We start from the raw sequence: 143,827 nt of genomic DNA, 5'->3' as shown, positions 1-143,827 counted from the left end.
CTTTCCAAGGTAGGTCACTGTAGCCTTACCAAACTCGCATTTAGCCAAGTTGAGGGTCAAGGAAGCATCAGCTAAACGCTTGAACACCGTGACTAAAGTGTCAACATGCTCTGACCAGTTGGAAGAATAGATGACCACATCATCCAGATAAACATTACAGTTTGCCACACCAGAAAATACAGTTGACATTAACCTCTGAAAGGTAGCAGGAGCATTTTTCATTCCAAATGCCATGACTGTATATTGTAAAAAGTGATCAGGTGTTACGAAAGCTGAGATTTCTGATGCTATTTCTGTCAGAGGTACTTGCCAATAACCTTTAAGAAGGTCAAGCTTACTCACATAAGCAGCAGATCCGACACTGTCAATACAGTCCTCAATACGGGGCAGTGGGAAGGAATCAGGTACTGTTACTGCATTTACCTTGTGGAAATCTGTGCAAAAGCGAGGTGTTCCATCTGATTTTGGCGTAACCAGGCACGGAGAACTCCATGGACTATAGCTTGGGATAGCCAATCCATGCTTCAGAAGGTAGTCTACTTCTTTGTTCATCATTTCCCTTTTTGCCATATTCACACGGTAAGCATGCTGCTTAATAGGCACTGCATTCCCAACATCAATGTCGTGCTCTATTACAGTAGTACGGGAAGGCATGTCCCCAAAGAGTTTTAAATGAGATGAGATTTGCTCTGACGGAGATGCCACAGACTTATCTGCAGGGCCACAGAAAGAGTCAGCTCTAGAATGAAAAGATTTGAGCATATTGAGATGGCACAAGCGTGTTTTACGCTTCCTGTCTGGTGTTTTAATCACATAGTCAGTGTCATTTACTTTCTTATCCACCTGGTATGGTCCACAGAAGCGGGCAGACAATGCAGAGCTAGCAGTTGGTAGAAGAACCAAAACCTTGTCACCTGGATTGAAAGATCGAGGAACGGCTTTCTTATCATACCAACGCTTCATCTTCCCCTGAGCAGAGGAGAGGGCTTCTGCAGCTGCCAACCTGGCCTTATGGAGGCGCTCTCTGAACTGTGAAACATAATCCAGAACATTAGTTTTCACAACATGGTCTGTTGACAAGAACTGATCTTTCAACAACTTCAAAGGTCCCCGAACAGAATGACCAAACACTAGTTCATTTGGGCTAAACACAAGGGATTCTTGCTTAGCTTCGCACATGGCAAACACCATCAGGGGTACTCCCTCATCCCACTCTTTTGCAGTATCCAAGCAGTATTTCTGCAACGTTGCCTTGAGTGTCTGATGCCAGCGCTCTAATGCTCCTTGAGACTCAGGATGGTATGCACTTGACACAACATGCTTAATCCCCAGAGTCTGCATGACCTGCTTGAAAAGTTTAGACAGAAAGTTAGTTCCTTGGTCTGTCTGGACTACTTTTGGTAGACCAAAAGTAGTGAAGAACTTTGTCAAAACTTTAATCACCAAAGGTGCAGTTATTCTTCTGAGTGGGACAGCTTCTGGAAAACAAGTCGAAGTACACATTGCAGTCACTAAAAACTGATTACCATTCTTTGTCTTGGGCAATGGACCAACACAGTCCACAATGACACGTTCAAAAGGTTCACCAAGTACTGGTATAGGATGAAGAGGAGCTATGGGAACTGTGTGGTTTGGCTTTCCTGCAATCTGACATGTTTTACAAGTGCGGCAAAACTCAACTACAGCAGCCTTCAATCCTGGCCAAAAGAAATGGTTGAGTATCTTATTGTATGTTTTTGTAACTCCTAAATGACCAGACAGGGGGTGCTCATGTGCAAGGGAGACTACGTAGTGACGATACTCAAGAGGCACAACAATCTGATAAGTAGTGCTGCAGTCACAGTCATCAGAACAGCTTCCCTCTACGTCTGCTGTTAAACTTGGGTGTGCAGTCCACTTGCGCATCAGGACCCCATCTTCCAAGAAATAAGAAGCCTTTTTATTTCCTGTTTCAGCAAGATAAGTAAAGCATTTAGTCAATGAGGGATCAGACTTCTGAGCGGCAATAAGGCTTTCACATGTGGCTGGCAAGTCTAACTGTGAGAGATGGAGATCCTTCCACTTCTCAGTAGTATCCTTTGAGCCACTTTTAAGATCAATCAGGGTTTGCAAATCATCTGTAGCCAGAGCCTGAGCTAACGAAGAGTCTGACAAATCAATTTCTGCAGCTTTACGTCTTGTTTGAGCCCTGGTGAGAACACAAGCAGGAAAAACAGATGGGAAACATGTTACTAGGTCGTTGCTCTTCAAATTTGATTCTGGATCATTTGTTACTTCGGGAACAGGTTGCACTTTTCCAGCAGCAATATCATTTCCCAAAATGAACTGCACCCCTTTTATGGGAAGTGAGGGGCGTACTGCCACAGAGAAAATGCCATTAACCAACTTTGACTCGATGTGTACATAATGCAAAGGAGCTTCAACATAGCCCATTTCAACTCCTTGAATCAGAATGCTACCATGACAAGAGGAACGGTCACTCAAGGGTAATACATCAGATAAAATCACAGATCGTGACCCTCCCGTATCTCTGAGAATTCGAATGGGTTTTTCATCCTCAGGCTTCCCAGTCAATGACACAGTACCATCTAAGAGGAAGGGTTTGAAGCAGGGATCAACTCCTTCACTTTGGACCCCTCTCTCAGCATGAATGGTTTTAATTAAACCTACTCCTTTTGGTGACTGGTTCTTGCGCTTCAAAGCAGGACATTCAACAACAACATGGCCAAGTTTATGACAATAGAAACATTCCCTTTCAGTCCTTGAAGCAAAAGTCTGTCGTGGGCTTGAAGGATCCTTTCGTGGGGGAGGTTCTCTGGTGGTAACTTCACGTTTCTGCACAAAAACAGTTTTATGAGTCAGCACAAATTCATCAGCTATCACAGCTGCTTCTTTCAAAGTGGAAACCTTCTGTTCATTAAGGTGTACAACAATGCGTTCTGGCAGGCCATTTTTGAACTCTTCCAGCAGTATCAGTTCACGTAAGGAGTTGTAGTCAGGAACTTTACTTGCCGTTATCCATCTATCAAGAAGAGTAGCTTTTTCACGAGCAAACTCTACAAAAGTCTGATTTGCTGTTCTTTTGTGATTGCGAAAGCGTTGCCTATACGCTTCGGGAACAAGTTCATAAGCAGCAAGGATAGCAGACTTCACTACATCATATTTCAAACTTTCTTCCAAAGACAAAGCAGAACAGACTTCTTGTGCTTTGCCTACCAATTTGCACTGAAGAAGCAATGGCCAAACTTCTCTCGGACAGTGCAATGAGGCAGCAACACGTTCAAACACATTAAAATATGTATCAACTTCTCATTCACGAAATGGAGGTACCAACACAATGTTTTTACTCACATTAAAACCACCTGGGTTTACATGGGAGGAGGTTGTTTCACCAACAGATGAATTTGCAGAACTTGGTTGAGTAGTAGTGCTTCTTGAAGTCTGTGCCTGTAATTCCAACTGACGCAGTCTGACCTCCCTTTCAGTCTGCAACTCCAGCTCCAACCTTTTCAGCTTTAAAACTCTTTCTGTCTCTGCTTCCAACTCCAACCTGCGAAGTTCCAACTCTGCCTGACGAGCTTGGGCTTTATCCTGAGCCTCCAATTGTAATTTAGCCAAACGTACCTTGAGTAATACTTCTTGTCTTGAACGAGGAGAAGATGGAGTAGCAAAAGAAGGTGAGCCATTAGTGCTTAAATTTTCCACCGTTTGTTGCTCCACAGCAGCAGGGTTTTGCCCTTCTTCCTTTAACACAGCAGGCTTCACTCCTTCATTAGGGGTCCTGTTAAGAGGAACTGGCAAACGAGGTGATTTAGAAACAGAAAGCAGGCCCTCTTCCACAAGTTTGTTTGAAACAGCAGTTTTCAAGTCCTCTTTCACCATTTGTCTTGTTACATTCAAATCAAAGTGTGCTGCTATAGAAAACAAATCTTGTTTTCTACACAAAGCTAACTCCTCCCAAGAAGGACTACCCAAAAATGCACTCAAATTGAAAACACCAGTTGCCATACTAACTACCTCTGCCAAATACACCAGCAGAAACAAACAACTCCAAACCTTCACCATGGAGTAAACAGGATAATATCCTGGACGAGCCCCCAATTTATGTTACGTCCCCTGGTTAGTCTAGGCGATTGAAGGGACGAACATAAAGGTGGATGGAGAAGGAGGAGCCAAGATGGTAATTTTAGAAGGTTTATTTAATACTGGTGATGGGATTTGGGTTCAGACTGAGGTATAACGTCAGGGAGAGCCAAGGCCAACATAACAAACAAAACATCCCTGATGTAGAAATAAAAGAAACTTACCTAACTCCAAAGAAACAAAATATACAACCTATAACTAGTGATGGGTCCAGCAACACTGACGCACCGGCGCATGTATCAAGCTCACAGAGCGAAGCCTGTATCGGTGCGTGCGTCGCTTTAAGAAAAAGTCACGTGATCGATACAGCTACTGTATCGCTCATTGCCAACGCACCAAACTGTCTTTAAAAGGTACCGTGTCCGCATCTGTCAACGGAACGAGTCGCCACCAAAAAAACACAAAATTACTCTCGCAAAGACAAAAAAACAAACAAAACACACATCTCTCTATAACAAAATGGAGCCCGAAAGAAAAAGAAATGTTTCTGCTGTGTGGGATAATTTTGATCTTTTAACTGCAAATAAGGTCACTGTTTGTCTGTCTTTGTTTCAGTGTAATCTATCAGAATAGGAAAAACAGCAATGTGACTTGCAGTGTAAATTATTTACTTCATTTAATGCAGGTTAAATGTCGCATCTGTTCTGCAGAGCTTTCTTACACAAACAAAAGCACCTTGTGAAGAATAGAAATATTTTACTGCTATTATTTGCTGCTATTTTTATAATCATCATTACCATTTCATGATTAATAGTGATGTTGCATTTCGGATGCATTCAGATGTTCAAATATATGGGTATTATATTAGTCTTTATTACAAGTCCAAGAAGAACCACTTTAAACTGTTGAGTTGAATCTATAATTTTAAATGTTTTTAATGCTTCTATAATCTCAGTTTTTCTGTGTAGACTGCAGGGACAGGAAATACACTCTGTGCCAAAATGAGACAGGAAACACTTCTGCAGGGACAGGAAGTTACAGGTGTTTGAAGTTGCATGCTTTTGCAGAAGGGAAACTGAAAGCAGAGTGAGTGCAAGTTAAGAGCAGGGTGTTTTGATGCATTTATGGCGGATTAAGCTTTAAGTAGTTGTGTTAGATTGAAACAGTTGTTTTATATATTTTACATATAAGTCAAGATCAGTACACACAGGATGGCCTTAGCCTGGTTGCCTAAGTTGAGGTCAACTAAGGTTCAGAGAGCACATGCAAACTCTGCACGCACAGACAGACGAGACATACACATACAGACACATATAGTGAGAAAGGTCACGACACGTACACAGTACACAGCATGCACGCGCCCTCGCACGTGCACGCACACACATATTAGATCGACTCATTTAGGTAAGAGTTTATAACTGCAAAGTTTGGGTGCGTACGTGGTAGTCTGTTCCAGGAAGTACACCAGATGTCCCAGAAGATAAGCGACAGCGAAGGCGGGCTGAGAGGAAGCACCGACCCGAAGACAATGTTCTTTTAAACTATGTTAAAAGTTATTGTGGTTTTGGAGTGACGTATGCTTTGTTTGAGTCTGCCTGGTAACAGGAAGACTGCCAACCCTATAAAACCTTTGTTTGACGATTGTAAGTTTAGTTCGACGCTGAAATCTGCACAGCGGTCGGACTCACACATGTGTATTCATTAAAATGCCGTCAAATTGCACACGCCCGGATCAGTGCTTATTTATGGATTCCTCCTCAACATTTTTGAACCTTGACAACCTCCTCAGTGTTTAGGCATTACAGAGCCAAACATGAAAATGAGGAGACAAACACACCAAGAATGAACACAGGTAGGCCTATATTGACACTGAACAGCTTTATCATCATTTTTTTTTTTTATTAATTTGTGTTTTATTATTTTGAAATCAAGCATCTAGGAAGACTGTTCTGGACCAGGCAGTCCTGAATTTTATTATAAAGGACTGCCAACCCCTTAGTATTGTGGAGAGTGTGGGAGAGAAACATTCCAAGATCAGAGGATCCTTTAACGTACTGGGGGAATAGGAAGACATCTTATCGGAACCTTTTCCACCTGGCTTTACAGTTTGTGTGTACCCCAGCTTCATCTGTGCCTGTGAGCGTGTTTTCCAAAGCTGGGGAAATGGTGTCAAAAAAACGCAACAGACTGAATGCAAAAACATTGGATAAACTTATTTTTCTGAATAGAAATTTTTAATAAACTCTGAGTCAATTACATTTAAATGGGTAATAATACATTCACAATACTTTCATTTTAATTTTCACTTAATGTCATTCACAATGTATTTTAAAGATGTCCACAATATTGTGGCGAGCTCAGACACAGAGGAGACAGAGGTTCCTTTGGGAGCACCCGTTTATTTAACTCCGCTGAGAGCTCTGCTGCTAGCCCACTGCTCACCGCGGCAAACACCCGAACAACAACAAAAAAAAACACAAAAATGGCGCTCTCTCACCGGAAACACAACAGTCGCAGAGGGAGCGTCACCCGTAACCATGACAACATAAACATAACTGTAATAACAAAACATAAATGTCCATAACAAATCCCCTAACAGCCCAGCCCGCTACATAGCCCCCACCTAAGGGGTCAGTCGTCCCCGACAGCCCCGTTACCCCACACAAAGTCCTGTAAGTGTCCGGGTGCCTTCTTCTGGCGCACCGGCCGGTCTCGACTGGCGGGGGAAAAGTCACTTGGATCAGAACCTGGGGTGTCACCAGCATCCCGGAGCGAGCGGCCGGTACGGTGCAAGCCTGTCCCGGTGCAACACCACCAGGCGCCCTGGGCCCGGCATGCGGATACGGTACACCACTTCCGTTAGCCGCTCCACGACCTCCGCCGGCCCTTGCCAGTGACTGCACAGTTTGGGGGACACTCCTCTCTTGCGAACCGGGCAGTACACCCAAACCTTGTCGCCAGGCACAAAAGCCTCCCCCCGGCACTTGGTGTCGTAGGCCCTTTTCTGTCGTACTCCGGCGCTGGCCTGGGCCTGGCGGGTGTAGTTGTGAACCACCTGCAGCCGCTCCCTCAGCCTCCTGTAGTAGTCCATCTCTGGCCCACCGTCAATCTCTGGCTCGGGGGGGGCCCAAACATCAGATCCACAGGCGTCCGGAGCTCCCGCCCAAACATCAAAACGGCAGGCGTGCACTGGCTTGACTCCTGAACCGCAGTCCGATATGACCAAAGGACCAGGGGCAGATGTCGGTCCCAATCCCGCTGGTGGCGGCTGGTGAGAATGGCGAGCTGGGTAGCCAGTGTGCGGTTAAAACGCTCAACCAAGCCATCGCTTTGTGGGTGGAGTGGTGTGGTTCTTGTCTTTTCCACCCCCAGCCGCTGGCAAATCTCCCCGAAGACCTTCGATTCGAAGTTGCGCCCCTGGTCCCTGTGGAGCTCAGCCGGGACCCCAAAACGGGCGAACATCTCCTCCACCAGCCTCTCTGCCGTCGTCGTCGCACTCTGGTCCGGCACCGCGTAGGCCTCCGGCCACTTTGTGAAATAGTCCATCGCCACCAGCACGTACCAGTTCCCTGACTCCGTAATGGGGAACGGCGCTAGGACGTCCACTCCCACTCGCTCCATCGGGGCCCCCACCAAGTACTGCTGAAGGGGGGCAGTGGAGCGTTGAGTGGGGCCCTTCTGCGCCGTGCAGGTGTCACAGCAGTGCACGTGAAGTTCCACATCCCATCGACAGCCAGGCCAGTAGAACTGTCCCCTGAGGCGGCGGAGAGTTTTGGCGGTCCCATAGTGAACTGCCCCCACCGAGCCGTGGACAAGCTCAAGCACCTGCGACCACAGCGACCGAGGCACCAACAGCTGCAGGAGATCTCTGCCCTGATCAGAGGCCCGCCATCTCCGGTACAGGAGACCGTTGTGGGTCTCCAGGTTGTTGTGCTGGGAGTAGTAGGCCTTCACCTCGGGCTCCTGACCCGACACCCCCGTCCAGTCTGGGCGTTGCGTAGCCTCCAGCCAGGCCCCCACCTGACCCAACGTCGTGTCGGCCTCCTGCTCCCGCTTCAGCTGCTGCGTTGTCAGTGGGAGCCACCCCCCTCCGCTGGCTGTGGCCTGAGCAGTAGCCATCCCCAGCGCCTCCTGAGCCCGCTCCTCCTGTCGCAGACAGTAGCGGCACTCGACGGCCATGCAGGGCCGTCTGGAGAGGGCATCAGCGTTGCCATGCTGCCGACCTGCCCGATGCTGGATCTCAAAGTCGTAGCCCTGAAGGACCTCAAGCCAGCGGGCCACCTGACCTTCTGGGTGTTTGAAGTTCAGGAGCCAAGTCAGAGATGCATGGTCAGTGCGCAGGAGGAACCGGCAACCGTGCAGGTATGGCTGGAAGTGCCGCACCGCTAGCACTACGGCCAGCAGCTCCCGTCGGGTCACGCAGTAGTTCCTCTCGGCTCGCCTCAGAGCACGACTGAAGTATGCCACCACTCGTTCTCCAGCCTCGCCCTACTGGGAAAGGACCGCTTGCTTTCCAAGTTCCTTAGACTGACAAGTCCCAGTGTTTATTTTCTATGGTTCTCACTGTGAGTTTTAACCACAGGTTAACGTGCTGCGCCACAAAGCTCAGATCATTTCAAACTGGTTCCTTGATCGTGATAATGAAGTTTTTGCACTCAAATAGCCTCCACAGTCACCAGATCTTACTACAATAAAGTACCTTTTGGATATGGTGGAATGGGATATTTGCATCATGGACGTGCAGCTAACAAATCTGCAGCAACTGTGTGATGAAGTTATGTCAGTTCAGATCAACATGTGTGAATATTTCCGCAATGTGTTGAATCTAGAAAGAGATGTGAAGAATTAAGGTAGGTCTACACTAGCAAGGTGTACCTTATGAACTGGCCAGTGAATTTATATTACAGTATCTGAATTAAGCAAATAATTCAGATAAAATGGGTGTATTTTAAATATGGTAATAGTTCACTTTTTTTAAAAAAAATTCCTTTTTCCATCAGTGATTTTTCTTCTAGTTTGTTCATAAAGAGCAAAATATCGAGAGTGCATTTCATCATTTGCTCAGTAGTTTGTGCTATTGCTTTTTGGTTGCTCTAATGTTGCCTGGATTCAGGGGGAACATCATGAAAAGCAACAAAAAATCATGTTATTCCACACACATACTGTTGGACAAAATTTCTAAGTAGTTTAGAATAGATCAGGATAAATATAGTAAGAGTATTAAAAACTGAATGAATGAGCAAAAGTATGAAAGTAAGAACATTCAACAATCTAAAAGTAGAGACTCAAATGCTTGGAAGCTTTGACATCTAAAACCTCTAAAACATATGTGTGCCCTATACAAAGACAAACCTTTTTGAACATTTATCCCACACTTAGAAAGGTTACAGTAGATATTATCAGCATGTCCTTTTGTTAATCTATGAGGGGCCCTACAAGCCAAAATTCATTCTTTCACTCTCACATACATACATTCTTCTTTCACACACATATACTTTCACTCACACATACATATATTTTCACTCTCACATAGTTTTATTTTAATTTTTATATTTAGATATTTTTATTCTCATGTTTACACATATTTAACACACACATTGCAATACTGTGCTTTCATATACAGTTGTGGTCAGAAGTTTACATACACTTGTAAAGAATATAATATAATGGCTTTAGCAGATGTGATCACTTTTTTCTGTTAACCCATAATAAAGTCATAAAAGAACCAAACTTCATGAATGTTTTTTGTGACAAAGAAGTATCTGTTCTAATCACTCTATCAGAGAAAGATCAGAGTTTTAGAAATAATGGGACACTCAGTAGAGCCATTATATTATATTCTTTACAAGTGTATGTAAACTTCTGACCACAACTGTACATGTATTTTAATGTACATATTTACAAATTTTCACTCTAACATTAATGCATTTTCATTTATGCATTACTACATTTTGCTCTCATTTACATGCATTCAATATGCATTTAATCTCACAAATAATATATGTATGTAAGAAGAGAATATATGTATGCAAGAGAATAATGTATGTGAATGAAAAAGTATAGTGGAAATGGAAGGCTGGGTGTCTGAGCTGTGATTGGCTAAGAAGCACGCGCGGGTATGTGATGTGATGTCTTGATAAATCGAGCAGGTATTTGAAGTTTCCACAGCACCATTCTCGCATGAAAATATCTTAAAAGTTTATTTTGTGACCCAGAAAGAATAATATTTCAAACTCTGCCACTCTGTGCTCCTCCGCCACTGCCTCGTTTGAGTTTTGGACGAAATGGATTCTGGGATTTTGCATTTCGTCATTTCGAGCTGATTGGAGACCAGAACAGCCAATCAGATATTTTTGCATCCAAGTCTGTGATTGGCTGGTTTTGTGGCACAAATATAACGGCGTACACAGGGTTGAGCGCGCACGGGCAGAAATGTTGAGAGCGCGAGCAACACATTGCGAGCGAGCGCAAATGCAAAAACTGAGCGAGAGGGGCTGCTATTGTATGTGTGTGTGGATAATAGCAAACACTGAAATACATTTTTCAGAGCAGCAATGAATTTTGTTCACTCAAATTCAGCTTTTCTTCGCTCAAAATAAATTTATCCTCAAAATGCAACACTTGCACCTGCAAACTTTTTTTACGTGCACTCAAATTTATTTTACGTGCGCTCAGAATAGTGGCACAAAAATAACGCCATAAAAAACTGCCCCACTCCAGTCGAACTCCATGTAGCTACTTGGCTCGTTGAAGCTACCCGGGTGTTAGCTGGTCTAAAAAGTTCCCTCATCTCACTTTCCACCGTGCTGTGGGTAACATTGGGTGCAGTTGAGCCGTCCCATCTCGATCAAGTGACGAGGCATTTGAAGCGTACTTCAAATGCATACTCCAAATGCGCCGTCGATTTCCCCAAATATCAAGCGTGGTCCGGTGCATGCTTCGTGGCCCCATATATCCCACAATCCATAGCGCGGCGGTGGGTGTGGATAATTTTGCCGCAAAATACGGCAGAAGGGAGCGGCCGAAGAGTGAACTGTCAAAAGTAAGTACTGAATATTATGTCACTTATTTATGTGCGAATGTTTAAGAACATTAAAACATTACTGTTGGCCACATGTCGGCAAAGTTATGTGACATTAGTGATGTTTGTACTTTCAGCGGTAACTTGGTTTTAAAGCCTCTACTTCCAAATATATATATAGTTGACCTTAATCTTACAGAGATGTGATGATTTTGTGGATAATTAAAGTCAGTCATATATCCACAAACACAACAAGCTGAAAGTCAGTGATGCTGCTCGGTTTGCAGTCCTGAATATGACGGCACAAGCAGGATTCACTGCACTGTTAATGTTAGCTATGTTATATTGCTGCCTCTGTTCGGTGGTGTCGAGCCAAACGGACTTTAACGTGTGTTTGAACGAGCTGACGGTTCACTCGTTAAGCTGAAAGAAAGATGCTTTAATGACAGGAGTCACACATGTGTCCACTGGACCATCTGGAACTCTTCTTGTTTAGCACTCGTAATAACACAAACACTAAATCCTCCTTCTCTTGTGCTGTTTTGTAGCAGTGTGTACACCTGAGACTGTCACCTGTCTGTCTGTCCTGCACTCTCTCTCTGTTTCTTTCTCTCTGACTGTGGAATAAAAGTATGAACATGTATTTATAAGTTACACTTGTGTTTGAATCCTGCAGCTTATCACACATTTGATTTCCATGTGTGACAACTGCAAGTGTCCAGAGTGAGGACAGACTGAGGGACCCACTGCTGCACATCATCTGTGAGGCTTTGCACCCCTGATGATCCACCAGGACAAACTCAGCAGTGTGTGAGGAAGAGGAGGAGGAAGAGCCAGCAGCAGCTGACAGATGGAGAGAATAGACAGACTGTTCCCTGTTTGTGAAGGACTGCTAGGAAAGTTTAACATAACTAATTGTCTGTCCTGAATCAGTCTTATTAGGTAATGTTCAAATAATGTTATCATCCCAGTGTTTTCAGTGTGGGAGAAAGTACTCAGGGCCTTCAAGTTACACACTATGAAAGGCAGCAACAAGTTTAATATTCAGAAACCTAAAGTATGTATCAGCAGCAGAATGGAGCTAAAAATAAATGTTTGTTTCAGTTCTATGAAGCTTTGAGTATTTTGGATTAGTAGCACTGCTGTGTTTGTTGCATCATATTGCTGTAATTGTTTATATGCTTTATATATTCTGAGGTAAGTTGATCTATAGTGTTACATCATATTCTATAAGGATGTTATGTGTTTGTTTACTTTCTGCCCAGTTTGACCCATTTAGCAGAAGTCAGCCTGTTTAAGGCTCTGATATCTATTCTGTATGACTTAAAGCAGTTATGACATGGTCTGATTTTCTCACCCAATAAAGGAATATTTCATATATCAGTCTACTCTTCATTCTATCAGAAACAGTTATCACAGCTCGTACATTTGCTTTTTACACATATAAGATAAGATAAGATAAGATGGCCTTTATTAGTCCCACAGGTGGGAAATTTGTTTTGTTACAGCAAAAGTGCAAAGTTATGTAGCAGAAATTAGAAAACACTGGAATGCAATAAAATACAATAAAATAAAATAAAATACTATATACAATAGAATAAAATAGAATAGAATAATATATACAATAGAATAAAATAGAAATACAAATACTATATACATGTATATATGTAAGCATTGAGCCAAATTTAGTAATGTCAACATATTGAAAGAACAACATTTGTCTCTTATATATAATACATCTGTATATACACTGTCAGAGATACTCGTCTTTGAGTGAAGATTTAAGGTGATAGGAAATATAATTAACTGCTACTTGCATCTTTGACCCAGAGTTCAAGCTCATATATATATATATATATATATATATATACTGACAATACATATAATATTGTCCATATTATATTAACATTACCACAGTGAGATGACTTTAGTCTCATGAATAACATTAGCTAATTATTATTTACTAACGAATCTTGAAATGACTGTTCAGTACAGAAATGAAGTCCAACTATCATGTTTTACAGTCCTGTGGTCTCAACTAATCAAAGTGATGTCATGACAAAAATGAATGACCAACAAAACATTTTTTCTCCTTCATTTCTGTCACACAAAGCTGTATGAAACATTTCTCGCGGTTAGTATCATGGTTGCTAGGCAACCTGAACAGCGCGACGAAGGCTAGACCGTCCCATTTCACAAGAATCTCACTTCCGCACTTCCCGTACTTGTAGTACGCACCGTACGTAGTACGCGTAGTGTGCGTACTTCAAGCGTGCATACCCTGAATTGGGACACAGCCACAGACACTAAATACAAGAGGTGAACGGAGCGAAGAGGAAACAGCTGGGAGACACGGCTGACGCTGATTACACTGACGAGACAGGGAGAGCACAAAGCTGAACGCACTGACATAGGACACAGACCTACAAAATAAAACAGGAAGCACACGACAGACAGAGACACAGACGCAGACTCATAAGCAGACATCATGGACAGACAGAGGGACAGGCAGAGAAGACTAAGCACAGGCAGCCTAAACTAAACATGAGGGCACGGTAACGGAACCTAAACCAGAAATCATCATCATATAGCTAAAGAAACAGAATATATTTATAATCAAAACAGTATCACCAGAGAAGAACTAATGCAAAACTAAACCAAAACATAAGAAACACAAAATGCTGGGTCGAACCGACCCAGGACCGTGACAAGTAACCCAGAGCTACTTGTACTCTTTGAAGCCCGCTTAATTGGTTCTTAATCATGATCTCAAAGCAATAAATGAGTTAAATCCACTTTATTAACCTACATTTTTTTAAGATGAAGTGCAGCTGCGAGGAACTCTATGGCAGGAAATGAGGTGTGTTTAATGTGTTTGTGTTAATTTTAGGTTTCCATGAAACTGCAATAAACAGATTATAATGTTTCTACACTTTTATTTGCTGGGTTTATTTTGATAACAGTGTTATTAAAAACCATATCAGATGATGGTTGAAGTTATTTAATTTCACTGAATATGTGAGAAAGCTAAAGTAAGATTATATTTTTATATGGTGATGTTTCTAAATGTGATGGCCTTTATGTTAATGAGTTCTCACGATGACGTTGTTGAGTGATCCTGTTGATGATTGTTACGTCCCCTGATTAGTCTAGGCGATTGAAGGGACGAACATAAAGGTGGATAGAGAAGAAGGAGCCAAGATGGTAATTTTAGAAGGTTTATTTAATGCTGGTGATGAGATTTGGGTTCAGACTGAGGTATAACGTCAGGGAGAGCCAAGGCCAACATAACAAACAAAACATCCCTGATGTAGAAATAAAAGAAACTTACCAAACTCCAAAGAAACAAAATATACAACCTACAACCATAACCTACCTAACAACACATAAACAGGAGAAAACGGTGTGAAAAACAAAAGGCAGCTCTCCCCTACAAGCAGTCCGAACATGAAACAACAATGCTCATACATGCTACAAAGGCATGCAAGCCTGCACAAGTATGGCAACCAAAATGGCCAGAGGGCCCAGAAGCACAGCTCCACAGGCCTTAAATAGTGCTCTGCTGATTACCAATTAGCCGGACTCTGCGCAGCATCCAATCAGGACAGAGGAGGTGGAGCCTGGACAAAACAAAGGGTTAGTAGGGAGAAGAGACATCCTCCTGGGGGATGTAACACCCCCACCCAGAAAAACAAACATATAAGTTTGTTAACCTTACACCATCACATTCTTGAGAGGGCATCTGCCACAATATTTTCACATCCTCTCTTATGCTTTATTTCAATATTGTAGTTTTGTGAAATTAAAGCCCACCTCATCAATCGCTGATTGTTGTTATACATACGAGAGAGAAACACGAGAGGATTGTGATCACTGAAGACCTCTACAGGTTGGGAAGTAGATCCCACATACACATCAAAACGTTGAAGAGCCAGAAGCACGGCTAGAGTCTCCTTCTCAATTGTCGAGTACCGTCTTTGATGAGTATCGAACTTCTTGCCAAAGAAGCAGACAGGATGACTCACTCCTTGTCCATCATCCTGAAGAAGAACAGCTCCAGCCCCCACCTCACTGGCATCCACTTCAAGCTTGAAAGGTTTAGAAAAGTCTGGAGCAACAAGAACAGGTGAACTCGACAGAAGACCTTTTGCACATTCAAAAGCATGTTGACACTCAGGACTCTAAATGAATGGTACCTTCGGGCTGCACAGGTTTGTCAGTGGTGTTACGACTTCAGAAAAATTCCTACAGAAACACCTGTAGTAACCAACCATCCCCAGAAATCAGCGCAGCTCACGGCGTGTTGTTGACACAGGAAAGTTGAGAATGACATTAACCTTTGCACTGATAGGGCGAACCTTGCCCTGCCCAACTTCCTTTCCAAGGTAGGTCACTGTAGCCTTACCAAACTCGCATTTAGCCAAGTTGAGGGTCAAGGAAGCATCAGCTAAACGCTTGAACACCGTGACTAAAGTGTCAACATGCTCTGACCAGTTGGAAGAATAGATGACCACATCATCCAGATAAACATTACAGTTTGCCACACCAGAAAATACAGTTGACATTAACCTCTGAAAGGTAGCAGGAGCATTTTTCATTCCAAATGCCATGACTGTATATTGTAAAAAGTGATCAGGTGTTACGAAAGCTGAGATTTCTGATGCTATTTCTGTCAGAGGTACTTGCCAATAACCTTTAAGAAGGTCAAGCTTACTCACATAAGCAGCAGATCCGACACTGTCAATACAGTCCTCAATACGGGGCAGTGGGAAGGAATCAGGTACTGTTACTGCATTTACCTTGTGGAAATCTGTGCAAAAGCGAGGTGTTCCATCTGATTTTGGCGTAACCAGGCACGGAGAACTCCATGGACTATAGCTTGGGATAGCCAATCCATGCTTCAGAAGGTAGTCTACTTCTTTGTTCATCATTTCCCTTTTTGCCATATTCACACGGTAAGCATGCTGCTTAATAGGCACTGCATTCCCAACATCAATGTCGTGCTCTATTACAGTAGTACGGGAAGGCATGTCCCCAAAGAGTTTTAAATGAGATGAGATTTGCTCTGACGGAGATGCCACAGACTTATCTGCAGGGCCACAGAAAGAGTCAGCTCTAGAATGAAAAGATTTGAGCATATTGAGATGGCACAAGCGTGTTTTACGCTTCCTGTCTGGTGTTTTAATCACATAGTCAGTGTCATTTACTTTCTTATCCACCTGGTATGGTCCACAGAAGCGGGCAGACAATGCAGAGCTAGCAGTTGGTAGAAGAACCAAAACCTTGTCACCTGGATTGAAAGATCGAGGAACGGCTTTCTTATCATACCAACGCTTCATCTTCCCCTGAGCAGAGGAGAGGGCTTCTGCAGCTGCCAACCTGGCCTTATGGAGGCGCTCTCTGAACTGTGAAACATAATCCAGAACATTAGTTTTCACAACATGGTCTGTTGACAAGAACTGATCTTTCAACAACTTCAAAGGTCCCCGAACAGAATGACCAAACACTAGTTCATTTGGGCTAAACACAAGGGATTCTTGCTTAGCTTCGCACATGGCAAACACCATCAGGGGTACTCCCTCATCCCACTCTTTTGCAGTATCCAAGCAGTATTTCTGCAACGTTGCCTTGAGTGTCTGATGCCAGCGCTCTAATGCTCCTTGAGACTCAGGATGGTATGCACTTGACACAACATGCTTAATCCCCAGAGTCTGCATGACCTGCTTGAAAAGTTTAGACAGAAAGTTAGTTCCTTGGTCTGTCTGGACTACTTTTGGTAGACCAAAAGTAGTGAAGAACTTTGTCAAAACTTTAATCACCAAAGGTGCAGTTATTCTTCTGAGTGGGACAGCTTCTGGAAAACAAGTCGAAGTACACATTGCAGTCACTAAAAACTGATTACCATTCTTTGTCTTGGGCAATGGACCAACACAGTCCACAATGACACGTTCAAAAGGTTCACCAAGTACTGGTATAGGATGAAGAGGAGCTATGGGAACTGTGTGGTTTGGCTTTCCTGCAATCTGACATGTTTTACAAGTGCGGCAAAACTCAACTACAGCAGCCTTCAATCCTGGCCAAAAGAAATGGTTGAGTATCTTATTGTATGTTTTTGTAACTCCTAAATGACCAGACAGGGGTGCTCATGTGCAAGGGAGACTACGTAGTGACGATACTCAAGAGGCACAACAATCTGATAAGTAGTGCTGCAGTCACAGTCATCAGAACAGCTTCCCTCTACGTCTGCTGTTAAACTTGGGTGTGCAGTCCACTTGCGCATCAGGACCCCATCTTCCAAGAAATAAGAAGCCTTTTTATTTCCTGTTTCAGCAAGATAAGTAAAGCATTTAGTCAATGAGGGATCAGACTTCTGAGCGGCAATAAGGCTTTCACATGTGGCTGGCAAGTCTAACTGTGAGAGATGGAGATCCTTCCACTTCTCAGTAGTATCCTTTGAGCCACTTTTAAGATCAATCAGGGTTTGCAAATCATCTGTAGCCAGAGCCTGAGCTAACGAAGAGTCTGACAAATCAATTTCTGCAGCTTTACGTCTTGTTTGAGCCCTGGTGAGAACACAAGCAGGAAAAACAGATGGGAAACATGTTACTAGGTCGTTGCTCTTCAAATTTGATTCTGGATCATTTGTTACTTCGGGAACAGGTTGCACTTTTCCAGCAGCAATATCATTTCCCAAAATGAACTGCACCCCTTTTATGGAAGTGAGGGGCGTACTGCCACAGAGAAAATGCCATTAACCAACTTTGACTCGATGTGTACATAATGCAAAGGAGCTTCAACATAGCCCATTTCAACTCCTTGAATCAGAATGCTACCATGACAAGAGGAATGGTCACTCAAGGGTAATACATCAGATAAAATCACAGATCGTGACCCTCCCGTATCTCTGAGAATTCGAATGGGTTTTCATCCTCAGGCTTCCCAGTCAATGACACAGTACCATCTAAGAGGAAGGGTTTGAAGCAGGGATCAACTCCTTCACTTTGGACCCTCTCTCAGCATGAATGGTTTTAATTAAACCTACTCCTTTTGGTGACTGGTTCTTGCGCTTCAAAGCAGGACATTCAACAACAACATGGCCAAGTTTATGACAATAGAAACATTCCCTTTCAGTCCTTGAAGCAAAAGTCTGTCGTGGGCTTGAAGGATCCTTTCGTGGGGGAGGTTCTCTGGTGGTAACTTCACGTTTCTGCACAAAAACAGTTTTATGAGTCAGCACAAATTCATCAGCTATCACAGCTGCTTCTTTCAAAGTGGAAACCTTCTGTTCATTAAGGTGTACAACAATGCGTTCTGGCAGGCCATTTTTGAACTCTTCCAGCAGTATCAGTTCACGTAAGGAGTTGTAGTCAGGAACTTTACTTGCCGTTATCCATCTATCAAGAAGAGTAGCTTTTTCACGAGCAAACTCTACAAAAGTCTGATTTGCTGTTCTTTTGTGATTGCGAAAGCGTTGCCTATACGCTTCGGGAACAAGTTCATAAGCAGCAAGGATAGCAGACTTCACTACATCATATTTCAAACTTTCTTCCAAAGACAAAGCAGAACAGACTTCTTGTGCTTTGCCTACCAATTTGCACTGAAGAAGCAATGGCCAAACTTCTCTCGGACAGTGCAATGAGGCAGCAACACGTTCAAACACATTAAAATATGTATCAACTTCTCATTCACGAAATGGAGGTACCAACACAATGTTTTTACTCACATTAAAACCACCTGGGTTTACATGGGAGGAGGTTGTTTCACCAACAGATGAATTTGCAGAACTTGGTTGAGTAGTAGTGCTTCTTGAAGTCTGTGCCTGTAATTCCAACTGACGCAGTCTGACCTCCCTTTCAGTCTGCAACTCCAGCTCCAACCTTTTCAGCTTTAAAACTCTTTCTGTCTCTGCTTCCAACTCCAACCTGCGAAGTTCCAACTCTGCCTGACGAGCTTGGGCTTTATCCTGAGCCTCCAATTGTAATTTAGCCAAACGTACCTTGAGTAATACTTCTTGTCTTGAACGAGGAGAAGATGGAGTAGCAAAAGAAGGTGAGCCATTAGTGCTTAAATTTTCCACCGTTTGTTGCTCCACAGCAGCAGGGTTTTGCCCTTCTTCCTTTAACACAGCAGGCTTCACTCCTTCATTAGGGGTCCTGTTAAGAGGAACTGGCAAACGAGGTGATTTAGAAACAGAAAGCAGGCCCTCTTCCACAAGTTTGTTTGAAACAGCAGTTTCAAGTCCTCTTTCACCATTTGTCTTGTTACATTCAAATCAAAGTGTGCTGCTATAGAAAACAAATCTTGTTTTCTACACAAAGCTAACTCCTCCCAAGAAGGACTACCCAAAAATGCACTCAAATTGAAAACACCAGTTGCCATACTAACTACCTCTGCCAAATACACCAGCAGAAACAAACAACTCCAAACCTTCACCATGGAGTAAACAGGATAATATCCTGGACGAGCCCCCAATTTATGTTACGTCCCCTGGTTAGTCTAGGCGATTGAAGGGACGAACATAAAGGTGGATGGAGAAGGAGGAGCCAAGATGGTAATTTTAGAAGGTTTATTTAATACTGGTGATGGGATTTGGGTTCAGACTGAGGTATAACGTCAGGGAGAGCCAAGGCCAACATAACAAACAAAACATCCCTGATGTAGAAATAAAAGAAACTTACCTAACTCCAAAGAAACAAAATATACAACCTATAACTAGTGATGGGTCCAGCAACACTGACGCACCGGCGCATGTATCAAGCTCACAGAGCGAAGCCTGTATCGGTGCGTGCGTCGCTTTAAGAAAAAGTCACGTGATCGATACAGCTACTGTATCGCTCATTGCCAACGCACCAAACTGTCTTTAAAAGGTACCGTGTCCGCATCTGTCAACGGAACGAGTCGCCACCAAAAAAACACAAAATTACTCTCGCAAAGACAAAAAACAAACAAAACACACATCTCTCTATAACAAAATGGAGCCCGAAAGAAAAAGAAATGTTTCTGCTGTGTGGGATAATTTTGATCTTTTAACTGCAAATAAGGTCACTGTTTGTCTGTCTTTGTTTCAGTGTAATCTATCAGAATAGGAAAAACAGCAATGTGACTTGCAGTGTAAATTATTTACTTCATTTAATGCAGGTTAAATGTCGCATCTGTTCTGCAGAGCTTTCTTACACAAACAAAAGCACCTTGTGAAGAATAGAAATATTTTACTGCTATTATTTGCTGCTATTTTTATAATCATCATTACCATTTCATGATTAATAGTGATGTTGCATTTCGGATGCATTCAGATGTTCAAATATATGGGTATTATATTAGTCTTTATTACAAGTCCAAGAAGAACCACTTTAAACTGTTGAGTTGAATCTATAATTTTAAATGTTTTAATGCTTCTATAATCTCAGTTTTTCTGTGTAGACTGCAGGACAGGAAATACACTCTGTGCCAAAATGAGACAGGAAACACTTCTGCAGGGACAGGAAGTTACAGGTGTTTGAAGTTGCATGCTTTTGCAGAAGGGAAACTGAAAGCAGAGTGAGTGCAAGTTAAGAGCAGGGTGTTTTGATGCATTTATGGCGGATTAAGCTTTAAGTAGTTGTGTTAGATTGAAACAGTTGTTTTATATATTTTACATATAAGTCAAGATCAGTACACACAGGATGGCCTTAGCCTGGTTGCCTAAGTTGAGGTCAACTAAGGTTCAGAGAGCACATGCAAACTCTGCACGCACAGACAGACGAGACATACACATACAGACACATATAGTGAGAAAGGTCACGACACGTACACAGTACACAGCATGCACGCGCCCTCGCACGTGCACGCACACACATATTAGATCGACTCATTTAGGTAAGAGTTTATAACTGCAAAGTTTGGGTGCGTACGTGGTAGTCTGTTCCAGGAAGTACACCAGATGTCCCAGAAGATAAGCGACAGCGAAGGCGGGCTGAGAGGAAGCACCGACCCGAAGACAATGTTCTTTTAAACTATGTTAAAAGTTATTGTGGTTTTGGAGTGACGTATGCTTTGTTTGAGTCTGCCTGGTAACAGGAAGACTGCCAACCCTATAAAACCTTTGTTTGACGATTGTAAGTTTAGTTCGACGCTGAAATCTGCACAGCGGTCGGACTCACACATGTGTATTCATTAAAATGCCGTCAAATTGCACACGCCCGGATCAGTGCTTATTTATGGATTCCTCCTCAACATTTTTGAACCTTGACAACCTCCTCAGTGTTTAGGCATTACAGAGCCAAACATGAAAATGAGGAGACAAACACACCAAGAATGAACACAGGTAGGCCTATATTGACACTGAACAGCTTTATCATCATTTTTTTTTTTTATTAATTTGTGTTTTATTATTTTGAAATCAAGCATCTAGGAAGACTGTTCTGGACCAGGCAGTCCTGAATTTTATTATAAAGGACTGCCAACCCTTAGTATTGTGGAGAGTGTGGGAGAGAAACATTCCAAGATCAGAGGATCCTTTAACGTACTGGGGGAATAGGAAGACATCTTATCGGAACCTTTTCCACCTGGCTTTACAGTTTGTGTGTACCCCAGCTTCATCTGTGCCTGTGAGCGTGTTTTCCAAAGCTGGGGAAATGGTGTCAAAAAAACGCAACAGACTGAATGCAAAAACATTGGATAAACTTATTTTTCTGAATAGAAATTTTTAATAAACTCTGAGTCAATTACATTTAAATGGGTAATAATACATTCACAATACTTTCATTTTAATTTTCACTTAATGTCATTCACAATGTATTTTAAAGATGTCCACAATATTGTGGCGAGCTCAGACACAGAGGAGACAGAGGTTCCTTTGGGAGCACCCGTTTATTTAACTCCGCTGAGAGCTCTGCTGCTAGCCCACTGCTCACCGCGGCAAACACCCGAACAACAACAAAAAAAACACAAAAATGGCGCTCTCTCACCGGAAACACAACAGTCGCAGAGGGAGCGTCACCCGTAACCATGACAACATAAACATAACTGTAATAACAAAACATAAATGTCCATAACAAATCCCCTAACAGCCCAGCCCGCTACATAGCCCCCACCTAAGGGGTCAGTCGTCCCGACAGCCCCGTTACCCCACACAAAGTCCTGTAAGTGTCCGGGTGCCTTCTTCTGGCGCACCGGCCGGTCTCGACTGGCGGGGGAAAAGTCACTTGGATCAGAACCTGGGGTGTCACCAGCATCCCGGAGCGAGCGGCCGGTACGGTGCAAGCCTGTCCCGGTGCAACACCACCAGGCGCCCTGGGCCCGGCATGCGGATACGGTACACCACTTCCGTTAGCCGCTCCACGACCTCCGCCGGCCCTTGCCAGTGACTGCACAGTTTGGGGACACTCCTCTCTTGCGAACCGGGCAGTACACCCAAACCTTGTCGCCAGGCACAAAAGCCTCCCCCGGCACTTGGTGTCGTAGGCCCTTTTCTGTCGTACTCCGGCGCTGGCCTGGGCCTGGCGGGTGTAGTTGTGAACCACCTGCAGCCGCTCCCTCAGCCTCCTGTAGTAGTCCATCTCTGGCCCACCGTCAATCTCTGGCTCGGGGGGGCCCAAACATCAGATCCACAGGCGTCCGGAGCTCCCGCCCAAACATCAAAACGGCAGGCGTGCACTGGCTTGACTCCTGAACCGCAGTCCGATATGACCAAAGGACCAGGGGCAGATGTCGGTCCCAATCCCGCTGGTGGCGGCTGGTGAGAATGGCGAGCTGGGTAGCCAGTGTGCGGTTAAAACGCTCAACCAAGCCATCGCTTTGTGGGTGGAGTGGTGTGGTTCTTGTCTTCTCCACCCCCAGCCGCTGGCAAATCTCCCCGAAGACCTTCGATTCGAAGTTGCGCCCCTGGTCCCTGTGGAGCTCAGCCGGGACCCCAAAACGGGCGAACATCTCCTCCACCAGCCTCTCTGCCGTCGTCGTCGCACTCTGGTCCGGCACCGCGTAGGCCTCCGGCCACTTTGTGAAATAGTCCATCGCCACCAGCACGTACCAGTTCCCTGACTCCGTAATGGGGAACGGCGCTAGGACGTCCACTCCCACTCGCTCCATCGGGGCCCCCACCAAGTACTGCTGAAGGGGGGCAGTGGAGCGTTGAGTGGGGCCCTTCTGCGCCGTGCAGGTGTCACAGCAGTGCACGTGAAGTTCCACATCCCATCGACAGCCAGGCCAGTAGAACTGTCCCCTGAGGCGGCGGAGAGTTTTGGCGGTCCCATAGTGAACTGCCCCCACCGAGCCGTGGACAAGCTCAAGCACCTGCGACCACAGCGACCGAGGCACCAACAGCTGCAGGAGATCTCTGCCCTGATCAGAGGCCGCCATCTCCGGTACAGGAGACCGTTGTGGGTCTCCAGGTTGTTGTGCTGGGAGTAGTAGGCCTTCACCTCGGGCTCCTGACCCGACACCCCCGTCCAGTCTGGGCGTTGCGTAGCCTCCAGCCAGGCCCCCACCTGACCCAACGTCGTGTCGGCCTCCTGCTCCCGCTTCAGCTGCTGCGTTGTCAGTGGGAGCCACCCCCTCCGCTGGCTGTGGCCTGAGCAGTAGCCACCCCCAGCGCCTCCTGAGCCCGCTCCTCCTGTCGCAGACAGTAGCGGCACTCGACGGCCATGCAGGGCCGTCTGGAGAGGGCATCAGCGTTGCCATGCTGCCGACCTGCCCGATGCTGGATCTCAAAGTCGTAGCCCTGAAGGACCTCAAGCCAGCGGGCCACCTGACCTTCTGGGTGTTTGAAGTTCAGGAGCCAAGTCAGAGATGCATGGTCAGTGCGCAGGAGGAACCGGCAACCGTGCAGGTATGGCTGGAAGTGCCGCACCGCTAGCACTACGGCCAGCAGCTCCCGTCGGGTCACGCAGTAGTTCCTCTCGGCTCGCCTCAGAGCACGACTGAAGTATGCCACCACTCGTTCTCCAGCCTCGCCCTACTGGGAAAGGACCGCCCCGACTCCTACATTGCTAGCGTCAGTGTCCACAATGAAAGGTTGCCGGGCGTTGGGGTAGGCCAGAACTGGGGCTCTGGTGAGGGCCTCCTTCAGCTGTGCAAAAGCTGCAGCGCAGGCATCACCCCAGCCAAACGGTTGGCCCTTGTCAGTCAGGCGGTGAAGGGGGCTGGCTATCGTCGCGAACCCCTTGATGAACCGACGGTAGTAGGAGGCTAGGCCCAGGAAGCTCCGCAGTTCTTTGACGTTCGAGGGAGTCGGCCAGTCCCGGACCGCAGCCACCTTTGCGGAATCGGTGGCGATACCTTGAGCGCTGATCACATGGCCCAAGAACGTAGTCTCTCTCGCCAACAGCCGGTACTTCGCAGGGTTGAGCCGCAGCCCAGCTTGACGGATGGTGCTGAAGACCTCGCTCAGGTGAGACAGCGCACTGTCGAAGTCGCCACCGTGCACCAACAGGTCATCCAGGTACACAACACAGCGGCTACGAGGGATGTTCACGAGCACCCTCTCCATCAGCCTCTCAAACGTCGCTGGCGCATTGCAGAGCCCAAATGGCATGACCCTGAACTGCCACAGCCCCTGTCCAATGGTGAATGCAGTCTTAGGCCTTGCTTCGGGGGCTAGCTCCACCTGCCAGTAGCCGCTGCGTAGGTTGAGGGAGCTGAACCAGCTGGAGCCGGTAACGTAATCCAGGGCCTCATTGATCCGTGGAAGCGGGTACGAGTCCTTCTTGGTGACTGCATTGAGACGGCGAAAATCCACGCAGAACCTCAGGCTGCCATCCTTCTTCCCCACCAGGACCACGGGTGCCACCCATGGGCTGTTGGACGGCTCGATCACCCCAGCCGCAGCCATCTCACGGATCTTTTCCTCTGCCACCTGCTGTTTGGAGAGGGGCAGCCGGTGTGGGTGCAGACGGATGGGTTGAGCAGAGCCGGTGTCGATGGTGTGCTGGACCAGCCCCGTCTGCCTGCAGTCTTTGTCACTGGCGGCAAAGATGTCCACATTCTCGTCCAGGAGGCACCTCAACCGCTGGCGCTGGTCAACATTGAGACCTACGCTGCTGCGCTGCCACAGGTCACCAACAGCCTCGGTTGTCTCAGTCGAGGGAGATTTATCGGGCTGAGAGGCCGGGGCTGAGGTGCGTAGAGATGACCCAGAGCCACCGGCACCCGAAATCTGCTGAGCAGCAGCCGCCCGACGCCTGTCTCGTCTGGCTCGGGTTCCCTCCGCTCCCTGCTTTTGACCGCACTGGAGGGCAAGAGTCTCTGTGCCAAGAGTGATAGCCCGCTTTGCGGTGTCGACGCAGGCCCCCCAGCGGGTCAGCAGATCAAGGCCGATGATGCACTGGTCTTGAATGTCAGCAAGCCAGAAGTCGTGCACCAGCTCCAGGTCCTTCACTTGGACCCGCAACGGTTTCTTCCCGCGCATATCAGCCCTCTCACCCGTCACCGTCATCAGCTGGGTGTCGGTGGGCGACCAACCCTTCACCAATGGCCCGGACGTTCCAGGGAGCACACCAGGTCACTACACCGCTCCCTCCCCGTTTCCCTGAGGCTGCGTAGTCCTGGTCTTCGGGGCAGGTGCTGGGCAGTCACGCGCCACGTGGCCAGGCTCCTCGCACTGGTAGCAGTGGTCGGTCGGTCGACGGGGACGCCTCCAGGGCACCGAGGGTTGCAGCTGGCAAATCTTGGCGACCTCCCCCTCCCCGTCGCAGTCTGCGACTCTGATTTGGGGGCAGTTTTGGGGGGGCACCTGCTGGTTAGGTTGCGAGATGAACACCAGCTCGGCCCTCTCAGCCTCAAGGAGCGCCTCACGGAGAGTTTGAGGCATGGCCAGGCAGATGTGTTGACGTAGTCGCTCTGGAAAAAGTCCTCGCAGAAAAGCATGCAGGCTAAGCTCCTCACGGGCTGCTGCTGGGAACTCTGGGTAGCCACGACGAGCATGCAGCAACACGTCCGCTGCAAAGGTGCCCAGGCTCTCCCCGGCCGACGGCTCCGGTTGGTCAGCTGCTCTCTGCTCTGATCAGTGGAGTGCCGCTGCCCGAATCGCCTCTCGAGTGCTATGGTGAGGGTCTGGAGCTCATGCTGCTCTGACGGGGCTAGGTCAAGGAGTACCTGCAGTGCATCTCCTTCCAATGCTAGCACTAAGTGTGTAGCAGCCTCTTCGTCGCTCCAGCCATTATGCCTTGCAGCTAGCCGTACTTGTGAGAGGTAGGGCTCTAGCGGGGTTAGCCCGTTGTATTTCGGTACCTTAGCTGGCGTTACAGGCGTCACCGCTCGCTGTCGGGGGCTCGGTGTGTCGGTCGACCGATGCAGCCCATGAAGCATTGCCCTAGCGTCTGTTGCGACGGGCCGCCGCCGCGGTGCGCTCGCGCCGTCGGGACCCGTCGGGGGACTTACATGGCCGCTCGCTTCCTCTCTCCTCGATCGCCAGCTTCCCAAGCAGCGGATGCTCTCCTCGACAGCTTGCTCCAGCCTCCGAATGTCTCTCTCCATTATGGCGAGGGTGAGCAATCCCACTTCTGACACCAATGTGGCGAGCTCAGACACAGAGGAGACAGAGGTTCCTTTGGGAGCATCCGTTTATTTAACTCCGCTGAGAGCTCTGCTGCTAGCCCACTGCTCAGCGCGGCAAACACCCGAACAACAACAAAAAAACACAAAAATGGCGCTCTCTCACCGGAAACACAACAGTCGCAGAGGGAGCGTCACCCGTAACCATGACAACATAAACATAATTGTAATAACAAAACATAAATGTCCATAACAAATCCCCTAACAGCCCAGCCCGCTACAATATTTTCAATGTAAAAGATATAAAATGATTCCATGGAAAGCACAATACCTCACAGTGTATACAAGTATGACTAGGTCATTGAATCAGTGTCTGTTGTAAGTTGCAAGTAAGTTGCCTGCAATGATATTCAAGGTCCAGCAGGTGTCAGTACAGAGCAAAACAGCAACACTGTGTCGACACAGTATCGATACAGTTTGGGGAATGTGCTGAAACGCTTCACGAGGCCTCATCTACCCATCACTACCTATAACCATAACCTACCTAACAACACATAAACAGGAGAAAACAGTGTCAAAAACAAAAGGCAGCTCTCCCCTACAAGCAGTCCGAACATGAAACAACAATGCTCATACACGCTACAAAGGCATGCAAGCCTGCACAGGTATGGCAACCAAAATGGCCAGAGGGCCCAGAAGCACAGCTCCACAGGCCTTAAATAGTGCTCTGCTGATTACCAATTAGCTGGACTCTGCGCAGCATCCAATCAGGAGAGAGGAGGTGGAGCCTGGACAAAACAAAGGGTTAGTAGGGAGAAGAGACATCCTCCTGGGGGATGTAACAGTGATCTTGGAATAAGTCGTCTGTAAACAAAGAACTTGTCCATGTGGTGGCTGACAGGAGTAACAGGGACCAGTGAGATAATTGACAACTAAATAAATACATCTTTATTTGTACAGTCAATAAAGGACTCGGCCATTGTTCTTCTCACAGTTTCAATCTGAAGTGTTTCTTTCTTGATCCCATAAGCACCACTGTGAGTCTGTCTGCTGCACAGAGCTGACAGGAGGACCTGTGTCATCTGTCAGACCCGGCACAAAACCACGCCCAGCTTTAAACTCTGTACTCAGCAGTTTCCTCATTTCATATATACTGATGTAGTCACAGCAATTCTGCTAAAGATTATTTACTTTTGTTACATTAAAGAAAGAGGTTTGTCGAGCTTGGCCGATGAGAAGCCCATATCAAAAAGACTTGGATATCGATGGATCTGTAAGAGTTTTTGGAAAGAGAAGCAGGAGACTGTTGTTGTAGAGAGCAGAGCTGTTCAGATGCAAACAGAGTTCAGTTCCTTGCAAAACAAAGAAGCTTAAACAAGAGAAAATGTTTTAGAATTTTAGGAAAAGACATGAATTGTTTTTTATTACTATACCAACTAGGGGTGCACCGATACCGATACTGGTATCGGGTATCGGGGCCGATACTGTAAAATGTGTGCGTACTCGTACTCGTAAAAGTTAACCGATACCATGAACCGATACTAATGTAGCCCGAATTTGGGAGTAGATACTCATAATTCCCATGGACTTGAACGCCACGGTAACATAAAGTGTTCACAGTTATGTGATGTAACTGTACCCTGAATTTAATTTGCCCTGTAATATGTCACAAGGTAAATACAGGTAATTAGAGCAATCAAACTGTTATGTTAATCATAAAGTATTATTTTATGGTATGTAACTCTGAAGGGAGTTAAAATATTGTTCAGAGTTCTAATTTTCTGGAGGCCCGTGAAGGTAGCATAAAACGGGACCTGTGTATCTGTTGCAATGGAGGAGGAGAAGAGAACGGCATGGAGAGATGCACGAGGTTAGCTGAACCAAAGTGAGAGACTCGGCTAGTTTTACTGAGGTTAACTAGCACAAAAGAGTGTGTGACTAGAAAGCTAACCGTGTGGGAGCTTCGCAACAGAGTGTGGGTGAAGTGACTTTTTGTTTCAACGGTTGCACCACCGTGGAAAACTGTGTTTCCAGCTACGATCGCCGAGGCTAAAGGCTAGCCCGGACTGCTTGGCTGCACCACGGAGGCAGCCGCTATGGACTGTCGGAGAGCTGGACAGTGACGGGCTAACGTGCTGTAGCAGAGACAGCATCGGGTCCGCAGGGAGTGGATTTAGTGTGGGATTGGTGAACGGCGACCTACCGAGCAACGGAACTGTAAGTCAGACTTTTGTGCTCTTACTGGGGAGAAGAGGATTTTTCTCCATCGTCCAGCGTGAGCAGCAAACAGGCCTGCAACAAGTGTGAATGTGAGTGTGTGTGGGGCCCATGTGTGAATATTGTATGTTTAGTGGATTTATATAACGTGTTTTGGAGTGTATATTAGTGAGTCACTTACCAAAAGGTGATAACATAAGTTGGGTTGTTTAATATAATTTGAAAGGGAATTATTTCATTTATACAGTGTATTTCATTTGGTTAAGGAATTGGAATATCAATATCATAAAAAAGGGATGTGTTGTACAGTATTTGTCTCTGCCCTTACGTTCAGTAAACGTTTCGTTTGTGTTAAAGAGTTGTCTGGGGTCGTTTCTTTACTACTGGTTAAGTTTAACTTGTGTGTGTGGTAGAAGTATCGGATTTTGTACTCGGTATCGGCAAGTACTTAGATCCAAGTATCGGTATCGGATCGGTTTGAAAAAATTGGTATCGTTGCATCCCTAATACCAACCCTGTTCAGTTTTGTTAATATTTCGGTTGTAAAGATCTGGATGGATATTTTATTTTATTCTTTATTTTATTTTTTTATTCTTTTTTTTAGTTTTATTTTTCAAGACTTGGTGAGAGAGTTACTCCATAATAGCTTGCGTCACTTAGTAATGTGAGTTTGATTGATGGCTTTGACCTCAGGACTTTCCACAAGTCATGTGACTGGGACTGTAACACTAACTGGAAGCGTGCAGGGATGCGTCCCAGGTGTGTGACCGGGACATGGCCTCTCTTCTCTTCTCTTCTCAGACTGATGAAGTAACATTCAAGACCTTGAATCTTGAATTCAGTTTGCTAAAACTCTGAAGTGCAGATGTTTGCTTTGATGCAGGTACGTCAGATCAAAGCACACCTGAAACATTGTTGCAGGAAGTGTAAAGTGCTGTGTAATACAGCAGATCAGTGATGCATTAGAATCTCCAGCCAAAGCACACATGGCTGTATAGAGACAGATCGATCACAGTAGTTAGTTTACCTGCTGCTTTGAATTCTGTTTAATATAAAAACACAGTTGTAAAAAAAACAAAGACTGGTCTTACAAACAATTGCTTTAGCCGAGTTAAATGAATCAGTAATTTAAGCTTCTTACTGCAGAGAGTAATGTGGTATAAGGCACACGTCTGTGCCTCTTACAATTACCGGCTTACAATTATATATCTGTTAACAGGGGGGTGAATGAAGAGAGCATGTTATCACATTAATTTATAACCTGGTGTAGCCGCTAAAAAAATAACTTGGTATGTTGTTTTGTCTCAACTATCTGTATTTTGACAGGTTGCAAGGCTCTGAGACAGAACCTGCCACTGTGTGCGTGAATGAATTTTGTTTTTTGTATTGATTCAAAGTCCATGCAAAGAACTTCTTTTCATACATGTGCAGTTGCTTTGGCTCTACATATAGCGGGCAGCAGGTTCTTCATGACTCTTTTTAAAACAGCAACGTCCATATTCAAAGAATACTCACTGTTGACCCCTGTACTCCTTTGTTTTTCTAAATTCAACATTTTCCAATATTTCCCTGTAACAACCCCCGGGATGCCATTTATTTAGGATGACATTGTTGTGGATTCTATTTTTTATGTTTTCTGCTTTTGGAGTGAGGGTATCTAATACACACGTTGTCACTGTGTTTTGTACTACCAGCTGTTAAAGGAGCACACAGAGGGCTCTGCTTTTACTTTGGCAAGTCTGTTTTTATTATGTCTCAGGGTTCAGACTGTTGAACACTTTAACGTACTGCTGATGTTTCACATCACAGTCTTTATGATGAAAAACATGTTCTCTCATTAACAGATGTCTGTGCGGTCACTTCTTATGAAAATGGACAGAATCTGGGTTCAAGCTTGCTCTTCTTTCTCTGCAATTAATTTTATTAGGGACCATGAAAGATTTGTAATATTGTCCCCATAAACAACATGTTTTTATAGAACTCATTGTGACACAGAGATTTATATTCTTTCACAATGAACATGAACTCAAAATCTTTTGAGTTTCATATTTATAAAATATGAAAAGAAGACTTTTATTACAATGTATGAGCTACACCTCTTGTTAAAAAAAAAGCTGATTGGATGCATTTAAAAAGGCTCCTGTCGAGACTTCTATGAGCACACACACACACACACACACAATTTTTTTCCTTTGCTTCCATTAAGATGTGTGTTTAAATCTAAGATACCGTTCTTATTTAAATAGTTTACTGATGTATTAAAGATGTAGCTCAGTAATTATGAACAGAATAAAGTGGATTTCATCATCTGCAGTTTGTGAAAAATGGTAACAAATTAAAAACAATTACAATTGCATATCCAGAGGAATGAGTCATGTTTTAAACACGGATTGAATAATCAGGACTGACAGACATTTATTGAGCTCTACAAACTCAACGATGGATGACAACCTGATGATGAGTGAAGCTTGAACAGGATTGACTGCTGTGGCAGTACATGCAAAAGTCTTTGACAGGTTTTTAAGATCATGTCAGCATCAGAGCGATCCAGCGATATTGATCAGTACAGGCAGCGTTATGTTTGTATTTTCAAAATCCAACAGACTCCTATTCATGTTTCTGTCACAGAGAGGTGACCTGTCCATGTGCACCTCTGCTGTCATATTTGGATATTAGAAACTTCCTCTTTCTGCTTGTTGGACAGTCCAGTGTTTCTTCTTTCCATAGCTTAATGTAAATGAGTCCCTTTGTAACTGATATCTACACTGCATCTTTGAGCCAGTGGGAAAAACTATTTGTTCATATTGAAATACTGAGTATAAAGAGAGTGTATGTTAGTCCAGATGGTTATTTACTGCAGAGCTGTCTGCATGAACACCAGAGAAGAACCAGATTCAAACCTGCAGGCTCATTTCATGTCTGTGTACAGAGGTGCTGTGTGGACCACATTTGAACTCTTGCTTTTGTCTTCATGGGTAATTTTAAACAGATGATCATTTATTAAGAATAATCATATATTTCTTACAGCAGTGTGTGATAAACTAGATATCTGTGTTTAATATAAAGTGCTGTGTGTCCATCAAACAGTGAAGAGCTGCTGGATTCATTGTTTCCTCCAAATGAAAGAAAAGTCATTTTCATGTGACAGAGCGACGATGCAGTGGAGTCTGTTTCTGCTTCTTCTGATGGGTGAGTGATCATTTTACCAGGGCTCCTGATGGTTTCCACCTAAAATCCTTCAGTTTGATCAGGAGTCATTAAACAAATGAACTCTTACTGATCAAATCAAGGATTCACCTGTAAACTGGACAGTTTGATGGGAACATGAGTTTCCTGCTTGTATCAGCAGATATTCAACAGTATTTCTTCTGTTTTAGGTCAGTGTGTCTTCATCACATGTCAGCTGTATGAGTACCACTTTATTAAAGAAGAGATGAGCTGGGATGAAGCACGAGCATACTGCAGAGAGAACTACACAGACCTGGCCAAAGTGTTTGACCTGACAGACATGAGAAGACTTCAAGACTCTGCACAGAGTCAAACAGAAGCCTGGATTGGACTGTACAACATCACAGGAGGAGCCAACAGGAGGTGGCACTGGTCTCTGCCGGGGGAGGAATACACTGAAAATGAGACCTGTTGGACAGCTGGAGACCCAAATGATTATAGTGCAAACCCTGAGAACTGTGTGATGACAGGAGACACGTGGGAAGATTATCCATGTACCCACACATTTCAGTTCATCTGCTATGGCGGTGAGAATATGTGGACAGTAATGTGGCGATATAATATTTAATAATGTTATAATCTAGTTCATAATCTGTGTTATATGTTCCTGAATGAGACATTTTGAAGAATGAGACAAATTAGTTGATAAAGATGTTTTTGTGTTTTTCTGTTGACTCGACAGAAATGATGAAAGACAATAAAACCTTTCATTTAAATGATAACTCTGTGACCTGGACTCAGGCTCAGAGCTACTGCAGACAGCATCACACCGACCTGGCCAGTGGACTCGATCAGATATACAGTGAAGAGTTTAAGAAGCTGCAGAACTCTACAGCTTTGTGGATCGGCCTGTTCAGAGACACCTGGAGGTGGTCAGATGGGAGTAACTTCTCTTTCAGATACTGGGACATGGACTCATTTAATGATGGACTAAACAACAGGACATGTGCTACGACTCTGTTAGAGAGATCAGGAAGATGGAGCTCTGCTGGATGTGACCAAAGAAAGCCTTTCTTCTGCTATGATGGTGAGTTTACACAGATTTATCTCAGCTGTTTGTCCAATAGATGAACTGCTGGAGTCACTGAGAGGCTTCCTTGATTTTTATGGCAGATAAACTGATTCTGATCAGGGAAAACAAAACCTGGGAGGAAGCCTTGAATTACTGCAGACAGAAACACCATGACCTGGTTTCAATCAGCAACCCTGAGGAGCAGCGATGGGTCCAGGAAAGAGCCAAAAACGTCTCGACTCCTTTCGTGTGGCTGGGACTGCGCTACTCCTGCTTTCTGGATTTGTGGTTCTGGGTCAGTGACGAGCTAGTGTGCTATGAGAGGTGGGCTTCCGGGGGAAGGACTGAAGACTGTGACATGTCTGCAGCCATGACCACAGGAGGGCAGCACGAGTGGGTCAGTCAGAGGGAAAATGAGACATTTAATTTTATTTGTATAAAACACTGAGGTTTAAACCTAAAGTCACTTCTTAGCTGCACATGTAGATTTTCTGGGGTGAACTCTGTGTTTCTGCTCAGTGTTTACAGTCTCTGGGTTTGAAATGGGAGAAAAATGACCAACAGATTATTACCTGCAGGTTAGATATGTGCAGAGAGCAGTCTGTGTTTCATTTCCTCTCCTTTACCAGAGTCAGGAACATCTTGGTTTCTTCCTTCATTGTTGCTGGATTGGTTCATTATTAAACTGTAGCAGGATATTTGTTTAGACTTAGTTCAGATATGTTGATGGTTTGAATATTTCTGCTTCATGTGCTGTAAATCTTTGTATCACATCATTGTATCCTCAGCTTGAATTACAAAGCCTGTCACTAAAAGCAGGTAAAACCATGTTTGTGTCATGATTCTATATGAGCTCTAAAGTAATCACGTGGCTCCATGGCATTTCCACAAACGTAGATATGCAGAAACTGGAAATAAGTCTTTCACATCACTGTGGAGGAGTTTTGGTCGTGTCTATTTTAAAGAATTGTTTGAATTCAGCCACAATGGATGTTTTTCAAGTTCATCCCAAAGCAACTTGATCTGATTCAGTCTGGTTTAGACTCGGACACTCCAAAACCTTCAATTTCTATTTCAGCCATTCATGTGTGGACTTGCTGGTTTGTTTAGGACCTGAGTGCTGAGTTTCAGGACATAAACTGATGTTTGGACATCCTCCTTCAGGATTTCAGAGAGCAGAATTCATGTTGGCCTGAAGCAGCAGAGCAGCCCAGACCATCACACCACTTTTTATGAAATGCTGTTAGTCTGATGTCTCATGTAACAGGACTCAAACCTTCCATAAAATTCAGCTTTTGTCTCATCAGTGGCATTTTGGCAGATGTGAGATGAGCCTTTGTGTTGTGTTTGCTGAGCACTGGTTTTCTCCTTTTCTCCACTCAAATATAAATCCTAATTTTTCAACTTCAAATAAATTGATTTGAATATTTTATGGATCTCAATGTTCACTTTCAGAGGGATGTTATGAGACAGTCCAACTGATAATAGCTTTAATTTCATGGTAAACTATAAATCCATGACTTTTCAATTTTTTTAATGTCTTTGATGGTTCTGGTTGTTGTTGTGTGACCCGGTCTCTTTGGAGCTGTGGCTGTACTGCAGACTACAGTTTATCTTAAAAATGCTTTTCCATAATAAAAACCAACATGACAGGACAGTGTGCACTCCTCAATTTTTACTTTGTCGACTCCTCAATGCACATGGCACAAAGAGCACCATACCATAAACACTTCCTCCGTAAACAGGAACCAAGTATACTTTGCAAAATGATATAAAAATAATTTTAATTTTAGACATAAAATTATATCAGATGAAATCGGGCGCGCACAGGGTGGTATGCCCATATATATTGCAGCAGGGTGGCACGGTGGTTAGCACTGTTCCCTGACAGCAAGAAGGTCCTGTTCAATTCCACTGTTAGGCTGTGGTCTTTCTGTGTGGAGTTTGCATGTTCTCCCAGTGTTTGCGTGGGTTCTCCCCACGTCCTCCGGCTTCCTCCCACAGTCCAAAGACATGGTTAATTCAAAACTCTAAAAATTGCCCATAGGTGAGAATGTGGAAATGAATGAGAGTGTGAATATTTGTCTGTTTCTCTGTGTTAGCCCTGCGACAGACTGGCGACCTGTCCAGGGTGTACCCCGCCTCTTGCCCTAAGACAGCTGGGATAGGCTCCAGCGCCCCCCAAGACCCTGAGAAAGGATAAGTGAGAGTGGTGGTCGCAAATTTGGAAGCCAACATGTTAGCCTTTTTCCACCAACGATGTGGAGATCCAGCTTTTTTAGATTCAATTAAAATCAAGGCACTCATAAGAATTCTTGAAACAGAGTTTCATCCACCGAATCATATGAGCAGCAAGAAAATACATACAATCAGTCTTGTCTTTGAACATGCTCTAAAATCTCCATCAGCAAATTAAAACCCATCCACCTGTCATGATGTCTTAGGTACCCCCGTGAGTGCACCTGTTTAACTTCAGAGCAAACATTAACCTGAGAATCTAAATACGGTTCTCGATGAAGCTGGGCTGAGCCTCTGCTGCTGTTCAGTGTCATAACCAAGATCTTATTGATTATTAATATTGTTTCCCACAAGCTCAGAGAACGTTTTATTTTGAAGGTCCTGTCAGGGTTCAGTAATTTGTAGTTTGGAGACAGAGCAGGACTAGAGCTGAATCCGCCTCTCAGAGCCTGTTGATGGTCCCCACTGAGCTTAGAGCAGAAGGATGAAGCCATCACAGCTACTCCACCTTCATCCCTTTGAATAATGAGGCAGGAGGAGACTATTCTTCCTCTCAGAGCATCAAAGAGGTTTGATGAGATCACCTCTGCAGTTCTCCACCAGGTGTCCTCAGTGTACCAGCACTCCCAGATCACCTGACCACCTTTTCCATGTTTCTTTATCAGATCTTCAATTTCCACACCTGTGATCGTCATCACGGTCTGATCAAAATGCGTTTTATTATAATGTAATTATTAATCTCAGCTCTGTGTTCATGTCCCTGGTTCCTCTGTCTGCCTGGAACGTGATGATATCATGTGGTCCCTGCTCTGTGATTGGCTGCTGCGTGTGTTCGCCCTCATTTAGAGAGTGTGAGAGTCACAGAGCTGCTGCTGCTAATGAAGATGAAGGTGTGGGTGCTGCTCCTTGTCCTCTCCTCGGTCCCCTGTGTCTCTGCTGATGGTGAGTCTCTGATTCACTCATGAACTCTTGTATTTTTACCCTTTCATGCATTAGTTACTAAAAAAAAAGAACTCGGCTTGCACATTTAATATATGACCGTAACTTCACCAGCTGATTACTTAAGACATATGTAACTGGGACACTGTATGTCTAAATATGAGCTTTTCCACAACAAAAACATATTTGCTCCGCAGAGTCTAACAAAAAAAAAAAAAAAAAAAAAAACCCTGAGAAAACACAAATATAAAATGTATATATTTAACAAAATATATGTTGTTTGACTAATAGGTTAAAAAAAGACTTTAATGAACTATATATTTAAGGATTAAAGCATCATGGTGATGGATGGTTCCTGAGAGACTCACATTTGCTTTGAGTCAGGACTGAATAACAGACACTGAATGAGCTCTCTGATCTCCTCAGGTCTCCACGAGACCAGCTCAGTCAGTGGCTGTTCAGATAGTGATGGAGAGGATGTGCTGATCCTGGATGATGAGGTGGTCTGGTACGCAGACTTCTACAACCAGAAAGGAGTCGATTCTCTGCCAGCCTTTGCAGATCATCCACACTGGAAGGACGGAATGTATGAACAAGCTGTGGTTAATCAACAGATCTGCAGATATAACCTGAAGATGGCTCGTACGGCTATGAAGGACTTCCCCAAACAACGCGGTAAACACAAATCATCAACCACACAGTCCACATGTAAAGAGCAAAAATACATTTCCAGCTTGGGAGTAAATACTGTGAACATTTCACTCTGTTAAAAAGATAAAGGAAAAAAAAAACCAAGAGCTTTATGGCAGATAAATCACAGGCTGACAGGTTAGATCAGTGAGGAGTAGTGACTTAAACATGCTTTAGTCAAACTACTGTGGGACATTCAATCCATGGAGGAACTGTTTGGTTTTCAGGATCCGACCGTGTTTGAGTGTTTAACGTTGGCTAATTCTTCCAAAGGCTGCTCTGGTATCTCAGTTTTTCATTTTCAAATGACTTTATCAGCTGATGTTACTGTCACGGTTCTGGGTCATTTTGACCCACTACTGCACTAATTACCTACGACCGACAAACTCTTTTAAATCTTCGACCTTTTTACCATCAAAAATTGGATTCATACCGGAATTTAGGATACTTTTCCCATACTCGAACGGACTCCTCCGCCTGTGCGTACTATTCGCCGTTCTTTCCATTACACAAAAAACGGCATAGAAAGCGGGGCAGACGGAGTGGTGTTCGCGTTCGAATCAAAGCCCATTTAAAAGCACTTGGAGTGGTTAATTGCCGCTCCATCTCAGAAGCTTTTTGGCTTTCTCAGTATACCCTCAGACAGAGTCGCTATCGATGGATTCACTATGCCGGTCAGCTAGCCCCAATGGTACAACCAGCAGAGTTTCCACTCGGTTGGAGTTTGAAGCGGGACACTGGAAGAGGAGTGGATTACACCAATCTCCGCCAGCTGGGACGTGCATCTAGGAGTGACACAATCGACGTTCTTCGGATGGCACTACTGAATACTAGGTCACTGGCGAACAAATCCTTTATTGTTAATGACTTTTTCCTAGCCTCAAAGCTGGATGTTTTGTTTTTAACGGAGACCTGGATCCGCCCCGGTGAGTCCTCTCCCTTTTCGGAACTTCTCCCACTAGACTGCGCCTTCTTTAACACTCCTAGGACTGTGGGCAGGGGTGGCGGAGTAGCCTCGGTTTTTCGAACTAAACTCAGAGTGCGACTATTGCCCTCTGCCTCATATTCCAGCTTCGAAGTACAACTTCTGGAGCTGCTTGGTTCCTCTCGGACTCTCTGTGTGGTAGTGTACCGCCCTCCAAAATGTATTAAGGATTTCATCAGTGAATTCGCTGGCCTTCTAGGATCTATCCTCACGCTTAATGATCGTGTTCTTATTTGTGGTGATTTTAATATTCATTTATGTTGTGAGGCTGACCACCTCGCCAAGGATTTTTTATCCCTCATTGACTCATTTAATATTACCCAGTGGGTTAGACAACCAACTCACACTAAAGGGCATATGCTGGATTTGGTTCTGTCGTATGGCCTGGATATTTCCATCACTGACATTAAAGATGCTGGGATTTCGGACCATTTCCCAGTTATGTTTAGCGTCCAGTCATGTAACCTGGACCTGAACTTTGAGGGCCCACAGTGCCTAACACGCCTGATTAATTCGGAGTCTGTTGCCCTCTTTTCCGAGGCTTTTGCTAACACTGTTTGCTATGATGACCTTAGTAATGCTTCCCTCTCGGTTGATGGTTTAGTAAACTTTATTTCCTCTACATGCTCCTCCATTTTGGACACTGTAGCCCCAGTTAAGACCAAACGCCGTAAAATCTCCCGTCAACCCTGGTTAAATGAATCTACCAGTGCCCTCAGACGTGATTGTCGCCGAGCCGAGAGGAAATGGAAGAAAGATCAACTCCAAGTGTCTTTAGACATCCTGCACATGAGCCGGTCCAAATATCAGAAGGCCGCTAAAATGGCTAAAACGTCTTTCTTGTCAAATATTATTGCAACTAACAGTCATAACCCTCGAGTTCTATTTAAAATTTTCAACTCAGTGGTTAATCCCTGCCCTGACGTCTTGATAGATGCCTCCCTGGCCCTTTATGAGAAATTTTTGAACTATTTTGTAGATAAAATCTCACTGCTAAGGGCTTCACACCCCCTGATTGTAAATCATGCCCCAATCCCAGTATGTTCAGCTGCCTTCCATCAGTTTGAACTGGCATCACTCACGACGTTAAAAGAATTAATTAATACCCAGAAAAACTCTAACTCTTTGCTTGACACCATCCCTTCGCGTATAATTAAGGAGGCGTTCGATACTATTGGGCCCTGTATCCTAGCTTTAATGAACTTATCACTGTCATCTGGCTGTGTTCCGACTGCCTTTAAACATGCAGTCGTGCAACCAGTTATAAAGAAAGCTAGCCTTGATCATAATACGCTAGCGAATTACAGACCGATTTCTAAACTTCCTTTCTTGTCAAAAATCCTAGAGAAAATAGTGCTTCAACAACTTCAGACTTATTTAGAGAGAAATGGTCTATATGAAAAATTCCAGTCTGGATTTAGACAGCGTCATAGTACTGAAACTGCTTTATTAAGGGTTTTTAATGACCTGCTCCTAATTACTGACACGGGGCATCCCGCAATCTTAGTCTTACTGGATTTGACGTCAGCATTTGATGCTGTTGACCATGATATTCTTTTGACAAGGCTTGAACAAGTAGTTGGCCTAAAAGGAACTGTCCTTACTTGGTTTAAATCGTATCTCTTTGATAGGTCATTCTCAGTCATGATAGGAAAATATTCTTCCACACCTGCTCCCCTTCGTTGTGGTGTCCCCCAGGGCTCGGTGTTGGGCCCTGTGTTGTTTTCCTTGTATTTGTTGCCATTGAGTTCAATATTTGCTAAACATAATGTCTCTTTTCATTGTTATGCGGACGACATTCAAATTTATCTTCATTTGACCGGACCTGCGTCCTCCCCATTACATCTTCTGCTTGACTGTTTAAGGGATGTTAAGGAATGGCTATCACAAAATTTTCTTACACTAAATGAGAAGAAGACAGAAATTATTGTCTTTGACAGAGATACATCTTCAGGACGGCTAAATGACATATTTGGTCCTGTTGCTAGTCATCTTACTGACGCCGTTAGGAACCTTGGAGTCATTATGGATAGCTCATTTAAATTAGACAAACAGGTATCTAGTGTGGTTAAATCCAGCTTTCATCAATTACGTCTAATTTCCAAGGCTAAATCTTATATTCCCTACAAGGATTTGGAGAAACTTATTCATGCCTTCATTACTACAAGGCTAGACTACTGTAACTCCTTGTATATGGGCCTACAACTCTCCCTCCTTCAACGACTGCAGCTAGTTCAAAACGCCGCAGCTCGCCTTTTGACTGGCTCAAGAAAGTATGACTCTATTACTCCTGTCCTGGCAAACTTACACTGGCTCCCCATTAAATTTAGAATTGATTTTAAAGTTTTACTGTTTACTTATAAAATTTTAAATAATATGGCACCTGATTACCTAGCTGATCTTCTCTGCCTATATAGCCCCACAAGAGCACTAAGATCATCAGACCAACTGCTCTTAGTGCAACCCAGGTCTCGCTTGAAAACCAGAGGTGATCGTGCCTTCGCCGTTGCAGCACCTAGATTATGGAATACACTTCCTTTCCATATACGCGCATCGGATTCTATTCAGTCTTTTAAATCTCGTTTAAAAACATACATGTTTGACATTGCATTTAAGGTCAATTAGGGCAAACTGCATCCGGATTGCATTGGATTATGTAACTATTTTATTGTATTTTCATATTTATAGTTTTATTATACTTGATTTTATCTGTACTATGATCTTATGGAAAGCACTTTGGTGTACTTCGGTCTTGAAATGTGCTATATAAATAAACTTTGATTTGATTTTGATTTGATTTTTCTGTTTCTCATGTTTTGGTGTTTTTCTAGATTATTATGTATGTTCTGATTAGTCAATGATACTGTTTTGATTATGATTATGATTATTATTTTAGTAGGTTTTGGTCAGTGTCAAGTCTGTCTCTCTCTGTCTAGTCCGTGTCTTAGTAAAGTGTGTTCTGTTTCCTGTTTTACTTTGAAGGATCATGGTCTTGTGTGATGTCAGTGTGTTCAGTTTTACTCCTTCCTTGTCTCGCCAGCCTAATTTCTCCCAGCTGTGTCTCCCTCCTGTTTCCCATTCCTTGATTGTCCTGTGAGTATTTAAGCCCTGTGTTTTCTCCTGCTGTTTGCTGGTCTGTCTGTGTTTTCTCCCCGAGTCTCTCTGTGCTCCTCTGTGCTTTATGTACCTCCGCTCTCTGTCTCCTTGCGTTCAGGTTTGTTGTTTAATTCTTAGTTTTTCCCGGTTTAGGTTTTCTCAGTTATGTTCTCGCCACCCTCACCTTTCATCGTTTGTTCTTCTCCACAATAAAACTCAATTGTTTCATTAAAGTCAGTGCCTGCCTTTGGGTCATTACCTCACCGCCACACGTCTGCCCTCGCAGCCGTGACAGTTACAGACTTTCCATCACCACTGCTGTCTCCATTACATCAGCTTTGCTGTCATTATCCTGACACTCAGGTGTATTTGGCTTATTATTGCCCCCCAACAAAGTCCAGGGAGGTAGCCAATCAGGTCAGCTGTTAGTACTGATTAGGGCTATTGCCCTGTTGTAAAAGCTGTCCTTGAGTCTGTTTGTCCGCAGCCTCAGCAACCTGAATCTCCTGCCGGATGGCAGCAGCTTAAACACCTGGTTTAAAATGCTGCCATCTGGCAGCAGCTTAACATGATCAACCTATCTCTAAAAATCGGCTATATACCACAGGCATTCCAGCTGACAGTAGTTAGACCGTACTTAAAAAGCCAACTCTAGACCCAGTGTTCTTAGCTAATTATAGGCCAATCTCCAACCTTTCTTTCATATCAAAAATTCTTCAATGAGTACCGCATTTTTCGGAGTATAAGGTGCACTTAAAATCCTTTAATTTTCTCAAAAATCGACAGTGCGCCTTATAATCTGGTGCGCCTTATGAATTCTGGTTTTGATTACTGACCTCGAACTGATTTTATGTGGTACATGGTGCTCAAAAATCTGTCAAAAAATGTTTTAGTATGACTTATGTACGACTTACGTTAGCATTACGGCTAGCATAGTCAGGAGCCTGGCGGAGTAATCTGGGTCCAAAACTCCGCCCGCTTCAGGTCCCAAAGTCAAATGAACACTGCGGCATCACTGAAAGTTAAAAACAGTCTAAATTCTTTCATCTTTAATAAAATGATCAGTGTTGCTGCTTTACCAGGTGTAAAAATTAAGTTTAACATTCAGGCATCCATGAAAACAGAATTTATTAAATTTAACAAAGTTAGAAGTTAGCAGGAATTTAGCTCACTAGTTTCCACTTAAATATGATATACCATGTTCTAACTGAGAGATATCTAGAAAAAATTAAAACGTACAGCTCTGCTATCACTTCCAACATAAATGAAGACAGAAAACTAAACAGCAGTGATGTTTGTAGGGTTACTGAAGTTGGACTAGCTGGTATATAATGATGTGCCACGTGATCGCTAGTAACACAGTTATGTTAGCATAACAGAAACACAGTGAAGCTGGTTGATGAACGCTAACTTTTTTCCACTGGATAAAAGTTAACGCAAGGCTTTTCGATGGTTAGGGACAAATGCAATCCCACGTCAGGATGCTGTAAACGGGCCACACTTCAGTCAGGAGAACAACTGAGATAATCCATCCACAATACGAGGTTAGTCATTAAAATACTGCAACAACATGGGAATAGAGCAGCTGCGAGAGAATTCAACATTACTGAAGCAATGGTACGGAAGTGGAGGAAGCAAGAAGAATGAGTAAAGTTTGACTTATCTGACTGTTTTGTTTCGCTTAATGCACCTTATAATCCAGTGTGGAATGGAATGGTTTATTTGAAGAGTTTCAGTCAGGTTTCAGAGCTCATCACAGCACAGAAACAGCTTTAGTGAAGGTTACAAATGATCTTCTTATGGCCTCTGACAGTGGACTCATCTCTGTGCTTGTCCTGCTAGACCTTAGTGCTGCGTTTGATACTGTTGATCATAATATCCTATTAGAGCGATTAGAACATGCTGTAGGTATTACAGGTACTGCACTGCAGTGGTTTGTATCATATCTATCTAATAGACTCCAATTTGTACATGTAAATGGAGAGTCCTCTTCACACACTAAGGTCAATTATGGTGTTCCAGAGGGTTCGGTGCTAGGACCAATTCTGTTTACATTATACATTCTTCCCCTAGGCAGCATAAATTTTCACTGCTATGCAGATGACACCCAGCTCTATCTATCCATGAAGCCAGGTAACACGCACCAATTAGTTAAACTGCAGGAATGTCTTAAAGACATAAAGACCTGGATGGCCGCTAACTTTCTGCTTCTTAATTCAGATAAAACTGAGGTTATTGTACTCGGCCCTGAAAATCTTAGAAATATGGTATCTAACCAGATTCTTACTCTGGATGGCATTACCTTGGCCACCAGTAAGGCTGTGAGGAACCTTGGAGTCATTTTTGACCAGGACATGTCCTTTAACGCACATATTAAACAAATATGTAAGACTGCTTTCTTCCATTTGCGCAACATCTCTAAAATTAGAAATATCCTGTCTCAGAGTGACGCTGAAAAACTAGTTCATGCATTTATTACTTCCAGGCTGGACTACTGTAATTCTTTATTATCAGGAAGTCCTAAAAACTCCCTGAAAAGCCTTCAGTTAATCCAAAATGCTGCAGCAAGAGTCCTGACAGGGACTAGAAAGAGAGAGCAGATTTCTCCTGTTTTGGCTTCCCTTCATTGGCTTCCTGTTAAATCCAGAATTGAATTCAAAATCCTGCTCCTCGCATACAAGGTCTTAAATAATCAGGCCCCATCTTATCTTAATGACCTTGTAGTACCATATCACCCTATTAGAGCACTTCGCTCTCGCACTGCAGGCTTACTCGTTGTTCCTAGAGTATTTAAAAGTAGAATGGGAGGGAGAGCCTTCAGTTTTCAGGCCCCTCTTCTGTGGAACCAGCTTCCAGTTTGGATTCGGGAGACAGACACTATCTCTACTTTCAAGATTAGGCTTCAAACTTTCCTTTTTTGCTAAAGCATATAGTTAGGGCTGGATCAGGTGACCCTGAATCCTCCCTTAGTTATGCTGCAATAGATGTAGGCTGCCGGGGATTCCCATGATGCATTGAGTTTTTCCTTTCCAGTCACCTTTCTCACTCACTATGTGTTAATAGACCTCTCTGCATTGAATCATATCTGTTATTAATCTCTGTCTCTCTTCCACAGCATGTCTTTATCCTGTTTTCCTTCTCTAACCCCAACCGGTCGCAGCAGATGGCCCCGCCCCTCCCTGAGCCTGGTTCTGCCGGAGGTTTCTTCCTGTTAAAAGGGAGTTTTTCCTTCCCACTGTCGCCAAAGTGCTTGCTCATAGGGGGTCATATGATTGTTGGGTTTTCTCTGTATTTATTATTGTGCGATCTACTGTACAATATAAAGCGCCTTGAGGTGACTTTTGTTGTGATTTGGCGCTATATAAATAAAATTGAATTGAATTGAATTCACTTCTTACTGGGATATGATATGATGATAATGATCTTCTTATGGCCTCTGACAGTGGACTCATCTTTATGCTTGTCCTGCAAGACATCGGTGCAGCATTCGATACTGTCAATCATGATATTCTTCTAGAACGATTAGAGCATGCTGTAGTTTCACGGTCACTGAACCACTCTGAACCAAACCCTCACTCTCACACCGCTTTAGTTGTAGGAAGGCATACAAAATGTTCTGTTACTGTAGGGTCTACCTTACAATACAAAGCGCCTTGCGGCGACTGTTGTTGTGATTTGGCGCTGTAATACTGAAATAATACTGAATTGAGCTGAACTGATGAAGTGTAGGCTTACCTGGACAGCTCTGGGTTCACCAGGCATAGACCCTCAGTGTGGAATCATGAATCCAGACTCTAGTCTCCCCGTCTCTGCTGCAGAGATTTGGTCCAGGTCACGCAGCCCGATTGATCTTGAGTCACAGTTACCCACTCCACAAACAGATCAATATTTAATAGACAAGATAATTGATAATTTACAAATAGCAAGTGGGAGGAAGTAAAAACTGCTGATACTTGAGTGGCCTGTTCTTTCAAATCTCGTGCATCTCACACCTCTGCCCTGTCATTCCATTGAGGACCAAAACCTTGAGTGGGCGGTACCATGACAGTGGGTGTTTGATCAAACCTATTAAAATATTTATTTAGGTCATTCACCCACCCCAAGTCTCCTGCAGCCTGGGGGGTTGGTTTTTGTCCTGAGATTGTCTTCAGGCTGTTCCAAACCCCTCTGATGTTTTTCTGTTGCAGCTGCTCTTTCATCTTTCTCCTTGAGGAGAGCCTTTATTTCAGGATTTATCCATGGCTTGTTGTTAGAAAAACACTGGACCTTTATGCTGGGTACAGTGTTGTCCACACAGAAGTTCATGTAATCCGTAATGCAGTCTGTGATGCTGTTGACGTCATCCTCCAAAGGGCTGCAGAGGTTGTCCCACACAGTAGAACGGAAACAGTCCCTCAGGGCCTCTTCAGTCTCTGCCGACCATTTCCTTACTGTGTGTTTCGGTTCTCTGTGTACTAGAGGTTTATACACAGGCTGGAGATGAACCAGGTTGTGATCTGAGCCCCCAAGGGGAGGGAGACGTGATGAGCTGTATGCCTCCTTGGTGTTGGCATACAATACGTCCAATGTTTTATTGTCTCTGGTGTGGCAGGTGACATACTGGGTGAAGGTGGGGAGAGTGGAGGACAGGGAGATGTGATTAAAGTCCCCAGAGATCAGGAAAAGGGCCTGAGGGTGCTGTGTTTGTAGTCTGCTGGTTACAGTCTGCAGGACCTTACAGGCTGCTGCAGCGTTAGCAGAGGGCGGGACATACACAGCTATCACGCGTGGGATATTGGCTCACTCGGCAGTAGGCAGAACAGCGGAGGCCCCAAGGGCTAACAGCTGATCCCTGCTGTATTATTATTACTATTATTATCTAAGTATTATTATTATCTTACTATTACTATCTCACTCTTGAGACAGGGCATAAACAGGAAAGCCTGTTTATGCCCTGTCCTTATCTTCAACGCCATCCCCCGTTCTCTGCTGGCCATCGGGGCAGGGGGACTGGGAGGAGGTGTTGGCCGTCCAATTGGGATCTGGGATGCGGGGCCTCCCTGCTGCTGCGGAGCCGGGGGCGGTCTGCTTGCCTCCACCCTGATCAGTGCTGAGTATTTGTATATGTGTGCATGAGGGTGGGAATGCATGTTTGCGTCTGTGTGTGCCTGTTTGTCTGTGTCTATATGTCAGGTCGGGTCTTAGACTCCACCTCTCTGGGAACTCCCAGGCCCTCCAAGTATGGAGGCCTATCTCCCCTCACCACACTCCCTGCCGGTGGCTGATGCCCTCAGGGGTTGGTGGTTCTTGGTGTCCAGGGCTGGGCGCTCAGGTATGTACCAGCTCACTCCCGGTGGCTACTTGGCGGGGCCTGGTGCCTGTTGCTCGGTCAGGCCTCTAACGGGGCGTAGGGGACCCTCGGGCCTCCGGCCTCTGGGCCTGCGGCTTGGTTCACTCTGGCACAGCTGGCTGCCGGCAGAGCCGGCGGGCACGCCAGTGCAGCCCCCTCTGTCTTCTGCTCCGTGGCTGCTGGGTGACCCCTCATCTTGGGCTCTCCTCAGCTCTTCCCAGGAGGGTGGCACGGATGCCCCTCCGGTGGTACTCCTTGGGCTCTCACACTCTGGAGCCTCTGGATGTCTGGAGCCTGGATCTCCTCCATGCCTGCTTCATGCCCTGGGGGACAGGGCTAAAACTCTCTACACCCTCTAGCAGACCGTTACATGGGGAAACCTTTTGAATACAAGCGCGCTGAGCCACACAGGTGTGCACACGGGTGTACACTGTTCATAGACATAAACTACACCTTACTTTCCTGCTACCTCAAAGCACATTGTGCGCTGTCGGTCCTGCGTGCTGCACAACAACATTCAATATTTAGTATTTACTGCTGTTTACACTTAGCTAGATTAATACGATGGTGTTGTGTTCATTATGTTGCTCTCTTTTTTTGCTTGTTTTCCCTTCTTTTTCTCTCAACAGGTGATCCAGGAGGGTTTTTTTTGTTTTGTTTTGTTTTTTGTTTTTTGCTTTTTTAAGTGCCCTTCTCACTGTCCCTCTTTCCCTCGGTTTTTCTTTTCCTTCATCCTTTATTTCTCCCTTTCCTATCCCCTAGTCATGTCTGTCCCGTCTGTAACAACTGAAAATAAAATAAAATAAAGAAAAAAAAAATTGCCCCTTGGGGAGAAACAAAGTCTTTCTGATTCTGATTCTAAAACAATGGGAGGTTGGATCTCCATGGACTTATATAGATTGATACTAAGATTTATACCTTTATTGTTTCACAGTGGGTTAGAAAGGGAATGCTCACAGTTTAGACTTTAATTGCAGATTATAAAATAATAATCAAATCACATCAATTCTAATTATTTAATTAACCCACTCTGAGCTAATGCTGAAGTTGTTCTTATCTCCGGGGGAGAGGTTGGTGGTGAGATAGGCACTTCCAGTAGTGTAGGTATGTTCCACCTCAGTGTTCTGTGTTAATGGAAATAATCAGGAAGCTATGATTCCCTGATAGATCTCACATCTTTTCAAAGTTACAATCCACGGGGAGAACAATAAAAGGCTTAAGAACCTACAGTAAATGATGGACGTCCAACTCTTATGCTTCCTATAGAATGAAATACCGAACCTACAGAATATATATCCTCTTTAAATCTTTCCTGATTTCATAAATCAGTTCTTGCACATTTGTGTTTGTTCCATATTCTGGAGAAAGTGCAGGTCATCAGCAGAATCTTCTGTTTTTTCACACTTTCTTTGTTTTCTCATCTTGTTGTTTATAAGCTCATTATACATTTTATTCAGTTAGTATTTGTTTATTATTTAGATCCAAAACTACAACAACACTCATGTCAAAAAAGTTTTTCATTGTAAGGTTACAAACTAATAAATACTGGAGTTAAAACAGAACTACCACAGAGTCCGTGCAGGTCCAGTACATAGTGACTCCTCTTCGTCGTAACGCTGGTGTATGTTGAGTGCAGTGTGTCTAGTGGTGTTGTGAGTAAACTGTATGTGTTTGTGCACAGATGCTCCTTCCAGCGTGAACATCTACACTACACTAAATGTGGAGATTGGAGTCCAAAACACTCTGATCTGTCATGTGACTGGTTTCTATCCTGCTCCCGTTAAAGTCACCTGGAAAAAAAACATAAAGAAAGTGGTTGAAGGAACCAGCATCACTGTTCCCTTATCCAACAAGGATGGTTCCTTCAGCCAGACGTCCAAACTGGACTTTGTTCCAAAGGGAGGAGATGTGTACGCCTGCATAGTGGAACATATGGCCCTGACCCAACCAATTACCAAAGTCTATGGTGAGTATATTGTTAAAATCTCCCAATTCTTTTAATCTTTGGGCTGAAGGAAGGACAATACTCGGTGTATAAATGCTCAATCAACAATATTTTATTTCCATATAATTCAACACTTAAGAGCATAAGAACCATCATGATGGGGAGACCTGCCTGCAGAGGGTCACAGCAAGTCTCAAAATGGTGACGGGTTACTCAGCTTCTTATAGCCTCTAGTAGCCCCCACCTAGTCATAAAAAGCCTAAACATTCACATTCTTTCTCTCTTACGGCGCCTAAGTTATGACCTCGGCTCCCTGTCTTTCTGCTCTCTGTAAAGGTGGGGGTATGGAATGTGGTCGTCTCTTCTATTCTAGACACAAGGTCTCCTGCACACAACATTCTCTTCATGATTCAGCAGTATGAAATGTCAAGAAACAGTGTAACACATTCAACAGTGTCGAGTAATACAGGTCAATCAAATAGATCTAATGATTTTCACACTCTTTTAGGTCAGAAGTATAATGCAAACTAAAACTACATACTGATCACACACTCTATATTAAGGGGTATAATATGATCTACAGCAGTATCATAATTCAACTACTTTGATTACAGATATAAGGTAACATATGATAACAGAATAATCTCACAATATCAAGTTCAGTTTACTTTACAATGTACCAATTCACAACAACAGTGATCTCAAGGTGAGTTATATTCTAAGGCAAAGGCTCAATGTCTGCAAAGCATTGGAAGTGTGCTCAATGATCTCTAATAATATCATCTGAAGTTAAAAAACAAGCAAAAGCAGAAACTGTTGGTCCCAGCACAGAGCCCTGTGAGACTCCATGACTGAGTGACTGTTTCCAGATGTGAAGGTTGACGTCTCTCTCTGTCTCTGCAGCTGTGGAGGACGTTGAACCCATTCTGGGACCCATTCTGGGACCTGCAATATTTTGTGGAGTGGGTGTGACTGTCGGGGTCTTCGGCGTGGCAGCAGGAATCTTCCTCTTCATCAGAGGGAAAAAGTGATGCTGATTGGTTCATGCTAATGTTTGAATAGAGGTAGACACTGTCCTCTGATGAACTGATTTTTATATGATTCATTACAAATGAAACCTCTGGAAGAAAACTGTGGCAGCAGGTCACAATGATCTCAGACCCTCCTCATCCTCACTGGGACTGATTATTGATGTGAACCAGAAAGAGTTTCATGGCATTAAAGATTTACTGAGGAAGCTTTGATTTCATTCTTTATTCTTTCAGTTTGTTTTTTTGAATGTTTTTTTTTGGAATGGTTTCATGCTGTTTGCATTTAGTGAGCTGATTTTTCTTGTGTGCAGAATGAAATGGTAAATGGCCTGTATTTGTATAGCGCTTTACTAGTCCCTAAGGACCCCAAAGCGCTTTACACATCCAGTCATCCACCCATTCACGCACACATTCACACACTGGTGAATGAAGATGAAGCTCATGGGTTTTTGAATTAAAAAACTAAATGTTTCTTCTCGATGTTAAATTATTTCTTTTTTATAGAGCAGCAAAATTGAAAAACAAAATAAAAATCTGGTTTAAAAGAAGGCTGATAAAAGTAATGTAAGGCACGGGAACCTGAAGAAACTCCTTAAGGGAACAAAGGACAGCTCCTGTAACATCAGGAAATACTCTGATTACATTTTAAGAAAAGACTCATAACAAGTCACTGACTGAGCCTGAACCATATTCACATTGGCAAACTTCCTCAGAACCCTCTCAGAGAGGAATAATTCAACATAAGTTAAATCACACTTTAATTAATAAACAGTGTGACAATAAACAGTGTAAGCGCAAAACATAAACAATAACTGGGCACATTTTTGTTGTGTGGGGATTTTTTTTTTTTCATTTTTTGATATAGATTCTTTTTAGCATGTTGTGATCTGCTCAGCGTTTGCATTAAAGCTGAGATGTATTTTAGAAAAATGCAGAGGAAGATAAGATAAGATAAGATAACCTTTATTAGTCCCACACATGGGAAGTGGACAGTGCAAAGTTCAGAAATTGAAGGAGGAATACAAAATAATGGTAAAAATGGCCTGTATTTATATAGCGCTTTCTAGTCCCTAAGGACCCCAAAGCGCTTTACATATTCAGTCATTCACCCATTCACACACACATTCACACACTGGTGATGGCAAGCTACGTTGTAGCTTAATAATGACCACTGATCCAGCCGGGTGAAGTTAGACGAAGATTTAATGACACACGTGCGGAGAGATCCAACCCTGTTCGCAGACAGCATCAGATCCCTGTCTACCAATACTCAAACAAAGGTTTTATAGGGTAGGGGTAATACAGCCCCCCCCCCTTCATGCATAAAGCAGACACAATACAGCGTACGTCAACCCAAAACCACAAACGTTCAGTTGACTTTTGACACAGTTTAAAAGAACATCGCGTCTTCGCCTCCATGCAGGTGTCTTCCCCCACAGCTCGTCTCACCGCTGTCGCTTCTCGCTGGAATCAGCAGATCGGTTTCCTGAAACAGCTCGGTCGCATACGCCGGCACTCTTGCAGTTATAGCAAAATTAAATCTGACCTCTTTACCACAAAATGAGCCTACTACTATGCGTATGTATGTGTGTGGTTATGTCATAACCACAGTTGAACTCTGTCTCACCTCTCACCTCTGCTCATAACCTTTTCCCCAGACAAAGGCCAGCACGTACACAACTGAAACTGATATGTGTAATATATTGAATAAATGTCTTCCTTAAATGGTACTACTTAAAACTTAATCAAAGAATGTAAACAAATAAAAGATAATAAAAATAACCTGATATACATGTCTTGTAAGCGTGTGTTGCAATCCTTCCACAGCTCCAATCAAACTCACAGTAGATTGGCTGATCATAACGCCAACCAAAAGTTTCTGACCCTCACTTGACCAAGGACCGACAGCTCTTTAATAAGCACAAAATGCAATTGTGTATAAATGCTTATAATCATTTTCATAACCAAAGTTTCAAAGGTTGCCAATATGTTTGCTCATCCTAATATAGTCTAAAAGCAACCCCAAGCAAAACAGATTAAACTTTCACCTATAAATGATTCCCCCTAACTAAGTGTGTGTGTGTGTGTGTGTGGTTACGTGTGTCTATGTGCTAACCACAATTGCACCCCATTTCACCTCGCCGACTAGCTCCTGACCTCTCACCAGACAGAGAGACAGAAGCCGCTCTCATGTATGTAATAACCGAACCGAAACTATGTATGTGTACTCTACTGAATAAATGTTTTAATCAAGAACCTCTACTAAAAGCTTAATCAAAAGATATAAAAGTATAAAAGATAATAGCATCATCGAAACTGCTCCTCAGACTAACTTTCACTCAGATTCTGGTTTCGGTTTCACTTCCTGCAAAGCATGTAACTTCAAAAACATGTAACTTCCTGTCTTATTTTGGCACAGAGTTACTCTTTCACAATGCAGTCTGCATATAAACATTTAAGATTATAAATTCAACTCAACAGTTTAAAGTGGTTATAACTGCACCTGTAATAAAGCTTAATTGGGTGCCAATATGTTTAAACATCTAAATGCAATATCAATATTAATAATTAATGGAATGGTAATATGATTATAAAAAATAGCAGCAAAAATAGCCGTAAAATATCTTTCTACTCTTCACACAGTCTTTTAGGGTATGTCTCTACCAGCTTTGCACATCTACAGACTGAAATCCTTGCCCATTCTTCTTTGCAAAACAGCTCCAGCTCAGTCAGATTAGATGGACAGTGTTTGTGAACAGCAGTTTTCAGATCTTGCCACGGATTCTTGATTGGATTTAGATCTGGACTTTGACTGGGCCATTCTAACACATGGATATGTTTTGTTTTAAACCATTCCATTGTTGCCCTGGCTTTATGTTTAGGGTTGTTGTCCTGCTGGAAGGTGAACTTCCGCCCCAGTCTCAAGTCTTTTGCAGACTCCAAGAGGTTTTCTTCCAAGATTGCCCTGTATTTGGCTCCATCCATCTTCCCATCAACTCTGACCAGCTTCCCTGTCCCTGCTGAAGAGAAGCACCCCCAGAGCATGATGCTGCCACCACCATATTTGACAGTGGGGATGGTGTGTTCATAGTGATGTGCAGTGTTAGTTTTCCGCCACACATAGCGTTTTGCATTTTGGCCAAAAAGTTCCATTTTGGTCTCATCTGACCAGAGCACCTTCTTCCACATGTTTGCTGTGTCCCCCACATGGCTTGTGGCAAACTGCAAACGGGACTTCTTATGGTTTTCTGTTAACAATGGCTTTCTTCTTGCCACTCTTCCATAAAGGCCAACTTTGTGCAGTGCACGACTAATACTGTAGATCTCTGCAGCTCGTCCAGAGTCACCATGGGCCTCTTGGCTGCATTTCTGATCAGCGCTCTCCTTGTTCGGCCTGTGAGTTTAGGTGGATGGCCTTGTCTTGGTAGGTTTACAGTCAGTGGCGGTCCTAGCATGTTTGGCGCCCTGGGCGAACATTCCCTCTGGCGCCCCCCACCACACACACACACACACACACACCAACACACACATAAAACATATTAAGGATTGTACATTAACATAAAACTGTTGTTGGAACCATACTGAATTTCACCAGAGAAACACACACACATATGAAGAGAGAGAGAGTATGCATAGTATGCAAACAGCTACCGGACAGCCATCATAATTCGTCATACAATGACAACAGGACAAATCAACAATGGACAATGACTACTTAATATTAAAATCTGTAACATAATGTATTGTTTGGAGTTTAGTCTGTTACTGTTACTATTTTTACCATTTCTTCTTGGAGCAACTGTAATCCACATAATTTCCTTAGGGGTTGATATTAAAGTATTCTGACTCTGATTCTGTTTGTGTCCGGATACATGACCTGCCATTATCCAATGACACATCTGCTTACCTCTATCTTGTGCTCGTTTCTCCTCCTCTTCTTTACTATTTTTTCTAAACTGAGCACCTGATGGCTTTGAACTTTTCTTGTCCATCTTGGTTTTAATTTTGCACTCCAGTATGAACACAAGTCCCCGAACTCGAGGATCACCACAAAATAACCTAACAGACCTACACCTTAGTTCACAGATTCACTTTGTCTAGGGTTTATTTCTGGGATTTCACACAACCCAGGATTCAAATCATGAATAGATAATGGGCTTGGATTTACATCATTATGAATGAAATGTGCTCTATTTGGAAGCAGCCGGCCCCCTCCCCTTTTGATGGGTTATGTGTGAGACTTTAAATCATCAAACTGTAAATTTTAAATTATTATTGATCCCTTTACCACGAGTCCTAAAGTGTATATTTATTTTCTTACTCTTCTCATATTTATTGTTTGTTTACTTGCACTGCTGTAACTGGAGCCTCGTCGTCTCGTCTCTCTATATACTGGACTGTATGTAGCGGAGAAGACAATAAAGTTTACTTTGACTTCAGCAGCGCGCAGGCGCACCGAGGGCTCTCGTGCTCACTTTTCGCGTACAGAATTTCGAAAAAACATCGGTGCAAATTATAAGTCTGTATCATGATGTCTGGTGTTTTCGTGTTTGTTGGTTTGTTTTTATTTTGTTTTATTTTGCGAGTTGGTTATTAGATGCTGCTCCAGCCACCCGCCCCTCTCCTCCCTGTGCCGCAAGCAGCAGGTGCACCTCGCAAACGGAGGGCGCCCTTACTCCCAGCAAATGGGCGATAGAAAACCGATCGGTGCCTATGCCATTCCCAATTGGCTGATGTCGGGGCAGCATGAGCATTTTTTTTGTTTTGTTTTTTTTTGGCTATGCCCTTGATGCCGCCCCCCACCACGATGCCGTCCCGGGCAACCGCCCGTGTTGCCCGTATCAAAAACCGCTACTGTTTACAGTTGTGTACAGTAGTTGTTAACTACTGATTTTATCTACTGTTCTGATTTAATCGACTGTTTTTTTTTTAAAATCAATTTCAAATCATGCTTTTTAATTGTTTTTATTTTTTAATGTCTCTGTAAAGCACTTTGAATCACCTTGTTGTTGAATTGTGCTATATAAATAAACTTGCCTTGCCTTGCCTTGCCTTGTGCAATACTCCTTTAATTTCTGAATGATGGCTTGAACAGTGCTCCGTGGGATGTTCAAGGCTTGGGAAATCTTTTTGTAGCCTAAGCCTGCTTTAAATTTCTCAATAACTTTATCCCTGACCTGTCTGGTGTGTTCTTTGGACTTCATGGTGTTATTGCTCCCAATATTCTCTTAGACAACCTCTGAGGCCATCACAAAACAGCTGTATTTGTACTGACATGATGACAGGTGCACTCTATTTACTCATTAGCACTCATCAGGCAATGTCTATGGGCAACTGACTGCACTCAGACCAAAGGGGGCTGAATAATTATGCACACCCCACTTTGCAGTTATTTATTTGTAAAAAATGTTTGGAATCATGTATGATTTTCGTTCCACTTCTCACGTGTTCACCACTTTGTATTGGTCTTTCACGTGGAATTCCAATAAAATTGATTCATGTTTGTGGCTGTAATGTGACAAAATGTGGGAAAGTTCAAGGAGGCCAAATACTTTTGCAAGCCACTGTAGTTTGGACACCGGCAGTACTGCTGCGGGACGCAGCGCTAACAGCTGATCCATACGGTAAACAAAGGATCCCTGCACTGGGTCCCCAAACACGGGTTTTTCTCTGTTTTTTTCCAAAAGTGGAAAAAAACAGAGAAAAACAACCAAGACTAGCACAAAATGGTAGAACATGATTGCAGAGTCTAATTGCTAATACTTTAGTTATGAAAAATTCCGAGAAAATAAAGATGAGAAAGAAAGAAAGAAACTCAGAATGAGCGGAGCTGCTGTAACAGGCTGCCACACGGGGGGAAGGGAACCAACAAAACAAAAACAATAAATTAAAACAACAACGACAACAAAAGGGAACAAAGTGCACAATGTTAGCTTACAAATTACAAGCTGAGTAGCAGGGATGTTGAACTCCAGGCCTTAAGGCCCAGTGTCCTGCAGGTTTTAGATATCACCCTGTTTCAACACACCTGAATCAAATCATTTGTTCATTTACAGGCTTCTGGAGGACTTCAAGACATGTTGAGGAGGTAATTTAGCCATTTGGATCAAGTGTTGGATCAAGGACACATCTAAAATCTACAGTTCGACACCTGTGGTGTAAGGTGTTCTCAGCTTCCACAACAACCAGCCAGGCTCCAAAGACTACCTGATTCAGTTTTGTGTTACTGAGTGCTGAAAACCCGCGTCAGCAGCTGGTTGGTCTGTCTGAGCTCAGATACTGAAAAGTCCTTTTGTTGACTTCACATTGAGAGTTCAGAATATAGCCCCCAGACTTCAAACTACAGTTTATTTAATCACCTTCAGGCCATGACACTGTTAATTATTGGTTTTATAAATTCATTGTTGGGTCGCAAATTTTGAAGCCAATATGATAACCTCATTCTGCCAATGATGTGGAGGTCCAGCTTTTCATATCCAATTAGATCTTCTGGGAAAGAGTAGAATTTTTAACAAAGAGTTTATTAAACAATGTCATATGAACAGCAAAATGGATTACATACATTAAAGCAAAACAACACTTAGCAAAGCAAGCAAAGCTAACCCTGGTGTAGAGCCTTTTAGCACAAACAGCAGAGACACCCAAAGTGAAAGACAGGAAAAAAAAGCAGGTCTGGCATGTCTGACCCTCCTTTATAGGAGGCCCCAACCGCTCCTCAAGCTGCTATGTAACGTTCCATTCCTTGCTTTTTACTTCGACTGTATTAATTTTAAACTAATAAGTATTTTCTCAACTCTACAAATGTCAAGATTACCCCAATTATCAATGTAAGATGTTTGTTAATACTTTTCCCCAATCAGTTATCAATCCTTCCTGTACTTTGTTCCTTTTTTAATCTGTGACACTTAAATAACTTTCCGGGAACTACTCCACAAATTTCCGTGCACTATTCCCAGCATCCAGCATCTTTAATTGGGTCCCTTTGACAGTTTTATGGCCAAAGTGAGTCCAAAAGTCTGCAAATCTACAGATATCAATCCAAGTGTGGAACAAAAACAATTAATCCTCCTGACAACTTTGTTGGGTTTGCTGCCAGAAGTAGGCTACTTTATCTGTTAAGAAAGTTTTTTGTTTTTTTTACAACTTTTGGCAGCCAAGACAGGCAGTGCCAAGGCCAAACCCTATGTTTGGACTTGTGACCATTGGCCATAACACAAAGGTTAGTCATTGATCCTGATTACTAAATTTCAAACAGTATGGATCAACAGGTGCTCATACAAGTGGCACAGACTTCATTAATATAATTGCAGATAATATTTGACCTAAATATGTGGGTCCTGTGATTTTTAGCTGTAGGTTAAATGCTTAACACAGTGATTCCAACACATAAAACACCCCAGTGTAAGTGTATGTAGTGTACACATAAAAATACTCCATTGTAAGTATATATATATTGTATACAAGAATATATAATTACATATTATATATGTGAGTATATACCAGGGGTGTCAAACTCAAATACACAGTGTGCCAAAATTCAAAACTGGAACAAAGTCGCGGGCCAACATTAATATTTATTGAAAAAAAATCTTCCTCCAGATATAAGAATGAATCTTTTCTTATGGACTCAAACAGGTTTTGCTGAAAAACTGAATATGGAACAAGCAAAGCTTAATACTAAACAATATATATATATTAGCTGTATAATACCAGTAGGCCAGCATTAATAGTAATTTGGTATGGCTTCGCGGGCCAAATGTAATTAGGCTGCGGGCCAAATTTGGCCCGCGGGCCAGAGTTTGACACCTATGGTATATATCATTATATTATATATGTGAGTGTATGTCCAGTGTATATATGTACAGTTAAGCCCATAATTATTCATACCCCTGACAAATTTTGACTTAAAGTTACTTTTGTTCAACAAGCAAGTTCTTTTTTGAGCAGAAATGACACAGGTGTCTCCCCAAAGATAATAAGACGATGTACAAGAGGCATCATTGTGGAAAAAAATATTTCTCAGGTTTTATTTATATTTTAGCAAAAAGTATCATGTCCAGAATTATTCATACCCTTCTCAATAATCAATAGAAAAAAGCCTTTATTGGCTATTACAGCAATCAAACGCTTCCTATAATTGCAGACCAGCTTTCTGCATGTCTCCACAGGCATTTTTGCCCATTCATCTTTAGCAATGAGCTCCAAATCTTTCAGGTTGGAGGGTCTTCTTGCCATCACCCTGATCTTTAGCTCCCTCCACAGATTCTCAATTGGATTCAAGTCAGGACTCTGGCTAGGCCACTGCAAAACGTTACTGGTGTTGTCTGCTAACCATTTCTTCACCACGTTTGCTGTATGTTTTGGGTTATTGTCGTGCTAAAATGTCCACTGGTTCCCAAGGCCAAGTTTTTCTGCAGACTGCCTGATGTTGTTGTTGAGAATCTTCATGTATTGCTCTTTTTTCATGGTGCTGTTTACTGTGATTAGGTTCCCTGGTCCATTGGCTAAAAAACACCCCCAAAGCATTAGGTTCCCACCACCATGTTTGACAGTGGGGATGGTGTTCTTTGGGTTGAAGGCTTCTCCATTTTTATGCCAAATGATCACAATGATGCCAACATCATTGTGACCAAATAATTCAATTTTTGTTTCATCTGACCATAACACTGAAGACCAGAAACCTTCTTCTTTGTCCAGATGAGCATTTGCAAAGGCCAAATGAGCTTTTGCATGCCTTAGAAGTGCCTGGAGAAGTGGCGTTTTCCTTGGTCTGCATCCGTGGAACCCAACAGTGTCCGTTGGACTGTCTGGCTTGAGACATTGCCACCAGCAGAGCCCAGATTCACCAGAATGGCCTTGGTGGTGATCCTTGGATTCTTTTTCACCTCTCTCACTATCCTCCTGACCAGCACAGGTGTCACTTTTGGCTTCCGACAACGTCCTCTGAGATTTTCCACAGTGCGGAACATCTTGTATTTTTTAATAATACTTTGCACTGTGGCCACTGGAACTTGAAAACATTTGGATATGGCCTTGTAGCCCATTCCTCACTTGTGAGCAGCCACAATGCGCAGCCGCAGGTCCTCACTGAGTTCCTTTGTCTTAGCCATGACTGTCCACAGACCACCTGCAGAGAGCTGCTGTTTTTCACCTGTTGAGTTGATCAAAACAGCTATTTCCAATTAATCAGGGTAATTAGGATGCTTTAGAACAGCTTTGACTATTTGGAATGGTATGGAACTTTGGATTTTCCCAGAGACTGTGACAGTTTGTAAAGGGTATGAATAATTCTGGACATGATACTTTTTGCTCAAATGTAAATAAAAGCTGAGAAATATTTTTTTTCCACAATGATGCGTCTTGTACATCATCTTATTATCTTTTGTGAGACGCCTGTGTCATTTCCAGTCAAAAAATAACTTGCTAGTTGAATAAAAGTAACTTTAAGTCAAAATTTGCCAGGGGTATGAATAATTTTGGGCTTAACTGTATATATTTCATTAAAAAATCCCCAACACCATCAAAGTCTTGTGTAACTTCCTTCTGAAAGAAGGCACTTGCTGAGCTGTTGTTATGTCTGCTCTTGCTCCTCACTCCTCTCTTTCTTACATCTTTGTGACATTATCATTTTTTCTCTCCCTGGGAAATAAAGCAAGTGTACCTTTAGCTAACAGGACAAACTGAAAAAGCACAAACACTTTGCGTGTGTGTTGATGTTTATTGAGCTATTAAAAGTTTCATTTGAAACTACATGCCTTAAAAAAAAATGTTTACGCTCTCTCCACTTCTGCAGAACCAGCTTGATGCCGAGTAATGTGACCACATCTTTATTGACATCTGCACCATGAACCCATGACTGATATTAGAAGTGAAAAAATGTGCTGAGGGTGTAAACTGTGAGCTGTGGGATGTTTCGGCGTTCTCTGACTGACGCACACAAAACGAAAGAAAAAAGTTCTACACATATTTATTTTTTATCTAGACTTCATAATATGTTTAAGTCAGTTATTACATGATTTTCAAGTTAAATGAATAGAATGATTTTGGTCTTTTTTGGTATTTTAAAGGAAGTCTGTACGTGTTAGAGTAGTTCCAGCTGAATAAATTAAAGATCACTTCCTGGTTTCCTGTCAAGGAGTTCCTCCCGCTAACAGATGATGCTGGAGATCATGTGACATGTCCTCTGGTTTTTAGCGCTGTGCTCAGTCAGACTGTCAGAGTTTATCAGAAGAAATCAAGATGGATTCATTTTATTTCTGCTTCAGCCTCTTCTTCATCATCCTCTGCAGAGCAGGTATTATAAATACACTCATCGATAATCTGATCACATGTATAAATAAAGTTAAGTCTAAATGAGTAAGAGATGAAATGAAAATAACATATGAGCTGGGATGAGTTTTTTTAGCCACAGGAGCTTTTTGTCTGTGACCTGTGATGATCCTCCTCTTCCTTTCAGAGCTGGTTCCACTTCTTCAGTGATCATTTAGTTTCACAGAGTAACAGCTGGATCCATGAAGGCATCCAGTGCATAAATCACACGGGAATATTTCACATAATTTATTTAACTGTCAAATGAGATCAAATACAAAGATCATCCCAGCACTTTAACTTTTTTTACATTTTCAGAAAATAATAATAATCAATACAACAGTCAGCTGATTAATCAGTCATTGAAAGTAACTGTTAGCCTTAGTGCATTGCAAAATTATATGCTCCATCTAGCTAGCTAACTAGCTATATGCTATATGATATACATGGGTGTGTGTTTATGTGTATTTATACTAGAAGCTGGAGATACGACCATGACATAAGAATTAATTAATTTGAATGGCTGCAACTGCCAGGAGTTAGATTGTGTAGTCATTGTTAATACGATTATTTTAATCAAGAACTCTGAATAGCAATACCTGAAACTCTGATTGGTATCACCTTAGCCTCCAGTAGTACTGTGAGGAATCTTTGCATGTGTTTATACAGCACGACTGCACTTAACCATTAGCAGTCATTACGTTTTGTCTTGTCTCCCTCCTCTCATCCCCCAATGGTCTCAGAAGATGGCCCCGCCCCTCCCTGAGCCTGATTCTGTAAGAGGTTTCTTCCTGTTAAAAGGGAGTTTCTCCTTGCCACTGTTACCATGTGCTGCATATAGGGGGTCATATGATTGTTGGAGTTTGCTGTCTAACATTTAACATTGTTTTGAGTTTTTACAATGCAAAGCACCTTAGCAGACTGCAGTTGTGAAATGGCACTATATAAATAGTGACATATTGTATTTGAAGTTATGTAACAGTGATGATGTTACTGTTGTGGTGCTCCAACAGTAGCTGTGTGTAACTCCTGACAGTAGAGATGTGTGATGTGTGTGTGGGAGGAGCAGCTCAGCCTGAGTGATTCTCTGATCTTTGTGTTTCAGATGGATACGAGTATTACACTTCATCCCGCTGCCTGTTTAACTCCACTGAGCTGCGGGACATAGAGTACATCAGATCTTACTATTACAACAAGACAGAGTATGTCAGGTTTAGCAGCAGTGTGGGGAAGTTTGTTGGATACACTGAGTACGGTGTCAGGGAGGCAGACCAATGGAACAAAGACCAGGGACAAGGATCCTGGACAAGAAAGGGACAGCTCGCTGCAATGAGAGCTCAGAAGGAGACGTACTGCAAGCCAAAGATTGACTTCTGGTACCAAAGTGTTCTGACAAAAGCAGGTGTGTCAGTGTTTCTGTGACATCATCATGTAAACATCATCACACTGATGTCGTCATCATCAACACAACTCCTGACTGGACTCTCTGCACAGTTTACAGTAACACTGCTGAAGGTTTAATGTGACACATTCATTAAAGCTACATGATCTCTGCTCCACATTAAAGATTCGGCCTATTTGACGTCACACTGGAGTGTCTGTGGTTTGTGGAGACCTGCTTTAAATTATTACAAAATTTATCTAAAAGAGTAATTTTCATTTTCATGTTCCAGTGAAACCCTCAGTCAGACTTCACTCCATACCCCCTGTTTATCTTAATCCGGCCATATTGGTCTGCAGCGTCTATAACTTTTACCCCAAAGAGATCAAAGTGAGCTGGTTGAGAAACGGACAGCAAGTAAGCCCTGACATCACTTCTACTGTAGAGTTTGCAAATGCTGATTGGCTCTACCAGACCCACTCCTACATGGAGTACACACCCAGGTGAGTGTAGTTCAGGCCTGCCAACAGGACTTTCTGATTCTTATTTATTCTTGTTATTTTTCAATGTCTTCCGTCACCTGGTCAGCAGAAACTGCAATCAGTTTTTCCCTCATGTTGAGGAGCTTCGTGATCATATGTCACTCTCTCTCTTCAGTCTCACCATGTCCACTTTCTCCACGATAGTTCCACTGTCAGCACCAAAAACCCTCCCTATTCAGTTTTCAAGAAAACAGCTCTGGTCTGATCCTTGGTCGCCCCTGTATCAGACTTATTGAGCTCAGGCTGTTCTGTGACTGCAGCTCACTGACTTTAGTTTGAATAACAGCGACATCATCCACAAACAGAGATGTTCACAGCTCAGCCTGTGAAGCCTGTTCCCTCTTCTCCTTTCTAATTCCTGCTACAAATAAATCCATCAATGTTCCCGTTTCTGCAGAGCCGAATGTTGCAGCAGGGACAGTTTGAAAATTCAGAAGAGTGAAAACAGGAAGTCCCCAAGATTGTTTTTAACAAAGCTATAAACATGTAATGACAATTTCTTTGTTTTCACTTAGTGAATATGAACATTTCCCTACGTTACCGTTCCATGTGTTGATATCATGTCATAAATTTCAGAGAATTCCTCAAACTGAGCCTGTGACGGACATGAGCTAAAACATCATGAACCTCCTGTTTAAGGACCAGTGCTAAAGACTAAGCCTTTACACCTGGATGACTGAGATAGTCGAGTGCTTGGAAAACAGTTCTACAAGATGTAAAATGATGAAATTATCAAATCTTACAACTCCATAAAAAGCATGAAGTGTATAAGTTCAAAATAATCAATGCAGCCATGCTAACTAAACCTTCCTTTCGATACTTCGGAGTACTAGAGCAGGAAATAGAATTAGGCTGGAAAACTAAAGGGAAACAAGGTCGAAAGGTACTTCAGTAACTGCAGTTCTGTGTGAGAGTCAGCGATGCTGGTTTGTGTTGAAGGTCTGGAGAGAAGATCTCCTGTATGGTGGAGCACGCCAGCCTGAAGGAACCTCTGGTTACTGACTGGGGTAAATACCTGTCTGTATCTACACACCTGTACACCTGACTGTGTGTCTGTCCACCTGTGTGACTCTCACCTGTGTGTCCTCAGTCCCGTCCATGTCTGAATCCAAGAAACTGATGATCGTTGGAGCCTTTGGGCTGATCCTGGGTCTGCTCTTTTTCCTGGCTGGAGTCATCTACACAAGGATGTGCAGCAGAGGTCAGAGCAGCACTCACACAAAGCACCAGCTCACACCAAACTACAACAAACTCCTCGAAAATGTTGCCTGCAGACAAGGAAAGAGCAGCCAGCAGCAGCTTTGGTAGACCCACCATTGTGGGTTGCACATGCCAGGCGTCTCTAGAGTTTGTGCTTTTCCTCACTGGATGCTGGGCTGTGGTTGCCGTCATGCCCCATGTTGTCAGCTATAATACTAGATCCCGTAGTTGTTTGTTTACCAGAACATTTACAAGTGCTTAATAATCACGCTTTTATTGTTGTCTGGTGTTCAGCCTAACACTGGGCCCCTGGCTGTATGTGGCATACCAACTGCCTGGTTTCCACATTCCACAACGCTCATAGCTCGCTGCCTAAGATGGATATACTTAGAGTCTGGACCCGTTCAACTGGTGCTGACATACCTGTCATTTCTGAGAGTCAGGTATCTAATTCTCTAGTGATTAAGATAAAGATGTGGCAGTTAGTGGATTAAACATTCATCACTCTGCTGTCCCAGAAAAGATGGTGGTGTGGGGGTCAATGTGAAGGTCTGTGTTCCTGCTCAGGTCTTGTAGTGCAGTTGGGCATCTTCTTGTTGCTACCACCTTTTAGCCCTCCTGGATTCCAGTGATATAATTCACACGAACTCCTCTGCTTATTCTCTCCATCTGTTGGAGTCTGTTTATCACGGGGCAGTAAGATCTAACACACCACTGTACTTTATACTCTCTGGTTGACAGCTGAGTAAAGCTCCCCGCCACTTTCAAATCAGACAAAACTGATGTCAAACATTTGAGCCCCTGAAGTTTAATACAATAACTCCAAAAATAATAGCTACTTTACCAAAAACTAGCACAAATGTAGCACAAATGTTTGACACCAATTTTGTTTGATTTGAAGAAGGTGGGGGGGCAACTTCACTCACATCTGGTTGACTGGTTCTCATGGGCCTTACACAGGATGCTTCAGTCATACAGAGTTCGGAAAGAAGTTCACCTTTTATCTGCCTTCGTGGAACACAATACGGGACTTTGAGCTGTCTCAGTTGATTTCACTTGCAGACTTTAAAAGACATATAACTGACTCATCAGTGGAAACAGACTATTTTAGCTATACGACTGTTTCTTTTATTGCAGTAATTTTAATGTTCGTCTGAAGCAGGTCTCTCTTTAAATGATACATCAGGTCTCAGTGGGACTACCTGTATAAACAAAGCTTAAATAAGATAAATTATAACTGTGAATTATCAGTGAAACATTGAAGAACTATGAGGGTGACAGGTCAGCAGTTTAAATCTTTGAAAGGTTTTTTTTAGATGTCACCAAATTGTTTTGGCTCCTGAACAATAAAATATTTGGTTAAAAATCCTCTAAATGTGAAGGTTTGGTAACGGATCCATAAAAACACACTGACAGTAATCACATGTGATGACAGTAAACTGACTGAATGTGGGAAACCGTGATAAGATAGATCTTTATTGTCACTGTTATCAGAACAGTGAGACATAGTTTGGCATCTCTCCATTGGCAGCTTGTAGGTTTTTAAATTCAGACTCTTTGGATAAGAGAAAAAGATAAATAACGATAAAACAAGTTTAAGAGGTACCTACACAGAGAATATACGTAATGCACAATAAGTGAGTGTCCAGGGTGCGAGGGGTCCTTGATGATGACAGTGCTTTTCCACTTAAGTCTGCCAGTATAAATGTCTCTGAGGGGAGTTAGTGAAGTGCCAATTGCCCGCTCTGCTGCCCTCACCATCCGCTGTAGTTTCCTCTTGTCCTCTACAGTACAGCAGTTGAACCAGAGTGTGCAGCAGTAGGTCAGAAGGCTCTCGATGGTGGAGCAGTAGAAGTTGAGCTTAACTTTTTATAAAGTTTGCTGTGCTGCAGGTTTAAATTGTCAATATTACGTTCCAGTGATGCCGCTGATTGATGTTCATGCCATGACGCCCTCTGGTGGTCATCATCCTGCCATGCTGCTCTACAAAGTCTATGACTTCTACACCAAAAAGGTCGCTTCTGCTAAAGTGATAGCAGCAGCTGATTTGCTTGAGAAGACTTTACCAGATGAGCTGGAGCCCAGGTGAGTCCACAGCTCTGAGTGCAGGTACAAAGGATGAGGAGTGTTAAAATCTCCCAGTTCTTTTAATCTTTGGGCTGAAGGAAGGACAATACTCGGTGTATAAATGCTCAATCAACAATTATTTATTTCCATATAATTCAACACTTATGAGCATATGAACCATCATGATGGGGAGACCTGCCTGCAGAGGGTCACAGCAAGTCTCAAAATGGTGACGGGTTAGTCAGCCTTTTATAGTCTCTAGTAGCCCCCACCTAATCGTAAACGCCTAAACATTCACATTCTTTCTCTCACACGGCGCCTAAGTTATGACCTCGGCTCCCTGTCTTTCTGCTCTCTGTAAAGGTGGGGGTATGGAATGTGGTCGTCTCTTCTTCTATTCTAGACACAAGGTCCTCTGCACCCAACATTCTCTTCATGATTCAGCAGTATGAAATGTCAAGAAACAGTGTAACACATTCAACAGTGTTGAGTAATACAGGTCAATCCAATAGATCTAATGATTTTCACACTCTTTTAAGTCAGAAGTATAATGCAAACTAAAACTACATACTGATCACACACTCTATATTAAGGGGTATAATAATCTACAGCAGTATCATAATTCAACTACTTTGATTACAGATATAAGGTAACATATGATAACAAAATAATCTCACAGGAGGCAGATAGTTTATAAAGACACACTCTGGCTTAAGGTTTTATTCATATGTGCAAGTTCTGTGGTATTTAACGATGATTATTTTCAGAATCAGAATCAGAAATACTTTATTAATCCCTAAGGAAATTATGGGTTACAGCAGGCAGCAGGGAATGAAAGTGCCAGAAACATTCAGGGCTGGATCTCTGTGTGTAACCACACGTGTGCCTCTATGGTGATTTCCTGTATGAATTACATCACAGTAAGAACTACAGTAAATACCAGTTTACATCAGGCTCAGTGTCAGGATTGTGATGTGGATGAGTCATTCGGGGCTTTTAATTACAAAAGTTCATGTTTCTACATATTAGCATTGGGCACATTAACAGTTTATAAAAGTGCAGTGACACTTTTATAAACTGTGATAACTGTGAAAGAGACCAGACGGGACTAAGAGACAGAAACAGGACTGCTGGATGAGCTACACTCACTAGTATGAGCAGAGACAGAGCGATGCCCTGTATCATCATTAGCTAAGCTCAGTATGAGTCGTCTGTGAGGAGAACTCCTGTCTCAGCTGATGTTCTTCAGTTTCTTCATTACTTTTAATAGAAAATGTTTCTGATTCTGTGCAGCCAAAAAATTAAATATCATTCCTACTGTGGAAAAAAACCTATTGTTTGAAAAGCTAAATAAAAAAAACAGGAAAGCAGGTCACACCTATTTATCTACAAATTCATGACACAAGATGAGAGCCGGGGCCCTCAGCCCCCCCACACCTGATTTGGTTTGTATCTGATACTACAAACATACCAGATAAACTCAGCAGAGTCCTGAACCTGCTCAGTCTTGCTGCTACACACCAGCAGACTCTGGGACCAGTGTTGGTTAAAGCAGTACAGGTTTGTACAGCTCCTGGTTCAAAGCAGTCAGACCTGTTCTAACAATGTTTCCTCTCTCTGTGCCCCAGGACTGATGCTGGGTCCCAGTAGCTGATCCTGATTGTGGACCTGGACCTGGTTCTGCTTCTGTCCGTCAGCTGGAAGCTAAAGCAGCAGCTGCTGGAAGCTCTGTGTTTGATCCAGGCTCTTTATGTCAGGCTGAATGTGGACTGTGGTGGATCTGCTGGAGCCTCAGTGTAGTGTTCATCATTTGTGTGTGTGTGCAGTGTTTACACCTGTCTGAACCGCTCAGGCCCAACCAAGTGAGCTGCTTCCTTATGGACCTGAGCTGGAGGACAGCCGGGTGTGTGCTGGGAAACTGAGTCTCTCATTGCTTTGTTTGGCTGTCAGGCTGGAGGGGGGGGGCTCTGTGGGTGTTTGTGTGTGTGTGTGGGACTTTCCAGTGTTGGCACACACACACACACACACACACACACACACACACACACGTAGAGATGATGCTCAGACTCACACTGTCAGCTGTTTGCTGGATTTTTACTTCCTCATTCTTTTCTCAATAAATCTGTTTCCACAGTCATGTGATCGTTTTCTTCTTTCAAACCCTGTTATGACAGAGAGCTGTTTTGGCTCTGCAGTGTGGGTGTGTGTTTACTTTGCTGTTAATAAAGTTAAGCAGATCAAACAGACAGCACACGCTGACCTCTGACCCCTGTGAGCAGCCAATCACAGCAGGCTGAGGAGTAAAAAAAAACAAAAAAAACCGAGCTCATCTTGACCCTGTGAGTGGATCCATGATGAAGCTCTGGATCCTGAACTGAGAGCAGTCGGGTCCAAACAGAGAGTCAGAGGTGAAGGTGAGAAGCTCCTGAGTGTGTTTGTGCTGCAGACTTCATCAGGTTCAGATCCTGTGGTGCCGTCACTCACTGCTGTCTTTCTGCAGATGTTTCTCAGCTTAGTATCAGAACAAATCAGTGTGTTGAGTTCTGGATGCTGGGTTGTGGTTTGATGGTCAGTTTTCTCAGCTTGTGACTTCCTGAAGTCTCTGTGGACACAATCACAGCTGGACAATGTTTTAAAAACAAGGAAAGAAACTCCAGTGCTTCCTTTATCACCTCCTTTAGGAGAAGACACACTGGACCATCCTTTATCAAAGGAGAGCAGATAATCCTGTCCCATAATTCATTGCTACACACACTGACTCAGATCATCATGTAAGTGGTGGCTGTGGTTTCCATGTTTAGTGTGCTGATGTGTTTGAAACACCTCTTGTAGCGTTGGTCTTTATTAACCTCAAGATATCCTGCAGCTCAGCAGGAAACCACCCAGGGGGGGCTTAGGTTGGATTTTAGCTGCATGCTGAATATGATGAATAAGATTTTGAAGCTTCACCTGCCTTCAGCAGGTGCACACAGTAACTCTCTCTGCTGAAACTGTGCTGCTGCCTTGCAGACCTTTGATAAACAAGGAAGTGGTGGGAGCAGTGTTTCTGGCATCTAATAAACTCACTTGGTGCTTTTAATAACAGCATAAATCTCATCTGTTGGACTGAACCCAGTGAAGCACTTCTTTATGGAGCTGAAGATGAGTGTTGTTTACATATACTGAGTGTGGTTAACAACACCATTAATAACTATACAAATGTCACATCATTCGTGAGGAACTCGTATACATTCTCTTTTAACTGGATCAGCACTGGGCCCTCCGTGTTTCTACTTGCACATCTATGATTTTCTGTGCTGACATTTTTGCAAAGCAATGAGAAACTAGTGCCATGATTTGGTTCAAAGTGGGCTCAGTAAGCAGACTGGGGCATCTGTCAGTGAGTTTGTATGATTTATGGAAAAGTGTGGAAATGTTTCAAAGCAGCTGGAGTTGAGAGTGAGAGAGTGGGCACAGATGAGCTCTGTGAGAGGGTTCATGTTCAGGTGAAATAGCTGATTGGACAGCAAGCCTGATTTGCTGCATTGCCAAGTGAGAAGCTTGGAGGGGGGATCTGAGATGGAGCTGTGAGCAACCTTCCCTTACAGCTGTCAACGAATAGAGCGATGGAGCATTGGTGATGGTGTCCACGGTCCACAGGTCAGTATGATTCTGAACTAATGAGTCTTTGGTCTGGAGGCGCACCTGGTTGCTGAGAGGTGAAACTCTCTGGTATGACCAGCTCAAACACTGTAAAATCTAATTAGTTCCCAGAACTCCAAACAACTGAGTGTAGGTGTAGCCAAGTGGTGGAAGGCTTTCACTTGGGTGGTCTCAGAATCTCATCTCTGCTTTTGATGATGTGGTTCTGTTGGCTTCATCGGCTCATGGCCCCCAGCTCGCACTGGAACGGTTCGCAGCCGAGTGTGAAGCGGTGGGAATGGGAATCAGCACCTCCAAATCTGAGGCCATGGTCCTCAGCCGGAAAAGACCTGTACTGCTATAACCAGCGCTGGTCCCAGAGTCTGCTGGGGTGTAGCAGCAAGACTGAGCAGGTTCAGGACTCTGCTGAGTTTATCTGGTATGTTTGTAGTATCAGATACAAACCAAATCAGATGTGGGGGTGCTGTGGGCCCCGGCTCTCATCTTGTGTCATGAATTTGTAGATAAATAGGTGTGTAAATAATTTACACTGCAGGTCACATTGATGTTTTTCCTATTCTGATAGATTACACTGAAACAAAGACAGACAAACTATTCCCTTGTTTGCAGTTAAAAGATCAAAATGATCCCACACAGCAGAAACATTTGGGGTGGCTGTGGCTCAGGTGGTAAAGCAGACCAGCTACTGATCGGAAGGTTGGCGGTTCAATCCTTGGCTTCCCCAGTCTGCATGCCAAATATCCTTGGGCAAGATACTAACCCCGAGTTGCCCTCCGATGCGTTCATCGGAGTATAAATGTGTATGAACGTAGTTTACGTTGCACTTGAGTTTAGAAGTGCTTGTATGTATGTGTGGGTGTGAATGAGGCATGTTGTATAGAGCGCTTTGAGTACTCCAGGGGAGTAGAAAAGTGCTATATAAGAATCAGTTCATTCCATTTACCAAACATTTCTTTTTCTTTCGGGCTCCATTTTGTTATGGAGAGATGTGTATTTTTATTTGTTGTAGAGAGACATGTTTTTTTTTTTATCTTTGCGAGAGTAATTTTGTGGGGTTTTTTGGTGGCGACTCATTCCGTGTGCAGATGCGGATGCGGTACCTTTTAAACACAGTTTGGCGCGTTGGCAATGAGCGATACAGCAGCTGTATCAATGACGTGACTTTTTCTTAAAGCGACGCACGCACCGATACAGGTTTCGCTCTGTGAGCTTGATAGATGCGTCGGTGCATCAGTGTTGCTGGACCCATCACTAGGCGCAGATCCTATTTCCCCACCAGAAAACACAAAAAGCTTGTCCCCAAGGCAGGCAGAGGTGGTGTGGTATGTACTGGGACTGGGGGGTATCCCATTTGTCAGTACAGTATTCCAGCGAGGGTTACTCTCTTGACCGACACAGAATGGAAAAGATTTGTGGGTATTCATTATATCGTGTAATGCAATGGTAGGCAACTCCAGGCCTGGAGTGCCGGTGTCCTGCAGGTTTTAAATATAATCCTGGGTAAACACACCTGAATCAAATGATTAGTTCATTACCAGTTCTCTGGAGAACTTCAAGACATGTTGAGGAAGTAATTTAGCCATTTAAATCAGCTGTGTTGGATCAAGGACAGATCTCAAAGCTGCAGGACACTGGCACTCCAGGCCTGGAGTTGCCTACCGTTGGTGTAATGTATTTATATAACATGTGTGGTTACCAGTGATGGAAATAACTGTGTTACAAGTAACGGCGTTACCAACGCCATTACTTTTTTCAGTAACGAGTAATCTAACTAATTACTATTTCTATCCTTACAACGCCGTTACCGTTACTGACAAGAACATGCTGTGTGGATGCATTACTATTTCAACACACACACAAGGCTGAAGCTGTCTTCTGCTAGCCAGGAGCAAGGAGGGCAAACAAGGAGGCATACTTGGATGGATGTTCACATACAAACAGATAAGTAGCCCAGATAATTCGAAGGTAGCATTTTTTAAGTGGAGGTACAGACATTATTTTTCACTCAAAGAGATGAAAGACAAGAATCTATATGTGACCGGTAACTTATGCCCTGGAACAAAGTGCTATTCAACATCAGTTGTAAGCAGTTCGAATCTTACAAAGCACTTCTCAGTATCACATGCTTCAACAAAACTGGTCACCAAGAACGACGGTCTTGATGCTAGCAGGCGCAGCCCAAACCCAGGTGAGGCTAACGTGAGCTCAGCATGCAATTGAGATGGAGCGACACAATCCAAGCAGTCTAAGCTTGATTTCTCTTCTCCACAAACATTTTTGACACAGACTGAATGTAACAGATTGATAGCAGGTATGTCGTTGAGAACATGCTGCCTTTATAAACAGTTGAGTCGGATTCCTTCAAGTGTCTTATTGCCAACATACTAGCAAGAGGAGGGGTCGGCCCGCCATGCAGAAAGACTTATTCCAAATACAAAGACACCGAGTATGCTAAAATGAATGTCAATCTCAAAAAGACATTTAATGTCTTCCACTACATCAGGCATATGGACAGCACAAGCTATCTTGGTCTAACAGTACATTGGATAAATTCACACAGCATGCAGAGAGGGAAAGTAGCACTGCCATGCAGAAGATTCAAGGGTCGTCATATGCATGATATTATTGCTGTTGAGTTGGACAACATTCACTTACACTATGGCATATCCCACAAATAAATCTATGCAAACAACTTGGTGAAAAGATGACACGAAAAGCCCTTTACACTTTTGTTAAATTAAACAGACACAATGTATGCGCTGCTCTGGATTACAGTGATGAAAAGAGAGTGACTGACACAGACAGCAGTGACAATGTCAATGACAATGCTTTTGAACCAAGTAGCTCTCCTTTTCAAATCAAATACTACAAGACTTTCAATGTGGAGCTCCCATTTGAACAGATACATATGATTCCAGATAAAGTCACATACAAGACGAATACTTTCAAACAAGGGGAATGCACTATTTTGAAGCCAGGTACATGGACTAACATGTACAAAAGCAAGGCTCGCAAAATTTAAAAATCTCTGGTAGCCCTTCGGGCAGGCCCTCTTCAGTTTTTGGTAGCCCAAAATAAATGTAAGTAGCCCGAATAAAAAAGAGAGCAATTTTTTAATGTTTTGTTTCCTTTACAATATTATACATTAAAGTATAATATTGTAACGGAAACAAAAATTAATCAGAAAGTTGTTAAAATACAAATCACAACAACTGTATAAAAATCACAGTCATCAACTCAAATACTTGGTTCTAATTGAACAGAAATTTCTATGAACTTGTAAGAACTGTGTAGAACATGAATCAGTCTGTATCAGATCCTGAATCTGAAATTTCCACTGAAGTCACACGTAAGGGGTAAGTGGAACCAAGATCGAGGCCATTTGCTTTTTGAAGTTTGCAAAGACTGCTAAATTTGGCCAATGGTAGTTCACTCTTTGCAACATAGTACGCTTTTGAAAGATTTTTCAGGACTTCTGCTTGTGCTTGGTTTATTTTTAGTATGTTTTTTGCAATTGCTGTTTGTTCTGGGAAAGATATTGCAGACTGAGCAATAATGCATTTCTTGCATTTCTCATGGGTTCTGATGGGGTCTTTCTTAAAATTACTGGTCCCAGTTACAAAGGCGCTTGTCGACTCAAATGAAATGAAACTCACGACACACCTGGCAGAACATGATGTTATTTAGCTCGTAATATTCCAGCCACAGAAATTCTTTTGTCCATGAAACCAAAAAAGCTGAGCTTTCTTTTTGCCTCATAGTCTGATTTGTCATAACTTTTCCGTTTTGTGGTAAGCTTTTCTTTGGCTGTCACTTCTTCACCCTGACCGGTCTTATTTGGCTCAGCAGAACTAAAATACCGGCGTAAATCCTGCTGCTTTTACACAGGTACTTACATAACGGTCAGCAATTCTCTGCGCAATCAACCTCTCACATGTTTAAGCTTGCTGTGGGAGATTTCACTTGTCACGTTTAAATAGTAAGCTAATGAGTGATAAGACGATGTCAGAGGAATTGGTGCGCAATTAATCGTCACTCACCAATCAGTGCTGCCGCTCTCTACACACCGTTCGCGCGATCGCAAAGTGAAAGTGAAAGCAAAAACAAGCGCAAATTCAAACGCGATTTCAATATGTCGTATATCGACAGTGGCTCATCGATGCCAATAACATACTTACTGAGCTACATTTGCGAAAGAATGCAAAAGCATTGACATATATTTTCCCCTCCTATGATAGCCCGACGGGCAGGGCTGAGATAGATTTTGGTAGCCCGACTGGAAAAATCGCTAGCCCCGGGACGTCGGGCTAGCGATTTTGCAAGCCCTGAAAAGAACTTTGTGAAGGCAGACTGCAGCCCCATGTGTGGAGAGTGTTGTGGAAGTTTTCCACTTAAATAAAGCCTGCAGATGAGCGGTGAGCGGTAGCTAACATTCTTTAATCAAAACACACAGAACAGAATAACCAAGCTTGGTGGAGAGCCTGCATGACCACGGGGCAGGGTCAGCAGAGTCTCACTGAGCCTAGTGTGGCTCTCAGTTAAATACCTTCTCCAGGAACAAAAGGCAGTACACAGCTGTTTCACACCTTAAGGTTCACACTCCCTTGCTACCTCCCAGAGTCCTCGAAGAGACAAAAGACTCTCCCTCCTGTGGAGTTGTCTGCTTCCCCCAACTTCCTAAATAGACCCCCACCATTTGTCTTACAGTATGAGTGTCAGACATGTTAAAATCACCAAGGCATTACAATAACGTGATTAATACATAAGTGAAAGAAATTCCATTACAAGAGCATCAGAAGCAGCAAAGCTGATGGACTTGGGTGATCCAGAGCCAAGCCATCTACCCAATTTGACAACTCTGCACAAAGCCAAACATGAACAAAATCAACTAGAAGTGGATCATAAAAACCCAATACTGTCACTCCACTCATTAAAATATTGGTTCCCCTCACAGTGGAAGCTTTGGGGACATTGGATTAGACAAGTTCTTCTGTCACTACTGGAGTCAAACTCAAATGCTGATGTACAAGACGGTGAAGCAGCCCATAGTCGCCTTTGATACGACTGGCTCAGTTGTAAAAAAGCTTCTCAGGCCTAATGGTTTGTCTTGAAATATGTTCCTGTCTCAAGGTGTTTTAACAGGAAGCAACAACTCTCATGTTCCAGTGGTGCAAATGTTGTCAGAGAGACATGATGTCCAGACAATCACAAGATGGTTATCAGAATGGATTTGTGCTGGAGCACCAATCCCAAAGGAGGCCATCTGTGATTTCTCTTTAGTTTTACTTTAGTCAAGGCTTTAACACATCATTCAGATTTGAAGAGCTACATTAATGAATGCTTTGGTGTTTTGCTTCAGAAAAAATCCTACAAACTACCACCATGTTTCATCAGAGTGGATATGGCACACTTCATCAAAATGATTTGCCAGCAGGACTGTTTGAGAAAAAAGCCTCATCGGGTAAAAGATTTCTACGTGCTATCAATAGCACAACTTGTCAAGTCCCAATCCTTGGAAGAAGCAAAGGTCCTAATACGCAGCATTGCTATTGTGGCATTAAGTGAGACAGAAGGCAACAACAGTTTTGGAAACCCCATTATGTCAGAAGTGTCCAAATCAAATTTGAGAAGAGAAATTGCAGACATGCATTTCTGATGACAAGGAAGAAGGCATTAGATTGGCTCCATGCACAGAAATAAACACTGACTTAAGGCAGTGAGTGGTGGATATTTGTGAGGAGAGCAGGTGCCCTGCTGAAGTTAATGGTGATCGAGACAATATGCACTATCTACCTGAGCTCGTCCCACACCTAATAAGATTGGGAGGATACCTACCACTCTGGACTGGAGTAATGGTTTCCCCGTTTCAGAGGAACCATTCAGTTACTCCTCTTTCAAATGTTTTAGTTTTATTATACAGTGTACTTTTTCAGTGTTACATTGAAATCCATCCATCCATCCATCCATTCGCTTCCGCTTATCCTTTTCAGGGTCGCGGGGGGCGCTGGAGCCTATCCCAGCTGTCATAGGGCGAGAGGTGGGGTACGCCCTGGACAGGTCGCCAGTCTGTCGCAGGGCTAACACACAGGGACAGACAACCATTCGCACTCACATTCACTCGCACATTTACACCTAGTGGCAATTTGGATTATCCAATTAACCTATCCCCACAAGCTGCATGTCTTTGGACGGTGGGAGGAAGCCGGAGTACCCGGAGAGAACCCACTCAAACACGGGGAGAACATGCAAACTCCACACAGAAAGACCCCGGCCTGATGGTGGAATTGAACTCAGGACCTTCTTGCTGTGCGGCAACAGTGCTAACCACCGTGCCACCGTGCTGCCTACATTGAAATCACGTCAACTATTTATTTTTGTGTGGAGGAAAATACTTTTTTAGCCAGAGTTGTCTAAAGCTGTTACAATTTGGCTCATTTATTGGCTTCATTTCCTCCTTTAATCCTTTTGCCACTACCAATAAAACTAGCCTTTAATTGGCACGTACAGTTCTGACACATCTGTTGTGTTTTTTGTATTATTTATTACAAATAAAAATAATTCTCTCTACAATTATAAAATATTATCTGATTGGTGTTTTGTCATATTATCACAGGAACATATGGATAGGTTGTATACCTATATATTAATGTTTCCTGTTAGTTCCTTCTTTTAAGTGTCCATTTTCTTCAATTTTATATTTAGTTTTATAACAGACAGTTGCATATATGTTTTAGTATGTTCAAGTATACTAAGACTGACACCTGCTGATACCAGGTGTCAATCTCAAATGACACCTGGTATCAGCAGTGTGCCTTTCAGTGGAGAATTTCTAGTTCTAATAGATGGAGATGTTTTGGTTGGAAGAGTCTCTGTAGGTTTTTTATTACACCTGCACAAAGTAAACATTATTCTAATTACTCCAGCTGCTGGAGAAACTGAGGGGCCCCAGGAATAAAACACTTCCACTTGTTTTGGTCCTGTCCATTGATAAACACTTTTTGGGCTTCGTTTCACTCTGAATTACAGACTATTCTCAGTATACAACTTCCCTTTAATTGGGATGAACTTTTGTTTGGATATTTATACTCCGTAAATGTGGATAAAGTGACCAAGCTGTTATATGGCATTTTGAGTCTGGCTGCCCGAAAGACTATCACTAAGAAATGGTTAAGTGCAAAAATTCTCTCACTAAATGATTGGCACGAGACTGTCAATGGGTTGTTTAAAGTGGAAAAAATTACCTTCTCTGAAAGATTTCAATATGGCACATTTATTGAGATTTGGGATAAATTGTGAAGGCGACCTGAATTTGTCTGAGCCTCTTTAATCCTGTATCTCTTATTTTTGAATTGCTATATATATATATATGCGTTTTCTAGATGGTACACCCGTTTGTTTACCTTTGTTCAAGCAAGTTGTGTCTTGTTTTATTTTATGTTCCATATTAAAAAAAATTTATATTTTTGTTTTTGGTAAATTCTAAATAATAATATAAAAAAGGAAGCCTTGATAATCCTTCAGTCAGCAACTGTATATCTATCTCTAATAACTATTTATTGAACAAATTTTGATCTAAAAAAAAAAAAGAAAAGAAAGAAATGATCAGCGATTGGACTGTTAACTGCGGCAGGTTGTAGTCATGGTCCCTGAATTAAGCTGGAGAACAAGATGAGCACAAATACTAGCAAAAGCAAACAACATGGCAGATTTTTTTACTTAATACAAGATATTTTAGCTTGAAATAAGTGAAAAAAAAATCTGCCAATGAAACAAGTGAAAATTGTCTAGTTTTTTTCTAGTTTTAAGATTTACTGTCTTGAAACAAGTTCCTTTAGCTTACTGAAATGTTGCCCTTTAGCTGATTCTGTCTTATATTAAGTGTAATGAGATAATTTTGACTAGAAATAAGACAAATACTCTTGGTAAGATTTTGAGTTTTTGCAGTGAAGCACCTAGGTGTTCCTGTGACTACAGTTGCACATGTCATTCAGAAATTTAAGATCCATGGGACTGTAGCCAACGTCCCTGGACGTGGCCGCAGGAGGAAAATTGATGACAGATCAAAGAGACGGATAATCCGAATGGTAACAAATGGTAACAGAAAGACTTCTAAAGAGATCCAAGCTGAACTTCATGCTCAAGGAACATCAGTGTCAGATCGCACCATCAGACTGTCTCAGAGTGAACAAACTGATCACAGCTCGTCTCTGACACTTCAAACTATACAAGTATGGAGGACCACAAGAGCCACGCAAAAAAAAAAAAACATAGGTATACGGCTTGTATCACTCAAGAATGTGAGTTTGATTGATGACCTTTTGACCTTATCGGAAGTACTTTAGAAGTGAGATGCATGACGAATTGCATCCAGTGGGGAAAACAATTATGTTTGTCCAGAGAAGGAGGGAAGGGGTCGTACCTGTTAAATTCAATTGACTTTTTTAAGCAGAGTTGTTAGATGCTGTGCTCATGAGGACAATGTTTTTTAACTTGCAGCACAACACAAAGCTGCCATATTGGATCAACGATCAAAACAATTAATTGAGCAAATCTAAGTCAAAATGTAATATCCTCATATGATGACACATCACACATGACCCAGCATTGTTCTAAGAATGCAAACTTTCTTATTGGAAGTTTCCACAGCTGCCAGAAAGGGACAGATTTCTGGCTGGTCTTAATGAGTGATCGTTGCTCTCTTGTTCTCTCTGGGATTGCTGCACAGAGGCTCTAACACCCATGATAAGCGCTGAGGTGTGTGTCCTTAGTATGTGGTATGAGTCCAAATCGTCATCAAACAGCCCTACAGACACAAAAACGTGAAAATATAAACAACCAGACTATCAGCAGTGATTTAAGTACTTTAAGACCTCTGTGAAAATCATTTACAGTATATATCACAGAATTTAAGGCCTTTATAATCACAGAGCATACAGAGAAAAGTACTAAACTGAATCAATTTCAGCTTTCGTTTCTCATGCTGTATATTGTATTAATAATTAAATTTCATTATCTGTATCTTTACCACACATTTGCCACACAGGTGTAGATACTGTAGGTTCAGTGAATGCTTACATTGCACTGATTAGAATATACTGGACATTCAAAGCTAAGATTCAGCGCACTGTGTTAGAGGCTGGGATTAGATGACTTCATCATATATACAACCTTTGATCATCATTTATGTCCAGTTGAGAATGAATCTGTGCACTGTGCAGTACAGAATTGTTTATTTCGATGCGCGTGGCTCTTATGGTCCTCCATACTTTAGTGACAAAAAGCTCCTTTAAGGTTATTTTTATCTTTGGCTCAGTCTAATTCTGCAGTGAGTAATGCTTGAATACTGTGGAGAGCGGTTTGCTTGTAAGTGTGCTTTCTCACTACAATAACTGACAATAACCGGTTTTACTTACATACCTCACTCTCGCCATCACGTTTTGAGTACTAGCAAGCGCAGGGATGCGCGTGCCCTTTGTGCAGTCTAGAGAACAAGTCTTAAAGTCAAAACAAGTCTTAAGTCTTGTTTTCAACCCAACCAATTGGGTACATTGAGACTGTTGTGACCACTGTCGCTCCTTTGATTCTGAGCTGTAAAGACACACACAACTCGAGACAGAATACTTCACTTCCAATCTCCCTTTATTTACCCATGCGCATGGGGAGATGTGCAGCGTGAAGCTTCTTGCAGATCTGAAGGGCGCTCCTCCAGTCTGTTACATTTATACTCACAATACATTGCAGAGGTGTTTTTTTCTGTTCCCAAACTGATCTCCCTGTTGGAGCTCAGTCTGGGGGGAGTTATTTTTTTCTCCTTATCTTTCCTCGTGTTGTGCTTTTCCATGTATACCTCTCTGACCTGTCTTCCCCATGTGATGTTTTTGTGTAATGTATGTATGGTTGGAGGGTAAGATGGCGCCGCCATTGCGTGCAATAGGTCGGCAGCCTTAACATGAAATTTCCCCTTGTGGGACTAATAAAGGTATATCAAACATTTAAACACTTTGACCTGACTCCCCGCATGTGACTATGTTCATTTAATGCATACACCCTATCCCATGACTGCTGGTATGTATAGCTGTCTTGTCTCTTTACCTACATACATCCTGACTCCTTCTGCTATTCTAACAAATGGAAAATGTCAAATTGCCCTATTTTCCTCCTCCTTGTTTCCTGCTTAAGGCCAGGGCAGAGAGCTGTCACCCTCTAGACATATATGGACACATCCCTGATGTCTCCCTTCCTAATTTGTCAACCTCTACAGTTTCATATGATTCATAGTTTCACATGATCTTACCCCCAGCTCAAACTACTCACCTTCTGCTGCATTTCAACAATAGAGGCCTATCTTTTTATCATACCCTATATATTTATCCACAAGACCCAATATTTGATCAAAGCTACCCAACATGACCCAACAGAATTAGTCAAGCTGTGGTGTTAATTGAAGAACCCAGCAGCAAATCACCTACCCAACTCCCGAGTCATGACTTTTGAACCAATATTTGGTCAGACTAACTTATGAACCAACAGCTTTTACCCAGAAGTTAAGCTATGAAACTAATCCAGCATTTTTAGTGTGTGTATAAATATAGTCTATAACTTATTTTCTTTAGCCAACATAATTAAACATTTCAGAACAATTCATGAAAAATTAGGTTTTTACTTTTGTTCATGACACTGCAGATTTCTGACACTTTTTGTAAATTTAAGCAAAAATTGGATTATTATAAACTGTGTGAAACATGGTTAACTCTCTGAGGTCCAAAATATAACTGGCCATTTTTTACTACTTTTCAGTTGCCCCAGGGTGGCTGTGGCTACAATGTAGCTTGCCAGCACCAGTGTGTGAATGGGTGGATGACTGAATGTGTAAAGCACTTTGAGGCCCTTAGGGACTAGTGAAGCGCTATACAAATACAGGCCATTTATCTTATATATCTATCTTATATTTCACCTTTAAACATATTTTTCCTTACCTTGTTTGGCATCATTCTTTTTGCTAAACCTCATGTCTGAATATACAGTTACTTTTCTCCATTGACATAATGTAGTATCACAACTGATTAGAAATCACACAAAAACATACAACACAGCATTTTTTTGTACAACCATTTAAAAATATTACTATAACTAAAATGAGAGAACAATCAGTCGTCACAATAAGATGCCCCATAAATGATTTGTGCCAGTAAAATAAATAGTTTGTCTGCTACAACAGAGAGGAGAACACCACAGGGATAAACCTGCAGGCCTGATGGCAGGAGGTGTATCACTGACACACAAAACACAACAATGAATATATAACACACTATACACTCCAAGCTAAACATCAGAATTTTCTCACATTTCAATATTCTATCTCTCTCTCTCTCTCACTGCCATTACTCCCAAAACTTTCTCGTCTTTCTAAACAACCAAATCACACATGTTGCCTTATTCTTTTTGTTTGTTTGTTTTTTTGGTCGACATGGTACATTTATCACCAATAAGAAAGAGGTGGCTGTTTTTCTTTCTTTATGTTTTTCACATTTTCCTTGGAAATTTGTAAGTCTTAGTTCAAACTATATGATCAAAGACATTCTTTTGTTTCTGCTGTCCTCCACAGCCTGTTGAACCGTGGGGGAGGCTTTAGTGTTTTATTATAGGGACACATCCTATGTGAAGGTTCTGTTGTCTTGTTTTGTAAGCTTCCTGCCTTTATGATCCTTTTGTGGGCAGGTCACACAAACACACACAGTCTCGCACATGCATACACACACACCTGCTTACACGTGCAGACACATACACACATAGTGGCTTATCTTTTAGAACTATAGGGGGTTTACAATGGGTGGTGCTTGTGTGTACTGTAACTGTTTTCAATAAAATGCGGCAAGCGGAGGCCGGGGTCGGAGTCAGTTTGCGGTTGGATTCAGAGTGCTTTTCTGAGGCACCCACCGGGGCTTCCTTGCTCAAGTAAAATCGATCGATTACTGTTTGTCTTGCTTCCTTGTCGTTAACGAGAATACGTTTCTAAACCAACTGTGGCCTGTCATTAAAATGTAAAAACTGGTGTATACTCTCATTGAAATATGTCAATAAAAGCTCATCTCTGCTTTCAGGGAGAATATATAACAGCAAGAGGTTTCAGCTTTGACTCTGTTTGAGCTCTACTTTCTTCTACTTTTAACAGAAAATGTCAACTACTGTATTAAGTGACGTCATCCTCATTCTAACCTGTTACTCACACACTGCACCGCCGTAAAGAAAATATTTATACTGTAAAAATAGAAAACATGTCATTAATTATTTACAGGTGATCTCTTTCTTTTTAATGTTCATGACAGATGAGTTTTCCCTTTTTTTATTCCCACTGAAGCTTCTGTTGTGAATATCTAATAAACAACAGGAGTCCTGCAGGTTCACTGCGACCTAAACTCCAGACTCAGTGAACATCACTTCACTGTTACAGGATACAATGTCCACAGCAGCAGGAAGTTTCTCCTGGGTTCAGAGGTCGCTCATCAGAGGATGCCTCAAAGGTGTGTGTGAAATGGACTGTTGCGATTGGTCTAACCTGTGAAAATGTGATAAATGTTCACTTCTTATAGTGAAGGAAACTTAAACTTTTTCATTTAAAAATATATTTTAAGTTAGTTTAATCCTTCCAGCTTTGCTGAACAGTGTGTGGAACAAACCTGATGACAGGAAGTCAAAGAAAACTTAAACATCAACCAGACGAAGCTGACTGAGTCCAAGGAAAACTGTAACCCTGTGTGCTTATTACAGTAAACACAACAGTTTTTCTTCTCTGTGTTTGACTTTATAAAGTTTATTGTGATCAACACGAATGTTAACAGAGGAAGGATTTTACTGACTGATCATTACAGTCACAGCTTTCTGTGTGTGTGAGGATTTCTTCAGAGCACATGATGATCACAGTTATTAACAGTCTGGTTTAACTAGTCTGTCCCCTCACTGTTTCACAGAACAGCATCATCAAATGCTTCAGATGTTTCACAGTTTCACGAAGCTTCGCTCTAGAATTGAAGTAGTGTCCCTTCGCAGGTTTCTGTCAAAAGTCTGTTTGGGTTCAGTGCTCCGTTTATTTTTCTGCAACAAAGTCAAACACAGACGAGTGTCAAAGGGCACACTCTGAAACTGTGTCAGAGCAGCAGAGAGTGGGTGGGTGAGAGTGGGCAGATTGTAGTGACTAAACTGTTTTAGGTACTGCAGCTGATTTTCTGACAGGAAGAAGGAGATGAGGCCTGAGCTCTTCAACCCTAATAATAGATGACAACCTGGTGATGAGTGATGATGGAGGGTGGGCTTGCTGCTGCATCACTACACATAAAAAGTCTTTGACATGTTTATTAAGATTACGTCAGTGTTTTTTTTAAAGTTATGTTTTTAATGTTGGGCATATCATAGGCATTTCTTATGGGAGTGCCTACGTGCTTATCTAAACTCTCATTCCCACCTTGACTCTTGGTCTTCTTCACCTTCTTCTCTTTGGAGCTTAGATGTCTGCGACAAAAAAAAAAATTACAAACCGAGATTAAGAATAACCCAATTATTTTATACTCTTCTATAGACTCTCAGTAGCAGCACACTGAGCTCTATTTATAAATGGGAGAGAGATCTTAATATTCATTGTACTGAAGACGAGTGGAAAGCAGTCATTAACATAGCTAGATCCATTTTTACTTGCAACCGCTTGCAAGAGACTGTAAGTGTTTGAAACGAACTCAGGCGCAGACCAGAAATCTTTGGCAAAATAGAGTGTGTTTATTTACAGTGAAACACAAGGTAGAAATACATATAGTGTGGCAGGGAGAGGGATCCGGTGCTCCGGGGGAAACAGGGATTAATGTTATACAAGCTCCTCTCCTCAGCAGATTCCAAAAACACACAGGCTCGCTCGGGTCCAGGGCAGATCTATACACACACACAGAGAAAGTCCAATGGCTCAACAATCCAGAGAGAGAGCAAAAAAACCCCAAACAAAACATGTTGCTTATCACAGAGTCAGACAGCGAGGCACGGGGACCATGACAGAAACCCAATACAAAATCCTACACTGCCTATACATCGCCTAATGTTTTACATAAGATCACACCTCATGTTTGGCAAAGGGATCCCGGATATTTTCTTCTTGGCCTACCCTCAAAAGAATTAACATTAAATTACTTGCAGCACAAACTATGTATTAAACTATTGCTGTCAGCTAGGAAATGTATTCTCATGTAACTTTATGGTAAATGAGGATCTGCTTCTCCATGTTTGGTCCTCTTTGCTTTTTTATTTGCCAAATGATTTGTCCCAACTGTTGAGGGGGAGGTTGTTGCTTTTAAGATGTCGGGTAAATAGGAAGTGAGCGTAAAGGACAACAGTTCACTCTTGTAGTTTTTTTTCTAAATCTGTGGGTAAATGGATGAAAATATATTTTTCTTTTTTTTCTCCTTGTTTTGTTTCTTTTTCTTCTTTCTGTTTCTTTCTTCTTTTCTTTTTTCCCCATATGTGTTTTTGCAAAGGTATGTAATGACTTTAATGTGACTTTTATGTGATTTCCTTTTGGGGGGGGGGGTTTCTCTTGTTTGTCTGCTTTGTTATGTTTTTATGCTTTTCCTGATGATGAATAAAAACTGTTAAAAGGGGAAAAAAAGGATTACGTCAGCATCAGAGTGATCCAGTGCAGTTCAGTACAGGCAGCGTTATGTTTATATCCTCAAAAATCAACAGACTCATATTCATGTTTGTGTCACAGAGTGGTGACCTGTCCATGTGTACCTCTGCTGTCACAGCCCTCCCCTGCTCTCACACCAACAAACAAATAAGGAAGTCATATTTAGATATTAGAAGGTAACTTCCTCGTTCTGCCTGTTGGACAGTCCACTGTTTGAAGTTTCTGTCCTTTTTCCAGAGCTTAATGTAAACAAGTCCTTTCATAACTCATATCTACACTGTGTCTTTGTGTCAGTGGGGAAGTCTGTATCTTAAAATTCAAATACTGAGTACAGAGTGTGTGTTAGTCCAGATGGTTATTTACTGCAGAGCTGTCTGCATGAACAGCAGAGAAGAACCAGATGTAAGTTTCAAACCTGCAGGCTCATTTCATGTCTGTGTACAGAGGTGCTGTGTGGACCACATTTGAAACATTGCTTTTTCTTCATGGACAATTTTAAACAGATGATCATTAATTAATAGTAATCATATATTTATTATAGCAGTGTGTGATAAGCTAGATATCTATGTTTAATATAAAGTGCTGACGTGCATGTCATGGTCTGAGTGAACAGCTGGAAATTTCCATCAGTGCCTGAGCATCCTTGGCTCCGCCTGTGGGCAGGACTACCTCAGCTTCACGCATCTGGAGCTAACTGGGGCAATCAGGCCAGAGGGGATTTAAGCTCTGCGCTGTTATCTCCTCCCTGCCAGTTCGTCAGCTACCTGATGTTGTCAACTGGCTCTCACGTTCATATTTCTGCTCTCACTGAGATTGACTTACCTTGTTTCTTGTGCTTCAAGACTTTTTTCCAGTGCCGACTGCCACTCCACCACTTGGATCTCAGTTCGTATCCACTCACTGGAAAATATCTCCAAACCTCACCTGCCTGCCCTCCTGCTCGCTCACCACTTTGGATCCAACGGACCCCAGGTCAGCCGTTTCACCTTTTTCAAACCCTAAAGAATTACATCACCTCCTCCTCAATACTGCACCTCCACCTCCTGCAAGTAAGCTGGAAAGACTGTTATACTCACCCTCTCTGGCAATCCACTTGAACACAGCTCTAACTCTGCCCTCCTCTCTCCCCAGTATGACCATTACTTACCTGCCCAAGATCCAGTTGGGTTACGCTTTTGCCACTCTGATTGTTTCACGGCCACGTTTCCACGCCACAGTTTGCAAAATCCCGGTGTATTCACCTTTGTCACATATATTGTTCATTCAGCAATAAATTGTGTTAAAACACTCCCTTGCATCTGCTCTGGGTGTCTGCGCTTGGGTTCTGTTAAAGTTGCCGGCCTCGCTGGCAGTGTGGTGTCCATCAAACACTGAAGAGCTGCTGGATTCATTGTTTCCTCCAAATGAAAGAAAAGTCATTTTCATGTGACAGAGCGACGATGCAGTGGAGTCTGTTTCTGCTTCTTCTGATGGGCAGTGTTGGGAAGGTTACTTTTAAAATGTATTCCACTACAGAATACATGCCCCAAAATGTATTCTGTAACGTGTTACGTTACTTAATGACAGTAACGTATTCTGAATACTTAATATATTATCATGCTTTTTACAACTACGTGAATGTACTGTTGCTGTGTGATTTATTACTGTTACTGAAGGTCCGCGGCTCCGAACCGTAGTAAAGGGACCCCTGGCTAATACGGTGGGTTCCGTGTCGGGCTGGTAGCTGAAAATTGCTTTACTTTGTTGTCTGGGTCAACTTTGGTTGCGAGAGACAGAGAGAGGCATTGAAAGGCTGCTCCAACGGAACTTATTGTTTCGGAGGAAAACACGAACACAGTGTACAGTCGAGTCTTAATAGCGTACTTACAACTGGGCTCGTCAGGCACTCTTCTTGGCTGCAGTGGTTATTATTATATTTACATGCTTCCAGCTCCCGTTTCTGCTCGGTGACAGTTCGGACTTTTCCTTTCTCTCCCTCCCTCGCTCACAGACACATAACGGGTATGGTAGTCCATTCTCCCTGCAGCACGGACTACACTGCCCATGAGGCTACATTCTTTAGACCTATACCTGTAGCATTCTGCCTGTTAGCTTAGCACAACAACAACAAAACGGCGCTCTCTCACCCAGGAAACACACAGTCAGTAGCTGTGTCCAAATTCATGGGCTGCATCCTCCTGAGGCCGCATTTGTAGGCCGATTACGTCACAGTGACGCGCCGAAGGCTGTTCAAATTCGTAGACTCCTCCGAATGCAGCCGACAAATGCGTCCTCCTTTTCCCCAAATTTGAAGGATGGGTCGGGTGTGTCCTTCGTGGCCCACTATATCCCAGAATTCATAGCGCGGCCCAGCCAAACTCTAGTTTCCGGCAATGGCGGCCGCTACTAAGTTTTAAAATTACTCGTATTAATCTTTCTGGGTCATAAAATAAACTTTTAACATATTTTCAGGTGAGAATGTGGGTGTGTAAACTTCAAATATCTGCTTTGTTTATCAAGATATCGCATATTTGCAAAAAAAACGTTTTCGGAGACGTCTGTTACCCACCAGCTTGATAGCTAGCCGAGAGCTCGAGGGTCACTAGAGCCACAGAGAACGGCACAACTCCCGGCACATCATTTTCAGATCACCGCGGACTTTCGCTACTCAAGTTAAACGTAATATATAAGTCACTTAGACAACCTAAAAATCTTATTGTTGGGCTTTTTTCAGTGTTTTATTTGTTCGTGAGTAAATCGGTTTGGCTGAGATTAAAGTGATTAGATTAGATAAAATAAAACTTTATTAATCCATCGGGGTGGGTTCCTCTTTGGTTTTCACACAGCTGAATAAACGTCAAACAGAAAACTGATTAAACAGAAGTATGAGATGTTCAAGAACTTACGTCAGTGTCCTGTTATATTTTAGATAGCAAGGAGCAGACGGCCGAGTTTATTAATTATGGTTACTGGTTCGAGCCCCGGCTCGGACAGTCTCGGTCGCTGTGTCCTTGGGCAAGACACTTCACCCGTTGCCTACTGGTGGTGGTCAGAGGGCCCGGTGGCGCCAGTGTCTGGCAGCCTCACCTCTGTCAGTGCGCCCCAGGGTGGCTGTGGCTACAACGTAGCTTGCCATCACCAGTGTGTGAATGTGTGTGTGAATGGGTGGATGTCTGGATATGTAAAGCGCTTTGGGGTCCTTAGGGACTAGTAAAGCGCTATATAAATACACGCCATTTACCATTTACCATTAAACTCCACCGAGACTGCGGTGACGCTAATCTGAAGGCTAGACCGTCCAATTTCACAGCCGTTTACTTCCAGCCTACCTGACCTCCTGAGGACCTGGCCCTCGCGGTCTACGTGGGTCGGGTCCTCAGGAGGATGCAGCCCATGAATTTGGACACAGCTACAGAGAGAGAGAGAGTGAGAGAGAGTGAGTCGCCCTGTAACCATGGCAACTGTAACGCTGCCGCCTGGAGCAACAGAACATAGCTGTCAAACAAATGGTAAATGGTAAATGGCCTGTATTTATATAGCGCTTTACTAGTCCCTAAAGACCCCAAAGCGCTTTACATATCCAGTCATCCACCCATTCACGCACACATTCACACACTGAACTAAACAAAACAAACAAAAAAACAAAATCCAAACAGTCCTGACCCACCACAATATGAAACAGGAAAGTACCGCAGTGTAATCCATTTATTTCAACAAAGTAACTGTATTCTAAATTCCACCTTTTTAAACGGTAACTGTAACGGAATACAGTTACTCATATTTTGTATTTTAAATACGTAACGGCGGTACATGTATTCCGTTACTCCCCAACACTGCTGATGAGTGAGTGATCATTTTACCAGGGCTCCTGATTGTTTCCACCTAAAATCCTTTAGTTTGATCAGGACTCATTAAACAAATGAACTCTTACTGAGAAAATCAAGGATTCACCTGCAAACTGGACAGTTTGATGGGAACATGAGTTTCCTGCTTGTATCAGCAGATATTCAACAGTATTTCTTCTGTTTTAGGTCAGTGTGTCTTCATCACATGTCAGCTGTATGAGTACCACTTTATTAAAGAACAGATGAGCTGGGATGAAGCACGGGCATACTGCAGAGAGAAATACACAGACCTGGCCAAAGTGTTTGACCTGACAGACATGAGAAGACTTCAAGACTCTGCACAGAGTCAAACAGCCTGGATTGGACTGTACAACATCACAGGAGGAGACAACAGGAGGTGGCACTGGTCTCTGCCGGGGGAGGAATACACTGAAAATAAGACCTGCTGGGGAGCTGGAGAGCCAAATGATCAACCATATCCTGAGGACTGTGTGAGGACAGTAGACAAGTGGGTAGATGTTCCATGTACTAACACTCATCAGTTCATCTGCTATGACGGTGAGAATATGTGGACAGTAATATGATGAAACAATATTTAATAATGTTATAATCTATTTTATAATCTGTTTTACATTGTGTGTTCCTGAAAGAAACAGTTTGAAGAATGAGACAAATTGAAGATATTTTTGTGTTTCTGACTCAACAGAAACAATAAAAAAAACAAAACCTTTCATTTGATTGAGACGTCTGTGACCTGGACTCAGGCTCAGAGCTACTGCAGACAGCATCACACCGACCTGGCCAGTGGACTCGATCAGATATACAGTGAAGAGTTTAAGAAGCTGCAGAACTCTACAGCCTTGTGGATCGGCCTGTTCAGAGACAGCTGGAGGTGGTCAGATGGGAGTAACTTCTCTTTCAGATACTGGGACATGGACTCATTTAATGATGGACTAAACAAGAGGACATGTGCCACGACTCTGTTAGAGAGATCAGGAAGATGGAGCTCTGCTGGATGTGACCAAAGAAAGCCTTTCTTCTGCTATGATGGTGAGTTTACACAGATTTATCTCAGCTGTTTGTCCAATAGATGAGCTGCTGGAATCACTGAGAGGATTTAGGTCAGTATGTTTCTTCAGCCACTTATTTCTGCATGTATGTTGAACTTCTGTCAGAGGTGAAGATGTTTAGCTGATGGTTGGAACAGAGATTTCTCTGTAGAGCGACTGATTCATCTGAAGAATCACTGAAATGTTCTCAATGGTTTCCTTGATTTTATGGCAGATAAACTGATTCTGATCAGGGAAAACAAAACCTGGGAGGAAGCCTTGAATTACTGCAGACAGAAACACCATGACCTGGTTTCAATCAGCAACCCTGAGGAGCAGCGATGGGTCCAGGAAAGAGCCAAAAACGCCTCGACTCCTTTCGTGTGGCTGGGGCTGCGCTACTCCTGCTTTCTGGATTTGTGGTTCTGGGTCGGTGACGAGCTAGTGTGCTATGAGAGGTGGGCTTCAGGGGGAAAGACTGAAGACTGTAGCATGTCTGCAGCCATGACCACAGGAGGGCAGCACGAGTGGGTCAGTTAGAGGGAGAATGAGGCATTTAATTTTATTTGTTTAAACCTAAAGTCTTAGATTGACATGTACTGTAGATTTCCTGGGGTGAACTCTGTTTGAAGTGGGAGAATGACCAACAGATTATTATGTTCAGGTTAGATATTTGCAGAGAGCAGTCTGTGTTTCATTTCCTCTCCATCTTGGTTGCTTCCGTCATTGTTGCTGGATTGGTTCATTATTAAACTGTAGCAGGATATTTGTTTTATTTAGTTCAGTTATGGTGAAGGTTTGAATATTTCTGCTTCATGTGTTGTAAATCTTTGTATCACATCATTGTATCCTCAGCTTGAATTACAATGTCTGTTACTAAGAGCAGGTAAAACCATGTTTGTCATGATTCCAGTTCTACATTCTGATCATATGTGTTGATGAAGCAAATAAACCACTGTAAGTGCAAGAAGCTACATGACTTATACACTTTCATTTGACCAAGTCTGTCACTGTTACAGCTTTCACAAGAACAAATACAAACAGCACCACATAATGGTAAAACCAGCATAGTAAACATGTAGCTCGACGGCATTTCCATAAACATAGAAGTGCAGAAACTGTCAATGAGTCTTTCACATCACCGTGGAAGACTTTTTGGTCTTGTCTATTTTAAAGAATTGTTTGAATTTGGTCACAATGGAAGTTTTTATCAACCTCATCCTAAAGCAACTTGACCTGTTTCAATCTGATTTAGCTGAGCAGTGGTTTTCTCATTTTCTCCACTCAAATATAAATCCTACTTTTTCAACTGTAAATAAATGGTTTTTTGGCAGAAATTCTGTGTCAATTGTAAATCAACCTCATTTCACTAATTTCCCAGTCAACCATAGATCAAAGACTTTTCAATGGTGGACAGGCAGGATGTACCATTTTCATAGTGGTGCGATTGAACAGTCCAATTCATAAAAGCTTTAATTTTTTGTTCAATTATAAATCCATGACCTTTCAAACTCGATGTTGTCTGGTAAACTATAATATCTATCTATCTCATCAGTGCACATGGCACAGGGGTCATCACATCATAAACACTCTCTCTGTAAACACAAAGAACCAAGGTTACCTTGCAAAATAGAAGAGCCGCTAGTATGCTCCACCACAGGAGCTCTGAAGATGAATATATCCAGCACTTCATGAACACCGTGATGGAAACCTTTGCTTTGTGTAACGTTAGAAGTACTCAGATAACCCTCAGAGGCTCTAGACTTTTACATGAAGAGATTATTCCCTCTGCGAATTGCTACCTTATCGTGGTGGAGGCATTTGTGTGATCCTAGGGGCTTGTCCGGGGCCTTTTGCCCCCTGGTAGTGTCCCCCATGGTAAATTGATCCTGGGTGAGGGACCAGACAAAGAGCGATTCAGAAGACACTTGTGGGAATATCACCGAGGGAACAGTTTACCCTACCCGGGGTAGGGTGCCCCAGGGCGAGCGTCCGGTGGCCGGACCTTAGTCCATGGGGCCCGGCCGGGCACAGTCTGAAAAGGGGACATGGGCCCATCCTCCTGCAGGCCCAACACCCACAACACCCACAGGAGGTGTCGTAGGGGTCGGGTGCATTGTTTCCCTGGTGGCGGCCAGCAGCAAAGGCCCTGGAGGACTGATCCCCAGCTACCAAGACTGGTGATTGGGATATGGAATGTGAACTCTCTGGTGGGGAAGGAGCTGAGATGGTGCATGAGGTTGAGATGTACCGGCTAGATATAGTCGGGCTCACCTCAACGTATGGCTTGGGCTCTCGAACCAGTCTCCTGGAGAGGGGCTGGACTCTGTCTCAGTCTGGAGTTGCCCCTGGTGAGAGGCGGTGGGCTGGGTTGGGTTTTCTAATATCCCCTCGGCTTGCTGCCTGTACTTTGAGGTTCTTCCCGGTGGATGAGAGGGTTTGTTCCCTGTGGTAAATACAGTTATATAGAGAGAGGTGGGAAGGTTAGTTGCAATATAGTATAATAAATATAATACCACTTTACTCTCCACAGTAAGAAGCTTCAATTACTGATCGATTACTTGATTCATTTAGCTCAGCAAAAGCGATTGTTGTCTTTACTTTTTTGTCATCTGTTTTTTATTAAACAGAATTAAAGTAGAAGGCAGGTAAACTAACTACAGCAATCAATCTGTGTCTATACAGCCATAAGTGCTTTGACTGGAGATTCTGATATATCACTGATCCGCTATATTACCCAGACCTTCCTGCAACATCACCTCAGGTCTGCCTTGCTGTGACTTACCTGCATCATAGCAAACATCTCCTCTTCACAGTTTTAACAGCTGATTTCATTATCGCTCTTTTTCATTTGTATCAGTGAGTTTTTTAGTGATGCAAGCAGTCAAATGTGTCTGTATGTTGTGCTTCACTTAATTAGCAGCCCAGGTCTAGAGCTTTTTTTTTCTTTTGTACCTCAGGCATCATCACAAACCTGCCTTTCATTCATTTATTATGCACAGCTAAGATGCACAGAGATTGTACTTCATCAGTCTGAGAGGAGAAACCATGTCCCGGTCACGCGCCTGGCACACTTCACTGCACACTTCTGGTCAGTGGGAAAGTCCTGGTCATGCGCTTGGCACACTTCACTGCACATGTCCCTTCACACTTCCTGTAACTGGGAAAATAATGGTCATGTGATAGAACAGAAAGTGCTAGTCAAACATCAAAGCCATCAATCAAATTCACATTTTTAAGTGACACAAGGTGTAATGGAGTAACTCTCTCATCAAGTCTTAAAAAAATAAAGCTGAAAAATAGAATAAAAAATAAGGAAAGAATAAAACAAAAATATCCCTCCAGATCTTTACACCCAACACAAACAAATTCATCCTTGAATTGCCTACTGCAAATTAATGGGCAAAATAAAGTAAAAATAAAATAAATCCTCTCAATATAGCCAATAATTACAAAACTAAAAAGGGTTAGCATAGTGGTTAAAAAATTCACCATGTCTTTTTTAAATTCTTAAACTAATTTGCAGAACACAACAGATTTTGTCTGGTTTTTGTTGGTCAGTCTCCTGCTTCTCTTCCCCAAAACTCTCCTACTTTCCTTGCTAAAAACTAGAGATTTAACCATATCTACGTTATTTGTTTTAGACTTCTCATGGGCCAAGATAATCAAATTCTTCTTTTTTTATGTAATGAAAGTGAAAGAATTTTACTAAAATTATTGTGATAGCATCAGTATGTGAAACGAGGAACCTGGTGACTGCAGAGTTGAAAAATAGGGCGGGTCTGAATGACACAGGTCCTCTAGTGTGGCAGACAGGCTCACAGAGAGAAACATTTCTCTACCAAACTGAAACTGTGAGAAGAACAATGTATTAGTCACCCACTGACTGTACACATATAGATGTATTTTTGAGTTGTTATCTCACAAGTCGCTATGATTTTGATGACAGAGATTTGAAGTTTCATTTTGCTCTACACCGCCTACTAGGAAACCTGACACTGGTTCTCTGCTGAGTGCTGCCACAAACAGAGCACGAAGGGAAAGAGGTGTGGACTGGAACTTCTAGAGGTTATCGCTGCTCATACTATTTTATTTTCTAAAAGAGAGGATTCAAGACTTCAACAACGAAGTCAAGCAGGTGAGACTCGAACTGGCGCCGATTGTCTTAAATTGGGGTCTAGGTTGGTGCATAGTGAGCTAAACTGGCAAAATCATAAATTTGCATTTTCTTCAACCCTTTTTATCATTAAGTAGTCGGTGTTTAAGAAATAAGAAAGGCTATTATTTTAAAATGTTGAGTGACTTAAAAGTCACTCACTCAGTCAAACATTTTATTTTTACAAATTGCAACAAATGTTGCACAGTTTTGTTTAAGTTGGTAAAAGAGGACTGGACTGATTCTGCTCTAGGTACAATAACACAGTCAAAAAAATATTTATAGTATTTATTCTTTAAGAACAACTTCAAGTCTGCCATGGTTCGGGGACTCACCAAATCACAACTGTACCATTGGCTTTTTGAAATTGGGAGGCTTAGTCCACTTATTGATCTCAAGGCCACATTGATTTATGATGTATTTCTTTTCTACATTTCTCCTTGTAGACTGGAGAGGAAACAAACAAAGATGAAGCTGTTGTGGGTTGTGATTCTGTTAGTCGGCACAGTGTTTGGCGCCACCGATGATGACGAGAACACTGGGACTGTGATTGGGATTGATCTGGGGACCACATACTCTTGGTAAGTCACTTCAGACTCTTTAAATAATGACACGATACCACTGTTGAAAAAAAAAAGTGAGATTCAGACTGAATTCAAGCTGTTATCTTGCAGTGTTGGAGTGTTCAAGAATGGGCGCGTGGAGATTATTCCCAATGACCAGGGAAACCGAATCACCCCCTCCTACGTGGCCTTCACCAGTGAAGGTGAGCGTCTGATTGGTGATGCTGCCAAGAATCAGCTGACCTCTAACCCTGAGAACACCATTTTTGATGCCAAGAGGCTGATTGGTCGCACATGGGGTGACTGGTCTGTGCAGCAGGACATCAAGTACCTGCCCTTCAAGGCGAGATTTCAAACTGAAAATAAAACTTGTTGGTTCTTTGGGTCATGCTTGAGTGAAATTCTTGTTAAATTAATATTGGTGTGTATTTGTATGAAGGTTACTGAGAAGAAGAGCAAGCCCCATATCCAGGTTGATATTGGTGGTGGCCAGATGAAGACCTTTGCTCCTGAGGAGGTCTGTGCGATGGTGCTGACTAAGATGAAGGAGACTGCTGAGGCTTACCTGGGCAAGAAGGTACAAAAATGTCAGACATTCTAAATGAGTGATAAAGCTAATCTTAATTAAATGGTCTATCATAATATTAACTTTATCCTTTTTCTTCAGGTCACACATGCTGTGGTCACTGTCCCAACCTACTTCAATGATGCCCAGCGCCTGGCAACTAAGGATGCTGGTACCATTGCTGGTCTGAATGTTATACAAGTCATCAATGAGGCGTAAGCATCCAATCAAAATGAATTTGATCATCTGAAATTAGTAACTGCAAAACAATGTCCCTGTCCTCCCATTGAAAAATAAATAAATTAAAAAAAATTCACTGTATTCTTTAGAACTGCTGCTGGTATTGCTTATGGCCTGGACAAGAAGGACGGAGTGAAGAACATTCTTGTGTTTGATCTGGGTGGTGGCAGCTTTGATGTTTCTCTTCTGATCATTGACAATGGTGTGTTCGAAGTGGTGGCCACTAATGGTGACACTCATCTGGGAGGTGAGGACTTTGACCAGCGTGTCATGGAGCACTTCATCAAGCTGTACAAGAATAAGACTGGCAAAGATGTGCGCAAAGACAACCGTGCTGTGCAGAAGCTGCGTCGCGAGGTCGAGAAGGCAAAGAGGGCGCTGTCTGCCCAGCACCAAACCCACATTGAGATCGAGTCCTTCTTTAAAGGAGAAGACTTCTCTGAGACCCTGACTCGTGCCAAGTTTGAGGAGCTGAACATGGTAAGATATTAATCTGGTTTTGAAAGTATTGCAAAAAGTGGAATCCTAATGAAGAAGCGGTAGGACAACTTGTGTTTTCTTTAAAACCCAGGACCTGTTCCGGTCCACCCTGAAGCCTGTACAGAAAGTGCTGGAAGATGCTGACCTAAAGAAGTCTGACATTGATGAGATTGTCCTGGTTGGAGGCTCCACTCGTGTCCCCAAAATCCAGCAGCTGGTGAAGGAGTTCTTCAATGGCAAAGAGCCATGTAGAGGAATCAACCCTGATGAGGCTGTGGCATACGGAGCTGCTGTGCGGGCTGGTGGGTTTTCTGGAGAGGAGGACATTGGTGAGTCATGACTCTTAGAAAAAAATTATTGAATAGGCTTGAGCTTTCAGATATGATCCTTACTAAACCTTTTCCTTCACTTGCAGGTGATGTGGTTCTTCTGGATGTGTGCCCCATGACCCTTGGTATTGAGACTGTTGGGGGAGTAATGACCAAGCTGATCCGCAGGAACAGATTGGTGCCCACCAAAGAAGCACGGATCTTCTCTACAGTGTCTGATAACCAGCACACTGTCACGATCAATGTCTATGAAGGTAAGAGTTTAGATATCGTTCTTTAAAGTTTCCAAATAGTGTTATTATAAAAAGAATCCAATGACAAGAAACACTTGATAATGAAATTAAATGTTCCACAAGTGTAACCTTTTTTTTGGTTTTTTTTTTTTTTTTTTCAGGTGAGCGTCCTTTGACCAAAGACAACCATTTCCTGGCTACCTTTGACCTGACTGGCATCCCCCCTGCTCCTCGTGGTGTACCGCAGATTGAAGTCACCTTTGAGATTGATATCAATGGCATTCTGCGTGTCACTGCTGAGGACAAAGACACAGGCAACAAGAACAAGATCATAACTAACCAGAACTGGCTAACACCTGAGGACATCAAACGCATGGTGAACGACGCCAAGCGCTTTGCTGAGGAAGACAAGAAGGTGAAAGACAGGATCAATGCTCACAACGAGCTGGAGGGCTACGCGTACTCCCTGAAGAACCAGATTGAATCCATTGAGAAGGCAGTGGAGGAGAAGATTGAGTGGTTGGACTCCCACCAAGATGCTGACCTGGATGACTTCCAGGCCAAGAAGAAGGAACTTGAGGAGGTGGTTCAGTCCACTATCAGTAAGACCTGTGGTAGTGCAGGTAGTCCATCAGCAGTTGGCAGTAAACAAAATGAGAAGGATGAGTTGTAGGCAGGTCTGAAGTCTTATCACTCCTTGGCCCTCTGAAATGTTGGTGTACATATTGGACTGATGGTACTCAAATTGTGAGAGTAGTGGTGGCGAAGGGGCTGACCATAACAAGTGACCATACTAAATTTTCTGAGAGACTTTAAAATACGTTTCAGTGTGTGATTCTACTCAGGTGGTAGAGCAGGTCATCTACCAACCAGAAGGTTGGTGGTTCGATCGCAGTCTGCTCCAGTCTGCCATGCCAAATATTCTTGGGCAAGATACTAACCCCATGTTGGTGATGATGCATCTATGTGTAAATGCTAGATAGTAAGAACTTAGATACAGCTTGGAAAGAAAGTGCTTGGGTAAAAGTACAAGTTGTGTAAAGTGCTTTGAGTGCTCACATAGAGTAGAAAAGCGCTATTTAAGAACCAGTCCATTTACCAATACAAATAACAGGTTTGTTGCCTTAGAGGGTGCCGGTCTGTTGGCTTTCTCCTCCTGTGGATTTCCCTCATCACACACTGTCCAGGCAAATATGCACATAGATGTTTTGGTAGTAGAGCTGCTTTGAATTCCAGAAAACAAAAAATATTTAAAAAAAAATCATACTTAGATGAATGTAAAGAACTAAAATACTACATTTACATAGGGTTCACAAAACATAAATAATGACTGGCTTAAAGGCAGCGTATCTGTGTTAAATCTGTACATTTGTTCCATCTGCTGTCATCCCTCCAAACATGTAAATGGTCTTACCCAGCACGACAGCTGAGTGGGCAGCTACTCCTGGTGGAATATCTCCTTTGGCCTGCACTTTCTCCCACTTCATGCTCCCTTTAAAGATAATTTAACAGATATTTTTATATCGTCCCAGTGCAATGCAGTGATACTCTGAACACTTATGCTGCATGTGCGTTGAAATACCAAGTGTTTAATCTTCTCAATCACAATCTCAATCACAGACAAGAAATATGTTGAACAGTGACATATCGTATTTCCCCAGCACTAGATCTTTTTGTACCTACCAGTGAATGAATAATTAGTGCACACATTCACTTAATTGTTTGTGGGTAACATAAATAAGCAATGTCTGCTATGTGGGGGTTTTTAATGGTGTATAATGCGCATATTGAGGTTTTGTCATATGAGGATCTAAAACTCCTCAAGTGATGAAAACCAAAGAATTATTATTAGAAATTACAAAGACATTTTTGAAAAGCTACCAGGTTTTTCATCATTTCCTCACATGATTCAGTGAAAATGAAATTTGACCCAAAAGCCATTCCTGGCTGTGTTATTTAACCATAACGAGCCAAGTCGAAGTTACAGCTAATTAAAAAGGCCTCCAGCCAAAATGTTACAAAAATAAACTCAAACTTGAGTAAATATTAGTCACTAAATCAAGAAAACTGACACTTAAAACTAGTGTTAATGAACTTCTACTTCTGAAAAAACTGGGCTGAATGAGAAATGATTCACTTATGAAAGTCAACGATCAAAGTTCAAATGTAAAGACATTATGTGATCTCATGACTTTTACTCTGAATTCACATTTGACTTTGTTAGAGGAACACATATTTTGCAATGCTGTAAATTAAACGTAGACATTTTTGAAGTATAATTTTTTTTTATTTTCAATTGCCTTTTTACATATTAATTCTTTTACACATTTTAATCTGCAGTTGAATACAACCTTTGCATCCAATTTATTGGTGACATCCACAGATAGATATGTAACCTAATAATGAAAGCAATATATCTACATGACCTAATATCCTGGGTAGTTGAAATTGACATTTCTCAGTGTCACAAATTATGTCACAGGCCTGGCTTGGAGGACTGGACTCTAAATAAGCTTTGAAGTGATATGTATTCTAATAGAATGTTTCACATTACGTTTTCTCTTTATATATATCTGGGTGAATGCAATAAGGCATAGAGTGAGCTCAGTCTAAGCTTTGAATGTGCTCTTCATGTCTGAACAAAATCATCTTACTCGGTTTTTGCTCTATCCACACAAATTATACATTAAAACACAGGTTTTCAGAAAATGTCACTGTCATTATGGTAGGAGTTAAGTTTCTCTCGCAAATGGCCTTGAAGCAACAAAGTTGGAAACTCCCCATTCAAAGTCTACTGAGACTTGAGTGAAAATCAGAGCTGAAATTCTGAAACGGGAGGCATTTTCAACTCATCATATCTCCTAATTGTAGGATGCACAGACATGAGCCTTGTGCCAATACATTTTTGGACACTCCTGATGCTCATGCTGAAATAATTTTTTTGATACCTTTTAATTTTTTTTTCATGAATTTGTTTCAGGATAGGAAATCTTTCCTTGTCTCAGATTTCAAACTCTGGAAATGAAGTCGTTTTTCCTCTCATCATATCTGGTAGGTGGATTTGCATTGAGACCAGAAAATTGCCTTGATTGGTCACCAAAGCTTGCTGATTCTCAGTAAAAGAATGCCATTGATAGTCCGTCTACTTGTCAAGTTAGAGAACATTTTCCAACAGCAAGAAACAGTGGTTTTCACTTCTCGTCCATTCTCTTTAGAGTCTGGTTTAGCTCACTGGGACGAGCTGTTTTCACAGCATATGGCACTAATTCAACATGCACACAGCTCCTTTGGCTTATTTCCACTACACTCATTCACCCTGCATTTTTGGGGGACATGCAACTTTTTTCAAATTTTTCCTTATTTTTAAAACATTATTATATAAAGTGACCATCAATGATTGAGAGGGCATAAGATTCCAATTTATTATGAAAATTCAAGAGCTTACATAGAAATAAATCAATAAATATCTTAGATTCAGCACCCAATTAGCTCTTTCAGTTTTCACATCACAACCAAATAGTATTTCATTAAAATAAAATACCAACATTTCATCTCTGAAGCAGATAACTTCTGAAATACTGTCAGGTGATGTTACTGTAAAGCACTGCAATAAGACACAGGGTTATTTGACACAAACCCTTATCAAAGTCATGAAGTTTGGAGTATGAGGCAGGTGCAGATCCTATTTCCCGACATGAAAACACAAAAAGCCGGTCCCCAAGGCAGGCTGAGGTGGTGTGGTATGTCCTGAGACTAGGTGGTGTCCCATTTGTCACTACATTCCAGCGAGGGTTACTGTCTAGACACACACAGAATGGAAAAGATTTGTGGATTTTCATCTATTTATATAACGTGTGGTTACAGACTACAGGTTTTCACAGCCATTGTTTCACAGGGCAACAAGAAATCTGAGTGAAACCTTGCTCATCTGTGAAAACCCATCAGATTATTCTGTGAAGTTAAATGTGATTTACCTGCCAGTTGTACATTTTGGATACAGTTGCGATCTCCAGTCTGCTGTGCACCCCCAAACACCCACAGGCTCTGGAGGCAGCTCTTTGTTACAAATCTGCAGTGTTCATACCTTGCCTTCAAAACCTCCGACTCAGCCATGTCCCATTCATGATTATCTGGCCCATACAAAAAAAGAAAAATGCAAAGAAAGTTATACAATATCAGTCTGACAGCTCATGATATCTTTAGATTCCTGTCATAATTAAAAAAGATGTCTCTCAAGGGTGCACAGTTGCTGTGTGTCGGATATCCAGTAAATCATTAATTATTAAAGATAATCTTAAGTTACAAAATGAGTGCTCTGCTTTCATATATGTGTCTGTAAGCCTCAGCTCACTGTGTGTCACATTTTGTCGCCATCTGGTGGGTGATTATATCTACTGCAAAGCACTTGCTAAATGTGCTGCTGAAAGACAGAATCATGGGTCTGTGGCAAGGTTATTATCGTTAACGAAAACTAACGAAATAACGAATAAAAAACAGTTTCGTTAACGGAAATAAAAATAAAAACGAGACTTTGCAATAAAAGGAAAACTAACTAAAACTGAAATGACCGTTCACAAAACTAACTAAAATTAACTGAATTTATAGAGAAAATGTGTTTAGTTTTCGTTGATGTGTATGTGTCATACGTTAGTCTAGGGTGAGAATGAAGTGTATTTTCCAGGTTACGTTCTTGCTGTGCCTTATTATGCCTGCAGGTGGCAAGTACCTCAGTCGGGTCGTCTGTGTTGCCGCTCCGTCCACGCGTAGCATCATGTCAACAAAAGTCGGGAGAAAGCGTCAGAGTCCAATTTGGGATTACTTCGAATATGATAGTGTTTTAGATAAAAGCAAGTGTCTTGTAATGGAAAGAGATAAAATATGTGGGACATTTTTAAAGGGGAAAAATCCCACAAACCTTAAAGTGCACTTGAAAAGCTCACACAAGAAGGCTAACCTAGCTTACCTGGAGAAGGTAAGGGAGCACGCCCAACCCTCATCCCCAGAAACAGAAGCTAACCCCAGGCAAGGCAGCGTGATGCATCCCGAGACAACAGGACTGGGATATCTACATAACTGTGTGAGTCAATTGCCTTAACACCCGGTGCTGCAAGAGTTAATAGTCTCATTGGGGCCAAGATATACATTTTATAGTTGCCTGGTATCAATGGTTGTTCATCTGCCTTTATTTATTTATTTAAAGAACCCATAGGTGGGAATGTGAGTTGTCTGTCTCTGCGTGTTAGCCCTGCGACAGACAGGCGACCTGTCCAGGGTGCAGGGTATGGTAGCTGGAATAGCAACATACCCAAGGATAAGCAGAAGAGAATGACTGATATGATGAAACTGGGATTTTGTTACACTTTATTGCAAACACAACTAAAACTATAACTGAAACTAATCAAAACTAAACTGAAACTAAGGATTTTCAAAAAAATAAAAACTAAACTAAACTAGCAAACAATTGGTAAAAACTAATTAAAACTAATATAAAATTGAAAATCTGAAGTCAAAACGAAATAAAAATAAAAACTAATGAAAATTGCAAAACTATTAAAACCCTGGTCTGTGGAATTGTTATCTCTGTAGAATAGTATACTATACTCTTTACAATACAGTAAATAAGTGAGATATGTGCAAACTGGTGCACACCCCAAACAGGATGCAAAGCAGCCCCTCACCCTTCCTCAGACGACACCCGACTGTACGATGCCTGTCTCACAACCCTGTTTCCAAAAAGCTCAGTGTTATTTGAACATGAGCATGAACAAGGATCAGAAGAGCAACTGTGTTTGCTCGCATTAACTGACAATGCTGTCAGTCAAAGCAGTAGTCATCAAGCCCACTGCCTGCTTTTTGTTCATATCTGTGGCATTGATCTATTTTTGTGTTTGCCGATTTTATTGTGTTTGAATCTCGAGATGTGAATCTGTCTCAGAGGTTGTGGGACAGTCAAACACTATTCTCCTGCAGTCATCTCTCCCAGCAGTGAGAGTTCAAATGTTCCAGGAAACACAATGGAAATTGTGTTGTCTTGTGTTTCAACTCCACTGAAGATCTCCAGCATTTAAATTGTTTTGGAGGAGGTGAAGCGGTCCGAGCTGTTTGATGTTTTGCAAAGGATCTTGCTGTCCTTCAAAATAAATTACTCTTTTGACCAATCATACGCGCATGTGATGGTGACTTTGGAGGCCAGTTTAAAGATGGTTTCTCAATTGTTTCAGTTTACCTGATGGGATCTAGACAGAAAAGGCAATTATGTTTCAAAAACCAGGCCTTTTAAAACCTCAATAAAGAATTCTCGTTAAGATGGGAGCTTAAAATCCTAATAAAAATCCATAAATGATTTCTCTTAATTTTACAGATGTACTTTTTAAGAGTTTAAAAGAAAGTATCAAAAGATAAAGATGTGATATGCTCAAGTTTGGTATAACCGTGAGTACAACTGTGAGTGTATGTGGATGTGTTTATTTTTATACGGTTCTCATTTTGAGCAACGGTTTTAGCCATAATTTGACATTTCACCCATGAATTTGACCTCTTTCAAGCAGTTTTAAATTTAAGCTGCAGAATTTAAAATATTTGACCAACAAAAGAAGGTAAATATTTCATGGTCCACTGAGTCTTGATTTCTACTGTAACATTAAGATGTTAAGGTCAGAATTTGGTATAAAGAACATAAAAGCATGGTTCCATCCTGTCGTATATCAACAGTTGAGGCTGATTGTGGTGTAATTGTGTGGAGGATATAACAAGCATTATTTAAATAACATTGCTGTCAACCAGGTTGATCCCTTAATGACCAAAGCGTATTTTCTAATGCTCCTAGGAGGTTAATGTGCTGCATCACAAAGATCAGATCATTTCAAACTGGTTCCTTGATCATCACAATGGATTTTTTGTACTCAAATGGCCTCCACAGTCACCAGATTTTCATCCAATACAGTTCCTTTTGGATGTGGTGGAATGGGAGATTTGCATCATAGATGTGCAGCTGACAAGTTGTTAATCTAGAAAGAGATATGAAGAATTCGGTAGCTCTGAAGACCTTATGAACTGTCCGGTGAATTTATATTACCATATCTGAATTAAGTAAATAATTCAGATAAAATGGGTGCTGTTGCATTTTGTTTGCTTTAATGCCGCCCAGATTCAGCTGGAACAGCATAAAGAAGCAACAAAAGTTCATGTTATACCACACACATACCGTTGAACAAACTTTTTAAATAGTTTAGAATAGATTAGGATAAATATAGTAAGAGTATTAAAAACATCTTCCAGTGATTCTTGAGATGAGGGACAAAACATGTCCACCAAATAAAACCCAATTTTGGGGTTAAAAATATTGTGAGATTATTATATCATCTTATGCCTAATTAAAGACTGTGAAATTATTATGTAGTTTTAGTTTGAATTATTCTCCTGACTTAGAAGAAGATGATAACTATTACATTTATTACACTGATTTGTATTACATTAGATTGCTGATTTCTTGTGAATCAATTACATTGTTTATGATGCATTATACTGCTGATTCATAAGAAATACTTCTTGATGCATTCTGATTCATCCAGGAAAGTAAATCTCCAAAAGTTGAATCTGTTCATCTGGACGTAGCGTTTTGTGGGAGAAACGTTTCGTCACTCATCCAAGTGACTTCTTCAGTCTCAGCTGACTGCAGGTTTCCCCAAACCTTATAAACAGTACATTTGCATAATGACTGAAACCAGCCCACTGAAGGAACAATGGGCTGGGAGGTCAGTTCCTTAATCATAATTATGCAAATTCTCATAACCATTGATCAACAATCACTGACCACTTCTGAGACTATACATCACTGATCGGTTAGTAAGCCTTTTCTGGGATCGATTAGTAGTGTCACTATTCTCCACTAGGGGGCTTTCACGCGCTCTCCTCATTGCAATAAACAACTGCATGAGCGATGCAAGTCAAAATCACTCTTGTGATTCTTTTCCCCCTGTTTTCAGGTAAAAGTGTTTAAAAGTTCATATATAGGCAATCTGTACATTGTTAAGATATTTAATAGGTAACCCTTCATTGTTTTGTAAGCTTTAGAAGCATTATATCACAGTCGTTTTGTGCACAGAGACACGGTGGTTTTGAGCCTCAGTTTGGTACTGTATAATGTCCATTAAGCTAACGGCAGGAGATAGAAACGTTGCTATTGTCAACCATCTTGTCAGGAAACATGTTCAGGTATATGTATAGTAAGCACTTTGTCATTTTGGTTTATTATTTAGCTTTTCCTTCCACCATGTGACATTAAGCAATACAGAATGTGAAACATTTATGTTCATTTTGATTGCAATAAAGAACTGCATGAGAGACGCAAGTCAAAATCACTCTCGTGATTCTTTCCCCCTGTTTTCAGGGATGTAACATTAGCTGCTATGCGCCCATCTCAGTGTGGAGTCTGTCTGTACTGGATCTGGATTCATCGTTGTTCCTCCAACAGCGACACAGCGATCCGGCTAACCAATTGGTGATAATGACCTACTGAGTCTGCTAGCAGGTGCAGGAGGGCCAATCTCAGCCACAGTTATGGAGCTGATAACTGCTAATAACGCCCATTGATGGACTACAGATAACATGAATATTACATGTCAATTCCATCCAAAGTAAGAGCTTTTTTAAAAACTCAGACTGAGGTCTTATTTTGAAAGCCCGAGTTTGTTGAAACTGTTTCCTGGAGCAGGACCCTGAACAATTAGAAAAAGCAGATTTAAAAACACTTCATCTCATAAACTGACATCATGCAGTTCATCTTCTCACCAGCAGAGGGCCACAAATCACCATCAATGAAGAGTTCAAGGAGTTGTTAGTGACATCAGAGCTGTACGTACTGATCTGATCAATATGGAAGTTCATGTTTCTTTGATTGGATCAGTTTTTAAAGCAGCTGTTTTTATAGAATGACAGAAACATGAGAGATGCTGAATATATTTAATATTTGATACACTGAGTACTATTGGATGTCCACTTATTCAGTCATGATGGAAACAAGTCTGAGCTCATTAAAATGAATCCAAATGTTTGATTTCTCTTTCTTAATGGGATGAAAATGCAGAGGAGCTGGTTGTGAACTGAGCTTCAGAGAAACACAACATACTGATGTTCACTGTGAAGCTCTGAGTGGAAAAAGACAGAAAAACAACATGTGGATCCTGGAAAAATGGGAGCTTCCATCTTTAAAGGACTGAAGAGGAAGGAAAGTTTACAAGGAATGAATCCATGAATCTAAAAAATGTTTGTGAGTGAAAGAGACAGACATGTACAGACTGAACTATCTGTTCAACAGTCAGAGTGTTTCTCTAACAGGAGACACTCTTTACAATCAGCTCAACAGAAGCAATGATGAACCATATCCAACTGCAAATCCAGGATAAAGAGTTTCAGTGAATTTGGTTTCGAAGGTGTAGACGTGGATCAGAGTGTCAGAGAAGACTCTGTAGAAGGACAGAGTGCCAGCAGGACAGTCCACATACACTGCTGCTCTGTTAGAGGTAGAGGAAGAGGAGGAGGAGGAAACAGATGTTAATCTGTTATTGTGAAATACACCTTGAGTGTCATCATTAGAGCAGATCAGACACCAGGAAAGATCATTCCCTCCAAACGTAGAGTCCTTACTAATTCCTTTCCTTTTGATTCTTCCATAACTAACTGATACATGCACCTCTCCTTTCCATTCAACCTCCCAGTAACAGTGACCAGTCAGACCATTTCTACACAGCAGTTGAGGATCACCATCAAATCTGTCGGGATTATCAGGATACGACTGAACCTCATCAAATTTACATGTCACCCTTCTGTTGTTGTCAGACAGTTTGAGGTATTTTTGTGCTGTCATTGTGTCGATTGTGAGTTGACAGGAATCTGATGGAGAGAACAAACACAATCCAGCAGCAGTTATTGATCCATCATGTGTTCATTGATTGACTCCTGACAACAGAGATGTGAATGAGTGATGATGACAGTTTGAAGATGGTTGAATGTGTGCTGCTTTGTTTTATGAATCACATTAAAAACACACTTACACTTCCTTAGACTTTGTCTGAGCGATAGGACTCCAGCAGGCTCCACCCTGAAAGGAGGAGGGGGGTCAAACCAGCACAGTCTCTTTCAGCATGCACACATGGACATTACATGGCTCTCATACACATACTGTTAGTCCCTGATAAAGGAACAGTCCAAGATTTTCACAAATACACTTCAATCCATATGTGGCTCAAACTGCTAATGATCTGCACTCAGTACAGCACTGTATTGAATGAAATATAACTGATTCAAACTGTCACCTCCATTATTTTTATATTCCTCTTCTGTTTAGCTGGAAAGGATACCTCCCTGCCTTTGCTTTTATTAATGACCTTTCATAGTTTCCTGTAGCATCCAGCGATCTGAAATGTGTTTCATGCTTTCTAACATACAGTATAAACTCAAAACATAAACTCAATAGTTTTAGAACACCCTTTTCAACATATTTATTGCAGTTTAAGTCCTGTTAAGCACCCACACCCCAAAAAATTAGGGGAAAAGGGAGGAGATCACATTTAATCCATCATAACACATGTTTAGAAGTATAAGTCCAAACATGTGTGGTATCCAAAGAAACAACGAAAACAAGTGATGATTAAAAGAGCAGTTATGTAAAAGTCCACTAAACAAACAACTGAACCAGAAATTCTCATGTAACCAGCTAAAGAAAGGCTAGCTAGCCTTCAGAGCTATCACAGATTCCAAATACCAATGTTCATCATGCTCAGACCATAATTCACTGAAAGAGCTGCAAAGGAAGATCACATAATCACATAGCGGTTCAAATGCACTAAGACAGAAGTTGGCTTACCATCCTGAGTTTTTTTTTTTTTTCCATTATTTCTGCGGTAGCCAGTAGCCCTGTGATTATCAGCAGCTACCGTGGCTAACTAGGCACATCAGAGCCACTTCTGTCCAAAACCATCATTTTAGACCCTGCTACAGACACGTCACTGGACAGACGGCGCATGCTGTAAATCTGGGCCCATGTGGGGTTTGGCCTTGCAACTTCTGATTGGTTGGAGTTACGTGAACATGGCATTGTTACTGTGATTCTATTTGCTCAAACAATTAAAAACAGGTGTTAACAATGCCAAAAAGTTTCAGCCTCTCAAAGTTTAAAAGGCCAGACGCCATTTAAACTACATGTGTGTGGCAGAAAGGGCCAGTAGCCTGTGAATATGTGATTAATTCTTCAGAAGAGTTCTCTCTCAAAGAAAATCATCGACAAGCATGTTAAAGGTAAAAGCTATAAGACCATCTCCAAGAACCTAGATATTCCTGTGACTACAGTTGCACATGTTATTCAGAAATTTAAGATCCATGGGACTGTAGCCAACGTCCCTGGACGTGGGCGCAGGAGGAAAATTGATGACAGATCAAAGAGACTGATAACCCGCATGGTAACAAAAGAGCCCAGAAAGAATTCTAAAGAGATCCAAGCTGAACTTCATGCTCAAGGAACATCAGTGTCAGATCACACCATTCGTCGTAGTTTGAGCTAAAGTGGGCTACATGGGAGATGACCAAGGAGGACACCATTGTTGAAACCAAATCATACAAAGCCAGACTGGAATATGCCCAACTACATGTTGACAAGCAGCAAAGCTTCTGGGAGAATGTCCTATGGACAGATGAGACAAAAATGTAACTTTTTGCCAAGGTACATCAGCTCTATGTTCACAGACGGAAAAATTAAGCATATCAAGAAAAGGACGCTGTCCCAACTGTGAAACATGGGGGAGGCTCAATTATGTTCTGGGGCTGCTTTGCTGCATCTGGTACGGGTTGTCTTGAATCTGTGCAGGGTACAATGAAATCTCAAGATTATCAAGGGATTCTAGAGAGAAATGTGCTGGCCAGTTGTAGGTACCATCATTTTTGTCCAGGCCTGTTTCATGCATTTTAAGTAATTCAGTTGAAGCATGGTTGAAAAGTAATGTCTGACTTTCATTGGTTAACATTCATATAATTTTTTATTTATTATTAGTTTTGTCAGATTAAAGGTATTTCTGTGACCACTGTGAGTTTTTCTTTCATTGACTGAAGGGTACCAACAATTTTGTCCACATCTGTATCTGAAAGGTTTATTGAGTGACAGAGAAAATGGATTTTTGAACTTTACTTACAGTTTCTGGGTCACTTCACTGCCCTGAGTGAGACCACTATTCGGCACTCGTTCTTAATTTTTAAATTTAAAAAGAAAATAGAAAGGAAAACATTGAGTCAGTGGGTATCAACTACAAAATGTACTTCAATTGAATTGCTATCTATGTACAGCACAGAGAACTGCAGTAGTAACTAACTGTTTTATAACTTTATTTAAGCTTAATAATAAAAGTAGACAAAGAAAAAACATAACATTGGGTGTAGCGTGTTTTCTACAAAAGTCAGTTTATGAAAATGAAATTAAAAGATGAAAGCAAGATGAATTGCTTGAAAATCAGTAAATTAAAAGCGTACATTTCTTCATGCAATTTTTGGAGAGGTAAAGGTAAAACAGGCATAACAGGATAATCTTTTTAGAAATTTTATTATTTAACTAAAAATTTGGCTTGACAATTAACAAATTAATGGCATGCTATTTATTAAGGGAGTAACTGGGGAGAAAAATAAATAAATAAATTATAAATAACCTGAATGGCTTAAACAAAAAACAAACAAAAAATACCTTTAGGATATTTCCTCAAAGTAATTTAAGGAGAAACGTGAGAAATTTAAAAACATAAACTGACACAACCTGACTCTCACCATGCTTAATAAAATAAACCTTTGTATTTATTTTGTTGTTTTCATGTCTTTTTTTCACTTACTATTATTCATCATCATAATAATCAACGTTGCCACCTCCATTGCATGATCTGAATAGCTCTGTATCATCACATCTACCGTTTTCAGCCTGTCTGCATTCTCCAGACGACTCTTTTTGATAGTTTGGAAATCACCTACAGGTTCATTCTGCAGGTAAAAGTGGAAACGTTTCAGCTGTTCCTCTCCCAGATCATCCAGCATTTCCAGGAGTTGCAATGGAACAGACTTCGCCATCATTGATCTGTAAAATATGAGAGGGCATATCAGTCGCCTTGAGGCGACTTTTGTTGTGATTTGGCGCTATATAAATAAAATTGAATTGAATTGAATTGAATCAGTTAACTGTGGATACAGGAGGAACGACTGAGTTTTCGTCCCAGTCACTGGACCAGCTCATTATTCTCTCAAGGATAATTCGGTGCATGTGAGTTTCACCAACCAGTCTACATGTGTTTTGTGGCCTTTTTGCTGCATTTCTGGCAAAAAGTCAGACTATTTCCCAGTGGGTGATGGACTCCATCAGTGTTGCCTTTTGTCACTGATTGTCCTCTTAATTTCTATAGACAGAATTTCTAGGTGTAGCCATGTGGCAGAAGTTTTCCACTTGGGTGGTCTTAGAATCTCATCTCTGCTTTTCACAGGTAGTGTGGTTCTGTTGGCTTCATCAGGTGGTGGCCTTCACCTCTAATTTGCAATGGAAATGAGATTCAGCACCCGAAATGGTGGAATACCCACTCTGGGGGAGTTACTACCCCAAGTGGAGGAATTTAAGTGTTTCAAGTCTTGTTTACGAGTGAGGGGAGGACGCAGGAGATCGGCAGATGGATTGGTGCTCAATATCTGAGTGACCCAGCCAGCTGGGAGAAGAGGGAGTGAGAGGATTTTTCCGCCCCGTGTTGGTATTCTCAAAAAGCCAGAGAATCCTCTCAGAGAGCTCTGAGCTTAGCCTCCAAATATCAGGAAGGAGTCCAGGAACATAATAAGAGCTGAGTTTTTTCAACATGTTTTTGACTGTCTGACTCACACCTGAAAAATGAGGCTTTGCCTCATCTGGGCCTATCAGTGTGGAGCAACTTTGTCTTTGTTTTCAGATTTTCAGAGGTTAATACTGCAGTTGGTTGTCTAATTCTTTTATGCGAATCAAACAGGAACACAAATGGATTCTAAGATCAATCAAGGAAATATGAAGTTTATAACTTGACTGCAATCAAACACATTACAACTAACATTAATGCCATTTTAATTTTAAAGGACTGACAGAAAACAGTTGGACACTGATGTATGTGATTTAATGGTGAGACAATGTTTTTGTTCCAAGAAATAAAAAGGCACAGTTTGTTTACGAAGTAATCAATCAAACATGAACTGTTTGTAAAACTGTTTATTTCAAGTCAATCAATAATTTAGAATCATGTGGATTTGTCTTCAAACACAACAGTGATCAAAGTTTATCCTGAAACATCACAGAAACAAAGAGTCAAACTGTTAAAGGAGGAAAAAAGCAAACTTACAGTTTCTTCACACACACACCAACAACAAGCTCCACTCCACACCTGGACACTAAACACAGACACACAGGTGAGCTGCTTCCTGGAAGGAGGCGGAACTCCACCTGAAGAGTGTGAGAGGGTGACACCTTCATGTGCTGATTTACAAATATGTTGTCTGACTGGCTCAGAGGGAACAAACTGATCACTGCTTGTCTCTGACACTTCAAACTATAAAAGTATGGAGGACCACAAGTGCCATGCTAAAAATAAACATATGCATATGGCTTGTGTCACTCAAGAATGCAAGCTTGATTGATGACCTTTTGACCTGGGTGGGTCATTTATATGGATACACCGTAATAACATGGAGAATGGTTGGTGATATTAAAGTCCTGTTTGTGGCACATTAGTATATGTGAGGGGGCAAACTCCTCAAGATGGGTGGTGACCATGGTCACAAGAAAAACAATGGTGTGCTTGGTCTCAATGACCCAACCGTGGCCTGTCATTAAAATGTAAAAACTGGTGTATACTCTTGTTGAAATATGTCAATAAAAGCTCATCTCTGCTCTCAGGGAGAATGTGTAACAGCAAGAGGTTTCACTCTGACTCACTCAGCTCTGAATCTTTCTGGGCTCTACTTTCTTCTACTTTTAACAGAAAATGTCAACTATTGTATTAAGTGATGTCATCCTCATTCTAACCTGTTACTCACACACTGCACCACCGTGAATAAAATATTTATACTGTAAAAATCAAAAAACATGCCATTAATTAATTAAAGGTGATCTATTTCTTTTTAAGGTTCTCCCTTTTTTTATTTCCACTGAAGCTTCTGTTGTGAATATCTGATAAACAACAGGAGTCCTGCAGGTTCACTGTGACCCAAACTCCACACTCAGTGAACATCACCTCACTGTTACAGGATACAACATCCACAGCAGCAGGAAGTTTCTCCAGGGATCAGAGGTCGCTCATCAGAGGAAGGTTCACAGGTGTGTGTGAAATGGACTGTTGCGATTGGTCTAACCTGTGAAAATGTGATAAATGTTCACTTCTTATAGTGAAGGAAATCACATTTTTCAACCTTTACATTTAAAAATATATTTTGAGTTAGTTTAATCCTTCTAGCTTTGCTGAACACTGTGTGGAACAAACCTGATGACAGGAAGTCAAAGACAACTTGAACATCAACCAAACTAAGCTGACTGAGTCCAAGGAAAACTGTAACCCTGTGTGCTTATTACAGTAAACACAGCAGTTTTTCCTCTCTGTGTTTGACTTTATAAACTGATTTATTGTGATCAACACAGATGTTAACAGATGTTAACAGAGGAAGGATTTTACTGACTGATCATTACAGTCACAGCTTTCTGTGTGTGTGAGGATTTCTGCAGACCAGGTGATGATCACAGTTATTAACAGTCTGGTTTAACTAGTCTGTCTCCTCACTGTTTCACAGAACAGCATCATCAAATGCTTCAGATGTTTCACAGTTTCATGAACCTTCGCTCTAGGATTGAGCTAGTGTGTGTCTCGTGATGGAACAATTCAAAAGCCTAACTGACCACAAAGCACGTTTCCACGTAACCTATGACTACAGACTGTATGTATATTATCTCCTTTAATAAGTCGAAGAAAATGGATGGGTGGGCTATGACATAGTCACACAAAGAATGAAGGAAAGCATGTAAGCAAACCCAACTGAATAAAAGTCATACTTTGCTGGTTTTGCAGTAGAGCAGGACCGACCACGGTCACCTCGTTCAGTTTGCTGAGCATGTGTGGAAAACCTCGACTAATGGAAGGACACAGAGTTTGGGTTCTAGTATTCTGAGCCACAGAATCACTGGACTCCAAAACTAAATCATCATCAGTTACTCTGACCTGCCGTCAGCAATGAGACAACGCATTCAGGTGAAACACCAGCTCCCGTTTTTACTGGCTGAGCTGATGATGTTTTCTTCTCATACTGTGATGATGAAGACTTTGAAGAGCTCATTGCTCCCTCAGAGTTACATGTCTGAGGTCTGGATCTTTAAATGAATTAGGTTCCTCTGCAGAGAAGCAGAAGTGTCATGTATGGATTCAGGTGGTGTTGCTGAAGAGCAGAGGTAATCATGAGCCTATAAGAAACACACCATGCAGTGTTCTTAGCAGGTATCTGCCACCACCTCGTCAAAGACAACCTGAGTAATAAAAATGTTGTTTTTAAAAGATGATAATTTTATTTAGGGAAAATGTTATCCAAACCTACCTGTGTGCAAATGTCTGTACCTTGTGTCAACCTTGGCATCGAGAACTGCAATCAAGCATGTGTGGATTTTCGTCTTGTCTTCTTTGAAGGATGGTTTGAATTCTGACAAATTGGAGTTTGTTTTTTTTAGCACGAATGGCAGTTTAAGGTCAGGATGAAGCATCTCAGACTTAAAGTCTACACTCAGCCACTGGTTTTTCTCTGCCATTCAGAGGTGGACTTGCTGCTGTGTTTCAGATCATTGTCTGAGTGCTTTGACCTTCAGACCATGACCTGATGGTCAGACATCATCTGATTTTCTGGTGCAGAGCAGAATTCACAGCTCCATCAGTTACAGCGAGTCACCCTCGTCCAACCAAAAAGTTGAAGTCTGAGTCACCCACGAGGAACACAGATGTGTTTAAACAGTCAGGCTGGTGGACTTAAAGGTGTCGTTTGTAGTTATGGGAGTTGTGGAGCTAACCTGCTGACAGATGAGCAAAGATTGTCTCCACACAGTGAACATAAAGGAGCCGTTATCATTATTTATGATGGACTCATGCCTTCGCAGGTTTCTGTCAAAAATTGCCTATTGAATGAAGCCCATTGTTCCTTCATTGTTCCCACTGAAGGAACAATGGGCTGTGAGGTCAGGTCCTGGGCTGGGAGGAACTGACCTCACAGCCCATTGTTCCTTCAATGTGCTGTTATCTCGTCCCTGCCAGTTTGTCAGCTATCTGATGTTGGTAACCGACTCTCATGCTCATGTTTCTGCTCTCAAGTAGCTTGACTTGCCTTGTTTCTTGTGCTTCAGGACTTTTCTCCAGTGCCGACTGCCACTCACCACTTGGATCTCGGTTCGTATCCTCTCACTGGAAAATATCTCCAAACCTCACCTGTCTGCCCTCCTACTCGCTCACCACTTTGGATCCAGCGGACCCCAGGTCAGCCGTTTCACCTTTTTCACACCCTAAGGAGTTACATCACCTCCCCCTTAGTACCACACCTCCACCTCCTGCAAGTAAGCTGGAAAGACTGTTATACTCACCCTTTCTGGTAATCCACTTTAACACAGCTCTAACTCTGCTCTTCTCTCTCCCCAGTGTGACCATTACTTGCCTGCCCAAGATCCAGTTGTCCTGACGTTTTTTGCCACTCTAATAGTTTCAAAGTGGTCAGATGGGAGTAACTTCTCTTTCAGATACTGGGACATGGACTCATTTAATGATGGACTAAACAACAGGACATGTGCTACGACTCTGTTAGAGAGATCAGGAAGATGGAGCTCTGCTGGATGTGACCAAAGAAAGCCTTTCTTCTGCTATGATGGTGAGTTTACACAGATTTATCTCAGCTGTTTGTCCAATAGATGAACGGCTGGAATCACTGAGAGGATTTAGGTCAGTTTGTCTCTTCAGCCACTTATTTCTGCATGTATGTTGAACTTCTGTTAGAGGTGAAGATGTTTAGCTGATGGTTGGAACAGAGATTTCTCTGTAGAGCGACTGATTCATCTGAAGAATCACTGAAATGTTTTCTTTTGTTCTTCCAGTGAAACTGGACCAAACATCCAGATTTAATGTTTGTTCAGATAAACTGATTCTGATCAGGGAAAACAAAACCTGGGAGGAAGCCTTGAATTACTGCAGACAGAAACACCATGACCTGGTTTCAATCAGCAACCCTGAGGAGCAGCGATGGGTCCAGGAAAGAGCAACAGATTATTACCTGCAGGTTAGATATTTGCAGAGAGCAGTCTGTGTTTCATTTCCTCTCCTTTACCAGAGTCAGGAACATCTTGGTTTCTTCCTTCATTGTTGCTGGATTGGTTCATTATTAAACTGTAGCAGGATATTTGGTTTGGTTTAGTTCAGATATGGTGATGTTTTGAATATTTCTGCTTCATGTGCTGTAAATCTTTGTATCACACCTTTGTATCCTCAGCTTGAATTCAGACACGAGTTTTGGTCCTGAATTCAGCCACATTTGAGGTTTTTCAAGTTCATCCCAAAGCAACTCAATCTGATTTAGACCTTCTTACTTGAATGTTGGTGGTTTGATCCCTGTCTGCTTCAATCTGTCCTGTGGCAAGATACTAACCCTAGGTGCACCCCAATGCATCCACTGAAGTGTGGATGTGTATTTTAGGTGGCACTAAAAAAATCTTGGAAAATGAACAAGTTGTATAAAGCGCTTTGAGTGCTCAGAGTAGAAAAATGCTATATAAGAACCAGTTCATTCTTTTTTCTTTGAGCCATTCAGAGTTGGACTTGCTGGTCTCTCTGCGTAACCTGAGAGCTCTTGAGTTTCAGGACATAAACTGATGTTTGGACATCCTCCTTCAGGATTTCTAAGAGCAGAATTCATGTCGTCCTGAAGCAGCAGAGCAGCCCAGACCATCACACCACGTCTGACTGCTCCTGTGATGTTCTGTTTATAAAATGCTGTTACGCTTATGTCAGACTTAATGGGACTCAAACCTTAAAGTTCAGCTGTTGTCTCGTCAGTCTGCAGAATAGTTTCTGACCAGGATCATCGTGGTGGTTTTGGCAGATGTGAGATGAGGGTTTGTATTGTTTTTGCTGAGCAGTGGTTTTCTCCTTTTCGCCACTCAAATATAAATTCTAACTTTTCAACTTTCAAAAATTGGTTTCATGGCAGAATTTCTGGGGCAACATCATTTCACTATAATTTTCCAATCAAAACAGATCTGCAGGTCCTTCCTCCCTGCAGCTGTCAGACTGTAAAATCAAAACCGCTCCCAACAATCATAGATGTTTACATCTGCGCTATAACTGCAATTTAATCAACCAATTCGCACTACAACCTGGGTTTGCCTCTTATCTGTAGTTCATTTTATTTACTTTAATAACTGTACATCGTGTGATCAAGAGTTGGGAGGTTGCCTTGTAATCGCAAGGTTGCCTGTTTGAGTCCTGGCTTGGACAGTCTCGGTCGTTGTGTCCTTGAGCAAGACACTTCACCCGTTGCCTACTGAAACACTATTTTCTCTTTTTGTTTTTGACATGAAGGGGAGTTTAGAAATCAGCCCGTAATTTGCTAGAGTTTTATCATCAAGGCTGCTTTTCTTGATAACAGGTTGCACGACTGCACGTTTAAAGACAGTTGGAACAAAGCCAGATGAGTTCATTAAAAATAAGATACAGGACCCGATTGTATTCAATGCATCCTTAATGATACGAGAGGGACTAATGTCATGCAAAGAATTTGAGCTTCCCAGTTTATTAATTGTTTCCTTTAAAGTAGAGAATGACACAGGTTCAAACTGTTGAAAAACCATTGAACATTCGGACACTGGGGCTTGATTTACTGCAGGAGAATTTGGAGCCCTTAACACTGAGATTTTATCTATAAAATGATTTAGAAATTTTTCGCAAAGAGCCGGAGAGGCCTCCCTCGAAACATCAGAGCAAGGATTAATCACTGAGTTAAAGATTTTAAACAGAACTCGGAGATTGTGACTATTAGTTGCAATGATGTTCGACAAAAAAGAAGTTTTTGCCATTTTGGCAGCCTGCCATAAGCCAAAGACTTTTCTCAAGGGATGTACCACTTTCAGATGGGTGATATAAAACAGTCCAACTGATAATAGGTTTAATTTCATAAATCCATGACTTTTCAATATCTTTGATGTTGCCTGGTCAACTGTAAGTATGTAACCTTCTGGTTTCTGCTTTTTGTTGTGTCTCTTTGGGCTGTGGCTGTACTTCAGACTACAGTTTATCTCAAACATGCTTTTCCATAATAAATACCAACAGGACAGTGTGCAATCAACTTTTACTTTGACTCCTCAGTGCACATAGTACAAAGACCACCATACCATAAACACTATCTCTCTAAACAGCAACCAAGGTTACTTTTCAAAATGCCATAAAAATCATTTAAATGTTAGACATAAAATTATAAAGTGATGCAAATAACCATAAAGTTATTACATATATATTAAACAAATTGTGTGTAAAATCACAAAATAATATTGCATCATAGATTTATATTATGAACTACACAATTTAAACATGGCCAAAAAAAATAAATACATGTGCCATAACTACAGTTACAAACAGGTCGTCAGTTATGAGAGAACAACTGTAAGGCTTCACCGGTATTTTAACATTGATTCAACATTTATTTAACACTTAGATTTCAGTCTTGAACCTTAATGAGGATTTGGATGAAAAATCAACATGAATTCAATTTCAGCTTTTCCCAAAAGTCCCTCGGATTTTTAAAGTCGTCTCAGGGTTCAGTAGTTCAGAGACAGAGTAGGACTGGAGCTGATTCAGCCTCTCAGAGACTGATGATGGTCCATCTAAGCTCACAGTAGAAGGCTAAAGCCATCACAGCTGCTCCACCCTTCACAGGAGGAACCCCGACTCCTCCTGGACTAAACAAGGTTTGAGCAGATCACCTCTGCAGTTCTTCATCCGTCCACCAGGTGTCCTCAGTGCGCCAGCAGTCCCAGATCACCTGACCATCTGAGTCACCTGACCACCTGCTCCGTGTGTTTGTTTTTTTTTTTGTTTTTTTTTATCAGATATTTATTTTCCATCCATGTGATCTTCATCTGGCTCTCATCAATATAAGTTTTATTATAATGTCATTATTAATTTCAGTTTTTTGTGTGTCTGTGTGTGTTTGTGGTGCCTCTGTCTGCCTGGACACTGATGACATCATGTGGTCCTTGTTCTGTGATTGGCTGCCGTTTGTGTTCGAGCTCACAGACATTCAGAGAGAGTCACAGAGCTCTTGCTGATGACAATAAAGATGAAGGTGCGGGTGCTGCTCCTCCTCCTCTCCTCGGTCCTCTGTGTCTCTGCTGATAGTGAGTATCTGAGTCACTCTAATTAACTCTTGTATTTTAATTAACTTGTTAAAAATCCTTGTGAGCAAATGAACTCTGTCAGAAGTCAGAAACAGATGAGAGGAGCACGCACATTCATTTATCACGTGATCGTTAAACTTCACCAGCTGATTACTGGGACACTGTTTGTCTAAATATGAGCTTGTCCACAACACAAACACTCTTCCCCAGTCTGACAAAAAATCAGAAAAACACAAATATTAAACACATATATAAAAGATCTATTTTGTGTGACTAATAGGTTAAAAAAAGAGATTTTAATGAACGCTGTATTTAAGGACTAAAGTATCAGGCTGATGGTTCCTGTGTGACTCACATTTGCTGAGAGTCAGGACTGAATAACAGACACTGAATCAACCCTCTGATCTCTTCAGGTCTGTACGAGATGAACTCCGTCAGCGGCTGTTCAGACACTGATGGAGAGAATGTGCTGATCCTGGATGATGAGGTGGTCTGGTACGCAGACTTCAACAAACAGAAAGGAGTCGATTCTTTGCCAGCCTTTGCAGATCATCCAGGCTTTGAAGGAAAGTATGAAGAAGCTGTGGCTAATCAACAGATCTGCAGACAAAACCTGAAGATGGCTCGTTTAGCTATGAAGGACTTTCCTAAAGAACACGGTAAACATAAATCATCAACCATAAAGAGCAGAAGTACATTATCAGTTTGGGAGTAAATACTGTAAACATTTCACTGTGTTAAAGTGATAAAGAAAAAACAAACAAACAAAGAGCTTTATGGCAGATAAATCGCGGAGATCCAGTTGTCACAGGCTGACAGGTTAGATCAGCTTTGCTGTCATTATCCTGACACTCAGGTGTACAGTATGTAGTTGGCTCACTCTAGTTTTAAATAACATATAAAGCAAACAACAGAATGATGGTGTTATTATCAACAGTGGTTTTCTGAGGTTACACCGAGCTCAGAAAGCTTCAATATTCACCAGATCTACAGATGTAAAATAGGACAAAAACGCACAAAGATAATCCAGGTAGAAAGGTTTTCATCACAAAGTTCGCAAATGCTGTTAGTGATTTCTTTAAAAAAAAAAAAAAAACATGAACATGTGAGGAATGATTGTTGGAAAATCTCCAAAGTCATGTGAAGAAACAGAAAATATGTTCTAAAATTATCTTTCTGAGTTAACTTCAGTAATTAGTTCCTGCAAAACATTAATGTGTTTTTTAGAGAAAGATATGAACAAACCTGAGTGGCCTTGCAGTCAGTTCCTAATAATCACTTATGTTATGACAGCCTCGTCTAGATCGTGGGACTTGTTAACTAGAGATGGTTTTAGAAGCCCAGACCACAGGCTTCAGGGGAAGACATAACTTTAAAAGCTCAAGGAACCAGTTAGAGCTATTTGGACTTAAATAGATTTATACTCAGATTTACACCTTTTGCTCACAGTTTAGACTTTAATTGCAGATTAAAGAAATTATAATCAAATCGATTCTAATGATTTAATTAACCCACTCTGAACCAATTCTGATGCTGTTCTTAGCTTTGGAGGAGAGAGGTTGGTGGTGAGATAGGCACTTCCAGTAGTGTAGGTATTTTCCACCTCAGTGCTCTGTGTTAATGGAAATAATCAGGAAGCTACGATTCCCTGATAGATCTCACATCTTCTCAAAGTTACAATTCACAGGGAGAACCTTAAAAGGCTTAAGAATCTGCAGTCCACCTGTAAATGATGGACGTCCAAATCCTTCTCAGAATTATAATCCAACACAGCGATAATAATGAGCAGAAATAGACTACATCATTCTGCTAAGATCAGGGGCGATTTTAGTCCATTTTTGGGGGAGCTTCAGCACCCCCAAAATGAATCAAAGCACCCCCAAAGATTTTTTACTTTTTTGACAATATTTGCTGTTTGTGTGACACACTACTAAAAATATAAAAAGCATACAGTACTTGGTTGAGACGTAACATTTTAACAACAAAAGTATAGATAACCCCCCTCCCATAATGGTTTGTTCCAGCTCGGCTCTCCCCTGCTCTGGCTCTAGCGCCGTTGCTGCCAGAGCGATGGCGGCTGAGATGCAGCGGAGCGGAGTTGTAAGTGCCTGGCTTAAAACAGGACATGTTAGCTGCATTTAACCTTCGGTTACTCTTTATATAGTTAGGTAGGAGTCAGACCATGTTTCTTTTTAGCTGAAAAACATTACACCAGGTAACCTGCAGTGTTGGTGTTTCTCAACTATGTTTGCTACCCTACAATCCGTCCTACACTGTAGTAAAATAAGCGACATTTGACCGTCCTGTTGCTCCCATTGAAATTTACATCCTATTTAAAATCTAAAACTTAAAATTGTCCGTAGCCTGCTGTTGTTACCACTGTCCTGTTTGAAATGGATACTAACTAGCTAACTGACTGAATGCCCATTAACCTTATAACTCCTGTTGTGTGTTTGTGTACAGAGAGACAGCCAGGTTCATAATGGATATAAGGAAGTTTTTTTCAAAAAAAGGAGCCACATTCAGGTAAAAGTGTAAAATCAAATGATCCGTCAATCAAAAATAATGTTGGATCAGTGTTTCAATATTTATATCTTTTATTCGATGTTCATGTGGTTTGGTTATTTGCCTTTTGGTTGAAAGTACACTGAGAGAGGACTTTTTGTTAGTGATCTTAATAGTATTTTTTAATATTAATGTAACTTTTCATCTAATTGAATACAATCTATTTGTGTATGATTGTCAGTCTGAAGAGGGAGAGAGGAAAGAGGAGAACGTGAGGAGAAAGTACAAGGTCAGGAAGAACCAGGTAAGAAAACAGACAGGGAACAGTGACAGGCAAAACAGAAACTATGAAACTGACAAAGAGAAAAAAAACTAATTTTGCTCACACAATCTGTAAGTTGTGTTCTCCCTATATTAAAGCTGCTATACAGAATCTGCTGAACAAACTGGGTTGAAACATTTTTGACCTTCTTTAACAACATTCCAACATAACATTGTAATTGATCGGGGAGATTAAAATTAATTATATATTTTTATGTAGTTCAGCCACAACTCTACTAAAACCTCAGCCAGTAATAGGTAGGCCAACTTTTGGACCGTACAGTTGTCTGTATGACTGCCGCAGTACGTACATCACATTTGCGCACTATCAGAAAGTGCCAAACAGCCCTGGTGGAGTGAGGAGCTGTAAAGAGAAGCAGATGCTCTGTTTATATTCTAAAAATGTTTTAAGCTAGCTTCTTGATGCATTCTCAATCATCCAGGAAAGTAAATCTCCAAAAGTTGAATCTGTTCATCTGGACGTAGCGTTTTGTGGGAGAAACATTTCGTCTGAAGAAGTCACTTGGATGAGTGACGAAACGTTTCTCCCACAAAACGCTACGTCCAGATGAACAGATTCAACTTTTGGAGATTTAAGCTAGCTTGTTTCAAAGATTCTGTACAGCAGCTTTAAATGTTTTCCAAAAGCACACATACACTTATCAGTGTTTCTTAAACTTTTTACAGTGTGTACCACCTGATAAAAATGTCAAGCTCTCCTAAGTACCACTATGAAAGCATGAAACTCATAAATCTTACAGCACAAAATTAGTATTATTAAATTAGTAAAATTAGTGTCTGCAGTAAAGATTTTTTCATGCATGGTATACATTCTACCACAGGCAAAGTTGCCTCCATTTTTATATATATTTTTTAATATTTTGTAATAATTTATTCTGTTTTGGGAGTGTTTTTGTAATGCATCTGTATTATATTATACATACACATTAAAAGTGAGTCTCTGTCCAAAAAATGCACTCAGTTTACTTCTTACTCACTGTGAGCATCATTCATTATTCTCCCGCAGTAATTAAGATTAGGATATGTATTTTTTTTATTCCAATCCATTCTTCTTTTGCAGCATTTAAATAACCTTTATCAGATTTGATGGTTTTGTTACAGACTTTTCAAAAAAAGTGTTTTACTTTTCTTTCACAAATGTGGGGATTAGATTGTGTTAAAATGCACAAAACAGTGATGTCATGTTTTGTGACGAGGACCGAGGCACAGAGAGACTTGATGAATTTAACAATCTTATGATTTAATAAAGAAATTTGCAGACTTGCACAGAGATGGTAAAATTATGATGACTGATAACGGAGACGAAGACAACAGACGATGAGGACAGGGAGGAACAGGGGTTTAAATGCACCAAAGAGACAGTCAGAGAGGACTCGAGACAACATTTAAGGATGCAGGGACTGACAGAGACAGGGAAGAAGTCTCATTGTGACAAGTAAAGTTGATCTTGCCTGGATGGGCAGCTCTCCTGGTGCTCAGCACCCCCAAAGCCCTGATCCTAGAATCGCCCCTGGTAGAAACATTGATCGGCAAACCTTTGATTGGTCGGCGAAGATGTCGAAGGCGCGTGCTCAGTATTTCACGGCAGCAGAGCAAGAATTCTTGATTGAGGGATATCAGGAGTTTCAGAGTTTAATTAAAACGCAGGAGAACACCGCAAAGTACGCGAGCAACCCATTGCGGAAGGTGCAAGATTGATAAGGAGAGTCTTCAGAATTCAGCGTATATTGCGGGATAGATGGGATTGACAGGATCCTTCCTGTCCTTCCTCCTCCTTATATGTGTGTATATATATATAATATATATATGTATATTTATATCTATATATATATATCTATATATATATAGATATATATATACACACACACACACATACACACACGAGGGGGTGCAGGACCACCACCTGTCTTTATTTGCTCTGCCCTTTTCTTGATTGCTGTTATAAACAAACAAAAAGATTTTTTCAGGGTCTCTTTTCAAGAGACTAAAAGCAATATAAGTGATAAATATTACCATTCTGTGGAATATTCTTATATTTCACTTTTACTTGTTCCCATGTTCTAGTGGGTCCTGTTGTGGCTCTAATGTGAAAGAGGATATAATGTAATATAATATAATAAATTATTTACGAGTTTAATTTGTCAGCAACTTTCTGCCAGCCCTCTCTCCTTGCTTTTGCAGCCTTTGCGGTGTTCCCTTGCGTTTTCATTAAACTCTGAAACTCCTGATATCCCTCAATCAAGAGTTCTTGCTCTGCTGCCGTAAAATACTGTGCGCGCGCCTTCGACATCTTCGCCGACCAATCACAGGGTTGCCGATCAATGTTTCTACTATCGATGCGTAGCCCCTTTTAAGCCACCCAGTGATCTCGCATTACTTCATCCAGCTATACTAATCGTCAACAACAGGTGTGTTCGGAGAACCGGAATAGCGATCTCAAAGTTAGCGCGATGATTTGATCTTGGATGTGTCATTTGATCTTGGATGTAGTAAGCGAGGTACGAAGAACGGGCCCCTGGTAATATGTGAATTTGGTGGGCGAGCTTGAAGACATGTGACTTCTGCGTCAGTGCACACAAAAGTCTTTGATAGGTTTATAAGATCATGTCAGCGTCAGAACAATCCAGTGATAGTTATCAATACAGGAAGCAGTATGTTTATATTCTCAAAAATCAACAGACTCATATTCATGTTTCTATCACAGAGTGGAGGCTTGTTCAGGTGTACCTCTGCGGTCATGTTTGGATATTAGAAACTTCCTCTTTCTGCTTGTTGGACAGTCCAGTGTTTCTTCTTTCCATAGCTTAATGTAAATGAGTCCCTATGTAACTGATATCTACACTGTGTCTTTGAGTCAGGGGGAAATTCTGTATCTTAATATTCAAATACTGAGTACATAGAGAGTGTGTGTTAGTACAGATGATTATTTACTGCAGAGCTGTCTGCATGAACACCAGAGAAGAACCAGATGTAAGTTTCAAACCTGCAGGTTACATGTCTGTGTACAGAGGTGCTGTGTGGACCACATTTGAACTGTTGCTTTTGTCTTCATGGACAATTTTAAACAGATGATCATTTATTAAGAATAATCATATATTTCTTACAGCAGTGTGTGATAAACTAGATATCTGTGTTTAATATAAAGAGCTGCGTGTCCATCAAACAGTGAAGAGCTGCTGGATTCATTGTTTCCTCCAAATGAAAGAAAAGTCATTTTCATGTGACAGAGCGACGATGCAGTGGAGTCTGTTTCTGCTTCTTCTGATGGGTGAGTGATCATTTTACGAGGGCTCCTGATTGTTTCCACCTAAAATCCTTTAGTTTGATCAGGACTCATTAAACAAATGAACTCTGACTGAGAAAATCAAGGATTGACCTGTAAACTGGACAGTTTGATGGGAACATGAGTTTCCTGCTTGTATCAGCAGATATTCAACAGTATTTCTTCTGTTTTAGGTCAGTGTGTCTTCATCACATGTCACCTGTATGAGTACCACTTTATTAAAGAAGAGATGAGCTGGGATGAAGCACGGGCATACTGCAGAGAGAAATACACAGACCTGGCCAAAGTGTTTGACCTGACAGACATGACAAGACTTCAAGACTCTGCACAGAGTCAAACAGAAGCCTGGATTGGACTGTACAACATCACAGGAGGAGACAACAGGAGGTGGCACTGGTCTCTGCCGGGGGAGGAATACACTGAAAATAAGACCTGTTGGGGAGCTGGAGAGCCAAATGATGGAGCATATCCTGAGAACTGTGTGATGACAAGAGACAAGTGGGACGATTATCCATGTACTTACACATTACAGTTCATTTGCTTTGATGGTGAGAATATGTGGACATTAATATGATGATACAATATATAATAATATTAATATCTAGTTTATAATCTGTGTTACATCACATGTTCCTGAAAAAGAGTTTGAAGAATGAGAGAAATTAGTTGATAAAGATGTTTTTGTGTTTTTCTGTTGATTTGACAGATACAATGAAAGACAATAAAATGTTTCATTTGATTGAGACGTCTGTGACCTGGACTCAGGCTCAGAGCTACTGCAGACAGCATCACACCGACCTGGCCAGTGGACTCAATCAGATATACAGTGAAGAGTTTAAGAAGCTGCAGGACTCTACAGCTTTGTGGATCGGCCTGTTCAGAGACAGCTGGAGGTGGTCAGATGGGAGTAACTTCTCTTTCAGATACTGGGACATGGACTCATTTAATGATGGACTAAACAACAGGACATGTGCCACGACTCTGTTAGAGAGATCAGGAAGATGGAGCTCTGCTGGATGTGACCAAAGAAAGCCTTTCTTCTGCTATGATGGTGAGTTTACACAGATTTATCTCAGCTGTTTGTCCAATAGATGAACCGCTGGAGTCACTGAGAGGATTTAGGTCAGTATGTTTCTTCAGCCACTTATTTCTGCATGTATGTTGAACTTCTGTCAGAGGTGATGATGTTTAGCTGATGGTTGGAACAGAGATTTCTCTGTAGAGCGACTGATTCGTCTGAAGAATCACTGAAATGTTTTCTTTTGTTCTTCCAGTGAAACTGGACCAAACATCCAGATTTAACTGAGTTCATGTTTTCTCTGATTTTATGGCAGATAAACTGATTCTGATCAGAGAAAACAAAAAATGGGAGGAAGCCTTGAATTACTGCAGAGAAAACTACAATGACCTGGTTTCAATCAGCAACCCTGAGGAGCAGCGATGGGTCCAGGAAAGAGCCAAAAACGCCTCGACTCCATTCGTGTGGCTGGGGCTGCACTACTCCTGCACTGCACGTTTGTGGCTTTGGGTCACTGATTATGTAGTGTGCTATGAGAGGTGGGCTTCAGGGGGAAAGACTGAAGACTGTGACATGTCTGCAGCCATGACCACAGGAGGGCAGCACGAGTGGGTCAGTCAGAGGAAAAATGAGACATTTAATTTTATTTGTATAAAACACTAAGGTTCAAACATAAAGTCACTTCTTAGCTGGACATGTAGATTTTCTGGGGTGAACTCTGTGTTTCTGCTCAGTGTTTACAGCCTCTGGGTTTGAAATGGGAGAAAAATGACCAACAGATTATTACCTGCAGGTTAGATATGTGCAGAGAGCAGTCTGTGTTTCATTTCCTCTCCTTTACCAGAGTCAGGAACATCTTGGTTTCTACCTTCATTGTTGCTGGATTGGTTCATTATTAAACTGTAGCAGGATATTTGTTTTGATTTAGTTCAGATATGGTGATGGTTTGAATGTTTCTGCTTCATGTGCTGTAAATCTTTGTATCACACCATTGTATCCTCAGCTTGAATTACAAAGTCTGTCACTAAAAGCAGGTAAAACCATGTTTGTGTCATGATTCCATATGAGCTCTATAATCTGATCGTGTGTTCATGAAGACAAATAAACCTTCATCTAACCAAGTCTGTCACTGTTACAGCTTTCACAGGAACAAATAAAAACAGCGCCACCTAATGATAAAACCAGTTAACATCAAACTAGAACGTAGCTCCATGACATTTCCACAATGTAGATATGCAAAAAGTGGAAAGGAGAGGAAAGGTTGTAAAGAAAAAGGTGGAAAAACTATGAAGGTTCGGTTAGTCAATAGGAGGTGTAATTGCCAGATAAAGGAGCAGTTTGTAAAGAAAAAAGGTGGAAACTATGCACCTGCGCAAAAAAAGTGCAGGTATAATACTACTTCTGGGTTAACCTCATTTCACTATAATTTCCCAATCAACCATGGATCACAGTGGTGGACAGAGTGGAAGTAATAGAAACAGTCTAACTGATAATAACTTAACGTTCACAGTCAATTATAAATCCATGACTTTTCAAAGTCAATATATTTATTTTATTTATTATTTTATTAACCTTTATTTAACCAGGAAGATCCCATTAGAGATTAAAAACCTATTTTTCAAGGGAGACCTGGCCAAGATAGGCAGCAGCAAGTGTCTCACACTTACAGAAATTACTCAATTAAACACAGGCAGCAACAAAACATGTGCAAAAATAAATGAAAAAATAAAAATACAATTAAATAAAATTAAATAAAATTCAGTAAAATTCAATAAAGTTCAAATAAAAATAAAAAATCAGTTAAAATGAAAATCAAGCAGTTTTGGACTTGTATTATAATATGTATTTTTTGTTATTGCTGTCCCTCGTTGTCCCTGCTTGTAGATATATATGTGTGGATGCAGGCGTTCTTCACTTCCCCACGGTTGGCCATCATCAACCGTGACACAATCTAAATGAAACAGTTGCATGTGATGGACTTGGCCTCAAGGATTCGTAGTTTAGATTTAAAAGCACTGAATGAAATGAATTCAGTCATTTTCATTCGTTCTGCAGTTTGTTCCAAGCAAAGGGTGATAAATGGACAAAAAGCTCTTTAACCAAATTCAGTTCGGGCAAATGGAACAGAAAGCAACAAGCAAACCTGGTAAAGACCTATAGTAAACGTTTGACCTCTGTTATTGCCAACAAAGGTTATGTTACAAAGTATTGAGTTGTATTTTTGTTATTGACCAAATACTTATTTGCCACCCTGATTTACGAATAAATTCTTTACAAATCCTACCATGTGTATTCATGGATTTTTTTTTTCCCATTCTGTCTCTCACAGTTGACGTGTACCTCTGGTGCAAATTACTGACCTCTGTCATCATTTTAGGTGGGGGCACTTGCACAATCGGTGGCTGACTAAATACTTTTTTGCCCCACTGTATAAGAAGGCAGCAACCCAAGTATCGCCTTATATATAAAACTGTATAAATGAGAGTTTCTTCAACTTTCTAAAGCAGGCCATCCTACCTGAGAGCATATCATCAGCATAGAAGTGCAAGTTTGCATCTGGCACATTTAGCCCAAGATTGTTTATTTAAACGATAAATAGAAGGGGACCTAATACAGAACCCTGTGGTTGTGCACTGTAACAAAGTTAGAACATAAACCGTCAGATTTTATGCACTGAGATCTGTTACTGAGGTAGTTTGAGAACTATTAAACCCACACTGAAAACACTGGAATGATCAAATTATTTGAACATTACCTAATAAGACTGATTCAGGACAGACAAATAGTTATGTTAAACTTTTCTAGCAGTCCTTCACAAACAGGGAACAGTCTCTCTATTCTCTCCATCTGTCAGCTGCTGCTGGCTCTTCCTCCTCCTCTTCCTCACACACTGCTGAGTTTGTCCTGGTGGATCATCAGGGGTGCAAACCATCACATTCTCTGTAAGATTAAGGTCAACTATATATATATATTTAGAAGTAGAGGCTTTAAGACCAAGTTAGTACAAACGTCAATAATGTCACATAACCTTGCCGACATGTGGCCAACATTAATGTTTTAATGTACTTCATTATAAAAACATTTGCACATAAATAAGTGACATAATATTCAGTACTTACTTTTAAAAGTTTACTCTTCGCCCACCCCTCTTCTGCCGTCTTTTTCGGCAAAATTATCCACACCCACTGCCGCGCTATGAAGTCTGGGATATTTCGGGCCAACACATCCTTAAAATTCAGGGAAATGAAGGACGCATTTGAGGGCCGCATTTCAAGGAGCCTTTGAATTGGGACAGCCTTCGTTGCGTCGCTGTGACATAATCGCCCTTAAAATGCGGCCTTTAAGGCTGCAGACCCTGAATTGGGATACAGCCTGTGTCAGTGTTGTAATCCCCCTCGTGCTGTGTGTCTCTTCCTGTGCGTTTTTGTTATATTTTGCCCAGTTTAGGTTTTGTGTGGTTTTTCTGTTCAGCAATAAAGTTTGCATTTGGGTCCTTTTCCTGCCTGCACACAGCCGTCACATAACAAAATCTCATCTGTGTGAACATCATCAACAAGTAATGCTGTTAGACCCGTTTTATTGGCTTGACAGTGTCTGTGTGTTTCAGGGAAGCTGGACACAAAATGAAGAGTATTGCTTTACTTTTTCCAGAATAAATGTTTTAAAACACGAACCTGTGGGCTCTCTTCATTCAAAGAAGACTGCTTACTGACACTACGTGACACTTTTGTCAGAGTCTTGGAGGAGAAACTGAGTAACTCTTTAGGGACTCGGTGGACAAAGGTGACAAAATGAAGACGAGAACTTGAAGCATTTATAGAGAAGTGATTTACACAATATAGCTGTGATAAGTATCAGGCGAGGTTGATTGAAGAAAAATATGCATTTGTCAGACTTTGAGAAGTGATTTTGATGAAAATGATGGTGTGCCTTAACATAACACACAGTAACACTAATAAAATCGACTTTGTCTGAAATATAGCTGTCTGTGTGATTCAACACAAAGTCAACAGAACTCATGCTTTGAAATACAAATTTCTGTGTATGAATTTGAAGTGATTACAACATGATTCTGTGAAGGTGTGACCACCTGCTTTTCCCTGTGTGGATAAGTATGTGTGGCACTGAATTTAAATCAGTCACACAGTCATTTATGAGACAACCAAATGAAGTTCTGTTAGCCCCTCATGCTGTGAACAAGCATAAGACACTAAGAAAGACATTTTGAACAGCACATCTAGAGTTTTATGTTATGACATCTTTAATGAATTTGGACAAACAGAAGTTACCTTGGCATCTATTGTGAAAGCAGAAACAGTGACTGTAGACTTCTACACTGAAGGTCTAGTCTTTATATCACAAAGTGACTGTTATTGTCTTTCTCTGATTTTCTCCTTTGTAGCAGCTGTTCTCTTACTCAATTTCGAACAACATGTCTGTCTGTCTGTCTGTCTACCTTAACAGAATAGCAATTTTTATCATTTTTGTTTTTATCCTTTTCCAAAAGGGAGAATATATTCTCAGATCAGGAAATTCTTAGTATATCACATCAAATTAAACAATTCCACCTCTCAAGTAGAATTCCACATTTACAGTCACACATAACATGCCGACCTGGTGAGGGGAACTTGCATTGCCTGGATTTATTATTCTCAAACATATCTCTGTATATAGTAATTATATTTTACCTTTAACTTTTTATTAAAATAAAAATTTATAGAAGATTTATTCGAGGCCTGATATTTTTTTTTTTTCCGGCGGGGGGGGGGGGATGACGACACTTTATTGTCCAGTTGTTAACAAAGGAGCATTAACACAATGTTCCTCTTATCTCCTCGTCATCACTCGTGTAGTACCCCACCGATGGGCCAGAATAGGCCGTCATTCGGTGAAACAATCCAAGGTCTCTATTTGCTGAAATACGCTCATAGCAAAGAAAAGCACTACAAATAAAAACAAAGTGGAAAATTACCAGTGTATCTCTGGCAGGGCATGGTCATCGGTGCCACTGCAGGATAGGCGAACGCACCTGCAGGACATCCGCAATCACACCTCGCCGGGTTAAAAGACTGAACTGGGCCCTGTCAGGTTGTAGTTGGTTTTGCTTCAAAAACAGCTCAAAACCCCATGAGAGCAAAGCTGTGGGAGCTCTGGTGGACCTGCTCAGTGTGTCCTTTGGTGTTTGATGCTGGGTGCTGGCAGTGGGTTTGGGTCACAGTGTTGAATATCCATGAAAGAGTGCAGTGGTCAGTGCCTTCTACTCGGTCTTGGTACATGTGACAAAAATGACATTTGATGACATTACAGCAAAAATATGAGCCGTGGCTTTATGAGCAACTTCCTGCTTTGAGCCAGTCCATTTAGAGCAGGGGTCTCAAACCCGGGGCCACATTACTCCTGCTTGTGGGGCAATGTGTACACTGATGTCTGCATTTTATTTTGTTAAATATGAACAGAATGAGACCAGCAGTGCTGCTATGTGTGTGGACAGAAAGAGAGCACCGATGTGTTTATTTGGTGGTTCACTGAAAGTTAATCCAGTCCTCATCCAGAGTGAGGAAAAAGATTTGTGCTTTAGTGAGCAAACAAAATACCAAAGGAAGACTGTCATCAATGATCTTGTGCATCTGTTGTCTGTCGATTTTTTTGGTTTTTAAATCTCAGTGATTACAGAAAAAGTAGTTATCTTTGTAACCTGGACCTCTCCTCATCATCTTCATCAAATTGTTATGTTACTCAGTCAGTGCAGTGGCTGCTTCACTGTTTAGACTTTCTCTCGGTTCACTTTCAGCTGTTTACCTGGCCTGTTAGTCACAGACACCCACCTGCTGTGCTGAAGATCCAGTTGTGAGAGCCAGCCTGCTGTTTCTAAACCCACTAAGAGTAGAAATCCTGTGAGCAGAGTGGGCTGGTCACTAAACCAAATCAGAGGAAAAACAAAAAGGAAACCTGTCTGAGGGCTTTATGATAGAAACAAATAAAATGTGTCGCCAGCTGCTGCACCTGTAAGAGACCGAAAAACAAAACAAAGATACGACACCTGGGACACAACTATCTTCTTATTGTGTGTGTGAGTGTAAGAATGTCCCAAATGTACTTGATAATGAGGGTGGGAAGCTGCAGGGACGCCCCCCCCCCCAGGTGTCTGGAGGCAGACATAGATGAAACCAGGACAACTGGACCATCCACAGCCCCCGAGAGTACCAGAGACCCGACACACCTCTGTGACATCCGGGTCTCCATCCCAGCAGGAGACGGAGGGAGACCCCAGGGACAATCCAGCCCCCGGATCCCAGGGAAGGGCTGAAGCATCCAGTGGGGAGAGGAGACCAAGTCCCCCTGGGGCCAAGGGCCAGCCTGGCCCTGATCAACCCCACCCACCCACTAGTGATACACACAAAGACATTAAGACCCATGTACACACACTGACCCCTCTCTCTCCTGTGGTGTTAATTTAACCGGATTATTTGTAACCTACAAAGTGTCATGTTTGCTCTAAAGTGTGCGTAACATATCCCAAAAACATGATACCAGTAACAAACTGATCAGGTGTGATTACAGTCTGCTGTGTGGGGACTTTCACCTGCTACTGTAGGGTCTACCTTACAGTATAAAGCAGCTTCAGCTGACAGTTGTTGTGATTTAAAATTGAACTTGCTACAACTTTCAGTGCAGTCAAAAAAGCACAAAGACCAACAAGTCTGACCTGATTCTTTGGTGGGGCCCTGATGACTGCAAGGAACAGGTGGAGCTGGACATAAATTTGACATATTCAAAGTCTAAGATGACCCGAAACAGGTGCAGTTAGCAATGGCTCTCCAACAGCTGCTTCTCTGTGGTGATCATTTTCTTCTGCAAAGGTGAGAAACTGTTTGATATTTTCTCATTACTGAGATTATATCAGGGGTGGAAGAAGAACGAGATAATTACAGGAACGAATGTTGATTATTCTAAGCTTGTCAGGATCCTGGGTCTCCCCTCCAGCGTTTTTAGTTCTTTGTGATTTTTGTATTTTGTACTCATGTGATCTATTCCATGGTTTCTAGTTTTGATCCCTTGCCCCTCATGTTTCTCTGTGCCCCTTCTGTTCTGTGTAAGTCTGTGTTTCTTAGTGTCTTCATGTTTTGAGTTTCTTGTTTTTTCTGTCACTCTGTATTGTGAACTATGTTCTCATGGTTGGTCTTTTGTTACTCCCTTGAGTCTAGTTTCTTGTGTTCCATGCTTAGTATTTCCCTCTGTGTATTTTGGTTCTTAGAGTCCTCTGCTTTATGGTTTATGTCCCTGTGTTTCTTAGTTGCGGTCTCCACCGTGTCAAGTTCGCGTCTCCGTGTTATACTTCCTGTTTTACTTTGAAGGTCTGTGTCTCATGTGAGTGTATCCTACTTTGCTTCCTTGTCTTGTCAGTCCTGATTTCTCCCAGCTGTGCCCTCCTTCTGTGTCTCATTCCCCTCGTAACTTCCCAGTGTATTTAAACCCTGTGTTTCTCTGAGTCAGTGTCGCATTGTCCCTCAAGCTGTGTGTTTATATTTTCTCAGTATACTTTAGCTTTGTATCTTTTCCTGGTTTCTTCGAATAAATCTGCATTCTGAGTTCATCCCTTGAGTCTGAGTGCCTGCATTTTAGGTCCAACACCTGCCTGCCACACAGCGCTTCTTGACAAAGCTAAATGTTGCTCCTGAATACAAGGAAAGAGTCCATTTAGCATTAATGACATTCAGCATCATATTTAATATGATAATGTAATCAAATGAAGTCAGTCACAGTCAGTGGACGTCTTCATGTTGACAGTAGCTCACTCTTCTTTATTTGATGTCAACAGTTTCTGTCTTTTACAAAGTGCAGACGTGTTGTCGTGTTCGTTGGTTTACTTTGTTGTGTTGGGTTTCTAACAGTGTTGATGAGCTGATATTCAGCAGAGAGTAACTTTATATTGCAGTTACTGATGTTTGCGTAAACTGTGAGAACATTTATTCCATCAGGAACACCGAGGTAAAGGTTTGATGGCAAAGTAACAACAGAGGTGACTCTGATTTGGAGTTTGTCTCTGCAAAGATGTTGTTTCTTTAAAACAAAGACGTGACGTAAACATCCACTGGTAGGTTAATGTTTACAGGTTTTAACTACAGTCAGCATAAAATGTTGTTTAGTATGGGATCAGTTCTTAAGTTAGACGAAATCACTGCCCATCATCACCTGCACTGTCACAATAACCAAAAGGGGTAAATAGGGAATTCCTTTAGTAACTGCCTATTAAATTAGGTTAATAAGTTTGTTTCACAGTCCAATCAGTTACAACATTAAACCCACACATGATGTTTAAAGTGCATTAAATGACATCTGTAAGAGGACCTGCCCACCATCAGAGGATCCATGTGACTCAGAGCTCTGTTTGGTTAAGACTGAGGAAGTCATCCTCAGTGTGATCATCTGATCCTCACTGAAACTGTATTACAAGGAAACAGCACAAATGGGTTTCTGGGTGTTTCCATTAAGGGTCCCCAGGCTAGGCCTCCTCCCCTAGGGATCAATAACAATTTAAAATTTACAGTTTGATGATTTAAAGTCTCACACACAACCCGTCGAAAGGGGTGGAGGCCTGTCTGCTTCCAAATAGAGCACATTTCATTTATAATGTTGTAAATCCAAGCCCATTATGTATTCATGATTTGAATCCTGGGTTGTGTGAAATCTCAGAAATGCACCCTAGACAAAGTGAATCTGTGAACTAAGGTGTAGGTGTGTCAGGTTATGTTGTGGTGATCCTCGGGTTGAGGGATGGGTGTTCATACTGGAGTGAAAAACTAAAACCAATGTAAGATGGACAAGAAAAGTTCAAAGCCATCAGGTGCAAAGTTTAGAAAAAAGAGAAAAGAAGAGGAGGAGAAACGAGCAAAAGATGCAGGTAAGCAGATGTGTCATTGGATAATGGCAGGTCATCCTGAAACAATCAGAATCAGAATACTTTATTAATCCCTAAGGAATTAATGTGCGTTACAGATGCTCCAAGAAGAAATGGTAAAAATAGCAACAGTAACAGACTAAACTCCAAACAATACATTATGTTACAGATTTTAATATTAATCAGTCGTTGTCAATTGTTGATTTGTCCTGTTCTCATTGTATGATGAATTATGATGGCTGTTTGGTAACCGTTTGCATACTATGCATACTCTCTCTCTCTTTATATGTGTGTGTGTGTACAACAGTTTTATGTTAATGTACAATCCTTAATATGTTTTGTCTTTGTGTGTGTGTGTGTGTGTGTGTGGTGGGGGGGGGGGGGGGGGGGGCAGAGGGAGTGTTCGCCCAGGGCGCCAAACAGGCTCGGACCGCCACTGCTTCTCTATTTACTGTGGAGAGCAGAGCAGCGGCGTAAAGGACGTCCTCGCTGTACCTGGGTCCATCAGGTCCTCCTTAAGCGGGAGCAGTTTGGTGAGTTTCACCACTTGCTCCCGGAGCTGCGCCTGAATGACGGCCGCTTTCAGCGGTACCACCGTTTTTCGCTCGCCCAGTTTAAGGACCTGCTGTCCCGCGTTAGTCCAAGCATCGCCCGCCTACAACTACAGGCACTCAATCCCACCTGCAGAGCACCTGTCCATCTGCCTGTGGTTAGTAAAATAGTCCACCAAATAAAGCCCACTTCTCGGCAGAGGGAGCAGTGTCTTGGCAGCCAAAAGAATAGCCTGTTGACTTCTCCACAACCCTGCCTTTTTAAAATTTTCTTAATAAATGGCGCTCTACTCCAAAATAAACTAACCTCTCTTTATTCTCTTAAATAATTGGTCTTCACTATGTTCCTATATAGTAGTATATTTTTTCATTAATATAATATGAAATTAATTCTTCAATATTTGCTGTGTAGTAGAACTGAGTCATTAGTCATTACAAAAATTTATTTCAAATAATATTAACATTCTCAAACAGAAAAACATTAAACATAAATATATGAAATATAACTATTTACAGAGAGACAGGAATAAAAAGGACCCAGCTTAAAGTGGAAGAGCCTCAGGGAGGAGGAGGAGAAAAATAAGAACATTGTTTCTGCCCTGGAGAGCCTGCTGCCTCATCAGAAAACTGATTACTAGGGTCTAATGTTTCCAAATTTAACACAGCTTTGCTGTTTTCAAAAACTAATTTATAAATTTGAAATTTTACAAATTCTCTCGTGTGAGGCAGCATGCTCTCCAGAGCAGGAACAAGACTGAGGTGGAAATGCTCCGTTGGAGACTGGCGTGGCCTCTTCAGGGACTCCAGGATGGCCAACTCCACCGCCGATGGACCGTCCCTCGTCCACCTCGGAGCTGTCCTCCTCTGTGGGCCTGTAAAACACAGCACAAAACACAAAGAAATGAGAAGGCTGCTACTAGATTTTTATTTTCAACATTGAAAAAAAACTGGATATAAACAGATTGGTTGTAGATATTTAGTAAAGGTGGTCACAAGGGAATCCCACTGAGTAAAAAGCTATCAGTGCTTGCTGTACATACCTGTGGGTGCAGCAGCAGGAGAAGCAACAGGGGATGCTCTGCTGCAGAATCAGTTGACTCTGTCAAGACAATATTAAATGTTAACAGGTTGAAAACAATAGTCATAGAGAAAGTATATACAGTGGTCCCTCTTTTATTGCAGCAGGGGTTCTGAGAATAACAAGCCCCTCGCCACGCACTTTATACACTTTTTTCACACACACACACGAGCATTACTCACAGTTCTCACAAGTCTATTCTCAAAGTGCAAACCTTTGTAGATTTCAAAATGTAAAAGTAATAATACATTGCTGCGTTTTGTCTTCATCTGCCTGCCACTTTCGTGCGCCTTTTTCCCTCTCGGTGCAGGTGTCTATTTCCGAATGAGGGTCATAGTTATGGGTGTTTTTGTGCTGTTTTTTTTATTGGACACGATGGTTATCAAAACCATCAAGTGGCAAGTGCAGGAGACACAGCATGGAGGAGATTTGTCAATCAGGCTGCAGAATGCAATGGGCATTGTTGACAGTTGTACTGTGCAATAAAAAAATCAGCGAAAAAGCGAGGCAGTGACGGATGAAGAGTGGGACCACTGTGTGCTGTTTATTAATAAACAATAACATATATTTCTATATGACAACATCCATAAGAGCAGAAAGGTATTTGTACATCAGTGGGAAAATAGCGGTGGCTTGCTAGCTTTTGTGCGGCTTCCCTGGGTCAGTGAAAAATTTCAAAAGAGAAATGAATGAACTTACCAGGTTGCCAGCTTCACATATCTTCCTTCAAGCTCGGTCCTTTATATTCCTGTCTCGGTACAGAAAGCAGCTGGTGTCGTACAGCTCCGGGTGGTTTGCTACGGCGTTGATTAGCCTTTCCTCCATATTGAATGAAGTATGAAGGGCTTTGGCTGGATCTACCCCTTTGACCTAGGTCAGAGCCACGTCACCTGGCTCCTGATTGGTTGTCGTGGTGCAAATTGACGCTTGAGTTCAGATTTTTCCAACTCGAGTGGTAGATGAGATACGCGCGAATGAACAAAATGCAGCACAAAAACTGACGCAATCTCGCGTCATCGCGCTTCTCCATTGACTTTACATGTAAACCTGATGCTCTGGTCGCGTCTATCGGGTTCGGTGTGAATACACTGTAACTTGTGTGCAGGAAAGCAGAGGATCCAAACTAAGATCTAGAATGCTACATTCAGAGTCAGACCATGGGGCTCAGAGGGGAGGGTGTCGGTGGGAAAAATGCGAGGAGGGCGGATGTAACCTAGTGTTAAAAACTGGATTAAACATAAATATCGATGGTATTTTGATTAAAAATGCTCATTTCACAATGTGAATAAATATTGATAAAAAGCAATTAAATATAATAAATAATGATAAAAGTGTTAGATTTGTGTTCTCAAAAGTAAATATATTAATATATTTTATTTGGTAAAGACGTTTTCTTATTGTCATTTTATTTTGGAGATGATTTTATTAAGCGCGAACTGCTAAAGAATGGGCGTTTCTCAATATGCGTACTTGTGCGTACTTGCGTTCTCGTGTACTCGTGATACGTCATCAGTCGGAGACCAAGTACTGTTCCAATTCAAAGTACGCATCAAGCCGAGAACGCGAAAAATTCCCGGATGTGTTCTCGCTCCACCTGTTTTATCGAGCATGCATCGGTGGTGACTTGTGTGGACTTGGTACAGCTAAATATCCCAGAATGCATTTCGTCCAAAACTCAAACACGGCAATGGCGGACGAGCGGGGCTAAAAACTTTTAAATATTACTCTTTCTGGGTCACAAAATAAACTTTTACATTTTTTCAAGCAATAATGTAGCTGTGTAAGCTTCAAATATCTGCTCGATTTATCAAGATATTATATATTTCCAAACGTGCTCACTAGAGTCAGTGAGAACAGCGGACTCCTGGCACATCATTTTCAACCCCCCCCCCCGCCCCCCGGCAGTCTTTTCACTACTCAGGTTAAACATGAATTAACCAGTATCTTCCAGTCGGGTGATTCTCTGCTCCTCTTCTTTTTTCGACCTCAGGGGTTAGACCACCCTTCAGTCGTTACACAGAGCAGGGGATTATTCTGCCCCTATTTCAAAAGATCTGTGTGTTTTGGGGTCACAGCCGTGTCCCCCTTTTTGGCCAGAGCCATTCGAACCGCCTTGGTCTGGTGTTCCTGGATTTCCGCCAACCCCTTCGTCATTATTTCTGTACTTATGGGATCCATCCTCTCGAGGTGACTAGCAGGAACCCAAACGGCATGACCCCTGACCCCAATTGCTGTTTTGGCAGTCTCTGTGTCTGCTGTGAAGGATCCTCGTATCTCTGTGACCTCATCTGCTGTCTGCTCCATCCTTTGTAAAAGACAGAAAAGGAAAATACCTCTCTGCCTAGCCTGGATAATCTAATGTTGTTATCCATTCTTCTTCTAGTGATTCAAAATTGGTTTAGCGTATCATGTTCAGGACTCTCTGACCCAGTGACTTATTCTAATCATAATCTATGTGTGTGTAAGCGTGTTTGCATTTACCCCTCTGCACTCTAAGTCATTTCCTACAATTTATCAGTCCGGACAGTCACGCAGAACGAAGCTTATGACCTTCTAAAGACTGAGTGCCAACTCATTATGAGCACATTTGCAATGTGTGTATGAAATTAATTATAAAACATTCTCAATCTTAACCTTTTCACTCCTTTCACAAAAAGCATGTGTTTCATTCAGCGTGCTGTCCCGCATTTTCCCCTCCAGTGTGATACTCAGCTTCTCATGAACCCAGACATTTTATCTTCTAAACGCTATTCAGTTTATTTCAATCATTAATGCTTAAACATGAAAATGATGATTTATGCTTCTCACTGGTTCTCTAGAAAAAGTCTGGGAACTTCTGGATCATTATAATCTTAAGTTTTACCATACCTAAATTATTAAACACACAAATAAAGTCATAGAAATGATCATAGAAACCATTGTTTCATGTTAAAATTCGACTTCCCCCTTTTGACACACTCCCATGTGTCAATTCACCGGAGCTAGAAATTAAAAGAAAAGATTAGTAACATAATTTCTCAGAAAACATCAGAAATTCTTCTCTCGAGTTTCGTTGCTTCAGCCCTACCATCCTGTGTTAGGGAATGAAATCAGTTTAATTATCATGTTAGATCTGTTGAACTCCTGGCTCCGCCCAGAGCCTGCATCTGCAGAACTACCTAGAAACAAAACCTGTATTAACATGAACTTCACATTTCCAACTCCGTTTTTGTCTTGGTCCTGAGTCTGAGGACTTGGTGTTTTGTGTTTCTTTATATTCTTCTATATTCTTCTATATTTTTGTTTATTCTGCTTTGTCTTTTGTTTAGGTTTGCTATGTGTTAGTGGTTTTGTTTCATGCCTGCCTGTGTTCCCTCTGTCTGTCCATGGTGTCACTGTGTCTGCTCGTGAGTCTGCCTGCCAAGTTCAGTGTCCTGTCTGGGTCTCTGTGTCTGTTAGTTTCCTGTTTTATTCTGAAAGTTCATGTCTCATGTCAGTGTGTTCAGTTTTACCTCTCCCCTGTCTCGTTAGCCTAATTTCTCCCAGCTGTGTCTCCCTCCTGTTGCCCATTCCCTGATTACTCCCCTGTGTATTTAAGCCCTGTGTTTTCCTGTGCTCTCTGTCGCGTCGTCTGTTTAATTCCATGTCAGTCTGCATTATTCTATGTTACCTGGTATTCATTCTGCGTCTCTCTACCATCTCTCTTTGGTCACACCAAGATATCCAACGCCATGCTAGTCTGGACTGTCAAAGGTGACTTTAACGCCGACTGTTCAGACAGTCCTGTTTATTGCATTCCCTGATCAGATTAGCCAATCTCTGCACACTAGAATAAACATAATCAACATTGTCATCATTATATTGGATGTTATTTCAAAATATTATAGACTCAAATCCTGCACCCCTGTGGGGTTTGCTAAATTATGTTTATCTAGAACTCCTACCTGTCTCTAATTTTCTGAGAATTTTATGCTTGGTGTCAAATTTTACGAATTTGACCATTAGTGAAATTTATAGTGTTATCACCCCCATGGGGGCTTACCTTTCCCACTTTTGGTGATATTCCTCCCTCGAACATTTGCAATTACCCTCCTTTGGCGTGAAAACTGTTGGTATGGTCAAGTGGGTGCTATAGGAAACAAAAGCTCAGGACAGAACAGTTATCAGTCAATTGCTTCATACAAAATTTGCATATATTTTGATTTCATATTGATCCTCTGAGGGTAATGGTACATTTTAATTAGAATTTATCAAAAATTTTTCTTTACCTTGCTCTTCTTCTTTGCAGTACCACCTCCTAGCACATGCCCCTGTCAGTTGTATTCTACTTTTAATAATTCACTATTTTAAGGGGGAACCTACGTGGAACAATGTTTGTTATTCCATAACTGTATTTTGAATGTGACAAATCTACCCTTCCCGTTTTATTCATAAATATTGTTTTGGTTTCGGCTATTTTCCTCTATAAAATTTAATTGACTTTTTACAGTGGCCTGCTATGGTTAGTAGTAACATATTCCAGTCATGAGTGAAATCAAACGTTTTCTCCACTGTAGCATTTTACATTCCCAACAATATCATGTGATACCTTAATCAAAACACAGCCAATAAAACACAGTTTTCTTAATACAAACATCAGCAACTCAAAATTAGCAACCAAAGGGTTCAGTCTGCAGTTCCACACTCTCATGTGAAGCTACAGTCTCCCCCTCTGGCCTCTCTTATCCTCCTGCTCCTGCAAAAACAAAACAAAACAAAACAAAACAAAGCATCCACCCTTCTCTTACCGGCTGGGTGAATTGGTCCTAAGGTCGGTGCAGTCTTTGGCTCAGTATCAAGTCAGTCAAAACTTTAGTCCACATCGTCAGTCCATCACAATCCAGTCCCACACATTCATTCACACACATCCATACCAGGTATTGCTGATAGTGGAGTCTCAAGCGCAACTTATTCCAGTCTCCATCACCAGCAAGATGACGTCATCATTTTAAAAGGAAAACAATTCTTTATGATTTGGGACTGGATTGACTCGCTGTAATCCTTTTAGACTCAGGACTTACCATCTCATGTGATCAGTGTCCCATATGAGTTTCTCCAAAGCCCATTATAATCATGGAGAAGCACACTTTGCGACTGTTTCCAATAAGAATATTTCATAGCACTTTAAATTTCAATCTTCCAGGCCTGGTTCAACGACAGCTGATTCTTAAATCATGAACTCACAAAATATCACCACAGGTGGATCACACCTCTCAGATTTTCTTATCTCAGTGCTCTGTAACAAAAGCAAAAACAAAATGAAAACAATAAAATAATAATAAGAACCAACATTAGTAGGGCCGGTTCCAGACATGTCCAAGCATAAAACATCTCTCTCTCTTAAAGAAAGAAAACAATCCAAACCTCACTGATAAAATCAACCTACTGCTAAGCAAAACCCAAAAATCAACCACACTGTAAGACCGAATAGTAATAGTTTGATAAATGAAATCAGTTGCAACTACTTAAAAACCCGTTATAAGTTCATACACCTTTATTTCTTTGAGTAGTTTGAACAAGTTTGTTTTTTCAAATTATCAGTACTTGAATATGTTGATTAGTTTCAGACATTGCCCTCGAATAATGCTAGGAACCATCTTGGAATCGTTGCTTCGAGTCCGAATGCCTGCTCATTCCTCCGAAAGAAAGTTGTGGAACGTTAATTTCCGAACAGAAATAAAATCATTTGGGAAGGGTTTTTTGCTGCATTGCCTTTGACGCTGGATAAAGGAGGACGTGCTGTGGTATGTTACAGACCTTTGAACTGGAACAGCTAACGCTCTGCACTTGGCTAGCTGCATTTACCGCCTTTGCAGCAATTTTGTCTTTGTGAGCGCTTTTGTGGTAAGTTTTCTTTTTTCTGAAACCTTATTTCTCCTTTGTAATACGAATTTTTATCGTCATAAATGTCGAATTGTAGCAGGCATTTAAGAATTGCATTTTGTTGTTTTGTTTTTTTATCCATGCCACCTAATCTAAAAATAGGGTTCCAGTGTATGGTCTTGGTGGCATTGGCCCCAAAGTGTGTTTTGCATGAATTGTGCTAATAAGCTCACATTTAGTATAACACATTATTAGTCCCAGCAGAGGCGCGCACTAAAGCTAAGCCCTGTTCATACATTTCTAATCTCTTACTACTGTAAAAGAAGTCTTTAGCAGGCGTTTCTAGAGTGCTAAACAGATTTGCAGTTTATAAACTGCCTTGTGGATAAATTGCTGAATCTTTGTTGCACCGCTGCGCTGCTAGGCTAACTCATTTGCCAACTGGTGGAACTTCTCAGCTATGTTTAGTTCTCTGGAATTGTACATATTAAAACTGGGGCATCAATATTGTAGGCACAAGATGATGTAAGCAGTGATCAATCATCATATAATTAGGCGGTAGAACTTGGTTTGGGTTGCATATAGTTGTGTATACAAGTAGGAATGTTGAATCTTCTGAACTATTAAGTTGTTGTGCCTGGTCTATTTCAGGTTAACTTGAGGGTGAACCCATCAATAGTATATTTACCAAACAGTTTTTTTTCTCTAATTTTATTCTCAACCCCAGTGTACATTAGAAAGACTTTTTGAGTTTATTTTTGATTTTTGATGTTATATTGAAATAAGGTTAAATTCCTGTGTTATTATTAGTTAAGGTCTAGTTGAGTTCTGGGCTAGTTATGTTTCATCTGTCACCTTGGTTATGTGTCTTGTCTGTTCTCTGTACGGTCCGTTTTGTCTTTTGTGTTTTACTTTTATGTCCATGCCCTCATTCCCCTAATCTGTTTCCTTGAGTCTCCCCTTCAGTTTGGTGTCTCCCCATGTATTTATGCGTGTTCCATGTCAAGCTCGTGTTGTCTTGTCTACGTCCCTTTCTTGTTTCTGTTTTACCGTGAAGAGTCTGGTGTTCCATGTTCAGTTTGTTTTGTTGTACTTACCCTGTGGCATTCAGGTTCATTTGTGTCAGCTGTGTTTCCCCGGTGTTTCCACTTCCCTCTTTTCCTTTCTATGTATTTAAGTCCTCTGTCTTCGTCTGTTCAGTGTCTATTTATCTTCATGTCAAAGTCACAGAATTTCTGCTACTGCTCAGGTTCATGTTCATGCTCATGTTTAGACGTTTTTCACTTTTATGTTTGCATGTCCCTGTTAAGTTTCATGTTCTTGTCTCTCGTTATTGTTTTCATAGTTAGTTTAGGTTTTCCCCAGTTTAGGTTTTAGTTTAGTTCCGCCCTAGTTTCGCCTTGCCTTGCTTTTATGTTTTTGGACATCACCCTGAAATAAATGGCTTGTTTTTTATTTTTTTTGAAGTGTCAATTCTGTCTCTCCTTCGTCTGCTTTTGTGTCCGCTCCATAAACACACCAGTGATCCCTGCATTACATTTTCCTTGTTATTCCACTTTTGATATGATGTTTGTAACTCTTTGTCTAGTTTGTATATCTATGTGATGGTATTAGCAAATGTTTAAAAAGTGGTTGTTGTTAGAGCACCTGTATGTATACAGTGTTTGATAACTGATTATGTCAAAAAGTGACAAAGCGCTGGGCAATAATGTATTATAATTATTTATTTCTCTCTCTTTTCAGGTTAAGGCTGAAACTCCTTGCTGGTGTAGAAAGATACTATTTTAGTATGTTGATTGCTAAAAATAAGAAAAAAACATTGATAGCACTTTCACAGTTACTTTTGTGTATAACACAAGTAAAAAAAAATCATACAATGGTGTTCAAGTGCAAACTTTGTGATCTTATCTTTGGAAAACAGATAAAGGTGCTTGAGCACTATCGGTTACATCATAGCAATGTTTCCTCAGTCAGTCCTTTGACATGTCCATATGATTGCTGTATCTGTACATTTCAGTCACTGAATGCTTTGAAAATTCATTTAACGCGGATACATTCTCAGAAAGTTGTGCAAAGTAGAGATCAAAGTGCAGTATTTCTTTGCCCTCTTTGTGGTTGTAGCCAACCATTCAATGATAAAAATGTCCTTAGTCACTTAAGGACACATCTAAAACAGCATGAGACATTGGATTGCCCTTTCAAAAATTGTCACTACCGTACTTGTAGGAGCCGTTTTGGGGTTAATACCTTATGTGGCCACTAGAGGTCACCTTTTTCTGTTTTGTTCATGTAAAGGTATTTAAGGTAGACGCACGTAATCGGCGTCAGGTGTGTCGTGATTGTATGAAGGCAAACAGTTTGTGACCGCTGCGCTGTTATGTCAAGAGGATATTGGAATAAAGAACAAAAAGGACAAGATAAGTACAGCTGGAGTTATTGGACTGTTTTACTTAATTCATACATACCAGTGACATCGCGTCACCCCCCCCGTTAACGACAGCCTCAGTGGCTTCAAGCGTAGGCTTAGCCTCTACAATTACAGTCACAAACTTGCTTTTCTTTGGGGGAAAAGTTTGTGCCAACTGCGCCGTGGTGTTTTGGGGTCTCGGCGCAAACAGGACAATTAAAGTCTGAGTGATCGATCGCCGTGGAGAGCTGAATGCCGTTTGGAAACGTTACTGTGGAGGGTTCACGAGCAGCGGACAGCTGGAGTATCGGTCTGTCAGCTGACGACGTGGGATTCCTGGCGATTGTTCCGTGGATGTTGGGAGGACTCAGAATTCTTCATCGGAATCAGCACGGCGCCCAACGTAAGGTATGAGTAGCGCTACTAATAAATGGCCATTTATAAAAAGTGTGCACACTTATTTAAGAAGACGTAATTCCAATGCATTGGTGGTCAAACGTAATAAATCTGATTTATAAACAAACTTTCACATGTGCGCATTAACCCTCAATACTTGGTAAATATTTGAGTTTTGGAACATTTGAACTATGGACACAAAAGAAGCTGCTGACAGGCCCCCTGAGCCTGCTGCAGAATCAGCTGTGCAAAGTAGCAACGCCAGCAAGGCTGGGGCATATTCACAAAAGGAAAAACGAGTGGTGAAATTGACTGCTAAGGCACTTGCAGAGAACTGGACAGACTGCAACGTGATAGAAAAGCTAAATTAAATAAAGCTAATAATTTAAAAGAGAGTATAAGGGTCTCAATGGAAAAAAATGAAACTTCTATGGTTCAAACATCATTCAATGATTTTGTTGGTTTGTGTAATGAAGCAAAAACAGTTCATGGTGTATTGATGTGTTTGTTACCAGATGATGAAAAAGAAAAGCATGAAACATGGTTTAAAGCAAAAACAATGCATTATGATGAGTTTGCTTATGAAGTGAAAGAATGGTTATCAGGTTGCGAACATTTACATTTAAAGGGTGATCATGGTGTTGATGATGGTGTTAAGCCAGAGGACAGCGTTTCAAATGTTGTTGGTAAATCTTCAGTCACTAAAAGCTCATCTAGTGATAAAGTGAGCACCACTTCTTCTGCCAGAATAAAAGCAAAAACAGAAAAGGCAGCATTACTCGCTCGTATGGCAGTGCTAAAAGAGAAGCATGCTTTGGAGGAGCAAGAACTAAAGCTAAGGAGGAAACGTGAACAGCTTGAGCTTGAAGCTTTGCTTTCTGCCTCTTCTGCAAAGTTAGCTGTTCTCCAAGCTGCTGAAGTTCAAAGTATATCTAACATATCGTCGAATGCTATGAATTCATATTATGAAAGGGAAATCAGGAAAACGGCTGCTTTAGCCGCAGTCAAGCCCAGTACACCAGTCAATGACGATAAACCTGCAATGCAAATGGTACAGACTGAAAGCAACATATCTGCAATGATCCTGCCAGAAATGGAAAGGGAGCCACAAGCTCAAACGGTCATCACAACGCAATTCCACAATGTGGATCCTCCACCGCCCAGGCCGATTTCTACAGCGGGAGAAAGACAGTCGGAGGACATTTGTACCATTTTACAAAGACAAAATGAAATGACTGCAACCCTTGTTCAGCATCAGCGTGCATCGTCATTACCATCCAGGAAAATACCTGTATTTGATGGGGATCCTCTTCAGTACATGTCTTTCATTAATGCGTTTGAACAAGGAGTGGAAGAAAAGGCCAATATGAAGGACTGCTTGTATTATTTGGAGCAGTTTACAACAGGACAGCCGAGAGAGCTGGTACGCAGTTGTCAACATATGGCTGCAGGACAAGGCTATACGCAAGCAAAGCAACTGCTCAAAGAACACTTTGGAAATGAATATAAAATTGCAACTGCTTACATTGAAAAGGCATTATCTTGGCC

The 143,827-nt window shown here is 41.8% G+C and overlaps 6 protein-coding genes across 14 annotated transcripts; 5 read left to right on the top strand and 1 right to left on the bottom strand.

The window, feature by feature from the left end:
* Positions 1-31,635: 31,635 nt before the first annotated feature.
* On the top strand, positions 31,636-34,678 carry LOC112846149 (putative C-type lectin domain family 20 member A). The gene is made up of 5 exons (XM_025905427.1): positions 31,636-31,720; positions 31,877-31,978; positions 32,167-32,544; positions 32,700-33,044; positions 33,131-34,678. Exons 1-5 carry the CDS (start codon positions 31,660-31,662, stop codon positions 33,475-33,477), a joined length of 1,233 nt encoding a protein of 410 aa, XP_025761212.1. The 5' UTR covers positions 31,636-31,659; the 3' UTR covers positions 33,478-34,678.
* Positions 34,679-36,012: 1,334 nt separating this feature from the next.
* Positions 36,013-125,390, top strand: LOC100710971 (RLA class II histocompatibility antigen, DP alpha-1 chain). 3 transcript variants are annotated; one of them, XM_019357253.2, is made up of 6 exons: positions 36,013-36,209; positions 116,373-116,618; positions 121,952-122,074; positions 122,263-122,637; positions 122,796-123,140; positions 123,424-125,390. In XM_019357253.2, the coding sequence occupies exons 1-6, from the start codon at positions 36,146-36,148 to the stop codon at positions 123,768-123,770; spliced, it is 1,500 nt and encodes a 499-aa protein (XP_019212798.1). In that variant the 5' UTR covers positions 36,013-36,145; the 3' UTR covers positions 123,771-125,390. The 3 variants fall into 3 exon arrangements, with proteins under 3 accessions (XP_019212798.1, XP_005460644.1, XP_019212797.1); XM_019357252.1 differs by lacking the exon at positions 36,013-36,209 and adding an exon at positions 115,782-115,959; XM_005460587.4 differs by lacking the exons at positions 116,373-116,618; positions 121,952-122,074; positions 122,263-122,637; positions 122,796-123,140; positions 123,424-125,390 and adding exons at positions 36,633-36,881; positions 47,988-48,272; positions 49,155-49,495 and having other exon boundaries at positions 36,085-36,209.
* LOC100710179 (H-2 class II histocompatibility antigen, E-S beta chain-like) lies at positions 59,425-66,917 on the top strand. 2 transcript variants are annotated; one of them, XM_005460586.4, is made up of 7 exons: positions 59,425-59,576; positions 60,696-60,992; positions 61,264-61,474; positions 62,453-62,520; positions 62,604-62,714; positions 64,633-64,798; positions 66,409-66,917. In XM_005460586.4, the coding sequence occupies exons 1-7, from the start codon at positions 59,522-59,524 to the stop codon at positions 66,428-66,430; spliced, it is 930 nt and encodes a 309-aa protein (XP_005460643.2). In that variant the 5' UTR covers positions 59,425-59,521; the 3' UTR covers positions 66,431-66,917. The 2 variants fall into 2 exon arrangements, with proteins under 2 accessions (XP_005460643.2, XP_019212820.1); XM_019357275.2 differs by lacking the exon at positions 66,409-66,917 and adding an exon at positions 65,460-65,542 and having other exon boundaries at positions 64,633-64,836.
* Positions 83,071-114,789, top strand: LOC100710440 (putative C-type lectin domain family 20 member A). Of its 5 annotated transcripts, XM_019357260.2 has the most exons (6): positions 83,071-83,489; positions 83,930-84,059; positions 87,098-87,419; positions 87,618-87,806; positions 112,291-112,445; positions 112,669-114,789. In XM_019357260.2, the coding sequence occupies exons 1-6, from the start codon at positions 83,439-83,441 to the stop codon at positions 112,983-112,985; spliced, it is 1,164 nt and encodes a 387-aa protein (XP_019212805.2). In that variant the 5' UTR covers positions 83,071-83,438; the 3' UTR covers positions 112,986-114,789. The 5 variants fall into 5 exon arrangements, 4 of the variants coding, with proteins under 4 accessions (XP_019212805.2, XP_025761217.1, XP_025761218.1 ...); XM_025905432.1 differs by lacking the exon at positions 83,071-83,489 and having other exon boundaries at positions 83,545-84,059; XM_025905434.1 differs by lacking the exon at positions 83,071-83,489 and having other exon boundaries at positions 83,553-84,059; positions 112,708-114,789.
* On the top strand, positions 91,751-95,772 carry LOC109201530 (endoplasmic reticulum chaperone BiP-like). The gene is made up of 10 exons (XM_019357245.2): positions 91,751-91,985; positions 92,069-92,098; positions 92,563-92,697; positions 92,791-93,022; positions 93,119-93,256; positions 93,347-93,459; positions 93,574-93,964; positions 94,056-94,293; positions 94,380-94,547; positions 94,688-95,772. The coding sequence occupies exons 3-10, from the start codon at positions 92,585-92,587 to the stop codon at positions 95,197-95,199; spliced, it is 1,905 nt and encodes a 634-aa protein (XP_019212790.1). The 5' UTR covers positions 91,751-91,985; positions 92,069-92,098; positions 92,563-92,584; the 3' UTR covers positions 95,200-95,772.
* Positions 95,591-98,773, bottom strand: LOC106096541 (rab9 effector protein with kelch motifs-like). Of its 2 annotated transcripts, XM_019357285.2 has the most exons (4): positions 98,501-98,773; positions 98,164-98,325; positions 95,941-96,018; positions 95,591-95,746 (listed from the first exon to the last, which is right to left on the bottom strand). In XM_019357285.2, the coding sequence occupies exons 1-4, from the start codon at positions 98,637-98,639 to the stop codon at positions 95,622-95,624; spliced, it is 504 nt and encodes a 167-aa protein (XP_019212830.1). In that variant the 5' UTR covers positions 98,640-98,773; the 3' UTR covers positions 95,591-95,621. The 2 variants fall into 2 exon arrangements, with proteins under 2 accessions (XP_019212830.1, XP_019212831.1); XM_019357286.2 differs by lacking the exon at positions 95,591-95,746 and having other exon boundaries at positions 95,852-96,018; positions 98,501-98,767.
* Positions 125,391-143,827: the final 18,437 nt, after the last annotated feature.

This window comes from Oreochromis niloticus, linkage group LG3, assembly GCF_001858045.2.
Source record: "Oreochromis niloticus isolate F11D_XX linkage group LG3, O_niloticus_UMD_NMBU, whole genome shotgun sequence".
NCBI lineage: Eukaryota > Metazoa > Chordata > Actinopteri > Cichliformes > Cichlidae > Oreochromis > Oreochromis niloticus.
This window is presented reverse-complemented; position numbering and strand designations above follow the sequence as displayed.

Bases quoted from the DNA above. Each gene is read 5' to 3' on its own strand.
- LOC112846149 (XM_025905427.1), top strand. From the start codon at position 31,660: ATGAACACCAGAGAAGAACCAGATTCAAACCTGCAGGCTCATTTCATG. The intron at 31,721-31,876 runs GTGCTGTGTGGA...TCCATCAAACAG, and splicing joins TTTCATGTCTGTGTACAGAG to TGAAGAGCTGCTGGATTCAT. The intron at 31,979-32,166 runs GTGAGTGATCAT...CTTCTGTTTTAG, and splicing joins GTTTCTGCTTCTTCTGATGG to GTCAGTGTGTCTTCATCACA.
- LOC100710179 (XM_005460586.4), top strand. From the start codon at position 59,522: ATGGATTCATTTTATTTCTGCTTCAGCCTCTTCTTCATCATCCTCTGC. The intron at 59,577-60,695 runs GTATTATAAATA...TTTGTGTTTCAG, and splicing joins CATCATCCTCTGCAGAGCAG to ATGGATACGAGTATTACACT. The intron at 60,993-61,263 runs GTGTGTCAGTGT...TTCATGTTCCAG, and splicing joins AAGTGTTCTGACAAAAGCAG to TGAAACCCTCAGTCAGACTT.
- LOC100710440 (XM_025905432.1), top strand. From the start codon at position 83,855: ATGTTGTCAACTGGCTCTCACGTTCATATTTCTGCTCTCACTGAGATT. The intron at 84,060-87,097 runs GTCAGCCGTTTC...CTTCTGTTTTAG, and splicing joins TTGGATCCAACGGACCCCAG to GTCAGTGTGTCTTCATCACA. The intron at 87,420-87,617 runs GTGGGTAGATGT...CTGACTCAACAG, and splicing joins TGTGTGAGGACAGTAGACAA to AAACAATAAAAAAAACAAAA.
- LOC109201530 (XM_019357245.2), top strand. From the start codon at position 92,585: ATGAAGCTGTTGTGGGTTGTGATTCTGTTAGTCGGCACAGTGTTTGGC. The intron at 92,698-92,790 runs GTAAGTCACTTC...GTTATCTTGCAG, and splicing joins CTGGGGACCACATACTCTTG to TGTTGGAGTGTTCAAGAATG. The intron at 93,023-93,118 runs GCGAGATTTCAA...ATTTGTATGAAG, and splicing joins TCAAGTACCTGCCCTTCAAG to GTTACTGAGAAGAAGAGCAA.
- LOC106096541 (XM_019357285.2), bottom strand. From the start codon at position 98,639: ATGGCTGAGTCGGAGGTTTTGAAGGCAAGGTATGAACACTGCAGATTT. The intron at 98,326-98,500 runs GTAAATCACATT...GTGTGTGTCTAG, and splicing joins CCAAAATGTACAACTGGCAG to ACAGTAACCCTCGCTGGAAT. The intron at 95,747-95,940 runs GTAAGACCATTT...AATTCAAAGCAG, and splicing joins CCACTCAGCTGTCGTGCTGG to CTCTACTACCAAAACATCTA.
- LOC100710971 (XM_019357252.1), top strand. From the start codon at position 115,890: ATGACAATAAAGATGAAGGTGCGGGTGCTGCTCCTCCTCCTCTCCTCG. The intron at 122,638-122,795 runs GTGAGAATATGT...TTGATTTGACAG, and splicing joins ACAGTTCATTTGCTTTGATG to ATACAATGAAAGACAATAAA. The intron at 123,141-123,423 runs GTGAGTTTACAC...ATTTTATGGCAG, and splicing joins GCCTTTCTTCTGCTATGATG to ATAAACTGATTCTGATCAGA.